The sequence below is a fragment of the Schistocerca americana genome, chromosome 4 (genome assembly GCF_021461395.2).
Source record: "Schistocerca americana isolate TAMUIC-IGC-003095 chromosome 4, iqSchAmer2.1, whole genome shotgun sequence".
Lineage (NCBI taxonomy): Eukaryota > Metazoa > Arthropoda > Insecta > Orthoptera > Acrididae > Schistocerca > Schistocerca americana.
Window position 1 is genome coordinate 436,039,078 of NC_060122.1, and position 144,179 is coordinate 436,183,256.

At 41.0% G+C, this 144,179-nt stretch overlaps 1 protein-coding gene across 1 annotated transcript; it reads left to right on the plus strand.

Moving 5' to 3' along the window:
- Positions 1 to 12,193: 12,193 nt before the first annotated feature.
- On the plus strand, positions 12,194 to 82,815 carry LOC124612258 (E3 ubiquitin-protein ligase NRDP1). The gene is made up of 6 exons (XM_047140345.1): positions 12,194 to 12,340; positions 26,745 to 26,901; positions 26,981 to 27,123; positions 32,481 to 32,769; positions 44,853 to 45,008; positions 81,739 to 82,815. Exons 2-6 carry the CDS (start codon positions 26,812 to 26,814, stop codon positions 82,006 to 82,008), a joined length of 948 nt encoding a protein of 315 aa, XP_046996301.1. The 5' UTR covers positions 12,194 to 12,340; positions 26,745 to 26,811; the 3' UTR covers positions 82,009 to 82,815.
- The last annotated feature ends 61,364 nt before the right edge of the window (positions 82,816 to 144,179 follow it).

The window sequence follows — 144,179 nt, forward strand, 5'->3', positions numbered from 1 at the left end:
GTCTCACTAAGTTACAGGATTGGATTGGATTGTTTGGGGGAAGAGACCAAACAGCGAGGTCATCGGTCTCATGGGATTAGGGAAGGATGGGGAAGGAAGTCGGCCATGCCCTCTCAAAGAAACCATCCCGGCATTTGCCTGGAGTGATTTAGGGAAATCACAGAAAACCTAAATCAGGATGGCCGGATGCGGGATTGAACCGTTGCCACTAAGTTACACTCTTCTACTGCAAGCACGACATCAACTGCTCAACAAACAGTAACTACTTGTTATACTGAGCTCTACTAAGGGTAGACTTGTCAAATTATAACTGTGAATGCTGGCAATGTGCAATTCTGTGCCATCATATGTTTTTGACCTAGAGGACTCTAAATGTTCAAATGTGTGTGAAATCTTATGGGACTTAACTGCTAAGGTCATCAGTCCCTAAGCTTACACACTACTTAACCTAAATTATCCTAAGGACAAATACACACACCCATGCCTGACTCGAACCTCTGCCGGGACCAGCTGCACAGTCCATGACTGCAGCACCTTAGACCCCTCAGCACAGGACTCTACCCACAACGCATATTCACTAGCTTGTTCATTGCTTTCTTAGTGTTCCCTTCTTGTTTGGACCCTAAATACTGAAAAAAATCCAATCCATATCATTGATGATTCCTCCGAATCTTCCCAGCAATTCTTTTTGAATGTTGTTGCTTGATATAAGTTAACTAGATCACTATGCCTGCTCCCATGAGGTGCTGGAACGCGTTTGCCAGAAAGCTTAGGAATTGTGTAAATAAAAGCCTGAAGAAACCCTAATTTGTCCACTGTCGTAACTCATTCAAACAGCAGCAGAACAAAATTATCAAACATCATCTTCCCTTTATAGCTGTAGCTCTATAAACAGCGTCCAAGCAAATGGTAAACCACGGTAATGGTGACAATTCGTAGCTATCAATAGTAGTGGCAAGGTCCATATTACAGGTTCGACTGTTGAGCAGTATATTGAGACACGGATTTACCTGTCATCATGGCGTTAAATAAACAGAAACTGTTGCAGCTTTCTACCTTCGTCACCGGCGTCCTGTTATCGACATTTGTTATTGGGCTTTTCCTATGAGCCAAAGTAAATGTGAGTCTTCTGTGTGGCGAAATGTCCAACATCTCGTTCTTTCGGATTCGTTGGTCACGTATGTCAGGTACCAAGTAGAGACAGGAAAGTTCATGCTAGAGAACGAATAACAATAATAACACCAACAGTAACAAACTATTAATGAATGATGTTTATTGCATTACAGAAGAAGGTCTACCAGTAATGTTTGGTAATGACATTACTGTATTGCATTCTGATGTCTATCCTCATAGACTGAAACCCCAAAATTGTTGACAGAAACTACAATCTGGCAAACTGATCACATAAAAACGAAATGAAATGAAAGTATGACATCCTTGGCCTGGAGACCCCATCCAGGGTAGTTCGGCCACCAAGTGCAAGTCTTATTTCAGTCGACTCTACAGTGTGTGACTTGCCCGCCGGTGATGAGGATGAAATGATGATGAGGACAACACAACACCCAGTACCCGAGTGAAGAAAATCTCCAACCCAGCCGAGAATCGAACCCGAGCCTGCTTGCATGGGAGGTGGGCACATTACCACCCAGCTAAGCATGCAGACAGCATAAAAACAAACTTCTGTTAAATAAAGATAAAACAGTGTGTATTAATTTTCGCTCATTAAAAAAGCATCATCAATGACAGGAGATATCAGGAAATAGAATGTGTCTATGCACCAAGAAATAACCAAAAAATTCCTTGGAGTGTCGACAGATAACACACTTTGGTAGGACATATACAAAAATAAATGATTTGTCAGAATGAGCAGCCTATGTAACTGATATTGTATTTTAAAGTCTGTTACATAGAAACGCTAAAATTAGGCTGCTTTGCACTAGTGCACTTAATAATTGTGTACTGCATTCCATTTTTGGGGATATCCCACAAGAAGATATTTATCATTCAATAACAAATAATTAAGGAAGTGAAACAAATGCCCCTCTCTTCCACTTCTAGATATCTCTTTAACAAACTCAGTATCTTTCCTTATATCTAAATCATAAAAAATGTGTTTTTTTATAAATACAGGGTGATTCAAAAAGAATACCACAACTTTAGGAATTTAAAACCCTGCAACGACAAAAGGCAGAGCTAAGCACTATCTGTCGGCGAATTAAGGGAGCTATAAAGTTTCATTTAGTTGTACATTTGTTCGCCATTTCAGCCAATAAAGTTTTTGGTCCCTTTTTCTTCGAAGGTGCTACTGTAACTGGACTACAGTATCTAGAGATGTTAGAGAATTGGCTGTTCCCTCAGCTCGAACAAGAAGCACAACAATTCATATTTCAGCAGGATGGAGCGCCACCACATTGGCACTTATCTGTCCGTAACTACCTGAACGTCAACTACCCGAGGCGATGGATCGGCCGCCAGGCAGCCCGTGACAGAGCACTTCATCACTGGCCTCCAAGAAGCCCTGATCTTACCCCCTGCGATTTTTTCTTATGGGGGTATGTTAAGGATATGGTGTTTCGGCCACCTCTCCCAGCCACCATTGATGATTTGAAACGAGAAATAACAGCAGCTATCCAAACTGTTACGCCTGATATGCTACAGAGAGTGTGGAACGAGTTGGAGTATCGGGTTGATATTGCTCGTGTGTCTGGAGGGGGCCATATTGAACATCTCTGAACTTGTTTTTGAGTGAAAAAAAACCTTTTTAAATACTCTTTGTAATGATGTATAACAGAAGGTTATATTATGTTTCTTTAATTAAATAAACATTTTTAAAGTTGTGGTATTCTTTTTGAATCACCCTGTATTATCACATATTTACAAAAAATAAATATGCTAACTGTGGTGTGCGTACTGTAAGACCTTCAATACACACACCAACAGATTATTTGACTTGTCACTCTAACGAAGTAGGTGAGTGTCGGCAATATGTCTCGTGGTCTTATCGTGGCGTGTTTATCTTCTGCCATTAGGTCAGATGATAGAAATGCCACTTGCACGCTTAGAGTAGCAGATTGATGGTGACCAACTTTAAACAGAACTTGATTAATTTTCACACACATTTATTAAAAGAATAAAACTCATAGAAATTGCTTAACTTGATTCTGGATGCTGTTTACAATTAACAATCTGAAATTCCTTTGCTCTTGGTACGTTAATCTTATTCTCACATATCTCTGATACTTGACAAAGTGTCTATTCATTTATCTTCATGGCTATGTACAGGAATATGATAATCTTATTATGCGCATACTGAAACTTGACTACAGACTAATGCAGACTAATGCAGACTGATGCAGACTGATTAATCGGAGGTCTGTACACTCGTTATAATACCTCGAGCGTTCAGGTATCACTGCGCGAGTGTGATCCACGAGGAGAAAAGGTTCTACATTAGCAGCAATTTCATTGGCTGCGTTACATTTTAATACGCGGATCGGCAGAAGCAGAATTTGGTCCGTCTCTAAGGCAGCGCCATCTCGTAGTGCGGAGACGGACAAGCGCTGCTCCTGTGCTGTTGTGCTTAGTGGGGCGCACTCTAGTGGGAAAGTTGTGTACGCGCTGACTATGCGGAACTATGTACACAACACTAACCATATTTGGAGGAAAACAGTGACATTTTCGACGATTGGCAGTTGTGGCCAGCATAACGCAAAGAGCAGAGTCAGGAGCAGAGACGCATGGTGTGGCTGTGGAAGATGAAGGGTCGCTGGCACTAGATGTCGATGATTCGGAGTTCAGACATTGGATGGGACTTCGCGACATCTGAGTCCAACGAGCTAGATTATGCTTCTTCACATGCAACCACGCACAGTCGACTTACTGCCACAGCAGACTGGTGAGGTTATGCATCAGCACCAGTAAAGGTGGGCATTGATATTTGGAAAGGGGCATACCTTTGCCACAGTGACAGTCCAGTTGCAGTGATAGAGTTGTTTTTATTTATTATTCAACCAACCACTTGCATTGATATTTCTGCAGAGTGATAATTTGGAACTACATTTATCATTTCTGCCCACATGCAGATTAGGTGGTAGTACTCTAATTATGAGCCACTTGTATGTAGTACTTTGTTGAAGTCTTAGTATCGAAATTTCAACAATGAATTCCCTACAAATAATTGAGACTTATTCGTTTCATAATAAAAGTCCACAGGCAACGATGTAGCTATGTGTGCAGATATCTGAAAATTCATTAAATCACCACAACTCTCATACACTCACATGACACAGTTGCACTGCTGGCCTGCCATTTGTCGGCTTAGCACAGAAATTCAAGCTGCAAGCAGCTACACTATCACAAAGGATATTGTAGTCCAGGACACAAACATGTAAAGGATAAAGTTTTCTGTAGTTCGCAACTTGTCTTTATATATATATATATATATATATATATATATATATATATATATATATATAGAGAGAGAGAGAGAGAGAGAGAGAGAGAGAGAGAAAGAACGATATAGTGGTAAAGACAGTCTATCCTTAAGTGACAACAGTTTTCACTCTTAATTTACTTTGTGAGTTGCAAGTCTTACTTTGTAACTGGTTTAATTATTTCAGAATGGATATGAATGTACAAATATCTGTTGACATTCTTCACTCCTCATACAATATGACAAAATGCTTGTGTAAGGAAAGCAATTCCATCAATTTTCCTCTGGTATTGCCTTTGCCTCATCAAGAGCGTTCTCAACCATGTTCTTGGTGAGTCTTGATATCTACTGATCGATCAGAGAGCAGAAGACGTCAAACGTAGCTTATACATGTCTGGCATCAATCAGACTGATTTCTTTTACTTTGTCTAACTCCTTACAGTAAGCAATCTGCAAATATTTTTTGTTCTTTTTTATTACCTGTTTTCTATTTGTCACAGGATCTACTGCTCCTACTTTTCTGTTAAAGTATTATCAAAAACAACCTTCTTATCACAACTGCTGTATAGCATTTGATGAACACTGCGCTGATCCAGACTAAATGCATATACGCCTTGTTACTAAAGACTTGTTAACCTTTAATACATTCCAAGTTTACACAGTTCAGTATAACTAGGTCAGAGGGGAACTGCGTTTGATCGCCATCCTGCCCTCATCACTGTCGGAGGATGTCCTGGCACAGATGATTGAGGTAGCTACTGCTGCTCATTTGTCTGCTCAGTGGCTGTGTCTGTCAAATTTTCTACCTGGGGCGAAGTGGCAATGGATTGGAGGTCCCATCTGGTAGATATAGACTTGTACCCAGTTGAATCCGTGTCAGTCATCGCCTCTGGAAGATAAGCTGGCCTTAAGTGCTCAACTGAAACCATCTTCTGACGCTCTTTCCAAAAAAATTTTAAAGGCTGTGGTCTTTGTTGTATCACCACATAAGGTCCAGTGTATGGTGGCGTTATAGGTGGGTGGATGGAATCATCTCGCAGCCAATCACGAGTAGAACTGAACAGATTCCTGTGAATGAACAGCAGTTTTTCACCATGAGACTTAGGCATGGTCAGCTGCAGCGGAGACATAGTCTCGCACAATAGCTTCCCAAACTCAGAAATACCTGCTGCCAGTGGAACCTGTGTGGGTCTGTCTGTACAAAGCTCAGCGGACAGCTTAAAGTTTTCCCCATTGACCAACTCGATCATTGTGCGTGCTATATCTTCTCTCAGAGCTGTCCTAAAACCCAGCAGGTCCAAAGTCAAGGTGTCAGTACACTTTTCACCACTGCACATCAGTGTCACCTTCAAGGTCCTGTACAGCTGTTCCACCATCCTTCTACTTGCGGAATGGTATCTGGTGGTGCAAATGTGTGAGTAACTGCATAGTCGAAGCAACTCCTGAAACAATGATGCTTCATATTGCCTTACTCGATCGGTGGTAATCGTTTGCATGGATCGAATCATAAAATCCAAACATTAACCAACGTCATTCGCCTGTAACTGCAGTGATGTCTGCAATACGATACGTCTCAGTCCACCTTGTGAAACGACCTACAACCATGAGCAACGAACAATAATTTTATGAATATGGTAATGGCCTTACCAAGTCCTCATGAATATGCGAGAATCGCACTGCAGGCGTAATAATGGTGCCTCTAGGCGCTGACACATGTCTGCCTAATTTGTATTGCCAGCAGCAATAACACAATGAAATCATCTTTTCCAATCCTTCTCTATCCCAGACCAAATAACTTTCTCTGTAAGTAACCACACCATGGCACACACTCCTGGATGAGATAAATTATGAAATGCATTGAAGACGAAATACTGACAGTGTTTGGAGACAAGGACTCAAAGCATATTACAAGATTTGTCACAGCATAAAGATGTACCCTTAGCAATACTACTTAACTGTACAACATTTACGTTTGCACAGTATCTCGACAGAAAGTCTACAATCACATGTCTGCTTCCACTAATGTGACCTACATCTGTCTTAACCTGTGAGATGAAATCTGCATGTCTATATTGTCTAGGATGCCTGTTGGAGGTTCCTTTTGTGAAGGGTGCCATTAGAGGAGTGTCATAAACGTAGAAATGTTCCCTTGAAGTGTCTCTAAAATGCTGGATGGCGGCATACATGGCATGCAACTCTCTCTTATTGGAGCTAAAATTCTTCTCAACATTGGTGAGAAGCTAAGAAAAAATTACTAACTATTGCCACGTGCTGTCTACAAACTGCAGCAGGATGCCTCCATTGACATCTGACTGGCATCTAACATGCGTGCCATAGGCACATTATTACGTGGATGTGCCAGCAGTATAGCACCAGCTACTTAGTCCTTGACTTTGTTGAAAGCCAACAATTACCCCGTTTTCCACTTCCTTGTTCCAGCCGTATATTTTCCTTTTAAGAGCGCAGTTAATGGTGCTAACTATGCAGTGGCATGGGGTAGGTGCTAGTAGTGATGGTCATGTATGCCCAGAAACCTTTTCAGATCTTTGTGTTTTTGTATGCAGAGATACAATGCGGGCAGCATTCTTGCATTCCAACAAGTATGTGATTCCCACTGATGAAAATTCAAAGCCTAGGAATTTGACACTGATCTTTCCAAATGCACATTTATCTTGGTTCCTGTAGATGCTGAAAAACTTGGTGCAGGTGGACCTAGTGCGGAGTAATGGACTCTTAGAAAACCAGAACGTCCCTAAAAAACAAAAGAGGAATTTGAGGTCCCTGAGCACTTAATGGATGAATTGCTGCCAAGTTTGGGCGGGTTCTTCCATTTACATGACACATAATGGCACTTGAATAATGCAAATTATGTCGTGAGGACCATCTTTTCAACATTTCTCAGTGCCACAGGAATTTGTGAATAGACTCAGGTGCAATCAAGTGATGCTAATGACATTAGCTGTTGCCATGGAGTTGGAATCAATGCTGCATGGTATTGGATACCTGTCAGGTAGTGTTCTGTTTTGGTGTCGCTGACATCCACTACTAAAAGATTCCACTCATGTAGTTTGTTTAAAACAATGTCTAATTTCATGATCTTATTGCACGCCTTGATGACTGAATTGTTCACCACTGTAAGACATAGTGGAGCCACCACATTGTTCACCTGGAAATAACTTATCAGTATCACGCCAAAATCTCTGTTACTGAATATATGTCTGCCAAAAGAGCATGCACTTGTAAAACCAATTCTTTGACGATTCTGACCAGGCATGTTAGGACTGCTGGTTGTATCATGGAAATAAAATTGTAACTTCTTGAAGCTGAGGTTTTTGCAGCTGGATGCGAAAGTAATACAATATACCATGTGTTGATTAATTCATTGTGGGGCACTGGCTCAAATTTGTTCAATTTAGTGCTGTGTGCAGGAAACACTGTGACAGTTCCTCCAGGGACTTCTTAGACTTTGTGCCCAAGTGCACACCGGGGAATTTTTCTATTACAGGTGCCACCAATACACCCAACATGGTATTTTTGGCAGGGGAAGTGGGGGAGGGTTGACTGAAAATGCAACAAGGCAGCCTGTAGCGCCTTGCATAGGCTGTTGTAAGAGTTTGGGCGTTTGCAAGGGGCCATGCATTTAGATACTGTATCACCAAAATGATAGTGAAACCAACACCAATAATCCTTATCCACACACTGATGAGCCAAATCATTATGACCACACACTTAAAAGCGTGTTGGTCCACTTCTGGAACACAGTTCAGCAGTGATCCTGCTTGCCATGGATTTGACAAGTACTTGATAGGTTTCTAGAGGTTCTTGGCACTAGATGCCTATGCACAGGTCATGCACTTCCCGTAATTTATGGGCAGCTGATTTGTGTGCGCAGAGCTGGCATTCAATAACGTCCCACTAGGGCTTCGTAGGATTCAAAAAAGCCAAAGTTTATGGCCAAGACATTAACGTGAGTTCACTATCATGCTCCTAAATCCACTGCATCACGATTCTGGCTTTGTGACACAGACAGTTCTCTTGCTGGAAGATGCCATCTCTGTAGAGGAAGACACCAAGCATAAGAGGTTACAGGTGGTTCCTAATAATGAGCATGTTGTCCACAGCTGTCATAGTGCTTTCAATTACTACTACGGGTCCCACGAAAACCCAGATGAATGTCCCCCATAACATAGCACTGCTCCCATTGGCCTGTGTTCGTGGTGTGCTGCATGTGTTGAGCAGCTGTTCACTTGGATAACAGAGTATCTGGACAGGACCAGCAACTTGGTTTAACAACAAATGGGATTTATCTGACTAGGCCACGTGAATACATTGATCCGTGTCCAGTTTCAATGATCCCATGCCCTCTGTAATCAAAATTGATGATGTTGTTGCCTCAACATGGGAACACATAGGGCTCCTCTGCTGCAGAACACCATGTTAAACACTGAGCGCTGAATGGTGTGCTCCAAAACACTTGTGCCAACGTCAGCACTGTACTCTGTTGTCAGATCTGACACAGATTGCCACCTATCCTACCTTAGAGAGCGAGCAAGCCTCCGATTCCTATGTTCTGTGATCAGTTATGGATGTCCAACTTCTTGTCACCTACTCGTGGTTTCAGCATTCTTCAACCACTTTCAGTAGATGCTCATGGCAGTAGCATGCAAACAACCGACCAGCTTCGCTGTTTCCAAGATGCTCATTCCCAGGCACTGGGCCACAACAGTCTGGCTTTTGTCAAAGTCGCTTGAGTCGGAGGATCTCTGCATTTGCGCCACTTATTATCAGTAGAATGATTCACCACTCAGCTCTACTCATATACTTCTGTTACCACATCACATGCCCTCATTGCCACCCAGCAGCATACATCCTTGGGACAGGCGGTGATCATAATGTTTTGGCTCATCAATTTATTTATCCTCCTTTTATACTTATTTGTTAGGATCTGGTGCCCTTTAGAAGTTTTTGTGTCTCTGGACGCTCTCTATCCTGTAGCGCCATCACTGGCACACTATGTGTCTGAGTGCTCTCTGCCAGCTGCTCTGTGGAATTCATCGGAGCATCCAACTGAATGACTGGTCCTAGGCTGGTTCAAGTCACTGCACCTAAAATGCTTGGTTTTGACCAGGCAGCCATGCCAGTTCAAGCAACAGTGTTGCCAACAGTGAATTGTAGACAAGCAGCAATGGCTTCTGCCTTTTTTGCCAACACGATTAGATGCAGCTTTGTGTCGACAGCTATTATCATTCTCGTGTTTGCAGGAAGCCTTTTTAACTGAAGCAGTCTCAATGACAGCTCAGGCAACAGGTCTGAAACCGCCAGTGAACAAAGTTCTAGCAAGAGTTGTTTGAGTGACTTGCTTAGCAAGTAATCGTCCGATAATATCCTCAGTAACCTAGCTTCCAGTGAATTGTTTGATTTACCGGTTTTCTAATCCCAATTAATTACGTGTATGTAAAATTTCTTGCACCTTTACAGTCTGTGATTCATTCAAATGTGCAATCATGTAGTGAAATTGAGCTGTGTCATCGTGAACAACATGCTGGCAGAAAATGCTTTCAGCTTGCGTGGACCGGAGTTCTCGTCTAGATGTTCGGAACGGCGGCAGTTTGACTTGATGTGCAATCCTACATTGTTCTCGGTAATGGATGAATCGGTGACTGATGGACGGTGAAAGTACGTATGCAGCAAAATGTGGTGTTTGCTGCACCTCGTTTGCGTCCTCCTGTTTAACGATGCCGTTTCCAAGTTGATCCGCCATTTTCCCGTGTTCCCACTCAGGTCGCCAATGTAGGAATTTGTAAGTGATGCGTTGATCCAGAATAAATGTACATACAGCTTGTTACTAAACATCTTTAATGCACTCCAAGTTTACACCATACGATGTCACTAGGTCAAAAGAGGAAATGGCAAATAGAAAACAGAGAACTTGCAAAAGACAAAATATATCTCCCTGTAACAGTCAATTTGTTGCTTGTGAATTCTCGGTCGCTCTTCAGGTCGTTACAGTTATACTCCTTGCTCATAAGTTTCTTCGAACGTTTGTGGCCCCTATATACTGCAGGACCGCTAAATTCAGCAAAGAGCTCTACAGAGCACTGATGTGTATCATAAATTTTACACTGAAGTGCCAAAGAAACTGATATAGGCATGCGTATTCAAATACAGAGCTATGTAAAGAGGCAGAATACGGCCCTGCAGTTGTCAACACCTGTATAAGACAACAAGTGTCTGGCGCGGTTGTTAGATCGGTTACTGCTGCTACAATGGCAGTTATCAAGATTTAAGTGAATTTGAATGTGGTTTTACTGTCGGCGCACGAGCGATGGAACACAGCATCCTCAAGGTAGCCGTGAAGTGGGGATTTTTCCCGTACCACCATTTCACGAGTATCCGGTAAAACATCGCTGCGGCTGGAAAAAAATCTTGCAAAAACGGGACCAACGATGGCTGAAGAGAATCATTCAACGTGACAGAAGTGCAACCCTTCAGCAAATTGCTGCAGATTTCAATGCTGGGCCACTAACATGTGCCAGTGTGCGAACCATTCAACAAAACATCATCGATACGGGCTTTCACAGCCTAAGATCCACTCATATACTGTTGATGACTGCATGACACAAAGCTTTACGCCTCGATTGGGCCCATCAACACTGAAATTGGACTGTTGATAACTGGAAACATGTTGCCTGGTCGGCCGAGTATCTTTTCAACTTGTATCAAACAGATGGACACGTATGAGTATGGGGACAACCTCATGAACCCAAGTACCCTGCATGTTAGCAGGGGACTGTTCAAGCTGGTGGAGGCTCTGTAATGGTGTGGGATGTGTGCAGTTGCAGTGATATGGGGCCCCCAATACGTCTAGATATGACTCTGACAGGTCACACATACGCAAGCATCCTATCTGATCACCTGCATCCATTCATGTCGATTGTGCATTATGACAAACTTGGACAATTACAGCAAGACAATGCGAAACACCACACGTCCAGAATTGCTACAGAGTGGCTCCAGGAACACTCTTCTGAGTTTAAATACCTCCACTGGCCACCAAACTTCCCAGACGTGAACTTTATTGAGCATATCTGGGATGACTTGCAACGTGCTGTTCAGAATAGATCTCCACTCCCTCGTACTCTTACGGATTTATGTACAGCCCTCCAGGATTCATTGTGTCAACTCTCTCCAGCACTACTTCAGATGTTATTATTGGAGTCCGTGCCACGCCGTGTTGCGGCACTTCTGTGTGGTCACTGTGGCCTTACGTGATATTAGGCAGGTGTACCACTTTCTGGCTCTTTAGAGTAAATGAGAATCACGATTGAACAATTGTTGAATCAAGCGCGTTTTGCGCACCGGATTTGTGGTGATTTCCAGTGCACACACAATAATTTGTCTCCGCTCATGTCATTTTTGCACACATATTGGAGCAGTTTAGTCCACAGATTACAGCATTTTTGCTACAGGTTACAATATTGTGCACAGACATCTACGAAATCAGATCTTTACGTGTGAACTGGCATATATGAATATGACGCTAGAAATCTAAAAAATCCTATAAGATCTGTTGAGTTTCCAAATTCACTTCCGACGTAAATATTTGAAAATTCTGATTGCTCTAAATTAAATCTGCTTATAATTACAAACTTTTGTTTATATATTAGCCATGTTAGTGGGCCTTTCCTCGGAGTTGATCGTACGCTAAATATAAAGTCTTTGGTTAATCGTAAGCCTGCGTGTACCGAACAGTAGAAGTTTTGTACTGAATGATGTTTGGTAACAACATGTAGCTAGTGTCAGTGGGTCTTGCGTGGTTTGGAGTTGATGTTTTCATGTATTCGGTTTCACAGTTTGCAAGATTAAACGGAACTCAGATTCATTCACCCACACTTATAGGAGGCATAGGTAGGAAGTTGGCAATTTCGCAGCGTAAAATATAGTCTGCTTTCCTTGTAGAATCTGTTGTAATTTCTTGACTTACGTTAATGCAGAATGACATTTAATGTATTACTTCGTTAGATACATGCGCTTCTCAGGTTAAAAGAATCTTTTATTTAATCTCTTAAAAGAAACCATCTGAAAGACCGAGAAACCTTTGTTATATTATGCGGTGTGTAATGAATCAATCCGCGTTTCAGAAATTTTGATACACACTCGCTCTAGTTTAATCCACTATATCTATAAAACAAGGCCCCATTCAGAGCTTGCTATACTTTACTGTTGCGTATTTTGTTCACCCAGTGTCAAAGTTGTATCTACAGGAGAGGAAGACACTGTTTTAACTTTCTTCACTTATTTTTACGCTATTTCTAGATTTACGGACTTGCTTTCTCAATTTCGTTATTACCCGTAGTAATATGTAGAGAGGCGAGAAATGGGTTTGTAAAGTACAGAAAAATGTTGTATCAGATGAAGGAAAATGGAAGTGTTTAACTTTTCTGTAATGGAAAGCCAGTGTTGGCTGCAACCGCAAGGCTATTTTATTTCAGAAAGAAATCGAACGAAACAATGTAGTTGGATGACAAGACACTTTGTATCGTACATCTGTAATAGGAAAACCGTAGAGGAAAATATACGAATTATTAATACAGCAAAAGCCAGCCTCATACATGTCACGCGTTTAGAGATGTTTTTCTTTACTGCAATTGCCAGGAATGGTTCCTTTGAGTAGAATGTGAATTTCTTTCGAAAACCGAGCTTTTGCGCTGCCTCTAATGGCCTCGAAGCCAGTGGGACGTTGGTCTCGTCTTATTCCATTCCCCCCCCCCCCCCCCCCCCTCCAACCGTTCCTGGAGAGATATCAAATGCATTATCCCAACACATTCTTAAGTGGCATAGTTTTTTAGCAATGATTTTAAAAAGAAGGCATTGTAAGTATTTTATGTCTGCTGCAATTGTAGATTTGAATTAACTTTTGTTTTTATGAGGCATTCACATTTCTTCACACATAATAAAAAGTTATACTCCATCTGCTGAACATTAGTTGACTCAATCTGTAAAATAATGAATTAGTAATTCATAAATAATGCATTCTAATTTATTGATGACCAAAACCCAGCAAACACTTTTCTTGAGGTAACCACATTGTGCAGCACCCTCATTCAAAACAAATAAACATCTATACTGGCATGACTGCAAGCCTGCAAAGTTATGTGGTATGCTGCACACAAGTTTAGAGTTTGTGGTAGGTTAGGATGTGTTGTGCACAGCTCTTTCCAGTCAGTCTTAGCCATGTTCCATGGTATTCATATCACTGGGACATGCAGGCCAATCCAGTTAGGCAGTACTGTCATGATTGATGAAATTACTGGCTGTATCTGCACGATGGCCTCCAGAGTGTCATCCATAAACTTTAATTCTTCTCTGAAATGCAGATGCAATGTTTCTATTTGATGGAGGGTGTTAACTAAGTATTGTGGTGTGTTGAGTTTATCCTGCATTGACAACCATGACATTTGACTCCCTGAACATCTTTGCTTCATTCAGTTCACAGACTGTATCTGTGATACAGCATTATCAAATTCCCTCTGCATTCTTTGATGACAGTCATCTGGTGTCAGATATGTGACATTCCACTGTTAGAGCAGTGCATCAAACTTCCATAGTTCATTTTTGGAGATTTTCTTGCTGTTTAGCTTCATGTCAGATTAATGATGGGGCCGCCTCATGGTTGTCTGTCATACAGAGTGTTACACTGCGATTTCTTATTTGGACACATGCTTCCCATATGTTTAAGATTTTTTTCAGTTATTCCACATCCATAAGGACCTTTTCACTTGTGGTCTGTGGAAAGTACATTAGCATATGTTTTTCTTTGCAGATATTTACTGTGTATTCTTATTGTTTGTCATGTTCTGTATCCTGGAAGATCTTCTTACTATCAATGTATTGGAAGGAAAAACACATCTAATCTAATCTGATCCTGTTAGCACCACATAGTAATTGTTTGTCATAGGGACAGTCCAGTTAAGGTTCTTGCATGCAAGAGATCAAAAATACCGGTCATCTGCTGCATTCATTGGCGTAGGGTGACGAGTATGGGGCAAGTCACGGGCACAAGTTTTAAAAATGATTCCAGGTGTCTGCACTACATCACTATGGCTCAATGCTATTCACCTTGTAACTTCTCTTGGTGATATAAAGCAGCATTCTGTGTGTGATCAAGCATTTGCGTGTGCATTGTTGGCTTTGCAGAATGCACATTCATTGTTTACACAAGCCCTACACAGTTTTCTGTTGGAGTTACAAATTCAGCTGCCTCACTGACATTCAGTAAAATCACTATGCTTGCAATAGATGGTGTTATAAGATAGGTTGTTAAAGTGTTAAGGCAGTTCATGGGACCAGGTGTTTCAAGTTTGGGCACTGTAGGTCACGGGTGAATAGCATACAAAGTGCTGCAAATCTCTTATACTACTCCGTTAAGTAACTTACATGGGGCAATAGCAGTATCCTCTTGTTGATAGTCATATGTTGCACCAAAAGAAGTCGTTAGGTGTAACATCAAAAAGTGGTTACTTATTTCTTAAGCTGATGATCTGTGCTAAAATTTTTACTTTCACTGCATTTCTGTGATATGTATTGTTAAACATTTGTGATCCAACCCTAGTGAGGCTTGTGTGCACAGGTCTCATTATGTCCAGACTCCTGACAAACCATTCTTTAATAACTTGCATTCTGAGAGAAAACTTGCAGAAGACAAATACATTATGCTGAATTTGGTCTTTGAGAATGTTTTATTAATCTTTGTGTTGTCACAACAATTGTACTGTAAGTAGAACAAATTGTTGCTTTGAAACCATTAAACAATGTTCTATACATATTAAGAAACTTAGTGCAAGTGAATATAAAAGGCTGTGAGACATATCAGTGTCTTTGCTCGTTTAATGACTGTTTAGATTTATGTGGGCAAAGCTTTAGAATTAAAAATAAACCTTTTTATAAGCAAACTGAAATATAAACCCATATGTACGAAGAAGTTTCTTAGACATTTTGCCATCTTCCTTGTTGACACATCTAATTTAAAATATATATATTAAATTTTGGTGCAGGAGAAGAACTATCACAGTGAGAATTTGAAAGAATAAAAGATCGTACAGCACTGGTAACTGGAGTCAAAATGTATATGTGAATGTTAACGGAATATCTTAAAATTTATGTACGGTTGAAACAAGACAGTATGGTTGTGAGCTGGAAAGCTATCAATTGTTACTTTCTTACTGTGGCATTGTATTGGATTTCATGGAGGTGACACTTATTTATGTCCATCGTATTGATAAAGTCATGAATCAAAGCAAAAAATTGACACCAGTGTGTTCACAATTTCCTTACACACACAGATTGAATGGGTTACCTGAAAATCTAACTATTATTCTTGTATCACAAGTAAATAATACTACTAGGAAGACATCTGCTAAGTGACAGATGCATATTAGCAGAATTTGTCTAAACATGGATCAAGAACCTATAATGATGTAACAAATGAATGAGAGTAAAGTTTTTTCCCTTTCCTGGCATTGTAAAGAAAGTTTCTGCCTCCTGCTACTTGAATAAAACTGAAACCAAGGTTGACTGTACACTGAATTTGAGAATAAGTTGCAAAATACAGACTGGAACAATATGCCCCATACCCATGGTGTAAATGAAATATTGTGTTCCATGTCATAGACAGGCTACTTTGAAAATTGTTTTCCTAATAAATTAAGTGGTGGAAGCAGATTAAATGCATCAAATCCTGGTTTACAAATAGGATCAGATTAACATTCAAAACTAAGAAAACACTATACTTGGCATCAAGGGACTCGGATGTTGTGGTTAAATCACATTACAAACTGTACTGTAAGCAAAGCATCAGAGCATCACAACGCATGTACTTATAAGAAAAAATAAGCTCCTCCAGCAAAACGCTAAAAACTGTTTGGGACACAATAAAAATAAAACAAGAAAAACAAATTAATAAAGCAAAGAAATTTCTTTAAAAGTAGATATGAACTGATTAAAGATAGCTAAAAAGTGTACATAGGTTTTTTCTATCAGTAACAGATAATTTAAGTTTGAATTCTTCCTTTGCATATAGCCTACAGTTCCTAAGGATAGCCCTCTGAAACAAGGTTAATGAAATTCAATGTCATCTTGCATATCCAAAATAAGCTTGCAATGTTATCAACTCTCTTAATCAAAGTTAAAGGGGCTATGATGAAATCAGTTGTAAAATAATGAACTTAGTAACATACTGATTTACTTACGTAATGATTCTTTTCAATGTTATTTTCTCAGAGGGGCTTAAACATGCTGCTGTCAACTCAATTCACAAAAAGGAACAGAGAACATTATTAAAGGATTACCAACTCATCTCACTACTGCCACAATTTCCAAACTTTTCTGAGATCATCATGTACAATGGACTTTATACACACTTTGTACAGGAAAACTCACACAACAGCAAATAGTTTGGATTTCAAACAGGATTGTCAACTGAACTGGCTGCATTTACATTGATAGATGATATATTAGAACCAGTAAGTCGGAAATTGTGACAATTAGGAATACTATTTTTGTCTTACCTAAGGCTTTTGATTGTGAGAACCACTATGTCCTAAAACAAAAGTTAAAATATTATAGAATAATAGGAATGGCAGGTTCATAGCTTTTGCCTTATCCAAATGCCAAAGAAATCTATATCAGTTCCATGTCAAACACATTGTTACAGGTACTCAGAATTTGAAACAATCAGACATGGTGTGTATGACAAGGTTCAATTTTGGGTTCTTTGTTTCAGATGTACATAAATGGTCTAGCACTTGCCGTTTCAATAGATGCTAATAATATATTTTAAAAATCATTAGAGAGTTCAAGACAAATGGATTATCATTGAATTTTAGCAAGACCAATACTTGAAGCTCAGTGCTAATGGTAGAGCTCCATAGGCATTAAAAATAGGTTTATCAGATGAAGTTTTTGGGACTACAGGTAGAGCACAACCTCAATTGGAAGACACACTCCCGAAAGTAATGATGCACCTTTGTTCAACTTTGTTTGCGGTATGCATGATTAAATGTCTTTTAGATAATGTGGAGTTTACAGCTATGGAGAACATGTTCACAGAAACTCTTAATTTAATTTTTTTATGGTAGTTTATAATCAGAATTAGAATTATAAAACTCATTTCACTGTTTTGCACTTGAGTAAAACATGCAGATTTGATTCCTTTCTATGTTCCAACCCACTCTTTGTGGAATATGACATTCATCATGTAATGCAGAACCACCAAGTATTTGACTGTTTTATGAAAGACCAGCACAAAATCGTTTGCTGGTATAGCAAAAAACTTTACTATCCTACAAGATAGAGTATTTGATCATTGCTGCACAAGTCCTCACACTACAGTGGTTTAAAAGTTGTATTTTATTTTCTGCCTTTGAAACACTTGAGTCTTGTGTGTAGAAAATATAGGTTCATTCTGGCAAAGAAGAAAACAGCAGCCAGCTATTTACTCACACTCAAAATCGAAGTCCATCTTTGGATGGCTGTTCACATTTAGATGAACATCTGTTGATGTTTACCTTAGCTGTTGGCTCTTTATTCACTCTTCTGGAGAAAGGCCGTTGGAGTGGCTGATGCCATTTAAAATTCAGCATCATTATGTTGCAGTGTTTAGCACCTGTGTTCTCCATGTAGGGAAGAATATATTAATCAGTTTTTGTGACACTGACAAAACAAAAATTGCAACACCAAAAAATAATTAACATAAAGTAATGAAACTTCAGGAATTCATTTGTCTGACATGTTTAAGTGATTAACATTGCTAGATCAAAGGTTAATGTAAGCATGAGGTAAGCCACTGCAAATGTGAAATACTCGAAAGTTAATAACCAGTGTATCTACCACAATGTCGAATGCAAGCATGCAAACCTTCATGCATTGTGTTGTACAGGTGCCAAATGCCAGTGTGTGTGGTGGAGTTCCATGCTCGATCGCATATGTGCTCGATTGGAGATCGATCTGGTTATCGAACGTGCCAAGGCAATGTGTCAATGTACAATAGAGAATTTGCGTTACCAAAGTGGTATGTGGGCAAGTGTTATGTTGGAAAGTAACCACTGGAATGTGGTTTGTGAATGGCTGCACAACAGATCAAATCACCAGATGGACCTACAAATTTCCATTCAGGATAGTTGAGTGAACATTTGCTGTGATAGGAAGTCACACCCTGGACCATTACTCCATTTAGGTCCAATGTGTGTAGCAAGCAGACTGTCAGGTTGCAGACCCTCAACTGGCATCCTCCTAACCAACGCACAGCTACGACTGGCATTGAGGCTAAACCAACTTGCATCAGAAAATAAAACACACCTCCACCCTGCCCTCCAGTGAGCTCTCACTTGCCATCGCAGAAGTCGCAAATGGCGATGGCTTGGGGTCAGTCGAATGCATGCTACAGAGGATGATGTGCCAATGTGGTGCCAACTACTGCTCAAATTCCTGCTGCAGATGCAGTACAATATGCCAAACATGATGGTCTTAGCTCTCGGTAGTGCCACATGGCAGGGTGGAGCCCCGTCTTCTTGTGGCCGCGCGGTCTTGTGGCCGCGCGGTCTTGTGGCCGCGCGGTCTTGTGGCATTCAAACTAAGTGAGGTGTTAATAAAGGCGTCTTCGTTGCCTTAAAGGCATTCTTGACTAACATCAACTCACAACGTCCACTCTCAAAGGTAATTACGCTCACAATCATTACAGCGTGTATTTAAAGCAAACCTGATTTGCTTCTTCATAGTGGTGTTACAAGTGTCATTCTTATGCGTCTGGCTTGAAATTTGAATAGACATCATCTTTGAGACGTAGAAACATGCCTACCAACTTTTGTCACACAGCTCTGTCTTGGTGCCACAAATTTTTTTCCCATCGATGTACACGCATGCGCACGCACGCACATGCACAAAAGGATTTGCCACATGTAAGACTGTATATGAGCATCAAAAAGGTGCTTTATTCACTATTTTTTGTGAGCAGTGTCAGTAAACATTGCAACATAATTATGCTGTATTTTCACTTGGCACCACCACCCGTAGGATCTTTCATCTCAAGGAGGAATAAAGAACCAAATGCTAATGTAATCATTGACAAATGTACATGTACATGTGAACAGCCACCAGAGGATAAAGTTATCACTCCTTTAGCACATAGCATATTGTTCAGATTTACATTTTCTGTTGTAAGTTTCCTTGTTGACAAATCTCTTGTCTTCCTTCACATGCTGCCTGTTTTCAGATGAGAAAATAGTAAATGTTGACAAAAGTTGATAATGTACAAATATTGATTTATTGTCTTTGGCCTTTAAGTAAATGCACATCCTGGATTCCTGTGTTTTTCATCATAACAATGTTACAAGTTGTAAAACTTGTTCAGTTTATTTGCCCTTCACAAAGAATGATTGATGAAATTTTTTATATTTCTGTAATTGCAGTGACACCTATATTTTTCCTATTTCTTTAGCTTCATATGAAGTAATCTGTTCGTACAGTGTAACATGCAGCACTCTAGCTTGGAGATGGGGAGGTGAGCCAAACATGGGGAAATGGTGTGGTGGATTATTGAGTGTGTTCTGGAATACGTGCCTGCTCGGGTGCAGTTTTTAGGCAGCTGTCCACTTTTTTAGATAAATGCTGTGCTAGTCCCCAAATGCCGCCTCAGGGAATATGGTACACAGGTAGTTACAATATAAGACACGGAACAAAGTTTGCATGAGTTCAGACAAATGGCATATGCAGCTTCCCTCCCTCACATTAACCTTAATGACTGAGACATCAGGAAGGGCATCTGACCACAAAGTTAAGTATTGAAATACAATTTGCCAAAAGCCTGAAAAAAATACTATATTAGGTGGGATGAACGAAGAAGAAGAAGAACAAAGGTGATTTCAACTCAAATCATACAGGTCATGTCAACTCAAGGCCATGAATTTCTCTGGAAAAAAAAATAGACCTCTATTATAAATGTTAAGAAATAAAGTACTTTTGTTTTATGTTAATAACTCTTACAACAATAGAGAACAAAAAAGATAACTAATAAACCAATATTACTGGAGACATTTGTGTTAAAGCTCGCTCTTAGTGTGTTGAAATTTAGTTGACACCCACACACTAATGGGCTTCCCTAACTTACAAATTTAAGACAAAAATATGAAATTTTAAGTTAATTATTCCACTAAAATTTTTTTAAAATGAGGAATCTATCTTTTGTCACATTACCAGATATACTGATGTAATTATAAACATTGTTTTCTCTGCTATGTAAATAGCTATTTATAAAAATGTAAAAAAATTGCATTTTTATGAGTTTTTACAAATTATTTACCTGATAACCCCCATCCGAAAACTTTTGAGAATTACACAAAGTATTGCTTGGGTAAGATGTTACTAGTGAGTATAAGCTCAGTGGACAGTATTTTTATGCACGAAATGTGATGTATGGTTTCAAAACCTAAATACTGCTATCTCAGCAGCCACCTATACAGAAGGTACAGTTACTGACACTGATACCAGGTAGTAGCTACTCTAAGCAGTAGATACTGAAATGCGTACGTACTTCCTCACATTATTTGATTTCAAAAGCTAGTAAAATAACGAATAAGAAAGGTATTTGGGCATGCCCAGTTTCTTACTGTGGGCGTTTGTTGCAAGATGATAAGATTACTGTTGCTCTGGAATATTACCTAAGTGATGACAAAGATTGCCGCAGCCTAAATCCTAACCAGGCTGTTGTTATCTCTGTTAGTGAAAATCGTGAAAAACTTATAAAGGTAAAAGATATATGACAAGATAAATAAGAGAAGCATATCTTATAATGAAAACGGAGAAACTGAATTTAAAAACTGGTTTCAAAAAATTATAGTTCTTACGACCAGAATGGGTAAGTTGCCAGCGAGTGAAGGAAGTATGCACGTCTATTTACTGCAGTAATTTGAAACTTGTTTGTTTCGCAATAAGCAGTTTCACAGGAAAGAAGTACACAGAGATGGACCTGACACTTGTGTGTGTATATCTAGAGCCACAAGATAAATGTTGCTTGCAGGAATGTGCAATGTGTTGTGGTGCTGAAGTGATGATTGTTGAAGCTGTCAGGATGCTGATAATGACATAACCCTTGCGTTGTGGGAGGGAGGAGAGTTGGTGAAGACAGTAGGACCAGAGAAGTTTGTTACAGAGGTCAAGTATTGAGTCATGAAAGGAATAGGTCACGATCATATCCGGAGGATACAGAGACAGGTCATAGCAGGAATAAAATCGGCCACATCCCAGAATACTGAAACATTAGTTCTTCTTTTTGACTTTGCTGAGAACTGGTCTGTTGCTTTGCAGAACAAAATTCAAAGTTACCACCGGCACACATCACAGGTATCAATATTCCATGTGTTGCTCACTTTGTGGAACATCACATAGTTTTGCTATTGTCAGTGATCATATTATTCACGACAGTGCACATGCAAGCTACACTGTCAACATGGTAATTGATGACATAGCATCTAGAGGCCAAGCATTTCTAAACAAGTGTATGTGACTGATGCTGCAGCATCTCATTTTAAAGACTGCTTTCAGCTTACGAGCTCGGTCAACACTGTAGTACAGGAATTAAGACAAAAAAGGGTATTTGCAGCAACAGGTCATGGGAAAAGTGCATGTGATGGAATAGGAGGTCTCTAAATATCAGCAATAAGATTTAATCTCCAGCATGAAGCTGTTGATGCTATAAAAGATGCTACTGTTGCTATGAAGCCTGTGGTAGGAATTCAACTAGGTCATTACTGGGTTGCATCCTGGAGTGACGTGTACATTAAAAGAATGGTTCTCCGTGAAATGCAGCCTGTTACAGTCTGTGATATGTAGAGACCACAGTATACGTTAGAATACTTCGTAGTGAAGCACTTCATGTCTTGCGTGTATGACAATCAGTGATGGGTGGGACAGCTAGTGTCTCTAAAGAGCTGCAAGATATAACTATGTCCTTTATGGCACCTGATGGTCCTGTTAATGATTTCAAATGGTTATCATCAAAAGATCAGTGTTCAGTTCCCATTATCCCTAATACTGCTCTTGTTTGATCATTCTAGTCCGTGTGCAAATTCAGCTCAGCTATAAAAGTCAATGAAAAGCGGATGGAAAAACTCTTATTTCAATGGTACAGTGTCGATTGTTACATTGGAGGCAATTTTAATTCATGGAAAGTCATGAAGAAGTGAAATCATAATAGAAGACAATAATATAATATCATGAAAAGAAAAATGGGTATAAATATTCTGTATCTCATTTTTACTGCAAAATGCTTTTGAACAAGATTAGTGATTATTTCTCCACTCACATATAATGTTGTAAAGTAATTATTTTGATTCATAAATACCAGTTCCGCTCAACATTTACTTGAAATCAGCACTCACTTTCAATATTTAAGTGTCCATGATTTTTTTTTACCTTGACAGTAGAGCTAGGTGTGCCTAAAAAATTTCTCACATTTTGTACAGACAAATATTGCCCTCTCTGATTGTACATTCCCTAAGTACAATGACCAACTGACATACCATGACGTTTTTAGAACATTTATGGTGGGGATTTGGGAGAAAATAATTTATAAATAACCAACAAATTTCAGATTCTTTCATCTTTATGTACAAATATTTTGACAGTTTAAGTATTTCATGCATTAATGTCTGACAGTTAGCAGTTCTTCCACTTTACCAGCCGGAGTGGCCGACCGGTTCTAGGCGCTTCAGTCTGGAACCGCGCGACCACTACAGTCGCAGGTTCGAATCCTGCCTCGGGCATGGATGTGTGTGATGTCCTTCGGTTAGTTAGGTTTAAGTAGTTATAAGTTCTAGGGGACTGATGACCTCAGAAGTTAAGTCCCATAGTGCTCAGAGCCATTTGAATCATTTTTCTTCCACTTTATCATTTCTCAAGACAGTTAACATCCTGTTACTCTTTGTATTTTTAAAACATAACTTTGAAATTCACAAAAAGTTACAAGTTTTCATAGTATATTCTTCCAAGAAAAAGAAAAAGAAAAGAAAAAAGCTCAGAAGTGTGTGTGTGTGTGTGTGTTTTAATTGTCTCATAGTATTGGGAACAAAGTATTTATTGAAAATAAATTAAGATCTCTATCACTTTTGGTTCCTTTATTAATATTTTACCTTTCGTTACAACATTTCCAGAAATACTCTCATTTAGAGAGGTCTGTAGCATTTTAACAAATCATCAGAAAATCAAAATATTATAGTTTTGGAGAAGTATCATGTAGAATTTCAACATATATTTTTTCAGCAAACTTTGAAATAGTGATGTGACACATTCGCTCTTGACTTGTATGATTTGCACTACCAGTTCATCCAGTATTGTTTTGATTTTATTCTGTTAATACATATATTATTGGCATGTTCATTCATTAATTTATTCATCATGTTCTGTGGGTACCATCATGAAGGAGAGCCACCAGTGATATGGAACAGGTCTAGGTATACACAGAAGCATCTCTAATAAACTGCAAACTATTGTGAAACTGTGCTTACACAAGCAAAATTTTTCCTAATAAAATTCACAGGAAAACTACTACTTTGAGAAAAGATGCTTATTCAGTTATATTAAACAGCTAATACAGTACTTGTTTTTGTTGCTGACATAGTATCTTCATCCCCATTTTGCTATTTATTGAATTGCTACAGTTATGTGTGCTATCATTATTTGTCATGTATCTGCAGCAGATATAATATTATCTTTTTATTTTCTTTTGAGTTTATAGTATATTTGATTTCGTGCTTTGTTATGTGAGAGGTGGTTTGAAGAAGCTTGCGGCAGAATAGAGAAAGCCATTCTGAACCATAGACAGGGAGGCATAATATATACAAACATAAAATTTTTCTATCTTCTTTGAGGCTGTGTAAAACATAGTTCAACTCAAACTAATTTTTATTATTAGTAACAAGTGGCATGAAGGAGTTAATGTATTCACAAGTTAGTGTAAAGATTAAAAAACTATTAATGAGGCTTTGAAAAATGGCTTAACTGAACTTGTCGATTAATTTGCCTGAGTGTTAATATGAAGCGAGATAGATGGCATTTGTGAGGAGGGTATTAGAAAACCTTATCTGGATATCCATGTCATGTTTTTATTTTCTGTAGTTTTTGTAAATTCTTGGCGATATTTTATTTAAAGGCTGTAGGCCATGGTCCAGGCATATTTCTGTGTCTAACATTTCATCTTCCATTGCTGGAGACATTGTCAGAGGCTTTGACATCTCAGAAAGCAGTTACAATCACAAACTAGCTCAGCAGAATACTCAGAAGACATGAAACTGACACAGTTTAAATCAATAAAGAAAGTACACAGATATCACTGCAAAATATCTATGCCCACTGCTTGCCACAGCAGCAGTATATAAAATCTCTTGCAAATTTGGTTTTTCCCTGCCTTGCAACACCAATAAATCAGCATTAGCCGATCATGAACTGGGACTAGGGAACCACCAAATTTGTTTCTCTGACACCATGATTTTATCAAGATCGAATATTTATTACACAAGGAAGTAAAGAGAGGCCATAGAAATTTAAAAAACACAATCAAAATTAACAGAAAAATAGTAGTAGTTCTGTTAGATAAATTGTGGACATTAGTAATAAATAGAGCTCCATAATACAAGTCATTGCGGCTCTGCAATCTTGGACAACTGTCTCAAGGCATCACAAACTCTGTTGTCTGAATATTTATAAGTAGTTGGACTTGCAGAGCTAGTTTGAGGTTGTAACTGCTCTTTGAGTTGTTATGGCCTATGTTGTCTCCAGCATTAGGCAGAGAAATTGGCCTTGGATCATGACTTGATGCCCGTGACGCAAATAATAACAACAATGCAAATACCGGTTGTGACCTGCAGTGTATGATTTCTGTACACTGCTTAAAGCAATAGTCTGTTTAGTGAAGATTTTGTTAATTTCCTTCCTCAGCCTTACCCAATCTGAGCTTGTTCTTGTCCTTTAATGACCTTCTTTCTTCCATGTGTTGATTTTATTCACAACTGGTACCCAACTGCGTGTAAAATAATTAAAACACCATTTCATTTAGTGTGCTCTCTGCCCTCAGTAGTTCACATAAGGCTAATATTTAATGCTGATTTGAATGAGTAGCATCAATGGTTCATTTAGTATCTAGACAGTGTTTGGTATGATTGAGATTGGCCTTTTTATTATATTTGTGTAATCAAGATTAGTAGCATCATCATTGTCAAAAATGCTGTGTTAGAAATACCATCTTAGCTATAAGGATGATTGCTTGTTAGAGACACTTTTTTTATTTTGTGTTTCTCAATGCAATTGACATTGACAGACAGAGTAAATATAATGCATTTCTATTTGACTGAAATTTATTAATATGCTCCATGTTTGCTGCCTTCAAAAGAGAGAATTCAGTTAAATTGGTGTCTAATGGTGGCAGAGTCATCATTTGTGCCATAGCTTTTGTCTGAGAACTTTGTTTCATTCATGTCATCATTTTTATTTTCTTGTTTAATAATGGCCCAGAAATTTTTTTGCTTAATTTGGAAGATTTGTACCTCTTGTGTGTGATACATCTTGTGCATTTAATGATGTTTTGCGAGATCTTTGTCTATAATGAGTTCCTGTAGATTAGATATTGATTGTGGTCAGTCTTTCATGGAACTTATACCTTCTTGTTCATGCTACTATGTTGTATTTTGCGATCCATTACTGCAGTTGTGTTGGGTGTATTTTAGGAGATATAAAATTTGATAAATACATACAGGAATGTGTGTCTTTAACAACAACATTGTGTTCACTACACCTATTGCCGTAAATGGTGAGTTGTACGAATTATGTAAGGCATCTGGGTTGGTAGTACCAAATTTCATCCAGATGAAAGTACTTTTGAATTTTGTCTTAATATGTTGTACTGCCAAGATCTGATAATCATGTCATATTGAACTTATCTACTGTGTACTGCCACTTGTGGCATAAACAATGATAATCTCGTATCCTTTTCTATTTTTTGCTAATTTTCTATATAATATTCACTGCCATGCCTAAATGCATTTTCTAATCAATAATGTTTCATGAATTAATACATAAATGCCTTGTGCAACATTGAAAGACTAACATAGCAAAGACAGTTTTCATACTATGCGTCTCCACTAAAACCTTTACTTCTTTCCTTGGAAAAAGTCTCAGTTTAGTGTCAATGTGAAAAATCTATATAATAGAAGTGTAGCTGTAATCTTGTTAGTGTAAGGAATTTATATAAATTTTATTATTGTTACAGTGTTTTCTTCCCGTTATTCATCTTGACACCAGCAGCAGCTGTTTCAAAAAATCAATATTGTTGAGGAATGGGATTTGAGGTAAACAGATTTCAGGGTGAAGTCGATGAGGAATTAGTTTGCCCAATATGCTCAGGTGTTCTTGAGGATCCTCTACAGGTGAGTTTTTGTACTAAATTGTGAAGAGTGAACTGTTCATATTTTGTACATTTAAAGAGGCTTTCTGTATTTTTATTAGGCCCCCATATGTGAGCATGCATTTTGTCGTGAATGTATTCAGGAATGGATATCAAGACAACCAACATGCCCAGTTGACCGACAGAATATCACTTCAGCACAGCTGAGGCCTGTGCCACGTATTTTAAGAAACTTGCTCTCCAGGTAAACAATTTTTTTAAGGACTTATCAGTAAATCATATTTCTATGCAGTTCAGTTGTTAATTCTCAGAGAAACATTGATATAGTGTTTCACCAATGACTGAACCAAATTAATAACAAAGTTTTGTTTTCTTGTGCTGTTTTATGTGAAACATAAACTTGTTCCTTTTCTTTCCCCCTACCAGTAATCTGTCTTTTCGGGCCTAAAACTTTGGTCAATCTTCAACTTAATTTTATGCATTTCTCTTCATTATTGGGCGGTATTGCATTATTTACTTTATGCAATACATCACATCGCATTTCCTTACATTGTAATTCCCCCCCCCCCCTCCCCCCTCCTCAATATTGCTCGTCTGTGCCTCTTGTCGCATAAATTTTTATCCTTTTTTTTCTAGTAGATTGCAACTTTTCTTTTCCCACAAGGACTTCAATCAGTTACTTATATGTTTGATTTTTCCCTTTGAAGAGGGGACCTTGCTCATCATCCACATACCTTTGTAATCATTGCTATTCTCACATATGAATTTAGCAGTGTATCTGTTGTGGTTTTATTTTTTACTGTATAGTAAAACTGATGCATTGAAACTTACATCTTTTATTGTTTATGTAATAGTTTCTGGCATAGATAGGGGAAGTGGGACATTTGTTCTAGTTGTCTTTCATCTTTGGTGTAATTGCGTGAACTCCTAGGTCCCTGACATTACAGTACCTTTAGAGATACTCAGCCGTGTCAGCTCACATTCACCCAAGTGTGAGGTCACGAATATCTGGGGAAAAAGAGAAAGTTGATACTGACTGTCCCCTTATGCTTCGCTCATTGCTGAGAGTAAGTCTGAGTAAGCAGTCGTTACCTCTTCTGTTGAGATTGGGGTTGATATGCTGAAAGGCCCAGACAAGTGCAGAGGTTGTGCTTGCTTTGGGAGCTCCAACACTAGACAAATGATGGAAGCCCTGTAGAAAATAGTGCGTGTATCAAAAAGAGGCCATTATCATTGGGCACATTGGGTGCAATTGGCTGCTAAACATGGCTCATGTTGACATGAATGATGCCTGCTGCTTGGGTTTAGTTCCTACAGGTGACCAGTTGAACTGAAGACTACTGTCACATATATTGTGGAAACTGATCTAAAATTTTGCAGGGTGATTTCCAGAATCACTTGTTGTCAACTGGTTTGGGGCAGAGTGCAAGGCTTTTAAGCCAGATGTCCAGACAATTTTGTGATCATTTTTTGATGTGGATTTCTCAATCTCTGCCACCAGAAGGAAAATTTGTGGCAGGAGGAAAATTTTAGGGCTACCCTTAACAGGTCAAAAATGCAATACACACAGAAAATGGGTACTAGGGTAGCAGAATATAGTTTATGTACATTGTAGGTATTTTAGGGCAGAGAAACAGGCCTATGAATTACATTCTGGTTTTGGAGAGTTTAATATGTGAACCTCATTAATTACAGAGAATAGCATACAGCATGGCAGATCAGATAAAGAAAATGTTAATGCAATATTAGTTAACTGGAGAAATGTCACTGAAGTCCCCAGAACTAGTCTGTTATAAATGGTGATAATGCCCTCATAATACTTGGCACAGAAATCAGAAGTTAATAGCAGTTAATGCTAATGGGAATATGTATTGTAAAGATATGCTCAACGTAGGTGTTGCAAGCATGTTTGTAGCTGTAATTAATATATCTGGCCAGCTTTGTCAGATTTGAAGTGTGAAATAATTTGAGTGACATTAAATGGGGATGGTGATTCAAAAGTGGTAATTGAGTGCTATTTTGGAAGTGTTGTTGACTCACAAAGGATGTGGCTTACAAAACCTGCAACTGACTAATACTATGATACTGATATAGGAAACTGAACAAAGAATATAAGAAAGCAAAAACTTCATAAAACCACAAAACTTAATGGACTGGGTTATGTCTCAGCAGTGGAAGGTGTGAGATATTGCAAGTCCTCAAGGCCTGATGTTGTGCAACTACAAGGTATATAACTTTGCTTCCACTGTTTTTTTTTCCCCCAACATTTGAGGCTTTAATGAAAGATATTGGTTACACATGTATCATTCAAAGTATTTTCCATTGCTGGCCACTACTTTTCCCATCTTTCGGGCAGTGTAAGAATACCGCATCAAAATAATTGTTTATCTTTTGAAGCGATCCACGAATCGATCCAATTTGTGACTTCTTCATGAGATCAGAAGTGTTGGTCAGCCAGGCCATACGCCATTGCTCTAAACAGGTGATAGTCAGAGGGAGCAATGTCGGGAGAATACGGCAGGTAGGGTAGGACTTCCCATTTTAACGTTTCCAAGTACATTTTGACTTATTTTGCAACGTGGGGTCGAGCGTTGTCGTGCTGCAAAATCACTTTATCAGCCATTTGTCTTTTAATGCTCTGCTCAAATGCATTAATTGCATTTGATAACGAGCATCTGTGATTGTTCCGCTTGGTTTTAACGCCTCATAGTACACGATGCCAAGCTGGTTCCACCAAATGCAGAGCATAATCTTGAAGCTGTGACCATTCGGTTTGGCCTTCGACGTGGAAACATGGCATATCCCCATGATTTTTTCCATTTAGGGCTATCGTAATGAGCCCATTTTTCGTCCCCGGTCACAATGCGAGCAGAAATCCCTTCCGTTTTTGCCTCTGAAGCAACTGTTCACAAACATACAAATGCTGATCAATGTCTCTTGGTTTCAGCTCACATGGGACCGAAGTTCCTTCTTTCTGAATCATGCCCATAACTTTGAGATGTTTTGAAATGGCTTGCTGAGTCACTCCCACTAATCGTGCCAATTCTTCTTGAGTTTGAGGTGAGTCTTCCCTCAGCAATGTCTCCAATTCTACATATTCGAAAACATTCTCTCTTCCACCACTATGCTGGTATAAGATGTTAAAATCACAGTTCTGGAAATGTTGAAACCACTCATGACACATTCTTTCACTAATAGCGTCCTTACCATACGCACTTGAGAGCACTCGATGAGACTCGACCACTGTTTTCTTCATATTGAAACAAAACACTAACACCTCCTGCAGATGATGAGAATTAGGCTCATAAACTGACATTTTCAATCAAGAACAACTTTATAATGCAGACACAAATTGCCAAATGTTTGAATGAGGTTATGTTGACCGAGGTCCAAGATAACTGCCTGACGTGTGCAATCTCTTTCTTTCAACTGCTACTTACCGTTGTCTCCACCTATTGGTAAATGGCAGAAGCAAAGTTGTACACTTTCTATTTATTAGAGCTACTGACTGTGCTCTCATTCTTCATCACTGAAACCATAAATGTGGCTAGCCTGAATCAGTATTAGTTCTCTATGTAGTTTGGGTACTGACGTTGTGGAGATTTGTCTCCATGTTTGTTGCTCCTTATTCTGAGTTTCCTTTTTGATGTTACCTTGCAAAGTGAAACATAATTGGTATAGTATGTTTTGTGAGAACTTCCAAGCAACCTTTTTAGACTGTGCAAAATTCCTCTGTTATCATTTGCTGTCTTCAGCTGCATTATTTGATGTCTTAGTGGATCATTCACATGCTAGGTCACACATCTGCCAAATCAGCTATCATATTATAATTACAATCCCCTCCTACATTGTGTGTCATGTATAGTCTTTTGATGGCAGCTCTTTGGTTAACAATACCATACATAGTAAGAAGCTTTCATGTTTAATGATCTGCAGATAAAATGTCTTATTGATTCAGTATGTCAGGCAAAATCTGTATTAAGTTACAATTATTATTCTGATTTCCTGTTTCTGATTGGTTTATTTACTTCTGGAAATGTATTTGTTTCCCAGTGGTCTACATGTCTTATAAACATTATGCATTGTCACTTCTTTCCTCTATCCGGGTCTTCTGCATAAAATTCAGCATCAGTTGGTAGCCTCCTTACTGGAAGGTTTCTTCTTTAGATGTAAGAACTACTTTGATTACCCAACACTTTATTTGCAGAAAAAAGATTTTTCCAGGTAGAGAAACACTTTTATAACAAACGTTAGACAATATCTGAGGTTATTTGTGGTGGACATAGCTAGAATGGCTAGATGGAACCATACTTAGTCTGTAGAGTTTTTGACACAGTTGCTGTTGCCAGTAATGAACTGCTGACTCATTTACAGTGCAATGGTAAATTTTATGAGTAGGAGAGCTGCAGAATCACTTTTAATGGTCAAAACAGCTAAATCTAGAATATGGTAGTGCCAGCAGGTTGCATTTTCTCAACAGTGCAGGGTGTAACGGCACCTATTAAAGGCTTTACTTTACCAAAGTATGTGATACCCTCCAAATTCAACCAGTTTAACGAGTATTTATGATTATAGAAAAGTTATTGTGTATGTTAACAATGATTGCATAACATGTCTCCATAAACAGTCAACCCATTAAATTATACTGAATAACTGACCCACACAAAAGTTAATATCACTTGATCACTGATACAGCAAATGTCGTCGTGTAAAAACACTAAGTTCATCTTAAATAATTAATATGAAGTACAAAAAACAGTGACCAACTGGCGTATTTTGGATCTCCTTAAATAAAAATCACCCACTGAAACCTATTTGTTCACTAGGACTGTTTTCACTCAGTATTCATGTAAACACTCCTATTTTAGACAAAAACCAATGTAATTCTTAATCATTCATGTTATTTACTTATTTAGGCAAATTAGAGAAGTCAATTGACAAACTTCTAAAAAACTGCCTTTTTGTAACAAAGAATTATCCTGTCAAGTCAAAAAACCTGTCTGTCATTTTAATAACCTGTTAAATTATGTCACTTGATATAAATTAATAACTTTTCTGCACAATTTACGATAACAGATGTACGTGTCACTTATAAACTATATCTCTTGTTTGTAGTTCTTTGACAAGGTTATAAATACAAGCAGCAGCGATTACCATAATGCATTTTAATGGCGCCAACCTAACATCAAGTGCTAACAAGCTCCGTAAATGGGAGTGAAATAGTGAGATTATAGCAATACCTACGACTAGGCGACCATTACAAGGGGTAGGGAAGTTGTTTATTTTATACAGTATGTGGGAGGATAGGTTTAGGTAATTAGTGAGTAACAATTAAAGAGGAAATTTTTAAGCAATACGGACCAGTAAATATTCTTTGCTTATTACTTGTGATTACATTGAGACATGAATGGTTGAAAGATTTCCTTAATTGCTGTCACAGCTTAAATATGTGTTTCATTTTGAAGAGTATGGTAACAAACTTACCTGTGGAGACTGAAGTATATGTTAAAGAATAAAGATGCAAGTGAGAAAAATAAAATTTAAGTGGGGGTAATGTTACTTCCATTGCAAGTAATCCATTATGGGTCAATTTTATTTCAGGTTATATATAACATGTGATAATGCAAGCTATGGCTGCACATCAGTAATGAAACTGGACTCTTTATCATCACATTTGGAAGAATGTGAACATAATCCAAAACGACCTGTAACATGTGAACAAGGCTGTGGCCTGGTAATTCCTAAGGATGAATTAAAGGAGCACAACTGTGTGAGAGAACTGCGTGCATTGATCCACTCACAGCAGCAAAAAATGACTGATTTCCAGCAAGAGATGGCTGAGCAACGTTTCCAGATAAATGAACAAAAGCGCGAACTGCAGTTACTAAAGGTATGTGTCATAAATTATCATATATTTCATGCTTAAACTATGTTTCGGAAAGATTGAAACTGAATAAATATTTCCATTTTGTATATTGGTCACACTTTAAATTCAAACAATTGCATAATCCAGTTCATTGTTTCAAGCTTTTCGCATTTATAACCTGTACAAAGCACCAATCACTTCCATATAAAATATGTTATTTTCTGTCAACCATTCTTGTAGCACACTTTAAAATAAGTATACTAATTAATAGTGTCAGAAATTATTTTTATTTTTAATCTGCTTCTTACGAACAATCTAAGTGCAACTAATAAAAATGGTGTATGGTGAATAATAACTGATTTTGATGTCATCATCAATGAGTGTAAAGATTACATATTTCAGTTGCCTAATAGATAGGCTAAAAGGGGATTAAGATGTGGGGGAAAGAAGAGTCACATGAAAGTATTTTTTGCATCCATAATATTTGTACAGTCTGGTACATAGACCCTACTTTGTAGTCAAATTATGCATCTTCAGAATAACTTTATCATACTGCTTTCTCCCTGACAGATGATAGCTTTAATGATTGTGATTGAAAGAACTTATATTAATCAGTTTATTATTAATTAAAACCAAAATGTGGGACAGTGTCACCAGTATTACACGAGAGAGAGAGAGAGAGAGAGAGAGAGAGAGAGAGAGAGAGAGAGAGAGAGAGAGAGAGATTACACAGTCACAATAAAAGAAGCCCAAAACAAAATAAGCAAAGTCTTTTAGGTGGACAAAATTGACTTCACAGAGTGTACCCATAGCAGAAATTATGGTACATTGAAACTGATATAACAGGGCCTTCGTTGTGGTAGCAGCCATTGGAACAACCCTTCTCACCTTACCCTTTGAATGACTTGCAACCTGGGCAAGCCTTTCTAGATGGTACTGTTTCAGCAGCTTGTGTGTCAAATGTCAGCTAGAAATGTTTTGTGGGATGTTGGTAGTGGTGATGGTGGGGTCACTGCTTTTAGAAAACAGTTAATCTTGGATGCCCAAAGGACAAAGTGTGTGGCATTCTGCTGACCATGACAGAACAAAAACCTGCCTTGAAATATAAGAAAATAAAATTTAACATACAAAATTGTGGAGTAAATAGTGGTTCCTGACAAATGACAATGGTTGAATAATATGATGTCGGATGAAACTGTATGTTACCACATATCTTACTTCTCTCCATTAGCATCACAGGGACCTTCCCTTCCCACCACTTGATTTGAACAAGGTACTTCCATATCATGTCAGTTCACTGGAATGTGGTAGCCTTCTTTGCCACAAAGGTGGGTATTGCACCTACTGATAAACAAATGCAAATAATTGCCTTTACTACAGTATCCAGTGATTCACAAATGAAAATTATTAGTTTCTCGGACTGAACCTGGAAATTACAACAAATATTTTACTATTAAAAAGTGGGAGCTATTCTTGCTATGAAGGTTTTCTAGCTTGGTATTTAAATTGTATTGTGATTATTGCCCTTGAGTTACCGTAATTAGTCAGTGACTTGAAGCAAATTTTAATAAGCTGTAGCAACATCTATGTAAAAAAATGGCTATAAGAAAATCTCTGGTAAAGATAGCTACTCAAACTGTTGGCACTAATGTGCATTTCATACAACTGTTTCAGCTTCATGATTGGCAGCATCTTAATCGGCTGTTAGGCATGTTAACATGGGGCTGAAGAAGGCATTGATGACAGAGGACATGAGTCACATTGCATTGGTGCCAGTTGAGTGTGTCAGTAGATCGGGTTTCACTAGGCATGGCCTGCACCTCAATAGGTATGGGAAGGGGAGGCTGGCAAAGCTTATAGGGGAAAGTGTGGTGGGCGGTGATGTGAACACTCACGGAAAAATTCCTGTAGTAGTTGGTGTTAGAGCTGCACATTTTTAGGTTGAAGTCAGCTGTTACGTATACTTGCTTAAAGTAAGTCCCTCTAACTAAGGAATCACCTTCAGAGGAGGTCAGGAATCCACATAGAGAAGGAATTAACACATTTCATCAAAATATGAGGTGTTAGAAATAAAGGTAGTGAACTGCTTATGGATGTTGACTCTGATATTATTGGTATATCAGAGTACCACTTAAATAAATTGACACTTCAGAGGCTTCCTTTACCAGGATACAGATTAGCTGGCTGTTTTTCAAGGAGTTCCTGGTGGAATGGGGAGTGGCCATTTACTTAAAAAAATCAGTATTCCGTTTGAATCCAGAGACATTGGTACTGCACTGGACAGATATTTGAATGTTGTGCAGAGAGTCAAATTTAGTGAAACGAAACTTCTAATTGTTGTTGTTTATAGATCCCCTAACTCTGACTTCAGAGCATTTCTGCTCAAGCTAGAGAGGGTTCTTGGTTCACTTTATAGGAAGTAACAGAAATTAGTTATATGTGGTGTCTTCAATATTAATTTTGTATGTGATTGTGCAATAAAAAGGATGTTGGCAGATCTCCTAAACTCATATGATCTGATGCAGGATGTGTTTTTTCCATCTAGGGTGCAGGCAGGAGAACAGTAGCACAGCCATAGACAATATTTTTATTCATTCTTCATTACTAGATGGGCATTCTTTTAGTAAAAGGGTGAATGGCCTTTCGGACCTTGATGCACAAATTTTAACACTAAAAGGCTTTCGTACTCAAACAAATGTTGCATACTGTTACAAACTATGTAGGAAAGTTAATCCAATGGCAGTCGAGAGTTTTTTAAACCTTGATAAGGAACAAGAGTGGCAGGATGTCTATAGTGCCGGTAACACAGTTCTCATGCTCTTTGAGAGTTGATTTCCATTAGAACGCTCTAAATGGGGTACTAGCAGGAAATGGCAGCCTGGGTGGCTGACTAGTGGGATAAAGATATCATGTAGAACAAAGCAGGTATTGTATCAAAATAGTCACAATCAAGCTACAGTAGCCCTTTGCAAAGAGTATAGTGAGGTGCTTAAAAATGTTATTAGAAAGGCAAAGAGTATGTGGTAAGCAAATAAAGTAGCTAATTCACAGAGTAAAATTAAAACCATATGGTCAGTTGTGAAGGAAGTGTCTGGTCGGCAGCACAAGATCGACGATATAAAGTCGGTTCACAGTAGAAACATTTCTGTTACTGATAAGTCAGATATATGTACAGTATTAAACAACCATTTTCTGAGCATTGCTGGTGAATTAAATCAAAGTTTAGTTTCTACAGGGAATCATATAATGCTCTTAGAAAATGCCTTTCTGAGACTGATGGCTGAAATACTCCTCTGTGATACTGACAAGGGGGATATTGAGTCAATAATTAAATCACTGAAGACTAAGGATGCTCATGGATATAATGGAGTGCCTAGCAGAATATTGAAGTACTGTGCTGCACATGTTAGCCCTGTACTTAGCCATTTTTGTAATTTTTGCTTTAGGAATGGTCAGTTTCCTGAATGATTAAACTACTCAGTAGTAAAGTGGCATTATAAAAAGGAAGAAAGGGATAATATAGACAATTTTAGACCTATTTCTATGCCATCAGTGTTTGCTTAAGTTATTGAAAAGGCTGTGTATGTAAGGATAATTGATCATTTTATATCACGTAATTTGCTATCAAATGTATAGTTCAGCTTCAGAAGTCATTTAACAACTGAAAATGCTATATTCTTTTCACTGTGAGGTACTGGATGGGTTAAACAAAAGGTTTTGAACACTAGGCACATTTTTTGATTTAACTAAGGTGTTTGTGTTGATCACAAAGTGGTGCTCCAGAAGTTGGACCATTACAGAATATGGGGAGTAGCTCACAATTGGTTCACATCTTACTTTAACAATATACAGCAAAAGATCATTATTCAGAATGGCTGTGATGTGAGGTCCGAGTGGGGTACGGTCAAATTGCGGGGGATGCCCCATGGATCAGTGTTGGGGCCATTCCTGTTCCGTATTTATATAAACGATATGCCCTCTAGTATTATGGCTAATTCTAAAATATTTCGGTTTGCTGATGGCACTAGCAAGTTTGTTGTGTGCAACATGGGCTCTGTTTCAAACAGTGCAGTTCATAAGTTATGGTTTGTAGAAAATGAACTAATACTAAATCACAGTAAAATTCTGTTTTTACAGTTTCTAACACACGATTCAACAAGACCCGACATTTTAATTTCACAGAATGGGCATATGATTAGCGAAACTGAACAGTTCAAATTTCTAGGTGTTCAGATAGATAGTAAACTGTCATTGGAAAGCCCACATTCAGGATCTTGTTCAGAGACTTAATGCTGCCATTTTTACTTTTCGAATGGGGCCTGAAGTAAGTGATCGTTTAACATTAAAATTAGTCTACTTTGTTGACCTTCATTTGCATATGTCATAGCAATATTAGCTTATTCCCAAGAATTATCAGCTTTCACTCAGTTAATACTTGGCAGAAATCCAACCTGCATTTGGATCAGACTTCCTTAACTCTTGTGCAGAAAGGTCTGCAGTATACTGCTGCACAATTTTCAATAAGCTACCACAAGAGTTCAAATATCTTAGTAGTAACCCATACGCTTTCAAATCAAAACTGAAGAGTTTCCTCGTGGGTCGTTCCCTCTATTCTGTTGAGGAGTTCCTTGAAAAATTAAGCTGATTCTAATCTTATAAAATGTTGATTGCATCTACTTAAACTTATGGCTTGACTTTTTTTGGGTTCATAAACATTTTGTGTGTTGTAACTTTTATGTTGTAATTTCATGTACTGAGACGTTCCATAACCTTGGAGATTTGCTCCCCAATTTGCTCCTACCAAACTAGACGCGTAAATAAATAAATAAATAAATAAAAATTTCAAACTTCTAATTATAGGTGCACTTCAGCTGTTTGATAAATGCTTAAATTGTTGAATGATAGAATACTGATAAATTTTTCACAGCATAACTCCTGAACTGCCTCTAAGGTAGGCTCCAATAAAATTTCTCTCAGAAAAACTAAAATATGAATTTAAAAATGGAATTGTAACATTGGCATAGACTGTTACCCTTTGATTTCATCCATAATGCTTATGAGGTCATTGTTATAAAAATCAATGTTAAAATTTGGTCCAGCTGCCTGTTTACAGGGTTAAAAAAGAAACACCGAAATGTACATATTTCAAAAGTCGAGCCTGCACCATCATAATAACCATAAAGCAATCTCTAAAAGTGACCAATATAAACTGTCCAATCACAGTAATGTGACCACATGCCGAAAGGCTGAATAACCGCCTTTTCAGTGCAAACTGCTGTGACATATGCAGGAAGAGCGTAAGGGAGGTTCTGGAAGGTACCAACAGAGGTGTGAAGTTGTGCTGACTAGTGGCATGGCCAGCCGCACTAGGTTTCTTGATTGAGGACCCACGGCATGATTGAGGTGTCCCACTGATTCTCGATAGTGTTTAAATTGGGGGAGTTGCTGGCCAGGGGAGTATGGTAAACTCATCCTGGTGCTCTTTGAACTACACATGTACACTGTGTGCTGTTTGACACATTGCATTGTCTTGCTGGTAGGTGCCATTGTGCTGAGGAAAAACAAAGTGCATGTAGTGTTCGACATGGCCCACAAAGATGGAGGCATACTTGTTCTTCATTTGTGCCTTCAAGAATGATGTCATAACCCATGGAATGGCATGAAAGCATTCCACAGACCATAATGCTCCATCCTCAGGTGTGGATGCTTCTGACAATTATTGCAGGGTGGTTGTTTTCAGACATTTCATGCCAGTGGGGCATAAAATGGAAGTCATCCAATAAGGCCACCTATTGTAACTCAGTGGATATCCAATTGTGGTATGGGCATGCAAATTCCAGCCTTCATCAACAGTGAACAGCAGTTGGGCATGTGCTCCAGAGGCCCATACGCAGTAGTCCACAGAATGGTCATTGAGGAGACACTGTTAGTAGCCCCTTAGTTCATTTGGGTGGTCAAATGTTTAACAGTTGTACATCTACTTGTGCGCACATATCTCGACTCTACTTGTGCGTACACATCTCGACAGCTGTTGTTCACCCCTGTCATTTATGCCCTGTGGTGCACCACAGTTTCCCTGGCTCCAGTTTTGGATAGGGCTGTTTTTCTACGCTTAGTATACTTTAACTATGGCAAAACAAGAATGGTTTACAAACAATGGAAAGGCATCCACCCTAGGACTCAAAGCTAATGATTATGATCTTTTGGACGTTAGATAAATCAATCCATTTCCGCATTACAACAATGACTCTGTTTTTTGCATTCTTTGGACATGCTTTATATACCATCTGCTGCTAATGCTGCCATCTTCTGTCTGAGAGTGGATATTACACATTGACTTCAAACATAGGCGGTGGTCACATTAATGTGATGGTACCATGTAACCCCCCCATGAACCATGGACCTTGCCGTTGGTGGGGAGGCTTGCGTGCCTCAGCGATACAAATGGCCATACCGTAGGTCAACCACAACGGAGGCGTATCTGTTGAGAGGCCAGACAAACATGTGGTTCCTGAAGAGGGGCAGCAGCCTTTTCAGTAGTTGCAGGGGCAACAGTCTGGATGACTGACTGATCTGGCCTTGTAACATTAACCAAAACGGCCTTGCTGTGCTGGTACTGCGAACGGCTGAAAGCAAGGGGAAACTACAGCCGTAATTTTTCCCGAGGACATGCAGCTTTACTGTACGATGAAATGATGATGGCGTCCTCTTGGGTAAAATATTCCGGAGGTAAAATAGTCCCCCATTCGGATCTCCGGGCGGGTACTACTCAAGAGGAAGTCGTTATCAGGAGAAAGAAAACTGGCGTTCTACGGATAAGAGCGTGGAATGTCAGATCCCTTAATCGGGCAGGTAGATTAGAAAATCTAAAAAGGGAAATGGATAGGTTAAAGTTAGATATAGTGGGAATTAGTGAAGTTCGGTGGCAGGAGGAACAAGACTTTTGGTCAGGTGAATACAGGGTTATAAATACAAAATCAAATAGGGGTAATGCAGGAGTAGGTTTAATAATGAATAAAAAAATAGGAGTGCGGGTTAGCTACTACAAACAGCATAGTGAACGCATTATTGTGGCCAAGATAGACACAAAGCCCATGCCTACTACAGTAGTACAAGTTTATATGCCAACTAGCTCTGCAGATGATGAAGATATTGATGAAATGTATGACGAGATAAAAGAAATTAGTCAGGTAGTGAAGGGAGACGAAAATTTAATAGTCATGGGTGACCGGAATTCGTCAGTAGGAAAAGGGAGAGAAGGAAACATAGTAGGTGAATATTGATTGGGGGGAAGAAATGAAAGAGGAAGCCGCCTTGTAGAATTTTGCACAGAGCATAACTTAATCATAGCTAACACTTGGTTCAAGAATCATAAATGAATGTTGTATACCTGGAAGAATCCTGGAGATACTAAAAGGTATCAGATAGATTATATAATGGTGAGACAGAGATTTAGGAACCAGGTTTTAAATTGTAAGACATTTCCAGGGGCAGATGTGGATTCTGACCACAATCTATTGGGTATGAACTGCAGATTGAAACTGAAGAAACTGCAAAAAGGTGAGAATTTAAGGAGTTGGGACCTGGATAAACTGAAAGAACCAGAAGTTGTACAGAGTTTCAGGGAGAGCATAAGGGAACAATTGACAGGAATGGGGGAAAGAAATACAGTAGAAGAAGAATGGTTAGCTCTGAGAGATGAAGTAGTGAAGGCAGCAGAGGATCGAGTAGGTAAAAAGACGAGGGCTAGTAGAAATCCTTGGGTAACAGAAGAAGTATTGAATTTAATTGATGAAAGGAGAAAATATAAAAATGCAGTGAATGAAGCAGGCAAAAAGGAATAGAAACGTCTCAAAAATGAGATCGACAGGAACTGCAAAATGGCTAAGCAGGGATGACTAGAGGACAAATGTAAGGATGTAGAGGCCTGTCTCACTAGGGGTAAGATAGATACTGCCTACAGGAAAATTAAAGAGACCTTTGGAGAGAAGAGAACCACTTGTATGAATATCAAGAGCTCAGATGGCAACCCAGTTCTAAGCAAAGAAGGGAAGGCAGAAAGGTGGAAGGAGTATATAGAGGGTTTATACAAGGGCGATGTACTTGAGGACAATATTATGGAAATAGAAGAGGATGTAGATGAAGACGAAATGGTAGATAAGATACTGCGTGAAGAGTTTGACAGAGCACTGAAAGACCTGAGTCGAAACAAGGCCCCGGGAGTAGACAACATTCCATTAGAACTACTGATGGCCTTGGGAGAGCCAGTCATGACAAAACTCTACCATCTGGTGAGCAAGATGTATGAGACAGGCGAAATACCCTCAGACTTCAAGAAGAATATAATAATTCCAATCCCAAAGAAAGCAGGCGTTGACAGATGTGAAAATTACCGAACAATCAGTTTAATAAGTCACAGCTGCAAAATACTAACGCGAATTCTTTACAGACGAATGGAAAAACTGGTAGAAGCGGACCTCGGGGAAGATCAGTTTGGATTCCGTAGAAATGTTGGAACACGTGAGGCAATACTAACCTTAAGACTTATCTTAGAAGAAAGATTAAGAAAAGGCAAACCTACGTTTCTAGCATTTGTAGACTTAGAGAAAGCTTTTGACAACGTTAACTGGAATACTCTCTTTCAAATTCTGAAGGTGGCAGGGGTAAAATACAGGGAGCGGAAGGCTATTTACAATTTGTACAGAAACCAGATGGCAGTTATAAGAGTCGAGGGGCATGAAAGGGAAGCAGTGGTTGGGAAAGGAGTGAGACAGGGTTGTAGCCTCTCCCCGATGTTATTCAATCTGTATATTGAGCAAGCAGTAAAGGAAACAAAAGAAAAATTCGGAGTAGGTATTAAAATTCATGGAGAAGAAGTAAAAACTTTGAGGTTTGCCGATGACATTGTAATTCTGTCAGAGACAGCAAAGGACTTGGAAGAGCAGTTGAACGGAATGGACAGTGTCTTGATAGGAGGATATAAGATGAACATCAACAAAAGCAAAACGAGGATAATGGAATGTAGTCCGATTAAATCTGGTGATGCTGAGGGAATTAGATTAGGAAATGAGACACTTAATGTAGTAAAGGAGTTTTGCTATTTGGGGAGCAAAATAACTGATGATGGTCGAAGTAGAGAAGATATAAAATGTAGTCTGGCAATGGCAAGGAAAGCGTTTCTGAAGAAGAGAAATTTGTTAACATCGAGTATAGATTTAGGTGTCAGGAAGTCATTTCTGCAAGTATTTGTATGGAGTGTAGCCATGTATGGAAGTGAAACATGGACGATAACTAGTTTGGACAAGAAGAGAATAGAAGCTTTCGAAATGTGGTGCTACAGAAGAATGCTGAAGATTAGATGGGTAGATCACATAACTAATGAGGAGGTATTGAATAGGACTGGGGGGAAGAGAAATTTGTGGCACAACTTGACTAGAAGAAGGGATCGGTTGGTAGGACATGTTTTGAGGCATCAAGGGATCACAAATTTAGCATTGGAGGGCAGTGTGGAGGGTAAAAATCGTAGAGGGAGACCAAGAGATGAATACACTAAGCAGATTCAGAAGGATGTAGGTTGCAGCAGGTACTGGGAGATGAAGAAGCTTGCACATGATAGAGTAGCATGGAGAGCTGCATCAAACCAGTCTCAGGACTGAAGACCACAACAACAACAACCGTGTAAAAATCATCAAGAACAATAACAGTAATAATAAAATAATGTGGCTACTTCCGTTGCAGCCATGTCCTCTCAAGATGTACATTCGGATCACTTTCAGCCGATAAAAGTAGATTGAAATTGAATTCCATGTGTTATCCTGGATACTGGCTGAGTCACAGTAACAGCACTACGCATACACAGCCAGTGTTTTTTCCTGAAGGCCACCTCCCGCAGGCAAACATAGAAGTAACACATATGAGCAGTTTGCGATTGTAAACATAAAATCCAAACAGAACCTTTTCAGATCTTGTTTAATATCTATTAATTATTGACTCCACAGATGAGATTTAAATTTCTGGACTACCAACATAGTCGTACATCTTTGTTTCTTTGGTGTTCTCTTTGGATTTCATGTTTACGTTCATGAAGTGCTCACTTGTATTAGTTAAGAGTTTGCCTCCAGGATGTGGCATTCAGGAAGATACACTGGCTATATAGGCATATTGCTGTTGTTGTGATGTTGCCAGTACCCAGGACAACATATGTTCTGTTTTAATCTATTTTACCAGTTGATGGCAATGTGAATTTACATCTTAAGAGGACAGGGTGGAAGGAAAGTAGTCATGTTATTTTATTATTACTTTTATTGTTCTTGTTTACATTTTATATTGGTCAGTTTTAAAGAGTCTTGTATGATTATTCTGGTGATGAAGGCTTGAGCTTCAAAATGTATAAATTCTACAGTTTTTTACACTGTAAGTGGTTGAGCTGCCATTTTAACATTGACTGTGAATCATGTAGCACATCATAAAGAGAATTCATTGTTGGAATTCAAATATTTGTGCCCACAGTATTTCCATGTGTCTTGGCTGGCACATTATAGACAAGAGATTAATAACATTATACTTAGATTTAGAGACAGGAAAGCTGTAGTAAAAAGAATAAAATTCTCAGCTAAGATTGGAAAATAACATTTTCAGTTGATAGTATGTTGTGTTTAGGATAAAAGTGTGAATAAAGTGTCACAGAATTCACACAATAAAAAGAGAAATAAAAATACATGAAGGATGTAAACATCACCTAAAGTTTGCTTACATGCTAGGACACTGAATGTGAAAATGAAAATAATTTGATAACAGACAACGAAGTATCAGTTCTGGGAAACTGAGTTCGACCATGAAAAGAGGAGATGTATAATATCACGTAGGAGATGTATAATATTACGTAGGAGATGTATAATATTACGTAGGAGATGTATAATATTACGTAGGAGATGTATAATATTACGTAGGAGATGTATAATATTACGTAGGAGATGTATAATATTGTTTATTATTTTGTATTTGGAAATAATTTCATAAGACATGTGTTTTCCTTATGTTTGATGGAAGTGTTATTAATTTAAGAACTGGCTATTTGGTGGTTCTGGTATGGTACAGTATTCATTTCACCACTCCACAACTTCATGTAAATATAAGGTATATTATAATATTGCAGTCTTGCTAGTCTTATTATAAGGTCATTCAATAAGAAACCCATTTTGTAAAGAATATGTTAAGAGAATGGGATACAACACTGTAATTTTTTCAACACAATCCCCCTGAACTTCTGTGCACTTATACCAGTGCTGGACAAGCTTCTCAATTCTACGTGGACAGAATTCTTGGGGAGTGGGTGCGTAACCAGTTATGCATTACTGCCTAGACCTCACCATCATTGCACCTTGAGCCACTAAGAGCTTGTTTCAATGAATTTAAAATGTGCCAGATCTCATGAATACAGGGGTGAGGTAAGCAGGTGAACTTCACATCTCACTGTACACACCCACGTACTGCTCGTTTTGATTTCAAATGTTTTGAAAACCATCTCGCATGCACAGTATTGAAAGTCGGTACATCATAAACAATGTGGTGGGCTGATCTGACAGTAATGTTCATTGTTGCTGCAATATCACCCGCTGTAATATGCCTGTTTTCTCATATCAATTTTGCCAATGTTGTTCTCTGTGACTGCACAGGAAGAACTTCCTGGACCCGGCAAATATTCAACACTTGTTACAACGTGTTTGAATTTATCTGCCCAGTCATACTCTTGTGTTTGACTCAAACAACTTTCAACGTATTGCACTGCCACGCAATGGTGAATTTTGATTGGTTTCAACCCTTCAGCTAACATAAATCTAATGACCCCTCCACTGCTCCACTTTGGTGCAAACGTGCAAGGTTGGTGCCATCTTGTTTCAATGATTCTCAATATCCCATTCGCTAGACAGGTGTGCCAGCCCCTTCTGGTAATAGTTCTAGGACACCATCAAAAAATAAAAACAACAAAGAAGCACAAACTTTGTTGAAGTTTTGTAGTTTTTGTACAACTTTTCTGGTTATTTATTGAATGGTCCTTGTCTACTGAGCAGTGAGTTCAAAAAGAATGATTAGAGACATTCTTTCAGGATTTTATGCGAGCAATGCGTATATCCAATCCAGCGATGAGAGCTATAGCGGACCAAATGGAAAGAGATGAAGTGTTGAGGTGGTCCAATTCCTTGACAAGGGCAAGAGTAACTAGATGGGGTGGAATGATTTCAACCCCTGATGATGTTTTGCAGGTAATAAGATGTCTAAACATCAGACATACAAGTATTTGATACTACCACATAAGTTCTGCAGTTAATACTCTCTGCAGTTTGTGTATGCTTGTATTAAATCTTGTAAGCTCTTTATGAGAATGATGTCAGTAGCCTCTAAAATATATTGTAGATTCGAACATTTAGTTTTCTCTCTTCAGCTGGCTATTTGCTAATTACAGAAATATGGATAACTGCACATGAAGGCTGCCAGTATTTTCTAAATTATTCTTTTCTCCTGAAATGAGAACCCATTTTTATCTGTGTGCCATATATGGACACTTTTCATATGGTAGAGAACAAATGTCTGTGGTTCACTTGTACAAGCCTTTCAAATGGTCACCTTTTAACAACTTGCATGTCTGGTTTGTCACATGTTTAACTATTGGTGATTGTGATGTGTGTATGAGAAGTGAAGCATTTTATCTTTTGTTGGTATTTTTCTTCTTTGAGAGAGAAGGGAAGGGTAAGAAATCCAGTGTCCACACCAAATGCCATCGACTCTAATGTCTTCATTCAGAGGACATTTTGACTAAGTTTTTATTGTATTCGTAATAATTTGGGATTTTTAAAAATAATTTTCCCTTTATTTAGGAAAACTGTTGTACACTGTTAATTGACCATTTCAGTCTGAGGGAGGTGCCAGTTTAGTTATTGGTCATTGTCTCAAAGGCATGCTTAGTTTTTAAGTACAGCTTTCCATTAATACCTGTATGAACAGTGGACTAGTGTTCAAAAAACTGTAAATTGTTATTGGCCCCCTGAACTGAGCCTTTTTGTTACAGACACTAATGCTGGTAAGTTGATCGATCATGAGCTGTTCATGATCAGTGAGAAATCCGTGTTAAAGTTCTGTTCTAGCCCATTTTAAAATTATCGTTACATGTTCATTAATATTTAAAGTTTGTGTGGTGATCAGTGTGTATACTTCCCGGGAGATCTGGGAAAAACCTGGGAATTTTCTCATCCAGGAAATACCCAGAAAAAACTTCTGAATTATTAGATTTACAGGAACTTTTCATTGTTTTAGTTTTCAGTTAATTTTTTTGTAATTTTGTATGGTAAGGCTTGGTACTCTATAACAAAGATTATCTTCATCCTGCTGCTGCAGAATAATACTGCAACTGTAAAACATAAATAAGAAAATAACACAAAGAAAATGCACTATTTACAACAGCAAAAGACAGTGCACAACAGGTGTCTGCTGACAGCAAAAATGTCGAAGACTATGATGCAACACTTGGTAACAACAAACTGCTTTCAATGCGGGGCCCATGAAAAACACTTGTGGTCCTTGTTTAGGTGAGTGGGACGTCACAAGTGATTACATTTCTAATACGTTGTGGGGAAAATATTGTGAATGGTGTTTTGAGAAGTGTTACTTTCAAAATAAATTTCCTTTCATGCAAGGTGAATTATGTTGTGTGATGAATTCCTTAAATCGTGGAGCGTTAAACTCTCATTCAAAATTTAACACTTTGAGGACCAGCCACTTAGAAAAATTTTGGGCTCAGAAGACCAACCATTTATGCCATTATTTGAAATTTTACTGCCATATTTTTGTTTGATTTGTCTTAAAGGGTAACACATGCTGAAAAAGACCAAGCTTCAAAATTAGTTTCGTTGACTACAAATTATGCATTAAAAATGGCAAAAAGTGTAATTGTCCTTCAAAAAATTGTGATTTGAGTTCCTGAGCAGTTACACATGTAAGATGCTTTTCTATAGAAAAGTTGAAGTGCTCAGCAAAACATGTACTCAGCCAGGTAACCCACAAAATATTCAGTGCACAACAATGAAAGCTATAATTGTGCTTGTCAGAAATAATCAGCTGCTGCAATTTAAGCTGTGCTTGTAGGATACTGCCCTACCACACTCTCAGGGAAAAAAATCAAAAGAGTTTTGACAATCAATATTATATGTTAAAGCTTAGCTTTTCTTGTAACTATACTGTATGTATAATAATTTAAACCATTAACTTTTCCAACTTTTGTGTTCGCACTGCTTAACGAAGATGTTCCTATTGGCTGGCTACATCATGGATCCTGTGCTCTGAATATCTGTTGTCATTGTCTGGCTAGATCACATCACATGAGCTGTGATTGGCTGGCAGAAGAGCATCACAATCTCGATTTCAATGCTTTGCAAGCTATGGTGCTGTCTGGTGGAATGTATGTTTATATTTTCATAATAAAGTGCCGGGAAGTTTTATGCTCCTGTATAAAACATTCACCATTCAAAGGATTGATAAGTTTGACAGCTCTGAGGAAAAGTATATTGTTACTTAACACAGAAAAAATGTAATTTCACCTGGGATGTAGGGTATTTTCACCCAGGAAAAGTGTAATTTCACCCGAGGCAGTTTGCTCTTAACTGGGAAATCCTGGATTCCCCCCCCCCCCCCCCCTCCATTTGTCTGCGTATATATCCTCAGTGAGGTAGGGAGGCAGTGAATTAGCAGCATATCATATGCAATCAACAGAATCATTGTCAACAGTGTTAAATCTTCTACGTTTTTCCACTGGCACATAGAGTGCGTATTTACTGTAATAGGTTACTCCCCTCTCGCTCTGAAGAAATCGAGGACACAGTAAATAGCTCTCCACAGACACTAAAGAGGAGGGTTTGCAGAAATACATTGCAAGCCATCTTAAACGCCTAAGTTCAATACTTTTTGGGGCCATTTTATGGGTGATCCAAACCACAAACAAATTTTGTAAACTGCTGTATCTTGCCCCCCCCCCCCCCTCCCGCCCCCCATTTTTTTATGTCTTTTTGCATCTTGTTATGAAGTTATTCTTTCCATACAGGAAGTCAACACTACCCTTAAATGCTTCCTGTAAAGATGTGAAATGAGAGAACAGTAACTTATAGTCACATCAAGGTGTGTAAGTATGTTATTTCTCTTATTGCAATCTATTGAGCATTTGGAACAACAGCAGGTCAAACTATAATTTGGTGTCTGTAGTTTTTGTAAAGCTCTTTAAGATGAATAACAAGACAACTCCTGTGAAAATGACAAGACCAGTTTCCTTCCCATCCTTCACCAATCTGCACTTGTGCTCTGTCTCTAATAAAGTTGTTGTTAATGGGACATTAAATGCTAACATTCTTTCCTCTATATCTTTGAATCTGTAATTGATAGTACACCAGCTTGAAAGGTTCAGCAGCATTCAAAAAGATTATCACAGGAAAAAAATGCATTCACCACTTTTTGTTAGCATAACCTCAAAGAGGGCACAATTAACCTTTGAAAGGCAAAGTAGTATCCCCCACCCCTAGCCAATGCAGAAAACTTCAAGGCAGCTTAATAGAACTGATTGTAAGATACTTTCACTGTGCTGAGTTCACGGGACAAGCTAATAATTTCTTGCTATGTATGATTCTATTAATTTAAAACAAAGTTCTGTGTCATGAATACATAGAGTTCTAGTATTTTCTATCTACCTACCTTTTTTAGTTGTCAGTAGAATCGTGTGTGCACTGTAGAAAATGTTTATAGGACAGTTCTTAGGCGGTTGCTATGTATAAACATGAGAGAAGTTGGAAACAGAGATGTTAAATTTCTTATGGATTAAATCTATATTTAAGATCAGCTTCACACTTTTAAATGTTGTAACATCTGTATTGCCGTACATCTCCCTCTTCATTTGCGATAGTAGATTGTGGCTTGATTGCCTAAAAAAGTTTAAGCCAGGTAGTGAATACAAAAACACACAGCAACTGCTAGGAAAAGATGTAAATTTAATCTTGGAATGCAATCCTTTCATGTGCTATTTTAAAGCATCGCAAAGGTGAAATGAGGTAGGCTGTGGGAAATATTGCAATGGCTTTCAAAAAAAAAAAAAAAAAAAAAAAAACTGGTAATAATTGTTACCAGCTGTTGCAAATACAACTCTACTCTCTTAGGCAATTCCAATGACACGTCCATAAAGCCTACAATAACTAGTCTGTCCGTCCCCAGTCTTAGTCAGCCTCTTCTGGAACGTCATGGGTAAATAATGGAAAGCAATATCTTTAGCAGGTACTAAGATCCAACAATAATACTTTTATTATCTTACTCTTTGCCTCTCTGAAGACGACTTTCAGGAAGCAGTCCATCTGTTACCTAGTTTAGTAGTAGCATTCATAGTATACTGGATGACTTGAAGTTTCAGCTGTGTTAACTATAGTTGGCTAGAGTTGAGACAATGATGGCTAATACACTTGCCAACTACACTTACATTCTTGCTGTTGTTTAACAGATAACCACTATTTCTCCAGCAACTGCTTATGTCCAATTAAACAAACTTTTTCATGACTAGGTATGTTAACAACCTGTTGATTTCAGGAACACTCATGATGTTTGCTTGAAAAGCCCCAGTTGAGTCCAAAAGTTGTAGTATAGTTGGCGCGCGCGTGTGTGCGTGTGTGTGCGTGTGTGTGTGTGTGAGATTATTTGTCCCTATTTTCTTGTGGATGACACTGGATGTGGAGCAAGAGTGAATGCCATTGCTCATGCAAAACGTTCCAGAATGTCTACATTCTGAAATTGCGGGCAAGAGCCCGCATCTCGTGGTCGTGCGGTAGCGTTCTCGCTTCCCACGCCCGGGTTCCCGGGTTCGATTCCCGGCGGGGTCAGGGATTTTCTCTGCCTCGTGATGGCTGGGTGTTGTGTGGTGTCCTTAGGTTAGTTAGGTTTAAGTAGTTCTAAGTTCTAGGGGACTTATGACCACAGCAGTTGAGTCCCATAGTGCTCAGAGCCATTTGAACCATTTTTTTGCGGGCAAGAGGGTTGCTGAATAACATTCGTTTCAGGAGGATAAGGCGATGTCTCACACAGCATACTCCAACAAATGTTTCCAAACTGTGTGATATCCCACTTTTGCAAGGTGAGTTGGCCATCCTGTTTCCCAGATTTAACAGCTTTGGATTTCCTCCTGTGGGGTATGTAAAGGGCCTTTGTCAATCTTATGCAGACAACCAATGAACTTAAGGGTGCCATTTGCCATGAAATAAGTGCTATTCCACAATATACATTAAAATGTATTATGGAAACCTTCCCATGATGCCTTCAGCAGTGCAGTATGTCATATATTAATGCATTGCTGCCCTGTACAATTCCGGTGGGAAAATTAACAACAGAATTCGGGTTATAAATGTTAAATAAAGTTTGTAAATTATTTCTTTTATCAGGATCTTTCAGAAATTTAACATCAAATTCTCCCTAGACTGTCATTTGCTTCCTTTTGTCTGCTAGGTGACATAATAATGACTCCTTTTTCCCTAAAAATGTGCAAAAATTTCCCCTTGGGAATCTATACTTATAAATGACTCCCAGATATCAGCAACACACAAACACTAGCTTCCAGTTATCGATCTAAGCTGAAACAACTGGATACAATAGACTTGAACTTCGTGTTATTTTTAACATTCATGAGAACTCCTCTTTTTTCCATTTTTTTCTATGGAAATAGGTCTGCTAATTGATAGTCCTTTGTGTTTAACATATGGATTCCTGTTTGTGTGATACACAATTATGTTTGTATGTCTTGCACTGCTGTGACTTATTCAGAGTTGTTACTTAACTAAAAATACATCATTGGAATGGTAAGTCTATGTTAGGCTGCTTCAATTTTTAAATAAATGCAGAAATTTGAGAATGTAGCATGTTGTTTTGTGGGTGTATGTTTATTGTATTGGTAATAATGTAGATCCAGGGTGAGAAGTTTAGCGGTAGCACAGATAGATTTTTACTTCATTGCCCTAAAGATAGTAAATGACTGCTTATGCAAGATATCCCAAAAGAGAATGTAATATGAACTGGAGAGTGTAAAAGCACAAAATATTCCAATTTTATTGTTTCAAACTTCCTAAAGAGTACTACATGCATAGTGTAATATACTTATTCTGTCTTGACTTTCCTACCATGTCCACTGTAGTATTCCCCAATATTCACACCAACAAATTTTGGGATTGTTTAAAGTTATTGAGGTTTTCCAATTCTGGCATTATCTGATGCTAATGATATCATCAGTAAAAAGGAAACATGCAGTTCATATTGAAGTAATGAGCATAGTTGTTTAAAAGCAGTATATTGGTATCAACAGCAGACACTATTGATCGACTGCCATAAACACTTTGGGATAGATAAGTAACAAGTATAATAAACCCAAGTTGTCAAAGTGCGAAATCTTGAGGAATACCGCATCCAACTACTTCTTTGGCAGTGTGGTTTTCACTATTTGTGTGATCACCACAATTCTTAGCACACTTTCAGTGATACATAATCCATACCTGTATTGCATTTACCATTATTTCCACACTGTAGCAGTTCACCAAAAGTGATGTATGATTGACGGATCAGAGCTCTGTTTCAGGCCTTGAATTACATTCTTTTTTTTGTGTTGGATTAATTGCACTGCATAATTCATTTAACAATAGGTACAAGAGCTCATTTATTGGCATCACTTTCCAAAAGCTCAGCTGTTGAAGACCTGATAAGTAGTTTCTTGCCTGGAACTTTGAGATATGGCCACATAATGTTTTCTTCAAGAACTGTTCATATGTTTGATATAAGATGAAAATGGGTCTCTACTTATTAACATCACTCATTTCACCTTTTTTTAGAGAGTGGAACAACTTTTGCTGCCTTGAAAATTTTTGGGAAGTTTGCTGAAGTAAAAAGCAGTTTCTTATATCTGACAGAGGACAAGATACTTGGTGGCAGATATTGTTTTAAAAGGTAATCAGATATACCATCACAACTACAAGGTAGCAAGCTGGGCTGCTACATTATGGTACCACTGGTTATACCTGATATAAATGCGTCATGAAATGATGTCAAGATTAATGCTACATCTATACAAAGGGAGATGCAGAAGTGTTAGTTGGTGTAAATAAGAAGGAATCCTTGCAGGTTCCAGAGGAAGACAAATATTTATTTCTCCATGGATTGCTTACTGAAAAATATGCATTGCTCAAACCTGTAAACCAGTTATGTATGAATGTACTACCCCGTTATGAATTTATGTGAGTAATTACCAAGTGGAATTGAACAATACTGGGGATTTTTCATAAATTTCAGCTCATTAATTTAAATTTGTTGAGGGTAAGTTGCCAGTCTTGCATCAGATCCTGTATTTTATAACAATTTTTTAACAATGTCACACAAATATCCTTTGTTGATAATCTCATAGATTTACAGACATTATTGCCAGATTATATATAAATTTCATGAATAATATCAGTCCTACCTCGAGGTACACTGAATGCTACTTTACATGATCATGCCTCCAGATAAAGAACAACATACGGAGTGCTGCTTACTCAAGCAACTTTTCAAATTTTTTTTATATGGACACATTTTGTGTACTTTAGGACAGTGCAGAACTGTATTGTGTTTATTGGCTTCTGGAAGCTATAAATGAACAAAGCAAACTGGATTTTACATAGTTGGTGTTTGTGGAAACCAAGTTGGTTCATACATGAGTTATTTGGCCTCCAGAAAAGTTATCATGCATGAACACACAATGTTTCATAATTCTACAGTAGATTGAGATCAGTGAGATACAACCAACCTCTTCTCGTGATTTTGCTGTGAAACCAGTGATTTATCTGACCATGCTGGTCAAATCTTATAGTAAAGTATACAGAGTAGAATCAGACTTTATCAGTGATTACAAAGTAACAATTGAAAGAATACTGGAGAGAAATTTACAAAGCAGACAGTGTAGACATAAATTTAGCTCTTTCTTAAACATGTTCAGATAGTGTTTTTTCACCTCCTGTCCCCCTGAAACAAATAAGCGTAAATTGGAGCTGAAGCAGTAATGGATAGCTCGTGGGATTAAAGTGCCTTGTGTTAGAAAGAGAGCTCTTTACCTAATTAAGAGAACAAGCTGCAGTGATGAATTGAAAATCCATTATCATCCGTTTTGTAAAAGCCTCCAGTCTGTTGTTAAGAAGTGAAACTCGTGCACTAAGCTCAAAAATAAAACACCGCAAGATTGAGACAAATGACAAAATAAAAAAACGAAATGAAATTGAACCCACCCAAAGTAGCTTTGGCAGAAATGGTAATGCTTTCAAATCATTAGCCACCAAATTCAGTGATTACTTCCTCACAGTGGCAGAAAATGTGCCACCCACTAATACACAACGAAGCACACAGGCATTAGATTTACTTCTCCAGTCATTATTGTATGAAAAATACAACCCATAATAAGATTAAAAAATTAACCAGAGCGCTAAAAAGGAGTACTTCTGCTGACTGTGATGGTGTTTCTGGCAGAAACTTACACTGACTTGAAATGATTATCCTCAAGTTACCATTGTAATCAATCAGTGACTCATGTCACATGTCTGACAGACTTAAACATGCTGTGGTAACACCCAGCTATGTACGGAGTGCTGCTTACTCAAACAACTTTTCAAATTTTTTATATGAACACATTTTGTGTACTGTAGGACACTGCAGAACTGTATTGTATGATTCTGAAAGTGGATAAACTTGTTTATTGCCTTCTGTAAGTTGTAAATGAACAAAGCAGCTAGAGATAATTGAGCCATCTTCAATTTCAAACCCATTCCACTCTTTACAGTCTTTTCAAAACTGTTTGAGAAAGCTCCTGCTAAGACAGTAAGTGGAAGAAGAAGAAGAAGGAGGAGGAGGAGGAGGAGGGCTGTAATGGCTACAGACCAAACAAATAAGGGTGTTTGGTCTAAAGTTATACTTTCTGGTCATATATTAATTGCTGTTGTAATAAAGTTTACTGCACCAAGAATTGACAGAATACAAACTCATTTAGTTGGGGGAGAAGAAAAAAAAAACACCTTGTGAACTGCTTCTGTTTCTCTTTCATACAGAAACTTGCAACTGAAGTTCTGACACAATTACACAAGGAAAAATTATCCATTTGGAATATTCTGTAACTTTGTCAAAGTCTTAGATTATGTGGGTCACAAAATTTTATGCTATTAATGCAATCTCCCTTGCAGGGACAAAGTTGTTCTTCATAACAGAAAGCAGCAGGACTGATTGACAGACTGTATTGCAGCCATGAAAATAACTTCAGAATAGGTGTCCCATAATGATCAGCAATATAACCACTCTTGGCTGTAACCTACATAAATGATCTTATGATGTTAAAGGGCAGTTAGAAACTGTAGTGTTTGCTGAGATGATTATACAAATGTAGGGTCCAAACAGAGTCATAGCCAAATATGGGTGAATAGCAGCCCACAGGCCACCTGTGGTCTGCTAATGGTTTTTTCTGCAGCCTACCAAGACATTCAGAATTTTTATGTAACAATTTATACCTTTTCTGAAGTGGAGAGTTAACTAATGCATGCAATCATTTTAAAAGGTGTAGCTCTCCACTGACCTCTGCTTCCACAAAGTGAACCATGTGCCTATACCTTTGCCCACTCGTGGCTTATATGATGGCTCAAGATGCCTACAAGTGATTCATAGCTAATAGTGTAAGACTTAATCTCACAAAGACTCGTATTATGCAATTTCAAAAGAATCCAAAATTGCTTGTTAGAACCAGAAGTAAACTTTAATCATCATACTCTAAATGAAACACTTCTTTAGAATTCCATGGGATTAACACACAGATAAACTTATCAGGAGACTCGGTTACCATTTTTTGGCCTTAGATCAATACACAGAGAGATGGTTCTAATGACAGATATGTTGCCTTATTTTACATATTTTTTCTCCATTGTCTTATGGAACTCCCTCCTGGGGCAGTGTATCAAAAGTAAATAGCGTTCATTCATCAGAACCGAGCAGTAAGAATACTCTGTAAAACAGATAACCACACATCTTCCAGAAGCCTTTTTAAGGCTCTTGGAATTCTTAGACTCACTACCCCAATTCATCTGCTCCGTAATGGGATTTGTTGCTGTCAATAAAAGTCAATTTCAGCTGAGCAATGAGCTACATAATGTCAATAAGAGACACAAAAATACATACCATGCAGATTTTTGCCTCCTTTGCTGGTGTTCAGGGTGGAGTTCCGTACTCTTGGTGTAAAGGTTCTCAGCAAGAGTCCCATCTAATATAAAGCAGAATTAAAAAATACGTCATTGGCACAACATGACTAAAAGAAGGGATAAGACAGTGGAAAACACAGGATGAAATAATGACAATGTTATGAAAAGGGTAGAATGCTACTCACCATATAGAGGACACAATGAGTTACAGACACAAAAAAAATTACACCTGTAAAGACCTTCTGCAGGAGATACCAGGCACTCGTTCACACTAACACAACTCTCACCCACATGAGCACTGTCTCTGGCCACTGACTGCCCACATAGCTTCTTACCTTTCTGCCATCACACTTGTGAAGTAGAAATATGTCTACCATTAGTGTCAAGCTTATCCTACCAAAATAAACTACCAGGGCAAAATATTGACCACACCTTGAAAAAGCACACTGGTCAATATGGAGTGCTGTGTGAATGGTGTTGAACTGGTACCAGGTGTCATGTGCCCCTCCACCTCTAATGTGAGGACAGTGGAGTGGAGTCAGTTGATTGTATAAATAATTGCTATAAGATGGATTGATGTGGAGATCTGACAGAGCAGCAGCTGCCATGTTTAAACATGTGCACGACTACATTGAGAGTGAAATTGCTCGATTTGTTGGTGTATCAGCATTGACTTAGTGTGCCTTAGTGTCTCTACAGGGGGATGGTATTGAACTCGCAGTTATCTAACACTGCGTATGAACACTGGTCGTAAGAAAATTCTGAGTGAGAGGATTAGGAAGCTAGTGCTTTGCCTTGTCAGTGGTAATTGGTTTACTGCTAAGCAGATCCATCTCAACCACTTTCCAAGCAAGCATTGTGAAGGTGTGACGTTCGCCTGCTTTATTTCTTCATTGATTCTCCTCAATGTTAACGTACTGCGTTGCTACACTGGCTGAAAAATGGGAGGGGTGTGGAAGTTACTCACTCACTATTTTAAATGATGTAGCCTACACGTGCACATCTGCGTTTAACAGTTCTTTACTTACACTGTTCACAACCCCCCAATAATACACAGTTATATGACCAGTGCACTATTGTTTAACTTTCGATAAGCCTCATTAATAGTTTGCAGCCAAAAATCAACATACAGCTACAATAGTTTACTGTCTAAAATCTATGAGCAGTAAAAACCTAACTACACATTTCAATCTTTCAGATAAATTGAACACAGTCATACATGGCCTATTGGTGTAACACTTATTTCATGGTTAGGTTGATGCATTATTGTTGCTCTAACCAACACAGGTTTCTTGTATGAAACTCGGCCATGGACTGACCGTCTCGGGACCAAAAATTGGGCCCGTATATTATATCATCACAATAATAGGCACTGAAAGTATACATTGTTGGATGTTTAATGTACAGAAATTACAACTCAAACTTAACTCCTTCAGTTAACCGCGTGTGTGTGTGTGTGTGTGTGTGTGTGTGTGTGTGTGTGTGTGTGTGTGTGTGTGTGTGTATATATGTGTGTGTATATATATATAGTTTGTTTTCAACAGCTTTTTCTACCACGAGAGTTAGGCCAAATTATTTGTTTAAATGATGAAATTAACACACATTGTTACACCAACAATACTGTTGACAAAACTATTAATTACTTTGGAATTAAGGACTGGCTTTGCTTACATGTTTTTGAATAGAGCCAAATAGATCCTTTAAGAATACTATTAGTTGTTCCTCCAAATTTTTATAATTAGTACAGAATTTATATTTGTTTATATTTCAACTATAGAATTTAAGTAACGAAACAATTACTGATTTCACCCTATATCAAAAGTTACTAACAAGGAATAGTCCAAATAAATTATAAGATTAATTACATACATAAAACTACGCACAAAATTAGATCTGGTGTTATATTCTTTAAAACTGAGGGCCAATCTTTCTCTTTTATGAAGATGCAGATTATACTCATGTATGTTAAAGGTAATTAGTCAAAAATGAAAAAATGAATTTTAAGGAAACAGATGGCAAAACAAATAAAAATATTGCAGCTTGCTTTGTCATAAAGGGAACTGCATGCATGGACATTTTGATTTGGGTATCTGCAAAAATCAATTGCAAATAGTAACACATAAAGCTGCATGTGTTCAGTTATAACACTACTGGTTCTTACTAAATATGCAGTAAACCATAATGTTTCTTCTGTGAAAGGATTTGGAAAGGTCATGACTGCTTGACAGATAAGGTATCGGACTGAATTTCATTTCTTGATACTATTTCTATTGAAATGAAGCAATAGCAAAACAAGTGGGAGTTGAACCAAACTTTTATTAGTAATAAAGGAAATGGTCGCCAGCCTAATTAGGCAAAGTTTTATCAAGTACTAGCACTGTTCATGAAGGTTAACTATTGGGATTGACTGTACTCGATTCTGAAATTATGTATTGCAAATAAGCAGTTGCGCAATTTAATTTATCAGGCAATGTAACAGTAGTTTGGTGTGAACAACAGAAGGAATATGTAACTATTTTTGCAAAAGCTGGCTCTCAGCAACACTTAATATTAAAGCAGAAACCTAATGAGTAATGTAGGTTAATAATTACAGATGGTGAGGCAACATTAACTGGACAAGAAGTTCTTTTATCAGCTTAGTCATTGGAAAATACTGTCATTGATATGGTTTTCGGGTAATTACACTCTAGTCTGATTACTATTTTTATTCTCGAGGAGCATTCACTTTCTTATACCGTTTAGCTCAGATTGAACGTGTGTTACTTGGATTTAGTATAGTTCGAATAGTTGTAGCCAGTTATCTTAGTACACAAAAGTTAAAGAACTGCAAGTGCAACTCATTAATGCTGTAGTTGTAATATGAAACTTAAATCTGGCTCAACAATTAGCAAGGGGCTGGGACACAAATCTTATCATTACACACAGCTCAAGGCTGAATATTTTAGTCACAACACAACATGAGAAACACTGATTATATACACATGAAATTATAAACACTGTTTCTTCCAGACCTGCACAGTAATTAATACTTATGCCAGACCTTCAAAGTCTACTGGCCAGTAACTATCATTATAGTTTTGCAGGTAACTGTAATACTGTACTGAGATTTCAATAAGAACAATCTTTAAACTGAATACTTTAAATCTTTTCTTGGCAATTGTACTTTAGTGAAACATTTTATGAAATATGAGGAGTACTTCAAAATTTAGGCTCACTAAATAGTTATGAAATTTGCTACTCCACAAAGTTTATTAACTGTAGTCAACATTTATTAAAATTATTAGGGGAATTCAAATGAAACTTGGTCACTAGTGCAAAGTAACTGTTAAGATTTTATCAACTCAAAATTGGAGTTATACACAGTACACATATTCAAAAATAGTCACCAAAACTGTTGGCACATTTATCCCATTGCGACACTAGCCAGTCGATTCCATCCTTGAAGAAGCTAGTAGGCTGCTGCCGGATCCAGGCCTGAACCCAGTCTCTCACTCAGTCATCCATTGCGAATCAATATCCGCGAATAACTGGTTTTAGACGTCCAAACACCGATGGATCTCATCCATGGTGATTAAGCGGTTGTCAGAGACTAAAGCATTCACTTCCACAATCATTTCCGGTGTGATGACATGATGAGCCTGTCCAGGATGAGCATCATCTTCCAGTGACTCTGGGCCCCTCAAGGAATAATTTGTGCCATTCCACAACACTTGAACAACTCAGACTGTACTCACCATACATAGCCTTCATCCATCAATACATTTCACAGCCTCCAACTCCCTCTGCTGCCAAAAATCGAATCACTCCTCGTTGTTACTGCTTACTCACCTGCATGTTCGGTAGCGGACAATAACTTGTGTGACCACCTTCTCTTCAGCATGAAAAAAACACTGGCGCTATGCAACGTCAAACAGTGTGCGCGCATCACTCTCTCTACCAGTAGCTGGTGCCATCATACCTGCAGTTACATGGTGCCACCTTACATGTAAGGCAAACGTGGATGTACTGACCAGATTTCCTTTGGCTGAACCTTGTACTTTTCAGCTCAATAAAATAAGATACTTGGCAATATTGTAGCACTTGGGACAGGACCCTGCGTAGGTAAATGATTACGATAAAATACAGGTGTGTTCAACACAAAGTTTGAAGAACACCAGACACAAAGTTTGAAGGGTACCAGCTTATTACTGAAAAAGAAACTAGTCCTTGTAATTACATAGTACTCAACTGATTCATTGAGATGAAGGTAGTGGCAGAGTTGATCTGTGGCTGTTCAAAAACAGCAGGAAAAGTGTCCACAGCTCTTGTTGTGTAACAAACACTGTAAATTCTCTTCTGAGCATCAGATTTTTGTAGTACAGATCTAACCAAAGTATGCTATTAATAATAAGCCAAATTACTTCCACATCTGAGGCTGTATTATAATCTTGCTTTTCTTCTTGCCTTACTCAGTTCACAAGATGTGAACATTTTACCTTCTAGCCACCAGCTAATTCTGGCCTCAAAGAAGTCTTGCAGTTTGACTGCCAAATCCACCTTTTCTATTACTGCCAAGCCAGTTTTGTTACAGAGGGACTTCCATCAGTTTTTCATGATTACAAACCTACTTTCCGTGTGCATGAACCAGTAGGTAAAGTTTTAATACTTACATTCGATTACAGAAGATTATTTTTAAAGTTACATCTGTAGATTAAACAATGGAAAATCCAGGATGGAATGTAACAATATTATGAGAAGGAAAGTCACTACTTACCATATGGCGGACATGCTGAGTCGCAGATAGGCACAACAAAATGATACTCACAATTAAAGCTTTCGGCCATTAAGGCCTTTGTCAACAATACACACACATACGTGCGCACACACTCTTGTGCAAAAGCCTTAGTGGCCGAAAGCTTTCATTGTGAGTTCACTTTTGTTGTGCCTATCTGCGACTCAGCATCTCCACTATATAGTAAGTAGCAGCTTTCCTTCTCATAATATTGTTATATCTGTAGATTAGTTACATTGACATAAATTGACATGATTAATAAATAAAACATTTACGGAGGTGTTACATCAAAGAACTTGGTGATACAGAAGTTAAATAAGACAAATATAGCTAATATTGATAATAGTGTTACAAGTGGGCCACACACAAAGTAGCTGACTGGGCACATGTTTTGTGTCTAATTTCTAATTACGCTAGATGTCAAGTACTTAAATAACTAATGAGTTGTTTAACCCACAGGTTTTCTTACTGTGATTTGAACCTACTTATTCAGACTATCATAAACATAAATATGGATGTTTTCCAACATTTGGTTAGTGATAAATTTAATCTGCAATGTGTGGGGATGTGGTTCGGGCCAAGGGTTAGTCCATGGTGTTTTGGGGGTTTCTTTTGTCTCAAGACATGGCATCAACTGATTTATTCAGTCTTCTAAGGACGTAATATCGACTGATTCGTTCAGTCTTATTATGAACATGAACCAGGATGCTTTTAAACTTCCTCAGTGGCTAAGGGTTGCCCTTTCTCCTTCATCATGATGAGTATAGTGTGGGCACTCCTGTCTTCAAGATAATACCTGTGTTAACAGGTCTGCACACTTACATTCCTCGTCCAATGAGCACTTGGGCATTCTGTTGAACATTGATTTGCCTGTTAAGTCACCCAGTGTTAATCACATTGAAAATGTTAGGGGCTATCTAGAACATTGGATGAAGCATAGCAATCAGCACCCTCTCAGTTTGATAGCTCTACAGGAATTAATAATCAGTGAGAAGTTGCAGCTGAATGTGGCTTACGTGAAGAAGCTTGTGACCCCCCCCCCCCCCCCCTCCCTCTCTCTCTCTCTCTCTCTCTCTCTCTCTCTCTCTCTCTCTCTCTCTCTCTGAACTGAGACTATTATCAAGATTAGAGGCAGTGTGACATGTTGTTGTGAGAAATCTCCTGCGTATGACTAATGGTTTGTTCATTATGGTTACACTCTATTTAGCATTTAATATGTGAGTGCTTTTTAACTCTGGTTTCGCCCAACTTTGTATTCAAAGCACTGTGTGTATTGTTGTCACTCATAAATGAAAATATGCCTTAAGACCTTATCCTAAACATTTCTGCAGCTAATTAATATTTAGTTTTATTTATGACCTGAAGTGATGTTTGCTGTTGCATAACAACTATAGGTATTGTATTGCATGGAACTGGGAACCTAGAAACAACGGAGAGGCTTCGTCCCCACCATAGCCCTCAGTGGTTAACAACCCCACAACAGCCTACAGCTGTTCACTCACCCCACCACCGCCCCACACCGAACCCAGGGTTATTGTGCAGTTTGGCCCCCAGTGGAGGCCCCCCCCCCTGAACCCGCCCCCCCCCCCCCCGCCCCCTGAACCCCCCCCCCTCTCTCCCTGGGAATGTCTCACTCCAGACGAGTGTAACACCTATGTTTGCTAGAAATGGTCATCCACGGTAACTGTTCTTTCGGGAACAGATACTACCGTCATATATACCTATGTTTGCATTGTAGAGTAATTACGGTGTACGCATACGTGGAGATAGTGTTTGCGCAGCAATCGCCGACATAGTGTAATTGAGGCGAAATAAGGGGAACAAGCCCACATACACCAAGGCAGATGGAAAACTGCCTTAAACACCATCCACAGACTGGCCGGCACACTGGAGCATGACACTAATCCACCAGGCAGATTCGTGCCAGGGACTGGCACGAATCCGCCAGGCAGATTCGTGCCAGGGACTGGCACGTCTTCCCACCTGGAAAGCAGTGCATTAGACCGCTCGGCTAACCGGGCGGGCTATAACTATAGGTACTCTGCTTGTGGCTTAGTGGTGTGCTGCTTATCCAAAGACTTTGCTCCTACCTAAAAATCTCAGTGTGTATCCCCACCCATTCTCTGCTGCTCGTGCATGTCTGGCGTATTATGGAGCCCCTACAATTCTGTTAACAAATGCCACAGGTCACATGAGTGAGAGTGAGAGAGGTGGGCTCTACCTACCTGTGGTTCCTACAGCACCAACTTTGGAAACATTGTCTTCTTGCACTTGTCTAGAGAAACACCATCTTCCTCTGGCATCTATCTGTGACAGTGCTACCTTTAATGAACCCACTCCTCAGAAATCTACAGACCACTGACCAGACACCATACTGTGGCTGAAGGATCCCCAGACTGCAAGTCCCAGGGATGCTCACTCTTCAGTTCCTACCCGCATAACAGAACCCTTGCAAGTAATCAAAGGCTAAAGTAGTTAGGGAGAAAAAGAAAAAACAAACCTGGAGAGAAGAAGGCTACTAAGGTGATCCTGGAGGCACCAGATCTCCCCACATCATTGAATTCTCAACCTATGTTTGTCAATGTTCTTCCATCCCTACTGGTAACACAGTGATCCTGGACCATTACATGTCCTCTTGACCTCTTCATGTGGAACCAGGACACTTGCCAGAACAGCAACAGCAATAATAATAATAATAATAATAATAATAATAATTTCCTCCTGTTCTGCAATCTTTGTTGTTCAACAATGGCCATTTTCCAAACCTATGAGACTACTGTGCCTTCTGTCAGTGTTGTTTGGGCCCCAAGAGAGCATCTGGAGGGTTCTGTATGAATTGTCGAATGTTGTCAAGGAGTGTCATGCTCTGTTAACATGGGAAGCAAAAGCAGTGGGTGTGCAAATGGCCCCAGCAATCACCATTTGCAATGTCTATTTATCTCTGGGCAGGTCACTTCCATACCTAAATCTGACAGTTCTTCCCCTGCCACCTTTTTCCTTCTCCTTGATATTTCAGTGCCAAGGGGTCTTCTGATTGACCAATTTTTTGTGGTCTCAATCTGTATCTTTCTGATGATGGTACACAAACCCACCTAAGTCATTTTATACCCCTGTCAGTGTGTTTTCTGGACAGGATGATCCATAATCAATTATCTAGTTAGATTCAAGAAAAAAAGCCAAATGCATTTTTCTAAACACACACATCTAATTACAGTCACTTTTGACATACGTAAGGTGTACAATACCTCTTAGTGCCATCACATTTCACTTCCCCTCCATGATTGGCTTTCAAGTCTCCCTATCAATCTTTTTCCTCCAAAGACAGTGCCAGTTTCTGCTACTGATTTTTGTTAGTTTCTATCCCTCCTATCATGGCAGGTTAATGTTGGTATGTCATTCAGCTCCCCACAGATTCAAAAGGACAGCTTCCCTCAGGCTTCCATACAGTCTCTCATTTTTTACCCACGTGCTGTATGTCAACGTCTTTTGTATTAACTCCCAATCTGTAGCCTTTGCTGAATGTCTGCTTCAAGGAGACATCTGAGGACTCTCCACTTAAACCCTCTCCAAAGGCTACCAGCTTTCTCCCAAGAAAACAGGGGTCATGCCTTCCTGTCATTGTATCCCGGTTCATCTGGACCCAGAACTCTGTGGGAGTACAAATGTTTAAGACTTCATTTTGATAGAAAGCTGGCATTGCTGCCCCATATTTGTCAACAAAAGACTGTGTATGGAACCTTGACATTATCTGTTTCCTCACCCATCTTTCTTGGGATGCAGGTTGTACTATTGTTCCGTGTTTACTGGGCTGTAGTCTCATCTTGGCTGGACTATGATTTCCAGGTTTATGGCTTAGCAGCACTTTTAACTTTGCAAATATTGGGTCTAGTATATTATCGTTGATGAAGACTATTCACTGGCAGCTTCCGTTCTATCTTGTAGACAGTCTCTTTGTAGAAGCAGTTATATTATTTCTCCAGTTCTGACAGTACCAATTCTTGATCACTTATTCAATCAGCATACAATAATTTCATAGTCATGTGACTTACTGAATTCCTTTTTCATTCAAGACATGTTGGTGCCATGATAATCACCACTGGTTTCTTTCCCAGTTGGAATGTGTCTAGAGACCCTCTGCTGAGATGTCCACTTAGCCCCCTTTAGAATGTACTACTTGTGTATTCCCAGGCACTCCTTGTTAGTTCCTAGTCTCATTGGTTGGTTCCCAGACACTCGTTAGTTCCTAGTCTCATTGGTTGGTTCCCAGACACTCGTTAGTTCCCAGGCACTCGTTAGTTCCCAGGCACTCGTTAGTTCCCAGGCACTCGTTAGTTCCCAGGCACCCGTTAGTTCCCAGGCACCCGTTAGTTCCCAGGCACCCGTTAGTTCCCAGGCACCCGTTAGTTCCCAGGCACCCGTTAGTTCCCAGGCACCCGTTAGTTCCCAGGCACCCGTTAGTTCCCAGGCACCCGTTAGTTCCCAGGCACCCGTTAGTTCCCAGGCACCCGTTAGTTCCCAGGCACCCGTTAGTTCCCAGGCACCCGTTAGTTCCCAGGCACCCGTTAGTTCCCAGGCACCCGTTAGTTCCCAGGCACCCGTTAGTTCCCAGGCACCCGTTAGTTCCCAGGCACCCGTTAGTTCCCAGGCACCCGTTAGTTCCCAGGCACCCGTTAGTTCCCAGGCACCCGTTAGTTCCCAGGCACCCGTTAGTTCCCAGGCACCCGTTAGTTCCCAGACACTCGATTAGGATCTGTCTCTTTCAAGGACACTGAACTTTGTTGCCCCCCCCCCCCCTGCACTTTCCATGTCTATTTCTCTCTGTTGTTCAGAAATTTCAGACTGATAACCATCATTCACACAGACAACTCTAAAACTATGGACAGAAGAGAATATGCTTTTACATCTCCACACATTGAGGAGCAACATTATTTTCCGGGAACATGTAGTGATTTTTTGGTGGAGCTGATAGCAGTTAACAGAGGCATAATTTTATTTAGCAGAATCCCCTCGACTGAGCTTTAATTTCTAGTAACTCAATGATCAGTATCCACCGTATTGATCAGTATTGTCCTTGTCACTATGTCTGATCAGTGTTGTCCTTGTCGCCATGTAATACTTCCCATCACTATCTCCCCATCATAACATAATGTTTTAAATTGATTTCATGGCAGGAGTGAGATGGTTGGGGTTCGTGTACCTCTTGCTGCATACTGGGTCTGATGGTGAGAGCAGAGGTGGGGTGTATAGACCCGACCTCCTCTGCCAGCCACTCTGGTCACAAGCTCTTTATTATTTCTAGTTGCTTTCAGATGCAGCTATCCTTTATTTCCTAACTCACCCCTCATCATTTTTTTTTTTCCTTTTTTTTCTGCAGTACCACCTCTTCGTAATATAGTACTCCAGTGAAGGCAAGACATTAATAATTCCTTATCCTTAATACTAGTTAATGTTGAGAAAGAAAAGTTAAAGAGGATTTTATGCTTCTGCCAAGAAAATGGGCTCTATTCCCATCTTAAACTGTGTGACTATAATGCTTCATGGATAGGTGGGTGATTGTCCTAGAAGACACTCAGCTGCTCGCACCTACCTAGTGACCTGATTATTTCTCTCACCTTGTTTTAGTATTGTCAGTTCTAGTAGTGTTAATCAAATTTTTAGCCTTTTTACTTATACTTTATGACCTTATTTTCACCCAACTGGAAGGAATTATGCATTCAGTTACTGTCTTATACCAGCAACAGGCTGTTGGTGGTCAGATATTGGGAAGGTGCCTCTTGCTGCAGATGGTTTCAGGGAATGGGCTTGTCTGCTATCTGGTCTGCAGTTCAGCATAATCCAGAGACTTTTCTCTCACACAATTACTTCTCATCTCTGACATGAATATTGCTTTCAATGCTTTAGTTTTACCACTCTACGTTTTGTCACAATTCAGTTTTTTGACTGGTATCACTTAACTCCAAAGGGACTGCCCCATGCATGAGGAATAGATGCCCTCACTGCTTAAGCTCTATACCCTCCCATCCTCCCTTTCCCCAATCGGTCAACCAACCAACCAACCAACCACCCATCCAGAGCTGCTTACACATCTCAGACAAGACTTCCAGGAAGCACATGAAGTCCATACTGCACACCCTTCCTGGTCAAGCTGTCATTTCTAAGAGGCTCCCATTGCCAGTCTTGTGAGCTGCCAATAACAGGCATCCTTCCCTCCGGGAACCTCATAGGAAGATAGGGTCCAATCCAGATTGGTGAGATAGCACTTGGCAACACCTGATATCTATTGTTAAGATGCACAGGGATAGCAGTATATCCAGCATTTGCTGTCTTCCTCGATATTAGCAATCAGCCAGTGTCTTCCTTTTGCCCTCAGCCAGTCCAGGTGCATCGGGAAGCACACCAGCTGGGTGATATTGACACAAGAGATGCCAAGACTGCCACATTGGTGCCACAGCAATGGGCAGTAGTCTTCAAGCCTGACAACCACCGCAATTGCAGGTTCTAATGATTTGCTGTCTTTGGCCAGTTCCTCTACATCCACACACAAGAAGCACAGTCTCTATACACCTGTAACTAGTAGACAGGTTTAGGTAACAAGGTGTAAGAATTGAAAATATTAAAGCTATCGAACATATGGAAGTCTGCAGAACTGAGACTAAATAACTGGCTAAAACTAGCTGAATTCCTGTGCACTACTAATATCTGATTTGCAGTCCCAGTGTTTATAAAATAAACAATTAAAGAAATTAAAAAATTGCTCTTGAACATACAGTAGTTCTATACAGAAGTTTTCACTAATTTTAAATACTATTGTAAGTGATTGCTCCTCACTGCCCCAGAGCTGACACACTTTCTTAGAAATCTGCAGCATACATACTAACCAAAGCAAAACAGAAGTTAAGCTTTCATATGACCCTCAGGGTGGAAACTGTCAAATTGTGTTATTAAAGAAACTGCCATTAGGAAGAGAAAGTCACATATCATGATTATGAAGAACTGTAAAAATTGATACAGGCGTAACAGATTTTATGAGCACTTAACAGGAGAATTAACGGCCTCTTGAAGTGGTGATGGGAACGTACTCAAGAGGGAAGAGAACATACAGAGTGACAGCTAAACCTACAATGTGAGGCTCAGAAATATTGACTGTTGATGAAATAACAAGCACACAAATTGCATATCCTGAACTAATCGTATGGTTTGGACAGTTTAGCAGGAAAAGGCCTTATTGAAAGAAAATTTATGCATCGAAACATTAAAAGTGCACTAAACAAGGAACAACTTTGGGGCAATATGGAAAAATGGTCTCCCCTTTCCCATGGTGCACAACAAGAAAGTAAGTACATCAGCGTTCTAATCTCTGCGAGACAAATTGTCTTAAAGGGTAAAAATTAGACCTGACTGAATAGCAATAGATGCTGTACCAGAAAGAAAACGTAATATGTAATTGATACAACAAAAGTCTTTGGGTTTTTAAGAAAGTATTACAGTAATTGCTAGGTATGTTTGTTTTGTCCCCCCTGCGGGTTCTGGGGTTAGAATAGGCCCGCGGTATTCCTGCCTGTCGTAAGAGGCGACTAAAAGGAGTCTCCAACGTTTCGGCCTTATGTGATGGTCCCCTCTCGGGTTTGACCTCCATCTATCTAAATTATTCCGAAGAGCGAGCCAATTGGGGAAGGGCACCTTACATGGTGCACTGTATCCTTCGTGCAATTAGACCTATAGCCGTCTTTCTCGTCGTTGCAATGGTGTCCCGCTCGTTTTCGATCTCTTGGGCGATTACCACGCTGCACTCTGCAGTGTTTCTTTTAACTGCGACGACGACCTTGGCCATTTTTGCACCTAAGATCCAGCACGGTAGCCAGTCCGTTGTGGTGGGGTCGCCATGTACCCTCTTGGTTGTAGCCCCCTGACAACACAGGGATCGCTCTACTGATGCCTGCGCCGTTCACTCCCCACGTATGCCAAGGAGTAGATGCCCATCTCCCTGGGGCATCAGGACTCCCGGCAATGGCCATCCTGCCAGGTGGCCTTTGCTGTGGCTGGGTGGCGCCCGTGGGGAGGGCCCTTGGTCGGAGTAGGTGGCATCAGGGCGGATGACCCGCAATGAAGCGTGGTACATCATCTGTCGCTGGCGGCCAGCCGTCAGCAGTCTCTAAGCGTTCGAGAGCCCATTTTAAAGGTAACGTTTATGACCCCAAATCGTTCCCCTCCCTCGCCACACCATGGGAGGAACGACAGGCATTGCGTGACACTGAGACGTATTCGCCCAGATATCTTGTCTGTACCAGAGCTGATGGGGAATCTTTTCTATCCGTGAAGCCTCAGTTCTTTGTAGAGCATTTGGAGGACAAGTTCGGTGAGGTGGAGGGCTTGTCCAAGATGCGGTCTGGATCGGTGTTGATAAAAACGGCATCCTCTGCCCAGTCACGGAGGTTGCTCAATTGTGACAAGTTGGGGGATGTTTCCGTTAGCATCACGCCGCATAAGAGTCTGAACATGGTCCAGGGTATTATATTCCACCGGGATCTTCTTCTGCAGTCCGACGATGAATTACGCGCCAACCTCGAACGACGAGGTGTTCACTTCGTCCGGCGCGTCCATCGGGGTCCGAGGGATAATCAGGTCGCCACCGGTGCCTTCATCTTGGCCTTTGAGGGTGATGTCTTACCCGAAAAGGTTAAGGTGATGGTTTACCGTTGTGATGTGAAACCATATATCCCTCCTCCGATGCGGTGTTTTAAATGCTGGAAGTTCGGGCACATGTCATCTCGCTGTACTTCCAGCATCACGTGTCGGGATTGCGGACGTCCTTCGCATCCCGATACTCCATGTGCCCCGCCTCCTATCTGTGTTAACTGCGGAGAACACCATTCCCCCTGCTCGCCGGACTGTAGGATATTGCAGAAAGAACGGAAGATAATGGAGTATAAGACCTTGGACCGGCTGACCTACCCCGAGGCTAGACGGAAATATGAGAGGCTCCATCCTGTGACAATGCCGTCAACTTACGCCGCTGCTGCAACGACGGTTCTCCCGTCATCACGAATCGGCTCTAAGATCGGTCAGCATCCACCGGCCCCCTTGCTTGTGGGGGGCACTTCACACCCTGTTGCTCCTGCTCCATCCTCTCCAGGCGCAACACCCTCCCAACCATCGGGGACATCAGCTCCCCCTTCCCAGCCGGAGAAGCGTAAGACTTCTTCGGCTGCTCTCGCCAGGAAGGGATCCCTTGGGGCTCTCCCTTCACCAGTTCCGACCAGTGGCAAAGCGGACGCCCGCAAGTGGTTGAGACAACCGCCAGTCCCTGGTCGTCGGGCCTCGCGGTCGTCGTCTGTCCCTGAGACTGACCCAGTGAAGCCCATGCCGCCTGAACCGCCGAAGGCGCAGCGTGACAAGCAGACAAAGAAGAAAGTCCCCAAGACCAACGGTATTGCGGTGGCACCGATCCCACCTCTTCCTACAAGCTCTGCCTCTGAGGACGAGGTGGAGATTCTGGCGTCCGCTGAGGACCTCGCTCTTGCCGGTCCCTCGGACGCAATGGATGGCATTTGTACGGATGCTCCATCGGAGGCAGCAGGTGACCCAGTGGCGTAATCTGCCTTCCCAGTCTCGTCACGCCTTTCCCAGCCATGGACAACACCATCCTCCAGTGGAACTGCAGCGGTTTCTTCCACCATCTAGCCGAGCTCCGTCAACTTATCAGCCTTCACCCTTTCTTCTGCATTGCTCTCCAGGAAACTTGGTTTCCAGCAATGCGAACCCCCGCCCTCCGTGGCTATCGGGGTTATTATAAGAACCGAGCAGCTTATGAACGGGTGTCTGGTGGCGTCTGCATATATGTCCTTCACACTCTGCACAGCGAGTCTGTTCCTCTCCAGACGCCTTTAGAGGCTGTTGCTGTACGCGTGTGGACGCCACAGGCTGTTACCGTCTGCAGTCTTTACATTCCACCGGATGGTGATGTCTCGCAGCATGTCCTGGCTGCACTGGTCGCCCAATTGCCGCCACCTTTCTTGCTATTGGGCGACTTCAACGCCCATAACCCTCTGTGGGGTGGGTCAGTGGCAACAGGTCGAGGCACCATCGTTGAGCATTTATTGTCGCAGCTCGATCTCTCGCTGTTAAATGATGGTGCCTTCACACACTTCAGTGTGGCGCATGGCACCTACTCCGCCATTGACCTTTCAATCTGTAGCCATAGCCTCTTACCGTCTGTCCAATGGAGTGTGCATGACGACCTGTGTGGTAGTGACCACTTTCCGATCTTTTTGTCACTACCACAGCGCCACTCTTCTGGGCGCCCTAGCAGATGGGCTCTGAATAAGGCTGACTGGGACTTGTTCTCCTCCACTGCCGCTTTTGAGCCTCTCTCTACCGATGACATTGATGCGGTGGTTCAATCGGTCACCACCGGCGTCGTTACTGCCGCCGGATCTGCCATTCCCCATTCCTGTGGGTCCCCTCGGCGGAAGGCTGTGCCTTGGTGGTCGCCTGAGATCGCTGAAGCGATTAAAGATCGCCGGCGGGCGCTCCAGCGTCACAAGCGACATCCCTCCATCGACCACCTTATCGCCTTCAAACGGCTGCGTGCGCGGGCCTGCCTCCTTATCCGCCAAGGCAAGAAGGAGTGCTGGGAGCGGTATGTGTCCGCGATTGGCCTCCATGTCACTCCATCGCAGGTGTGGGCCAAGATTCGACGCGTCTACGGCTATCGGCCACCTGTCAGCGTCCCTGCGCTCTCACTGAATGGAGCAGTTTGTACTGACTCCGACGTCATTGCAAATCGCTTAGCAGAGCATTTTGCTATGAGTTCCGCTTCTGCGAATTACCCCCAGGCCTTCCGCTCCATTAAAGAGCGGATGGAACGTCGGAGCCTTTCGTTTCGCACCACCCACCCAGAATCTTACAATGCTCCATTTAGTGAGTGGGAATTTCGCAGTGCCCTCGCTGCTTGCCCTGATACCGCTCCTGGGCCAGATGGCATCCACTGTCAGATGCTGAAACACCTTTCAGTGGACTGCCAGCGGCTCCTTCTCGATTTTTACAACCGTCTTTGGGTCGAGGGGGAGTTTCCGTCGCAATGGCGGGAAGGCATTGTCATCCCCGTTTTGAAGCCTGGAAAGAACCCTCTGGAGGTGGACAGCTACCGTCCCATTAGCCTCACCAACGTTCTTTGCAAGTTGCTTGAACGGATGGTGAGCCGGCGCTTGAATTGGGTACTGGAGTCTCGGGGCCTTCTGGCTCCATCTCAGGGTGGGTTCCGTAAAGGCCGCTCCGCCGCCGACAATCTGGTGAGCCTGGAGTCGGCCATCCGTACTGCCTTTTCCCGCTGTCAGCACCTGGTCGCTGTCTTTTTCGACATGCGGAAGGCGTACGATACGACGTGGCGTCATCACATTCTTTCCACGCTTCATGGATGGGGTCTTCGGGGTCCTCTGCCGATTTTTATCCGCAATTTTCTGTCGTGTCGTACCTTCCGCGTGCAAGTCGCGGCCTCGTATAGTTCCTCCCACGTCCAGGAGAACGGTGTGCCACAGGGCTCTGTTTTAAGTGTCTGTCCTGTTTTTAATAGCCATTAACGGGCTTGCTGCGGCCGTGGGTAATTCTGTCTCTGCTTCCCTGTATGCTGACGACTTCTGCCTTTATTATAGCTCTACTGGCATTGCAGCTGTTGAACGTCAGCTACAGGGTGCTATCCGTAGGGCGCAGTCTTGGGCTGTAGCCCATGGGTTTCAGTTTTCGGCAGCCAAGACCCGCGTTATGCATTTCTGCCGGCGCCGAACAGTCCATCCTGAGCCGCGGCTTTATCTTGCCGACGAACTCCTTGCTGTGGTGGAGACCCACAGGTTTTTTGGGGGTGGTTTTCGATGCCCGGTTGACTTGGCTGCCTCATATCCGGCAGCTCAAACAGAGCCCCCTGCGGGTTCGGGGGTAAGAATAGGCCCGCGGTATTCCTGCCTGTCGTAAGAGGCGACTAAAAGGAGTCTCCAACGTTTCGGCCTTCTGTGATGGTCCCCTCTTGGGTTTGACCTCCTTTTTTCTTCCAAATTTCCGTCGTCAGTGCGTGCCATTTGGGGAAGGACACCTTACGTGGTGTTTTTGTATTGGTCCATCATGCTCCACCATCTTGCATGTTACCTATTGTCGTGTGGGGGGGACTACGCCCAATATCTTCTGGGTTGTCTCCTTCTCGCCTTTTGCGCACTCTTATTCTTAGCGCCTACGACAACTGTGGACCCTTTAAACACCTAAAATCCAGCACGGTAGCCAGTCCGTTGTGGTGGGGTCGTCATGTACCCTCTTGGTGGTAGCCCCCTGACCACGCAGGGATCGCACTACAGATGCCAGAGCTGTTTCCTCCCCATGCATGCCAAGGAGTATGTGCCCATCTTGTCTGGGGCACGGGGACTCCGGGCAACGGGATATCGGCCAGGTACCCGTTGCTTTGGCTGGGTGGCGCCCTTGGGGAGAGCCCTCGTTCGGAGTAGGTGGCATCTGGGCGGATGTGGCGCAATGAAGCGCAATAAATCACACCAAGCTGGTGGTCGCACGGCCACCAGCGTCTCTAAGCGAGGTAGAGTCGACTTCGATGCTGCGCAATATGACCCTCAGACGTTCCCCTCGTTGGCTGTGCCATGGGAGGGACGCCGGTCTAGTGCCAAGCGGGAGCCTTATGTACCGCAATACCTTGTCTGCAGCAGGACTGATGGTGACTCCTTTCTTCCGACGAAGCCTATGTTTTTTGTGGAACACCTGGAGGATAAGTTTGGGGAAGTGGCAGGGTTGTCAAAAATGAGGAATGGGTCCATCCTCCTCAAGACGTCCTCCCCAGCCCAGTCACGAGCGTTGCTCTTGTGTGATAAGCTGGGTGACGTCCCTGTTACCGTCACTCCCCACAGTAGCTTAAATATGGTCCAGGGGGTTATTTACCATCGTGACCTCTTGTTACAATCCGATGACGAGCTGAGAGCCGACTTGGAACGACGTGGTGTGCATTTTGTCCGTCGTGTCCATCGAGGACCCAAGACAAACAGGGTGGCCACCGGTGCCTTTATCTTGGCCTTCGAGGGTGATGTCTTGCCCGAGAAGGTCAAGGTAATGGTTTACCGTTGCGACGTGAAGCCATACGTCCCTCCCCCGATGCGGTGCTTCCAGTGCTGGAAGTTTGGGCATATGTCCTCCCGTTGCCCATCCAGCGCTACCTGTCGAGATTGCGGACGCCCGTCTCATCCCAATTCTCCATGTGCGCCCCCGCCTGTATGTGTCAACTGTGGGGAGCACCACTCTCCATGCTCGCCGGATTGCCCCGTTCTTCATAAGGAGCGGAAAATAATGGAATTTAAGACCCTGGACCGGCTTACTTATCGAGAGGCTAAACAGAAATATGAAAGGTTGTATCCTGCTTCCATTCGAACATCTTATGCTGCAGCCACGTTATCGTCACCCAGGCTACCGACGGTTGTCGCTTCATCTGTGCCGCCTTCAGTGGGCCCTCGGGGCCATGTATCTCTGTCTGCCCCCCTCGTGCCTGGGGGCAAGCCTTCCTCTATTGCCCCCTTAGCAGTTGGGGGCAAACCCTCTTCTGTCGCTCCCCCCAAGCTTACTTCGGGAGTGACATCTGCTCCACAACTGGGAGGCTCGATTCCTCCCCCTCCTTCTCCGGCGGCGTTGCCTCCGCCGGTTCCTCTCTCGCGGAAGGGGTCCCTCGGGGCTCTCCCTTCCTCCGTTTCTTCTCCTTCCCAGCCAGATGTCAGCCAGTGGCTGAAGGTTCCGCCACCTGCTGATCGTAGGGCTTCTGCGTCGTCGTCAGCCTCCGACGCTCCTTCAGAGAAGCTCTCCCAGCCCTCTCACCCTAAGGGCAGACGCGAGAAGAAGGAACGGAATGTGTCCAAGAAGAAGGACGTTCCGGCGGTTTTAGCACCGCCTGCTGTACATAGTCCTGGCTCCGGGGATGAGGTGGAGATCCTCGCCTCTGCCGCGGATCTCGCCCTCACGGAACCCTTGGGGGCCTCTCCTATGGACTCAGCTGACTCTCCCCCAGTGGCGGCAGTTGGCTCTGACGCGCTGTCTGCCTCTTAGTCGCATTCACGCCCTCCCAGCCCCTTCCTGCTTCCATTCTCCAATGGAACTGCGGCGGTTATTTCCGCCACCTGCCTGAGCTCCGGATGCTTCTGAGTGATTCCCCTGTTCTCTGCGTTGCTCTGCAGGAAACTTGGTTTCCTGCACTACGGACCCCCGCCCTTCGCGGTTATCAGGGATACTATAAGAACCGTGCTGCCTGTCATCGAGCGTCAGGTGGGGTTTGCCTCTTTGTTCACAACTCTGTCTGTAGTTCGCCAGTACCCCTTCAGACACCTTTAGAGGCAGTTGCTGCCAGGGTTGAGCTCTCGCCGGCTATTACTGTTTGCTCAGTTTACATTCCTCCGGATGGGGAGCTCCCCCGACATGTCTTGGCTGCACTGCTGGCTCAACTCCCGCCACCTTTGCTGCTTCTGGGCGATTTCAATGCCCACAACCCTCTATGGGGTGGGACTGTCTCCGATGATCGTGGTCGGGCCGTGGAGCATGTGTTGGCTCAGCTCGACCTTAGCCTCTTGAACACCGGTGCTCCCACGCATTTCAGTGTGGCCCACGGCTCGTTCTCGGCCATCGATCTCTCTATTTGCAGCCCTGGACTTGTCCCATCCCTCCACTGGAGGGTGCATCCTGACCTGTGTGGTAGTGACCATTTTCCCATCTATTTGTCACTGCCACAGTGTCATTCTTCTGGGCGCTTGCCCCGCTGGGCTCTCCACAGGGCTGACTGGCCAGCTTTTACTTCCGCTGTAACCATTGCGTCTCCCCCACAGGGTGACATTGACGAGGTGGTCTGTGTTTTAACCACGTCCATCATTTCAGCGGCCGAGGCTACCATCCCCCGTTCCTCTGGCCTCCCTCGGCGGAAGGCTGTCCCCTGGTGGTCGCCGGAGATTGCTGAGGCTATTCGCGACCGTAGGCGGGCTCTCCAGCGTCATAGGCGGCACCCGTCTCTGGAGACCCTCATCGCCTTTAAGCGGCTCCGTGCCTTCGCCCGTCGACTTATTGCACGGCGTAAGCAGGAGTGCTGGGAGAGGTACGTCTCCTCCCTGGGCTCCCGTGTCTCGTCCTCGCACGTGTGGTCCCGGATCCGGCGGATTTATGGCTCCCGGACCCCTGTGGGTGTCCCTGGGCTCTCCTTGGACGGCGCTGTCTGCACGGACGCTGCCGCCATTGCTGAACGGCTAGCCGCGCACTTTGCTCAGAGCTCTGCGACTGCATCCTATCCCCCCGCCTTTCGCTCTCTAAAGGAGCGAGCCGAGCGGACGCCGTTTTCATTCCACACGCGTCATTATGAAACATACAATGCTCCTTTCAGCGAGAGGGAACTCCTCGCTGCCCTCGCCGATTGCCCTGATACAGCACCAGGACCGGACTGCATCCACGCGCAGATGCTGAAGCATCTCTCCAGGGACTGCCAGAGACACATCCTCGCCATCTTTAACCGCATTTGGAGCGAGGGCGTGTTCCCGTCGCAATGGCGAGAGGGTCTTATTGTCCCCATCGTGAAGCCCGGTGCGGACCCACTGGCGGTGGACAGCTATCGTCCCATTACCCTCACCAACGTTTTGTGCAAATTGCTCGAACGTATGGTGGGGCGGCGTTTGTGTTGGGTCCTTGAGTCGCGCGGTCTCCTCGCTCCATCCCAGGGTGGCTTCCGTCGGGGCCGGTCTGCAGTGGACAATTTGGTGCGGCTGGAATCTGCTGTCCGTACGGCTTTTGCCCGATGTCAGCATCTTGTTGCTGTATTTTTCGATCTGCGGAAGGCGTATGACACCACATGGAGGCATCACATCCTCGCCACGTTGCATGGGTGGGGTTTTCGTGGTCGGCTCCCGGCTTTTCTTCAAAACTTTTTATTGCGCCGCTCTTTCCGGGTGCAAGTCGGTGCCACCTCTAGTTCCTCTTATATACAGGAAAATGGGGTCCCGCAGGGCTCGGTGTTGAGCGTCTCCTTATTTTTAGTGGCCATTAATGGTCTGGCAGCAGCAGTGGGGTCGTCGGTGTCTCCTTCTTTGTATGCCGACGACTTCTGCATCTCATTTAGCTCCACGACTACGGGAGTCGCCGAACGCAGGCTGCAAGTCGCCGTTCGCAAGGCAGCATCATGGGCACTGACTCATGGCTTTCAGTTCTCTGCTGCCAAGACTCGAGTAATGCACTTCTGCAGGCGTCGGACGGTCCACCCTCATCCTGCACTTTACCTCGACGGCCACCTGCTTGATGTGGTGGACACTTGCCGCTTCTTGGGACTCGTGTTTGATGCCCGGCTCACGTGGGTTCCTCATGTTACTCAGCTGAAGCAAAAATGCTGGCGGCACCTCAACGCCCTCCGCTGCCTTAGCCACACGTCTTGGGGTGCAGATCGCTGCACGCTGCTGCGGTTCTACAGAGCCCTTGTGCAGTCCCGGCTTGATTATGGGAGCCTGGCCTATGGGTCTGCGTCCCCCTCAGTGTTAAAGTTGTTAGACCCCATACACCACTGTGGGGTTAGGCTTGCCACTGGCGCTTTTCGCACCAGCCCCGTGGATAGTCTACTGGTGGAGGCCGGGGTTCCCCCACTGCGGATTCGCCGCCAGCGTCTGCTTGTCGACTATGCTGTCCACGTTCATTGCTCGCCAGATCATCCCAATCGTCGCCTGCTTTTCCCTGCTATGGTCCTCCATCTGCCCGAACGGCGCCCTAGGTCTGGGCTTTCCATAGCTGTCCGTGTCCAGTCCCTGCTGTCAGAACTGGGGTCATTCCCTCTTCTGCCTCCCTTCCGGGTCCGTACACCTATGCCTCCCTGGTGTTTGTCCCGGCCGTCCGTCCGTCTGGACTTGGCACAGGGACCCAAGGACTCGGTTCCGCCTGTGGCCCTCCGTCGCCGTTTTCTTGCTCTCCTCGCCTCATTTTCGGACTGTGAGACTGTCTACACTGATGGTTCCCTGGTTGATGGTCGCACTGCCTACTCTTTTGCTCATGCTGCTCATGTTGAGCAACGCTCCTTGCCGGCTGGCTGCAGTATTTTTACTGCAGAGCTGGTGGCCATATTGCGCGCTCTTGAGCATATGCGTCTCTGCTCAGGTAGGTCCGTCGTGATCTGTAGTGACTCCCTGAGCAGCCTTCAGGCCATCGACCGCTGCTATCCCTCCTCTCCTTTGGTGTCCTCCATTCAGGAGACTGTTTCCGACATTGCCCGTTCTGGTCGTTCGGTGGTCTTGGTTTGGACGCCCGGTCATGTTGGCATCCCAGGGAACGAACGTGTAGACAGGCTGGCCAAAGGGGCGATCGACGCCCCGGCTTGGGAGGTCGGCCTTACGGCTCGCGACCAGCAGATGGTGTTGCGCCGTAAGCTGATTGGGATGTGGGCTGCTGAGTGGCGTGGCATGAGAGCCCCGAATAAACTGCGGGCTGTCAAGGGGACGACCGATGTGTGGCATTCCTCCCTGCGGGCTTCTCGCAGGGACTCGGTAGTCCTGTGTCGGCTGCGCATCGGCCATACATACCTGACGCACGGCCATCTGTTGCGTCAGGAGGATCCCCCCTTGTGTCAGTGTGGGTCCCGGCTGACGGTCGGCCACATTTTGCTGGAGTGTCCACGACTGCGCACACTCCGGCAATCTTTTAATCTCCCGGGCACTTTGGCTTTGGTTTTATCCGACGATGCCTCCATGGCTGACACTGTTTTACATTTTATCCGTAATAGTCGTTTTTATGGTTCGATTTAGGGAAGTCCTGCGCCTTTCCCTTTTGCGTCTTTTGTCCTTGTGTCTGTTGCTGTTCTGGTGTGCCGTCAGATGGTTGACTCTTTCCCTTTTTTTTTTTCTCATGGTCAGTCAACCAGTCTCCGGCCATCCTCCTTTCTTCTGTTTCTTTCTGTCCTGTTCTTGTCTGTAGTGTTTCTTGCTGCGTTTGTGTTCTTTTAGCGCCTGGGGGGACGTCTCCTCCACCTTTGGTTTTTATCTGCTCCGTCGATTTTCGGCTCGCCTGATTTTGGAATGGGGGACTGATGACCTTCGCTGTTTAGTCCCCCTTAAACATACCAACAACCACCAGCTCAAACAGACGTGTTGGCGGCATCTCAATGCACTCCGGTGTTTGAGCCACACCCGCTGGGGAGCCGACCGCTCTACCCTGCTACGGCTCTACCAGGCGTTAATCCAGTCCCGTCTGGATTATGGGTGCCTGGCATATGGCTCAGCATCCCCAGCTGCGTTGCGGGTGCTGGACCCAATTCTCCACAGCGGGATACGCCTTGCCACTGGTGCTTTCCGCACCAGCCCTGTGGACAGCTTACTCGTGGAGGCAGGTGTCCCTCCCCTGCGGTTCCGACGCCAACGTTTGCTGGCCGCTTACGCTGCCCATGTTCTCAGCTCGCCCGGGCATCCACATTATCGTCTCCTGTTCCCGCGATCGGTCGTCCATCTGCCAGATCGTCGGCCCCGGTCTGGTTGTACAATAGCGGTCCGCGTCAAAGAGCTTCTCTCTGGGCTTCAGGTTTTCACTGTTCCACCTACTTTCCGGGCTACTTTGCATACACCCCCATGGTGTGTTCGTCGCCCTTGCCTTCGGCTGGACCTGGCACAGGGCCCGAAGGACTCAGTCCCTCCAGCGGCCTTCCGCCGCCGCTTATTCTATCCTGGCCACGTATCAGGGCTCTGGTATTGTCTACACTGATGGTTCGATGGTTGCTGGTCGTGTCGGGTATGCGCTCACTCTAGGGGACCGTTCCGAACAATGTTCCTTGCAGGATGGCTGCAGCGTTTACACTGCTGAATTGGTCGCCATCTTTCGTGCCCTAGAGTATATCCGCTCCTGCTCAGGTGAGTCCTTCGTTATCTGTAGCGATTCCCTGAGCGGTTTACGAGCTCTCGACCAGTGTTTCCCTCGTTCTCGTCTGGTGATGGCTATCCACGAGTCTCTGCATACTCTTGCCCGTTGCGGCCGCTCTGTGGTCTTTGTGTGGACCCCCGGTCATGTCGGTATCCCGGGTAACGAACATGTTGACCGCCTGGCGAAAGAGGCCACCAGCAAGCCATCTCTGGACCTTGGCCTCCCAGAGACTGATTTGCGGGCAGTCTTCCGCCGCAAAATCTCGGCGCTATGGGACGATGAATGGCGCGAACTGACAATGTCCAATAAACTCCGTGCTGTCAAGGAGACGACGGCTGTGTGGCGGTCATCCATGCGAGCCAACCGCAGGGACTCCGTCGTCCTTTGTCGGCTCCGCATTGGCCACTCCCGGCTAACACACAGTTATTTACTGCGCCGGGAGGACCCTCCTCTATGTCGCTGTGGGGCAGCTTTGACAGTGGCCCACATTTTACTAGCCTGCCCCCTTTTAGCTGTGGTCAGGCAGACATTTGCGCTGCCTGCTACGCTCCCTGCCCTTTTAACAGACGACTCCACTATGGCTGACTTAGTTTTACGTTTTATTCGGGCAGGGGGATTTTATCATTTACTCTGAGTGTTTATGTTTTATTTTATTGTTTTGTATTGATTCTGGCCTTTGGCCTATGGTTTTACACTGATTTTTTAATGTGTTTCTACGTGGTTGGCCTTTCCTTTTTTATGTCTATGGTCGGCCAACCACCGTCACACTCTGTGTGGTTTTAGTTTGTTTTGTCTTGTCTTTGTCTCAGTATCTCTTGTTCTGTATCGTCTGTGATCTCTTCTGTTCCTTGTTTTTATTCTCTGTGGGTGTTCTTTGTCTTTGGAAAAAGGGACCGATGACCATGGCAGTCTGGTCCCTTTAATCCCCCAAACCAACCAACCAAGTATGTTTGTTTTGTACTTTTAATAGATTTCATTTCCTAGGATAGACATATAGAACAAAAAGTTTAAGATTTTGTAAATATCTTGTAACATTGGTGGAGTAGTAATATTTCCAGATATGTGTCGTGAGGGAAGTGTTTCATCTAAATGATGCAATGTGTAGTAACTTCTTGGCAGATAAGAAGCTGTGTGCCAGACAAAGATTCCAACCCATAACTTTGCCATTCATAGACAGTGTTCTTACTGTAAGAGCATTGCCATACAAGGCCAGGTTCTGGATTTTAATCCCCATCACACTGTTTTAAGTTTCAAAAACAGTGTGCAGTGTAGCTGGAGTTGAAGGCTTCTGCATCTACGTTAATACTTTGCAAACCACTGTGAGGTGCATGGCAGAGGGCACATCCCAGTGCACCAGTTATTAGGTTTCTTCCCATTCCATTCACATATGCAGTGTGGGAAGAATGATTGAATGCCTCTGTGTGTGCATTAATTATTCTAATCTTATCCTCGCAGTCTCTATGTGAGTGATACAAAGCAGTTTGCAGTGTATTCATAGGGTCGTCATGGAAAGCTAGTTTAATCTATCTTAAAGAGCCTTTCAGTTCAGTTCAGTTCAGTTCCTTCAATATCTCTGTGACACTCTCCCTCAGATTAAACAAACTTGTGACCATTCATGCTGTCCTCTGTATAAATTCAATATCCCCCGTTAGACCTATCTTGTATGGGTCCCACACACTTGAGCAATATTCTCGAACTGGTGGCATGAGTGAGTGATTTGTAAGCAGTCTCCTTTGTAGACTGATTGCGCTTCCCCAATGTCCTAGGAGTAAACTGAAGTCAACCATCTGCTTTACCCAGAACTGAACCTATGTGATGATTCCATTTTGTATCCCTACAAAGTGCTGTACCCAGATATTTGTATGAGTTGGCAGATTCCAATAGGTACTAATTGATATTATAGTCGTAGGATACTACATTTTTTCATTTTGTGAAGTGCATAATTTATTTCTGAACATTTAAAGCAAGTTGCCAATCTTTGACAACTTTGAAAACTTACCAAGATCTAACTGGGTATTTATGCAGCTTCTTTCAGACAGTACTTCATTATAGATAACTGCATTGTCTGCAAAATGTCTGAGGTTCCTGTTAATGTTGTCTGCAAGATCATTAAATATACAACATGAACTTGATTTATTCTGGGTACAGAGTAAGTATGCATGTGTCTGCACGCGCACACGTGCTTAGGTCATAAAGCTTATCGGTGATTTTTTTGGTTGAATACTTACATAAAAAGTAAGTTTGACAATATGTTGTTCTTATGGATATAAAAAGTAACATGCCTCTTTCTGCTGCCTGATGTAATTTATAGGGAAACTGATACATTGAAAGAAAGGTGTTTTGTTTGTTTAACGTACACTATATTTCTTAGCGACTGAAGATATTGTAATATATTTTGAGTGACTGAATAGCTTTTCTCTTACCTGTAATTCAATTTTTTAAAGTTAATTCATTCAGTTACAATAAACACTTTAGCAACTTTGATTCCTCAGGAACTGTTGTGTGCAGTGACCATATACTATAAGGAAGGAGAGCCACACAGCAACAGCCTCAGTGTCCTTCAGTGTATACACCTGTAAGAATATATGGTGACATGAACTGCCAAGAGTCTGTTGAAATACAATGAAAATGCACTGAGGATGGCTGTTTATAGCCGAAATTTATATTTGCAAGAATAATAAAAGCTAACGGGATTGCGACTGACTACTGTGTGCCTCTCCTTCCTAATAAAGACTTTAATGTCTAATATTGAGAATCATAATAATATTTGGTGTAGCCAACACAGTTTTTGGTTTTGTGACAAATCAAAGCATGTTTGGAAGTTAAAAGGATGATGGAAAAGGCTGATTTATGGAGCTGTAGCAGCAATTGATTGTTTTGTGTAGTAAATTCTTATCAGGGACATACAATTAAAGGATTAGGCAGTTACAATGTTGGATTCTGGTTTTTCCTTGCCCCTCTACTTATGATAAACAAATTAAGTTAAAGCTGTACACAAATATTACTTCAAAAATGTAAAAATAGTTTTGCATAAATTTAACGTGTAACACACTTGTGCTTTGTGTGCAGGCAATGATAAAACGAACGTTGTCAGAGTCAGGCTGTCCACCCCATATTGTGGATGATTTAATGGAAAATGCACATGAACGGCGCTGGCCACCTGGACTGTGTTCTCTGGAAACTAGGCAAAATAATCGTCGTCAATATGAACAGTACGTGTGTAAGAGGGTGCCAGGAAAGCAAGCCGTAGTAGTTTTGCTGTGTGACAATACCCATATGAGTGATGACATGATGGTTGACCCTGGACTTGTTATGATTTTTGCTCATGGAATTGAGTGAAAAAAACATGAAAATCCATGTGATTTAACTAAACCTCAAAGTGTTTTAAATGCTTGGTTAATTCAGCATTGTGTTGTACACTGACTACCAGAATTTAGGAAATTCTGTTCTTACAACTAAACATTTTCTACCATTTTTGTACCTTTCCTTTTCCTTTCTGTATAGTATTTCCCTGTCTAGACGTCCTGTCCTGTCCTATCCTGACAAAGTCGGTGCTATCTCAGTAATCATAAAAACATTGTAATGGATTTGTTTCATTTCTGTAACATTACTGTACATTTGTCCATCACCACTTGTTCAGAATACTCACAATCTCTGTCAGTAATGCATGATGATTTTAGGTGCACCATTGTTCTTTCCAACATATTGCAAACATTGGAAGTTAAAAATTCCTTTATGTTATCCCTGCAATGATCTTGTTAGAAATATTTAAAATCTGCAGCATCAGATTCAGTGGTATGGCCATTTGTAACAAATTTGGTGCTATCAGCTGTGTCTGTTTTTGAAAACTATTTTGTTTTGTCTGTTCTCTTTGGCTACTTTTTTCCCCCACTCACACTTTCAACATCTTTTACTTAACAATATTGCGATTCACCGCTTGTACGTAAGTTCTCTTCTTCTTCTCCACAGCATTTTCTAAGTAACCATGTGTTCTAATGAGTCATTTCTTTCAGAGTATTAGTGGCCAAGTTAAATTAAGAAGCTGACGGGCAGATGGAAAAGGTACATGTTGCTACTGCTATCTCCCAGCACTGAGATCTGACTAAAGTGAACAGTGATGTTCACTGGATGGTGGGGGTAAGGGTAGAGGTGTGTGCTGGAGGGAAGGGGAGGAGGAGGGGTTGGGGGAGCGTTAAGAATGGTCGAGGCAGGGTGAAACATGTAGGTGCATGCGGGGGAGGTGAGTTATTACCTCCAGCACCACTACCACTAATTATTTTGGTAACATATTAATAGCAGTAAGTATGAGGGTCCATCGTAAAGTTCGGATTGTCGTCCTTAAAAATGTGATAGGGGGTTTGTGTTCATTTGTTGTTAATTCTTCTCTGTGTAGTCATCATCCCTGTTTATGCATTTTTCCAGTGTTTCTTAACCATCCAAATGCCTTTATTGTAGAAGTCTGCAGATTTTGTCTTAAACCACTTTTGCAATTTTTTCATGATGTCAGCTGTGTTGTAATATCTGTGACCAGTGCATTGATAGCCAGAAAATGAATACCTCTGAAGAGCATACCCTGTTCTTTCTCATATCTTGTCCAGTAGGTTACTGTAGTATCTGCCAGTGTTGATTTGACCTTTGACAAGGTAATCTGTGATGATTCCGCAACAGACCCCAAAAACTCGAGCATGACCTTCCCAGCTGACTTTTGCTCTTGGCTCATCTGTCAGGGACATGTGACTGGTAAAGAAATTTCTTTCCCAATTCGTAATAGTGTCATAAGACAGGCAGTCATTTCCATAAACATCAACATCTCATTATGGATTTCCTGGACACTGTTACTCTTCAGATGTAGGAACTGTATCACACCATAAGCCACAGTTTTCTCCATCTTCCACCTCAGTCACTTATGTCACTCCTTAGAAAAATAAAATAAAAATAAAAGTAAAGGATATAATTAACTGAAATTTTCAACACAAAGCACAGAAGAAGCAATGACGACACAGAAGAAAATTTCATCAGTGTAGCATAATAATTTCTGGGTGATAATTAAAACTTTGATACCTTTCATCATTATTGTATAGTTCCTTGTCACTAAAAAGAAATGCTGCACTTTTCTTAAACAAGATTAGGATTAGTATCCTTCCAACAATTTTCAAAACTGAGGAAATGTTTCTTTTGTAACTACCACCACGTGAAAAAGAAACCAAATCCAACTAGAGAGAGATCTGTAATTCAGCTCTAGTTAAAGATATTTACTCATGTTAGTTCACGTGATATGGCTTCTGATTTCCTCTTTTATAAATGTGTTTGTAATATAGCAGAGACTGATGGAGGAACCTGTTGTTTAATAATTGTTAGTTGCAGGGCAGTTCATTACAGATATTTTTGATTTTTAGTGCATTTGTGATGATTTGCTATAGAGATATGTTTGTCATCTCCAATCCAATTTATTAAACTACTTTATTTAATGGTATTTCCTGACAGAATTTGAAACAATGGAATGGAGAGAAGAATAAATTAAAAAAAAGTTATTCACAGTTAAATCCCTTCATGGCTTACACCCCTACGCAAAACATAAGGATGAAAATAAATTTTGCGTGATGTATTGATGAAACGTGGACCGTACATAGAAAGAACTGCTACAGTATAGTACAGAAAGTAACTGAAAGAATTGCACAATAAGACAAACAGAAATAACACTTGTTCCATAGACATTACATGGTTTTCAATAGGGTGTGGGATCAACAGACAGCAGTGCACACTGTGCAAAGTGCTCCCAATCTGGCCACAATTTTGGTAAGGAGTTGTTGTAGGGTTTTCCATTCTTTCTCCTTTGCAGTTGACAGTTGCTGGATGGTCATTGTTGCATCTGGATGTGCTGCAGTATGTCTCCCTAGTGCATCCCACATGAGCTTCATGAGATTTAAAGTGGCTGAACAGGTAGGCCAGTACATTTGAAAAATATCTTTTTGTTCTGAGAGTACTTCATCCGTGCGGTTCAATGTGGTAGCGCAATTCGTCCATAAAAATAGTTTGCAGGATGCACCCTTGACAAGACACACATGATAAAGGACCTCAGGGTCACAGTAACATTGACGGGTGAGTGTAGTGTTAAAAAATGTGAAGATCAGTATGTCCATTATGCCTCCTCGTGTCATACCACCTGAACCGTAAAAACAATCATGTTCAACAGAGTTGCCGGATGCATTACCCTTTCCCACCTCTCACCGTATAAGAGGGTATGTCTAGCACTGTTGAACATGATCATTTTGGTGGAGTCGGGGGTGTGTGTGTGTGTGTGTGTGTGTGTGTGTGTGTGAGTGAGTGAGTGAGTGAGTGAGTGAGTGAGTGTGTGTGTGTGTGTGTGTGTGTGTGTGTGTGTGTGTGAGAGAGAGAGAGAGAGAGAGAGAGAGAGAGAGAGAGAGAGAGAGAGAGAGGAATTGAATGCTGTACCACAAAAACTGTTTACCGACCTTCTGCTCACCTTGGCAGCACATCGCAGAGCGTGCATTGCCATCCGTGGTGATCCACACCCTATTAAGAAGCATGTGCTGCCCTTTGTAATGTCCAAGGGACCATTGTAAATTGCGGTGAGTTCAGTGTAGTTATTGTCTTTGATAAAAGTATCATTTCTCTTCATCTCGCTGCATGTTTCTTTCAGTTAACTACTACAGTACAGTACAGTACAGTACAGTACAGAAGATCTCTGTACATGTGATCCAAGGGCATTGAAGGAGCTGTTACAAGCATTTATAAACGATTTATGCTTTCGTATAATTGTTTCTGTAGAGCAAGTAATGTTGCAAGACAGGTTGGACTAAACATCTCGCTGCATGTTTCTTTCAGTTAACTACTACAGTACAGTACAGTACAGAAGATCTCTGTACATGTGATCCAAGGGCATTGAAGGAGCTGTTACAAGCATTTATAAACGATTTATGCTTTCGTATAATTGTTTCTGTAGAGCAAGTAATGTTGCAAGACAGGTTGGACTAAACACTCGGTGAGGCAGTCATTTTTGTTCTTTCTTGTGAAGACTGAACAGTTGCTTCTGCATGAAGTGTCAGAAATATTATAGGTTTGTCTCTAATTTACTTTACCGGTATGTCATTTTATTTAGTAACACATTTTTGCATGGTTTATTTCCATCATTAATGTGAAAGCATTGCATTTTCCAAGGAGTCTGCATCTGTCCAGTATGTCTCATTTCCACTTAATGATTTTGCATTATGAGATCAGCAAGTTGATCTTTCGTGTTTGGGTATCCACTGTCTTCTTGGGCAAAGCAAACTGATGAAAGGGGTCTATATGATACTTACATTGAGAAGGAACAGGATTAAATTTCCCATCTGAGCAAATGGATTTAGGTTTGTCATTGTTTTTCCAACTCAGTCAAGGTCAGTGGCAGAATAATTTCTTTGAAAAGAATGTGGCAAATTTTCTTCCTCATTCAATGTTTTTACACCCATCTGCAAAGTCCTCATTGTAGATAAGATATTAAACCATAATCTTCCTTCTTGGTGGAGCATATTTGTCATGCTGAGAGATGTTATGTTGTGGGAGTGATTTATTGAGCCAAGTTACTTTTGTGAAAATGACATTGTTGATTTGGGAGAAAGTTCTTTTTTGGTACACCCCATTTCTTGCAAACTTCAATTTACAATGTATATCAAAAAAGTACAATGATCGTAGATGAGCTTAAAAACATGTAATATTCATACATCAGTTTAGCTTCACGTCTCTCACACATCTTGTAAATAAGTACAGGGTGTCCCACTCAAACCTCCCTGATTTCAAAGACCCAGAAAAAAAGCACAGTAGATACGAAAATGAAAAGTGCACGACATTGTAGACCATTTCAAATAATTTATTTATTGATCATCAATACACCTCTACATGTGCACCATTTGTAGCACAAAGAATATTGAGTCTACATTCAATTTCTTTCAAAGTTCTTTGTAAAATTTCCTCTGTTATTGTTGCAATCACATTAGTGATATGATGATGTCGCACCATAGAAATATCATCTACTTTTGTCACATACTCTCGCTCCTTCACGAATCCCCACATGAAGAAATTAAGTGGCGTAATGTCAGGTGAATGTGGTGGCCAGGCAATGGGCCCTCCGCATCAGATGTAATGATTGGGGAATTTTCTATCCAGGAACTTGTGAACACTTCCTGTAGCCAGAAACTTGCTATACCATTCCTGAATTGTTTTCACATCATGTGGATCACATTCACACACACACGATAATTTCTTTGCACAGTAATCGGTGAGTTTGTTTCTGCAAACCACACTACTGCTTGTGCGCACTGCTGTGGAGTTGCCATTTTTACTTCATGCGACCATGCTGCACTCTGGCGATGATACTTGGCCCTTCTGATGTGGGAATATAAATTCTTTGAGATGCTCTACAATGTGATGCATCTCTCATTGTTGTATCTACTGTGGTTTTTCTCTCCTGGCTCCTTGAAATCAGGGAGGTTTGAGTGGGCACCATGTATTTTCAGTATTGTACATATGTGTTTATTTTTAGAAGTGGCCATGCGAACAAATGCATTATCATTTTGTTTGTAAATCTTTTTAAGTGATATGTACAATGGAAAGCTATAGTACTCAATGAAATGGAACACACTGCATCTTACTACAATTAATTTTAGTGAAGTCTTATTGTATGAGAAGACTTACAGTTGTACTTCTACATAGGACAAAGTTTCTGTTCAAAAATATGTGAAATGGCTTGATTTTGTAAAGCTGACGCACAATCAAGACTGGATGAAAATTCTCTAAGAATAATTGACATGTAAATAACTAAGCAGTGGATTATTTTTTCCTAGCAACAATTTCTGTGCAATTTTTTTATTTATCTGTTAAAAGACTGCTCGAAAGTTTGGATACAGTTCCCTTTGACTTTCGTTAATTTACAGTTTCTGTGTGCTCGTTTCTTTTCATTATTTCTGTTAAAATTTTTTTCTCAACAGTGGAACATTTTAACAGACTAACTCGTGTTCCACTGTGATTTGTGCTGTTTATTTGAATGAAAAGTATTTATAGTCTGTCTGATTTGTTATTGCCATCATTCTTGTGGCCTTGAAATGAAATAAAGCATTAGAATGTCACCTTTTTTGTAGAACTGTAGCTATAATTAATTTGTTAAAGTTACTCAAGGTAGCTTTATTAAGTTCTCACAGCAGGTACCAGTATTTGTGTAAAATTCCCGTCCTTCATCACATATATCATTTTTATATACAAGTATTTCTTCTGCAAGTTTGCATAACTGTGCCTTGTGGTGCTTGATATCAAATCAATATATTACCCAGTGCAGCGAACTGGCTACATGGCCAGGGTGGCAGTGGTGTTACTTTTTATATCTGATAAGCAGGAGAGGAGAGGTAGTTAAAGCATACTCTCCAGTACTCTTAAAAGTGGGGTGCTGCTACTCGCTACACTTCTGTACGTGCCACTAAATGAAGTGTCCATTTAGTACTAGAACAGAAACAAGACTTACAATACATCTCACCTTGACTGCCCGCAATGCTTTGCTGGCAGTGTCCTTCCCCAGTGATATTGTTTTCCTCAGCTGTGTCTGTCGACCCATTGTTTGCTGTGTGTCATGGGTGATATTGCCTACTGTTTTCTGAATATATGCCAGCTGATTCTATAATATCTTCAGGGTCTTCATCATCAAAGCCTCTCTCCTACAGTGTTCATAACACTTTTTAGTGCGATGAACAGCCTTTCTGTTCTTAGTCGCAACACCTAAAAGCAATTGTCATAGGTGCAACAGCAAATTTACCCAATGGTCTAGTAGTAAGCATTTTTAGCCAGTAAAGCCAAGGTCCTAAAGTTGATTCCTGGTGATCACTTCAACTTTTTCTCTGGTGTTGCGGTTTGGAAGGAGGTCCAATCAGCCCTGTGAGGCCAAATGAAAAGCTGTTTGCATACAAAAACAGTGAACTGGATATTCAAGTTGACAACGTAGATTCAAACAACTTGCACCAGACTAGATGACAAACATTTATTTATTAGCAGTAAAGCAGCAGCTGTTATTTTTTCAGGTTATAGATTGATGCTTGATGTATTACATTTAAGAATCTAATACTTTGAGATTGCAAACCAGTTCTTTGCAGGATCTAGGTTTAGATGGCATGACAGTAGGAAGGGAACCATTTTCTTACGGAATATTGTCAGCAGAATAAAGGGGTCCAAAAGTTTGGCTTTTCTTGTCTCTACTTTATTTCTATCTGTTTCTACAAGATAGTAAAAAGTTTTTGCCGCATAGTAATAGAGGAGAAGGGAGTACGGAACAAAGCTTTGCATACACAACAGTGAAACATTTCCTGGCTGTTTTACAATACTCTTCTGTAATGTCTCAGTGCAACATTTATTCACAACATATATAGCCTGAAAGCCCAGTGCTGTGTAACAAAAGGTGTGAAGTTTTCCAAAGAGGGTTTTCTTTGTAGAGTTTGTAATATTGCAGGCACTGCTGTCTAATAACACATCTATGTATATTATTAGTGAAATATTCATGTGCTTTCTACTTACTTCTACTTACTTTGTGTTGGGGCAGGTACTTGATCTGGCTCTACTCGGCATTGTGTCATCTAATTTACACACCATTGACTGACTTTAATTTTGCTTAAATCAACATTTGTTTGCATCTTCTGTCACTCTTTCTTGTTTCATAAAGGTACTTCCCATTAAAACTTTTTGAGATCAGTTTGCATGGTCGCGCCACACACACACACACACACACATACACACACACACAAGGGCAGTATGTAGCCATGTGATATAAGGTAATTCCTGCTACAGCCGAGTAACCACTTCGCCTTGCTTAGTGATACAAAATTCTAATTTTGCTTTTGTGATGAGTCCTGTGACACATTATGTTAACAAGAAATACGTTTTGTAATAAGTATGGACTGGTTTGTTGTAATTCTGTTTTATGTAGATATTACTTCAGAGAATGTAATTACAATCTGATCAGTGTGGTTATTTCTCTGTCTGTGCAATTTCACTTTTTTATATCAGACTTTTGGTTGTGGAAAATCATTTTCAGAGCTAATAATTTTGTTGTCGTATTGAAGAAGTAAATATTTAATAAATAAAACTGACACCAGTCCTATGTTGGATTGATACCATTTTTTTCTATTGGTGTTGCATGTAAATAAATCTGATTCTGATCCTTTGCTGGACTGATACCAGATCTTTCTAATGATGTTGCGTATGTTTGATTCTCTTTGCTGGAGAGCCTGCTGCTGTTATTAAGTTATGATTCTCTCTCTCTCTCTCTCTCTCTCTCTCTCTCTCTCTCTCTCCCCCCCCCTCTCTCTCTCCCCCTCTCTCCCCCCCCCCCCCTCTCCCCCCCCCCCTCTCTCTCTCTCTCTCTCTCTCTCTCTCTCTCTCTCTCTCTGGGAGGAAGGGGGGGGGGGGAGATTGCTTCCTTTAGACTTGCGGGTTGTTAATTTTTGAGATGTTGTTATTTGTGAATGTTTGTCAAATGATGAATTTGTTCTTAATGTAATAGAAGGCTTTTGTTCAGAACTTTTATATATGGAAATTTCTTTTCTTTAAAAAAGAAATATCAGTTTGCAATATTCTTGTCATATATAGATTGTAATCCAATATTATGAGAAGATATATTGTTATATTACTAAACTGTGAATCAGAAATGCTTTATAAATTTTATTATTGTTATTTTTGTTAACTGTGCTTCCTTACTGTGTTTTTAACAGTCTGTGTCTTTAATATATATTTTGTTTTCATTTTTCATGTTCTGCTACTATCTGATAAAAAGAAGGTAAATATACCAGTGTATACTATTGATGAAACACTAATGAGTTTTCAGGTAGGTGGCAGTATTGAGATACCAGAACATTTTGAGAAATCTCATACTCAACCTTTTCACCAGAAGATTAACATGACACTAGTTGAAACACTGAGGTATCTTAACACTGCTACTGTTTGGACAACAGAGCTTTTTATCAGGAAGAAGATAGCCCCTTTGAAGCATTGTATATTTTTTCCTAACGCCGATCCCTGATTTCAGTTTTGACATGTGAAATATATTTCAATGTCAGAAAGTATTTTGTTATTTTATAAAAAAATCTAAGTGCTGCTTTTGTGATTTGTTTTAAAATTACAATTATAGTATCCTTAACTGAATGTGCACTTTAGTATATTTTGTTATAACTTACTGCTGGTAAAACTTACACATGTGATATCTGGTGATGGATGATCCTAATATACCAATTACCTTAGTGGATTATGGATTTTCTGTAACACTGCAGGGTAATGTAGAATAATGAAAATGTTTGAGTTAGTGTGGTTTAAGTAGTTTATTGTATCACATGGCTGTGGAAATATGAAAAAGAAAAAAAGTAATTAAGACTGACTATTGTCAGGTGTACAATGTGTTGCCTGCAAAGCTTCTGTCACTGATGCTGTACCACTGCCATAATTCATTACAGTTATTAATTTGTGTACTGGCCTGTAAAAGGACTTGCAATTGTTTGATAAGTGTTATCTTCTGTAGAAGTGCCAATTAAATTGAGCTTTGACTTCTCTAAGTTCTCTAGCAATCATTCAAGTCTGAATGTTTGTTATTCTATGTTATTATGGTACCCAGCTAAGGAACTCATATATAAAGCTTCTGAAGTGTTATAATTCAGATTCTTTTGTGGTGTTTCACTGAATAATCTCTAAACATTCATATCAGCCTGTTTCCAAATAGAATTGTTTGATAATATGGCTTTATAGCTTTGACTAAAATAATTTGATGTCTTTTGACCAAGAAAAAATGAATTTTATGTGTAAGTTACTGCTGAATCTGACACCACAGTCATGGTGTTACCACCTGGCAGGTGTATATGGGTATGCTGGTTGCCTGAGGAGCAAAGATCACTAGTTTATACTCATAGAAACTAGAGTTTTTTATTATAATTTTGTATCACATTGTCTAATTCATGCTTTATTTTTCTACAAAGTTGCTACTGTTGTCTAAGCATTTGTCAAACCTGTTAACAAATTTTTATAAACTTCTGCCAGAACCGCATTTTTCTTATTATTTTTGCAAAACTGTTGTCCTGCAAGACTGTTCTGTAGGCAGTGTAAGTAGGTGAATGTTACTGGGTAAGAGCTCTTGTCTGTATAAGCAGTTCCTCCGTCTCTGGCCATTAAAAGTTTGTAAGCAGCTCATTAGTAACACCTGCCATACGAACCCGTGTAGCCTCCGAAACGTCACAAATAAATAAAAAAACTTAAAATGTAGTGACTTGTTACATTGCCTTTTCATTTATATTTTTAGTCAGTCATTCTAAATATACTGTCATCATTCTTATCAGGACACCCCTATCAAACAACTATGATGGAATGCAAAAGTATAAATTCGACCTAAATGTTGCTACTAAATGCATTCATCTCTCTCTTCTGCCTGTAAATGATACATCTTTATTTCTTGTACAACTTTTGTAACTTTTCAAATTTAGTAGTCTGATCAGTTACATCTTTCCTCAAATTACAAATTCTCACTCTGTAATCTTGATAGATGAAATAACTGCTAGAGCAGAACTGAATGCTCTTTTTTTTTTTCAAATGGGAGATAGAGGTACAAAATGAATTGCCTGTAATAAAACATCTGAAACAAACAAATTATTTTGTTCATCCCACAATTACAGACTAATATGACATTGGGGAAAGATGTTTTTGTGAAGTTTCATTGTGTAACCTTGTATACTGATAAACTTTTGTAAGCAAAATGTTTTCTTAATGTTTTGTGACCTTTTCCTTCAATTAAACTATCATTACCAGTTGAAAGCATCATAACTGGTGCCACTTGTAAAAGAGAGTGTTGGAATAATTATTAGTAACCAACATAATAAAACAGAGGATATATTAGGTTATGCAGCGTTATAAGACACAAATTTGCAAAGTCTATGTTTAGGAGGGAATGTCTTTTTGACAACTTTTTTTGTAATATATATGTGTATGTAGTTTGCAGATGACCTTTGTTGATAACATTTCTCAAGAAATTTGGTCTGCCCCTCTTTTCTACATTTTCCACCTTTCTTCCCCCTCTTCACATCTGTATGCTTTCACTTTTTAAAATAAAAAAAAAAAGAAAGAGAGAGAGAGAGAGAGAGAGAGAGAGAGAGAGAGAGAGAGAGAGAGAGAGAACTGATAGTAGTGTAATGTTAAAATGGCAATTGATAATTGAGTAGCTTTGGGATAATTGTATGTGTATCAGTATCATCATCAGTCATTATCATGACAATCATGTAGACTCTCAGGACATTCTGTAGTAACCTTTACCACTAATGGTTAAAGATGAATTTAAACTCTTCTGCCAATACTGATTGAAGAATTCCGATGCTGAATTAGTAAGTCATATGGGTATTGTATTTTGTTTTTAGAATATGTAATAGTTATGAGTGTGTTTTTGATGTCTTCTGACATGAATATATCTTACTCTATAAACATCATGGACTTGGTCATGTTCAGACTCAAAATATTTTTAATTAAAAAAAAGGGCTACTGTTCATATTAACCATTTTTCCTAGCTGGTCGTATGGCACCTAATGTCCCTTTGAGGATGTTTGTAGTTTGACTTCACTATGGAAAATTTGAATTGTAAAGAAACATTCTTTCTCAATTTGAGAATGCTGCAAAAAGTGAAAATCAACCTCTAGCAATCCCCTGACAACCACCTTTTACCTTTTCCAGAGATCTACAAATCCAACTCCAGCTCTTTAGTAATGGCCCCATAACTGCTTGTTACAACAGTCCAAACAGTTGTCCACAATTTATCTCCCTGACCATCTTTCCACAGTTGTTATCCCTTCACCAATAAATTCCTTGCTATCAGTGTACAATTCTACATGCAGTAACTTGCTTTTCCTAGTGTGCTATTAACACTAAACCCCTCACTTCCTCCCTAATCAACTACTGGTGGTGGGTACACATTAGTGCCTGCAGGTGGAACTCCTACATGAGTGACTTTGTCTCATTCGACTTTCTGTGGCAACTCTCCTGTCACAAGGTGTTATTTCTATTTAAATATTGGTGCCAAGATTGTGGTTGGTGTTAGAGATATCTGCTGTGCAGTTTGGCACCAAAATGGTGTAAGTGTGGTTGTTTCTTACAGAACTTCAAAATATTGTAACAGATTCAAGGAACTAGCAATGGCAATAGTTTTTTAATAGCAACATCAAAATATGTAGCATATACTTTTGCCAAAGGTTGTTTGTTAAATTACAGCCTGGTGGGAATAGCAACTAACTCTAATGTAGAAAATTGTAAATTAATGCAGATGAGAATCAAAACAAACCCATAATGGTAGAGTACGGCATTAGTAGTGTGCTGCTTGACTGTCACTTCGATTAAAAATCCATGCATAATGTTGCACAGCAATATGAAGAGGAAGGAGCATGTAAGGAGCATAGGGAAGGCAAACTGATGACTTCAGTTCACTGCGAGAATTTTAGGAAAGTGTGATCTATAAAAACTACATATAGTACACTAGTGCAACCCATTCTTGAGCACAGCTAGTGTGTTTGGAGTCAGCACTAGGTCAAAGTAAGGGAAGGAATTCAGAGGCGGGCTGCTAGATATGTTACAAGTATGTTGAAACAACATGTTTATTAATACGGAGATGCTAAGAGAACTCAATGAGAATCTCTGAAGGGAAGGCAATGTTCTTTTTGATGCACACCTTTCAGAAAATTTAGAGGACAGTCATTTGAAGCTGACAGCAGGAGGATTGTGCTGCCACCAGCATATGTTTCTCATAAGGGCCATGAAGACGGGAAAAATCAGGATCATATAGTAGCATCTAGATATATTTATATCGCATATCTTTGCAGTGGTGCAAGAATTAAATTGAGGCAATAACCCAGGATTTTCATTTGAAAACTGAGTTATGCGTTTTTGCTTTTTCTTTGCTACCCTCAGTTTCAGACCCTGTCTTGTACTTAGTAGTACCAAAGTTAGCATCGAGTCACTAACAGCATTTACATATTACAAGAATTCCTTGGGGTTTTGTGAGAAATCCTTTGATATTATTTTGCTATAGTAGTCATTGAAAGCGTCATTCAGCAGCTCCCTATCTATAGCCCTGTGCTTTGTTTTACTCCTGTTACACAGTAGTGTGTTACGTGTGGCAAGGATGCCCATGAGGGTGCTTGTACACCTCCATCCCCTCGTTGCATCAACTGTATGGGCAACCACGCTGCTTCCTCTAGAGATTGCCACATTTTCAAAGATGAACAGCTCATTCAGTAAATCAGAGTGAAGGAAAAGGTGTCTACATTTGCTGCTCGTACGTTATTCACAAGTCGAAAGCCCACTGTGCCTCCAGCAGGTAAATATATCACTGTCCTTGCATCTCCTCGGCCTACTAAGGAGGCAACAACACAGACTTCTGATCTCATCCTTAGTGCCACAGTTGTCAGATAGGCCGTTCAACCTCCCCACCATCACCTTCTCACTCTACGGCTCATCCTTCATCGGCTCCTGCTACATCACGAGCCCCAAAATCAGACACCTGGACTTCCAAAAAAGAGCCTACTCACGAAGATTTTTTTATGTACCATGACTTCGCAACCACCAATTCCTCCCTCATCTCAACATCCGGTTTCTGAGAAGGCTCATATGAAACCAAGTTCCTCTCCTCCTCCGCCACAGCGTGTCTCATCTACAGCGCCACCTGGTGGTAACCGCCCTCGGCCGTCTCCCGTGTTGCCAAGACGCACTGCTGGTGGCCAATCAACCAGCTGATTGCTGGTGGCAGGAGCTGCCCCTGAACAACCTATGGATCAGGATCTTCTGCCTTTGGGTGAATGCCATTCCGCACTGTCCACCGGCTCTCAGCAGTCGTTGAGTTGAGAGCAACCATGGTAAGGTTCTTCCCTTTTCTGTACACGCTATGTCCATTATCCATTCGAATATCCGTGGCATTAGAGCCAATCAGGATGAATTGTCCTCTTATGATCCTACTCGCCGGTCATCTTCTGTCTTCAGGAAACAAATCTGCGTCCCCACGATTGCTTAGTTTTCCCTCATTTCCAGTCATTCCAGTTTGATCTCCCCTCTGTTGATGGCACTCCAACACATGGGGGACTTCAGATTCTTCTCCACGGTACTGTCCATTATCACCCAATCCCCTTAAACAATTCCTTCCAAGCTGTTGCTGTCCGTCTTTCCCTTTCTGGATACACCTTCTCTCTTTGTACCGTATACATTCCATTGTCCACACAGATGGCAAGAGCTGATCTCCTTGGTCAGCTCCCATCCCCCTATTTGCTGGTTGGGGACTTCAATGCCCACCACCTGCTTTGGAGATCTCCAAGTCCTTGTCCATGAGGCTCTCTATTGATTGATCTCTTCCACCAAGTGGATCTTGTCTGCCTCAACACTGGGGAACCTACATTTTTGTCTGCCTCAACGACAAAGTTCTCTCATTTGGACCTTTCGGTTGGTACTGTTCAGCTAGCTCAGCACTTTGAATGGTTCACTCTTGCTGATACACACTCATGACCATTTTCATGTGTCCTTAGACTGCAGCCACAACTGCCATCTATGTGCCTGAGACGTTGGAAGTTTGCCCAAGGTGATTGGACACTTTTTTCGTCTAGCGACATTCGATGACCGTCACTTTCCTAGCGTCGACGATCAGGACACTCATGTTACAGAAGTTATTCTTACAGCCGCGGAACGTTCAATACCTCGCACCTCTGATTTGCACTGGCACCTCCAGTTCCTTGGTGGAACAAGGCGTGCTGTGACGCAATACGTGAGCGGAGACCTGCTCTTCACGTTTTCTGCCACCATCCTACTTTGGTCAACTGTATCTGCTATAAGCAGTTACGTGCGCAATGCCATCGCGTCATCCACGATAGCCAAGAAGGCAAGCTGGGACTTCTTTACTAGCTTTTTTAACGCCTTCGCTCCCTCCTCAGAAGTTTGGAATTGAATTTGACGGTTATCTGGCGCGCCTAGTTTCTCCCCGATCTCTGGGCTTACTGTTGCGCATGATACCTTAGTGGACCCTGTTACAATTTCTAACTCATTGGGTCAACACCTTGCTGACATTCGAGCTCCTCAAATTACCTGCCAGCCTTTCTCCTGAAGAAACGTGCATCGGAAGTACGACCTCTTGCTTTCTCCTCTCAAAATAGCGAAAGCTATAATACTGTTTTCCCCATGCGGGAGCTCCGACACGCACTCTCTTCTTCTTGCTCTTCTGCCCCAGGACCAGATGGTATCCATGTCCAAATGTTGCTGCATTTATCATACCATAGTCTGCGTTACTTCCTTTGCCTTTATAATCAAATTTGGACTGACAGTACTTTTCCCAGAAGATGGCGGGAAGCTATTGTCATTCTTGTCCCGAAACCTGGAAAGGACAGACATCTTCCCTCTAGCTATCGCCCCATTTCTCTCACGGCTAGTGTATGTAAGGTTTTGGAGCATATGGTGAACTGCCGTTTAGCCTGGTCGCTGGAGTCCCGAAGCCTTTTAACACCTGCCCAATGCCCGAAAGCATCGTTCTGCAGTTGACCATCTTGTTGCTCTCTCCACTTACATCATGAACAATTTTCTCAGGAAACGCCAAACAGTAGCAATATTTTTTGATCTGGAGAGAGCATACGATACCTGTTGGAGGATAGGCATCCTCCGCACACTGTTCTTGGGGCTTTCGAGGTCGGCTACCCCTTTTTATCTGTGAATTCATGACAGAGCGCACATTTAAAGTGCAGGTGAACACTACTCTCTCCTTTACTTTCTCCCAAGAAAACGGGGTGCCCCAGGGCTCCGTGCTAAGTGTTGTACTGTTTGCCATCGTCATAAATCCAATTATGGATTGTCTCCTTCCCGATGTCTCGGGCTCCCTCTTTGTGGATGATTTTGCGATCTATTACAGCTCTCAACACACCAGCCTTCTTGAATGACGTCTTCAAGGATGTCTCGATCGCCTCCACTCCTGGAGCATCAAAACCGGCTTCCGCTTTTCTCCCAGTAAGACCATTTGTGTCAATTTTTGGTGTCATACAGCGTTTCTTCCGCCTTTCCTACATCTAGGCCCTGTCGACCTTCCGTTCGCAGACGTCGCTAAATTCTTGGGACATGTTTGACAGAAACTGTGCTGGTCCTCCCACGTTTCGTATCTTTCGGCTTGCTATCTGGGATCCGTCTACACCCTCCGTGTTCTGAATGGTACCTCCTGGGGAACGGACAGAGTGGTCCTTCTCCACCTATATCGTGCCATAGTGCACTCAAAACTGGACTATGGAAGCATAGTTTAGTCCTCTGCTTGGCCATCTATTCTTTGGCGTCTTGACTGCCCAGCCCCGTGGATTACGTTTAGCGTCTGGAGCTTTTTACACCAGCTCCATGGAAAGCCTTTATGCTGAGACTGCTGAACCTCCGCTGTCAAATCAGCGAGCTGTCCTTCCGTGTTGTTATGCTAGCCATCTGTCTTCCATGCCTGCTAATCCGGCCCATGACCATTTTTTTGACAACTCCTTGGATTTAGGGTATGCAGGCTGCCCTTCCTCTCTGCTACCACCGGGAGTCTGCTTCTGTCAACTGCTACGTTCTCTTTCCTTCCACTTTCCTAAAACTTTCTTGATAACTGGGGGTACAGCACTGCCCTGACTCTGACCCCAGACCTGCTTGCTCCAGGACATTTGGCAGTTTCCCAAGGATGGTATCCCTTCTCTTAATTATCATCGGGCATTTGCTGCTCTATGCACACAAATGAAGGATGCCGCATTTATTTACACTGATGGCTCAAAAACATTTGGTGTTGGGAGTGCCTATATTGTTGGCGACACCCCTAATAGCTTTCGGCTTCCTGACCAGTATTCGGTTTTTACTGTGGAGCTTTACGCTGTTCTCCAGGCTGTCCAATACATCCTTTGTCACCATCAGCGGATACAGTATATTATATGCTCAGATTCGCTCAGCTCTCTCCTCAGTCTCCAAGCTCTTTACCCTGTCCACCCTCTGGTCCACCGGATTCAGGACTGCCTCCACTTGTTCCACCTAGGGGACATGTCTGTGGCATTCCTCTGGATCCCAGGACACGTTGGTATCCATGGAAACGAGGAGGCCGATATAGCGCCAAGGCTGCAGTCTCTCTTCCTCAGCCTGCTGTTTGCACGGTTCCCTTTGCTGATATACAGAGTATTTTATGTCATCGTGTTGCTCTTTTATGACACGAACATTGGTCTACACTTTCCAGTAATAAATTGTGGGATGTGAAAGCTCTTCCCTGTGCTTGGGCCTCTTCCTCCCGAACACATCGTCGGGAGGAGGTAATTTTAACTAGACTCCGGATAGGGCACTGTCTGTTTAGCCATTGACATCTTTTAAGTGGTGATCCTCCCCCGCTTTGTCCCCACTGCTCTTAACTGTGGACAGTGAGACACCTTTTACTTCAGTGCCCCTATTTTACTCAGCTATGCGCCCGTTTACAGCTGTCGCCCGATATATCTTCCATTTTACCAGATGACTCTAGCTCAACCAATCGTGCCCTCGAGTTTATCTGTGTCAGTGAGATGACATTGGTCATCTGAAGCTCTTTTTTGGGGAAAACCACACCCTGTTCTGTAGTGGTTTTCTAAGCTTTCCGTCTGTTTTTTAGTTTCCCCACTTTTTGAGTTTCGCTCCCATTGCAGCTGATCCCCAACTTGTTTTTTTTACCCTTCCCTAAGCCACAGAACGGGTGCTATTGCAGTTTTGCGCCCTAAAACTATAACCAAAAATAAGAGCTGAGTGTAGGGTCTCAGAGGTTCAGACGGTTCTGCGACCGTGTAGGCTGCAGATTCCTTGACTTGCACCAAAGGGTGGTTGAGTTCCGGGTTGCATTGAATAAGTCAGGAGACACTATATGCAGGAGGTGGCTAAATGGGTAGCAGGGGCTGTGGGGTATGGACTGCGCTGTTTCTTAGGTTAGAGGGTCTTGTGAAAACACAAAAAGAGCTTCAGTCACAAAGGGGTGCAGACCGAACACAAGAAGAACGTAGATCCAGGAACCATCGGTATAACAATTGTAAATTATTGTAGCTGTGTTGGGAAAGTACCAGAGCTCCAAGTGCTAATAGAAAGTCCTGATGCTCATATCATTGTAGGCACTGAAAGCTGGCTAAAGCCGGAGATAACTTCAGCCGAAATTTTTGTGAAGAACGCAATGCTGTTCCAAAAGGCTAGACTAAACACAGTTGGCGGTGTTGCTGTTAGTAGTAGTTTATCTTGTCATGAAATTGAAGTAGATAGTTCCTGTGAGTTAGTATGGGCAGAGGTCATTGTTAGCAATCAGAATAAAATAATTGTATCCCTTTACTGACTCCCAATTCAGATGATACAATAGCTGAAAAGTTCAAAGAAAACTTGAGTTTGATTTCAGACAAGTAGCCAACCCATACAATTATAGTTGGTGGTAACTTTAATTTACCCTCGATATGTTGGTGAAAATACATGTTTAATTTCAGAGGTATGCATACTAAATGCGTTCTTTGAAAATTATTTCGAGCATTTAGTTCATGAGCCCATGTGAATAGTAAATGGCTGTGAAAACACTACTTGACCTCTTAGCAACAAATAATCCTGAGTTAATAATGAGCATTAAAACGGATACAGGGATTAGTGATCACAGGATTGTTGTAGCAAGACCTCCAAATCCTCAAAAAATAAACGAAAAATAACCTTGTAAAAATTCACTTGACACCTTCCTGAAAGACAACCTCCACTCCTTTCAAATTAACAATGTAAACGTAGACAAGATGTGACTTGAATTCAAAGAAATACTCAAAGAAATACCTAATATCAGCAGCAGTTGAAAGATTTATACCAAATAAATTAACAAACAATGGAGCTGATCCTCCTTGGTACGCTAAACAGGTCAGAACACTGTTGCAGAAACAACGAAAAAATATGCCAAATTTAAACAGACGCAAAATCTCAAAGATTGGCGATCTTTCATAGGAGCTCGACATTTAGCACGGACTTCAATGCAAGATGCTTATAATAGTTTTCGAAACCTGGCAGAAAATCCAAAGAGATTTTGGTCGTATGTGAAATATGCCAGGGACAAGACACAATCAACGCCTTCTCTGCTTGATAACAATGGAGATACTATTAAAGACAGTGCTGCTGAAGCAGAGTTACTAAACACAGCCTTCCAAAATGCCTTCACAAAAAAAGAATTAGTAAATATTCCATAATCTGAATCAAGAACAGCTGCCAACATGAGTAATGTAGAACCAGATATCCTCGGAGTAGTGAAGCAACTTAAATCACTTAATAAAAAGCAAGTTTTCTTATCCAGATTGTATACCAATTAGGTTCCTTTCAGAGTTTGCTGGTGCAGTAGCTCCGTATTTAACTATCATATACAACCATTTGCTCAACGAAAGATTCGTCTGTACCCAAAGACCAGGAAGTTGCAAAGGTCACACCCACATTCAAGGAAAGTAGTAGGAGTAATCCACTAAATTACAGACCCATATCATTAACGTCGATACGCAGCAGAATTTTGGAACATATATTGTATTCGAACGTTATGAAATACTTCGAAGAGGACGGTCTATTGACACAGTCAGCACGAGTTTAGGAAACATTGTTCTTGTGAAACACAACTAGCTGCTTACTCACACAGTGTGTTGAGTGCTATCGACAAGGGATTTCAAAATGATTCCATATTTCTGGATTTCCTGATGGCTTTTGACACTGTACCACACAAGCAGCTTGTAGTGAAATTGCGTGCCTATGGAATATCGTCTCAGTTATGTTACTGGATTTGTGATTTCATGTCAGAGAGGTCACAATTCGTAGTAATACGCGGAAAGTCGTCGAGTAAAACAGAAGTGACTTCTGGCGTTTCCCGAGGTAGTGTTATAGGCCCTTTGCTGTTCCTTATCTATATAAACGATTTGGCAGACAATCTGAGTAGTCGTCTCAGTTTGTTTGTAGATGACACTGTCGTTTACCAGCTAGTAAAGTCATCAGAAGATCAAAACAAATTGCAAAACAAATCAGTCAAATCTAAAGGCCATAAATTCAACTAATACCTAAGAATTACAGTTACAAACAACTTAAATTGGAAGGAACACACAGAAAACGTTGTGGGTAAGGCTAACCAAAGACTATGTTTTATTGGCAGGATCCTTAGAAAATATAACAGATCTACGAAGGAGACTGCCTACACTTAGGTTGTCCATCTTCTTTTAAAATACTGTTGTGCCGTGTGGGATTCTTCCCAGGTAGGATTGACGGAGCACATAAAAAAATTTCAAAGAAAGGCAGTACGTTTTGTGTTATCGCGAAATAGGGGAGTGATACAGGATTTGGGATGGACATCATTAAAACAAAGGCCATTTTCGTTATGGAGGAATCTTCTCACGAAATTCCAATGACCAACTTTCTCCTCCGAATGCGAAAATATTTTGTTGATGCTGACTTACATAGGGAGAAACGATCACGATTATAAATCAGAGCTCGTACGGAAGGATATAGGTGTTCGTTTTTTTCAATGTGCTATAGAAGATTGGAATAATAGAGAATTATGAAGGTGGTTCGATGTACCCTCTGCGAGGCACTTAAATGTGGTATGCAGAGTATCAATGTAGATGTAGAAGGATGGGTGGCAACTATTAAACTGACAGTATCTGACCTTGTTCATAGCCAGCCACCAAAAATGTGTATGAAGCACATTTGGGAGCCAAATAAATTTATACGAAGTGACCAATCATGAACATCAAAAATGCAACAAACCCACATGATAGGAAATTAGCAATATTTTATGACAGTAGTGATCAGTAGCCTTCATGTACATGGCATTTCAGAGCCAAAACTATCGAGACTATGGGCAAGACCAGAGTGCTGCTGGTTGGACAGAGGTTGAACACAGTTGTCTAGGTATTCACACACCGCTAGCTAACTGTAACTGAAATGTCATCTCTCACAACGAGAGACTGTGCTGTGCTATGGCCAGCCATCAGCCATATGAGTCAGATACAGAGTACTGACCAGTCGACCATTGGCAGCCGACAGCATTACTCGTGGCTAGTGATGACCTGTGCCAGCCTGATGTCCATCCTACAAACGCACAATACCCTGCTGTTGGCTTTCAGTGGTGTGACCGGAAGTCCAGCATGCCCCCAATTCATGTCAGTTACAACACATTGTTCTAGCTGAGGCGTTATGTTGTGAGATGCACAGTACTATTTAGATACAATGTAATCATCATTTTTAAGCAACATCATAACTATCCCAAGCCACTTCCACATGACTAGGTCAGGATGTTGCAGTATAAGTTGAACAGTGTTTACGAAGTGTATATGTCACCACTTTACATTTAGGTTATTAATATATTGTACAGAAAACAAAGTACAAAACTGAACATTATTCACAAAATTGTTTTACAGTCTACAGACAATAAATATACAAAATATATCTCACATTACATCATGGCTTGGAATACACATTAATTGCAGTATACAATGTGAAAATATGACCAACAACAGTTTCCATATGAGGCATTCTCCTCCTCCCCCCCCCTTCCCCCCTCACCAGTTGAGTAAGTGAATTTTATGACGGTCTCTAATATTTTTCACACTTTTACTTAAAATTCCATTATTCATGTGCTATGTTACAGAAGCCCCTTATCAGTGTTTACATGTTCCTTCAGTCGGGATCCTGTGTGGAAGAAATAGCGCTAGTGACTCTTTCCAGTTTCAGCCCCAACTTGAGTAACTGTTGGAGATTTTGATAATGTGTAATGTACCTTCCTTCTCCGTCCAGCATTGTTAAAAGTTTTGCCTGGAAACCATTTCACAGATCTCAGTACTCTGGAACATAATGGCAAATCACTGTGTATGTCATGCAGACTATTAGAATATGTCAAATCCACCTCTAAAACACATTCTGTTTCAGAATCTGCTGCCACAGCTGAGAAATTACCCAATCTAATGCTTTCATTATCAGATAGCTGTCAAAATTCTCCAATTGGTACAGACTGTTGCAAGGCATTTCCGTATGAGTTGTTGACATCCAAGTACACGATGTTACTTTAATCATTGTGCATGTAATTGAACTGTCCATGCTTTTGCTGGTTATTTAGCTTTTCATATGTATGGACATATTGACAAAGTCTCTTGCAAATCCTTTGCTCTAAAAATAACAGCATGTCAGCATCTGTTAAGAGTTTAGTATTGAAACGATGAGTTTGAGAAGGTTACCCTATGAAAACCCTAATGTGGTGTTGTAGAATGCAGGATTCAGAGATTGCTTCCATTCAGAGATTGCTTCCAGGCAAGCGCTTTAGAATCATTTGAGAATGTCTGTAAGTAAGCATACATCTGTGTCCATAAAAGAGACTTTTATATTTCCATAAGTTAGATACTCATACCAAACACTCACCACCTGCCCATAAACCATATCCTATACAGCAGTGCCTCTAAGTTTGTTGGATAATGCGGTTAAGTCAGGCAGTGTGTTTACATTGAGTTTCCCCACCGAGTCCAGATATTTGTATGACCACTTTCTTCATTATGAGCTGCAACTTAGCATCTTTGGGATGTGCAGCTTGAGTGAGATGCAAACTCTCTTGATGCATGAGTTCAGCAAGCTTTTGTAGTGGTGGCTGCATGAACCTTAGAAAGTCCAGGAAGTACAGTTTAATTTTTTTGGTGATTCTCTTTGAAAACAAATGTTTCTCTGTGCCATCAGACAAGACACTAAACTGATCATTACTCAGACCAAAATCAGCCAAGGACTCAACAAGGAAATGAGCATCATACCCACCTAAACTGTGAGTGAAAATGGGTATGTGTTATGGGCGTTGGTAATTCAATTTGTATGAACTGTGTGCAGCACCACAGAATTTGTCAGATAGATGGAAATGATCCCTCTGTGTTTTTTCAGCTTTAAAAGCTAGTGGCTACTCATAAATATAACAATAACTGTATTCTTGAGCAACCATCTGTTTTATTGAATGACAGCCATAGGAACATTGGTGTGATAAATCACGTGAGCTTTCCTTCTAAGGTCTTCAAGCTCAGTGAGCAACCATCTCACTGGGTCTTGCCCAGTGTACAGATCATCATGATTTATTTGATTCATATGCACATACAATTTGATACGCTGCGACAAAAGTTACATGCTGCTCTGTGAGAGTAGTGTATGAAGCACTGGAGTCACCCTTACAGTCCACCACAGGGGTAAGGAGAGACTCAGTCCTCATATACAGCAAAGAGTACTCGTGTCTTATAAAGAAAATTCATAAACGTCACTGTTTTATTCATCTCAGTGAGTGTGTCACATACTGGGTCATGTGTAGATCAGCCCAACAGATGCTCTGTTAACTGCTCACACATTTGAAACGTGTTCAGGCACATAGGGCTCATGTGAGGAAGTGACATGCAAAAATGAACATGTTCACAATTTAAGAAAAAAAAACGTTGTTGTTGTGGTCTTCAGTCCTGAGACTGGTTTGCTGCACCTCTCCATGCTACTCTGTCCTGTGCAAGCTTCTTCATCTCCCAGTACTTACTGCAACCTACATCCTTCCGAATCTGCTTAGTGTATTCATCTCTTGGTCTCCCTCTACGATTTTTACCCTCCACGCTGCCCTCCAATGCTAAACTAGTGATCGCTTGATGCCTCAGAATATGTCCTCCCAACTGGTCCCTTCTTCTTGTCAAATTGTGCCTTCTTCTTGTCAAGTTGTGCCACAAACTCAGTAGTTGCTGGGGCAATAGTCTGGATGATTGACTGACCTGGTCTTGCAACGTTAACCAAAATGGCCTTGCTGTGCTGGTACTGCAAACAGCTGAAAGCAAGCGGAAACTACAGCCATAATTTTTCCCGAGGGCATGCAGCTTTACTGTATGGTTAAATGATGATGGCGTCCTCTTGGATAAAATATTCCGGAGGTAAAATAGTCCCCCATTCGGATCTCTGGGCGGGGACTACTCAAGAGGACGTCATTATGAGGAAAAAGAAAACTGGCATTCTGCGGATTGGAGCGTGGAATGTCAGATCCCTTTTTTTTAAACTGGCAGGCCTATGTCAGGGTTGGGGCTGCAGTTAGTTCAAGCTGGGCTATACGAGGTGTGGCTAGAAAAAAACCGGACTAGTACTGGTGAAACAATAAAACGAATGCAATAAGGCTGAAAGTCGCGTGGCCTGTCATGTGACTTTCGCTCCGCCTACTGCTCGAGTTTCATCTGCCTCCTGCACTCAGTCTGCCCGTGGCGTCTGTTTTAAGTAGTTGACGTTTTGTCTGTGCGTCGGAAAATGTTGAGTGTACAGAAAGAACAGCGTGTTAACATCAAATTTTGTTTCAAACTAGAAAAATCTGCAAGTGAAACGTTTGTAATGTTACAACAAGTGTACGGCGATGATTGTTTATCGCGAACACAAGTGTTTGAGTGGTTTAAACGATTTAAAGATGGCCGCGAAGACACCAGTGATGACACTCGCACTGGCAGACCATTGTCAGCAAAAACTGATGCAAACATTGAAAAAATCGGTAAACTTGTTCGACAAGATCGCCATTTAACAATCAGAGCAGTGTCTGAGTTAACAGGAGTTGACAAGGAAAGTGTTAGGCAGATTCTTCATAAAAGTTTCAACATGAACAAAGTGTGTTCAGAAATGGTTCCAAAGTGTCTCACAATTGAACAGAAGGAACGCCGAAGAATGATTTGTTCTGACATCCTGGAAAACATTGAAAGTGATCACACCTTCTTACAAAATCGATGCATTGGAAAACTCCTGGTTCTCCACGACAAAAAAAAGCAGGAATGTCAAAATCGAAATTCAAGGCAATGATGATTGTTTTTTTTTGACATCAAAGGGATTGTGCACATTGATTGGGTACCAGAGGGACAAACAGTGAATCAGCATTACTACATTAGCGTGCTGGCTACCCTACGTGAGCGAGTACGGAGAAAACGGAATGATTTGTGGAGAAAAAAGTCATGGATCCTTCACCAAGACAATGCCCCAGCTCACAGTGCGTTGTCAGTGAAGACGTTTTTGGCAAAACACAACATTCCCATCTTAGATCATCCACCCTACTCACCTGATTTGGCCACCTGTGACTTTTTTCTTTTCCCTAAAGTCAAGTCAGCTTTGAAAGGAACTAGATTTGAGACTGTTGAAGCAGTAAAAGAAAAAGCGACGGAAGTAATGTATGGACTTACCGAAAATGATCTGCAGTATTGCTATGAACAGTGGAAAATTCGTATGGAGCGGTGTAGAGACCGAGGAGGAGAGTACATTGAAGGAGATAACATGAAATTGTAAATAATTGTAAATAAATGTTTTTTTCCAGCATCAGTCCGGTTTTTTTCTAGCCGCACCTCGTATTGAGCCACGGCTGATGGATAGAATGGTTGGGAAGCAGGGAGTAGAGGATTAGCTTGGCCTGTAATAGACAGCAGCTGGCCAGCTCTTCAGTTTCACAATACAGTCAGTAGATGCACTGGTCTAGACTAGATGTGATTGGACAGTTTTCTTTTTCATCTTACGAACTAGGTAAGTTGGACTCTGGACCTCACGATGAACACACAAAATATGATATTCCTGCCATTTCTTTCTGGGCTGCCATCTTGGATTACATCATTGGAAGGGAGGTGGCTGGGGGTTCCCTGAGGGGAACCCATGTGCTGGCTGGAGAACACTCATGACATCATCAGGGGAGTGGGGGTAATTAATTGATGAACTAATTACTTTGCATAATGAATTTGATGTCAAAAGTGCCAGAAATCCCCATCACCCGACTACCTACATGTATATGAAGATTTTACCATGCCTTCAGCATAAGTGTCTGGGCAGGTGTCTTTAATGGTCGTGTGACTGGGCCAGACGTCCTTCCTAGCTACGTAACAGTGCCTGGTACTTGGTATTCCTGGCACAAGTACTAGCGGAGTTCATGGAAGATGTGCCATCAACAAATCGGTACAAATTGTGGTTGCAGCATGATGGTACAGCAGTACTTTTTGCAGTTCATGTCAAAACCATCTACATGCAGTATACTAGGACATGTGGATTGGTCGAGGTGGACCACATGCTTGGCCACCAAGATGCCCAGTTTTACCCCTTTAGGCTTTTTCTTGTGGGGCCACATGAAGATTCTTGTTTGCGAGACACTCATTACCCTTGAACTGACTCTGGAAGGCTGGCGGAAATCGGGAAGATAGTCACATTGGCTGTGATTAACGATCTAGTATCATAGGCAGTTGTTGAAGGAAGTGTAAGTCCATTGTCAAATGGCTTATTGTCATTAGTGGTTGTTAAATGTTTGGTAAGTACTCAACCTTGCAGTTGATCTGTGCCATAGTACTGTACAGTACATTCACAACAAGGAACGATACTTAAGCTATGTGTAAACGCGTGTATGGTCCTATTTCTTCTATCTTCCAAAATAACTTGTATAAAAGGGAGAAATATACATTTCACAGGGTAAATTCTAGGTGTATTGACAAAAGAACATCTCCGTTTCGGATTTTTTGAACTGGGGGCTCTGTGTCAGGAATGGGACTGCATTTAGTCTGAGTCAAGCCACAATGCGCTGCGGGTGGTGTCGGGAGTCTTCGGGCGGCAGGAAGTAGAGGATTAGCTTGGCCTGTGATGGTTGGTGGCTGTGCTCTTTAGGTACACAATACTTTTGGTAGACACTGCTGGATTAGACTGGAAGTGACTAGAGGTGACTAGTCAGTTTTCTTTTCATCTTGAGACACTGTGTTCAGATAAGATAATGAGCACTGCATTTGTAAAAAAAAAAAAATTGTACGATATATTTCCCGTGTTTCTGTTGGCTAGGATGCAACTTGTGACTTATAAATAGGTGTAAGTGTGTTTCATTCACAGTTGTTGTTGCTACAGGAGTCCTGTATGTAGTTCAAATCATTACAGGGGGTAGGGTGGGTGGAGGACCAATAGTGTTGTGAACTAGATCAGTTGGTCTCCGGACCTCAAGGTGAACAAATGAAATTGGATGTTCCCTTCAATAAATTTGAATATCCTGTCATTTTCTCCAGTCCTACATCTTGGATTACATAATGGGAGGGGAAAGGGAGGGGAGAGGACTGGGAGTTCCCTGAGGGGGCCCACATGCCGGTTGGGGAAAACCCATGACATCGTCATGGGGTGGGCATAATTTATTGATCAATTAATTATTTTGCATAATCAATTTGATGTTAATTTGATATAAAAAAGTGAACCAGAAACCCCAACATACCTTTACTCATGTGGCAGTGGTGTTTTCTTGGTCCCAAATGTGGCTATTTCAAGTGTTCAACAAAATTTGCCGTGGCAACTGAGGAAAATCGACGCAATGGTGTAATAACCAACGTGGAACAAAATCGGCCAGGAGCATTGTGTGTACCTTACGTGGGTGATATCAGTGTACTTGCTGTTCATGCAGAACATGCCAGACAGACGTGAGACACATGCAAGTCACATGCAATGGCTTGATTATTGGTCAACAGGTTCTCCTCCAACTTGATGAAGCACTTCTTCTTCCAATAGGACAGTGCACCACCTTCTTGGAGCACCACAATTTGCTCTATTGCCTGTAAATTTCCCACTTTCCTGCAGTCGTTGTTCTACTCTGGCAGACGTTGGATGAGATGGAGTCACACGATTTGAAATATACTCAGGGCACAGAATTTCAGGTTCTCTTCCATTACAGCGAGCTTCATCGAAAATTTACAACATATCGATGTATGCTGCGAATGTGTACTCAGGCACTCCGTTACTGCAGTACTAGTTACCATAAACAGAGGACATCCTGTCATTGTACCATTCATGAATGTGGGCAGATTTCCATAACAGGCAAACTGCATTAAGAAACATCTAGCGTGCAATTAAGTAGCAATATGGAAATAAACCGTTTCCAGACACGGGTTCCTGTGTAAAACGTGATCTACTAAGTTCCCTCTACAAACTGTAGAAGTGTGTAACATCAATTCTGAAACACCCTGTAAATGGAAACAATTAAGCTTTAAACAACTAACTAACCTGTGAACTATTTTTAAAGAAATATGTACATAGTGAAATACACATACTTGCTCTTCATACTTCAACAACTGTACATGCAACTGTAGCTTTGTTTGTTAACTTTCACCACCTTTGAATAACACAAATGCACATTACTTTTTTGAAAAAGGTTTACCTCCCATGTGCTTGAATAATTATTATTATTATTGTTGTACATCACAGTTGCAATAATTAGATCAAAGAGAATAGATATCTTGAGCCATGTTGTGCCAGCTATGAGAAGCGCTGAAACAGAAAAGAAAAATGAGGGGGGGGGGGGGGGTGCAGCAAAATAATTTATGTTTCAGAAGTAGGGGGCGACCAAGTATCAGTAGCTGAATACTGATACTGTATGATGACTTCATTAAATAACTGTTAAATAAAACGATTCAGAAGGATGTAGGTTGCAGTAAGTACTGGGAGATGAAGAAGCTTGCACAGGATAGAGTAGCATGGAGAGCTGCATCAAACCAGTCTCAGGACTAACAAAATGTCAGTTTGGTTTCCAGAAAGGTTTTTCGACAGAAAATGCCATATATGCTTTCACCAATCAAATTTTGAATGATCTGAATAACCGAACACCACCCATTGGGATTTTTTGTGATCTCTCAAAGGCTTTTGATTGTGTAAATCATGAAATTCTGCTAGACAAGCTCAAGTATTGTGGCATGAGTGGGACAGTGCACAAATGGTTTAATTCGTACCTAACTGGAAGAGTGCAGAAAGTTGAAATAAGCAGTTCTCTTAATAAGCAAAGATCAGCACATTCCTCAAACTGGGGAACTATCAAGAATGGGGTTCCACAAGGGTCGGTCTTGGGTCCTTTGTTGTTATTAACATATATTAATGACTTGTCATTCTATATTCATGAAGAGGCAAAGTTAGTTCTCTTTGCTGATGATACAAGTATAGTAATCACACCTGACAAACAAGAATTAACTGATGAAATTGTCAATAATGTCGTTCAGAAAATTACTAAGTGGTTCCCTGTAGATGGACTCTCACCGAATTTTGATAAGAGACAGTACATACAGTTCCGTACAGTAAATGGTATGACGCCATTAATAAATATAGACCTTAATCAGAAGCATATAGCTAAGGTAGAATATTCCAAATTTTTAGGTGTGTCCATTGATGAGAGAGTAAATTGGAAGAAACACATTGATGATCTGCTGAAACGTTTGAGTTCATCTACTTGTGCAATAAGGGTCATTGCAAATTTTGGTGATAAACATCTTAGTAAATTAGCTTACTACGCCTATTTTCACTCATTGCTTGCGTATGGCATCATATTTTGGGGTAATTCATCACTGAGGAATAAAGTATTTATTGCACAAAATCAGAATAATAGCTGGAGTCCACCCAAGATCATCCTGCAGACATGTATTTAAGGATCTAGGGATATTCACAGTAGCTTCTCAGTATATATACTCTCTTATGAAATTTGTTATTAACAACCAAACCCAATTCAAAAGTAATAGCAGTGTGCATAATTACAATACTAGGAGAAAGGATGATCTTCACTATTCAAGATTAAATCTAACTTTGACACAGAAAGGGGTGAATTATACTGCCACTAAAGTCTTTAGTCACTTACCAAATAGTATCAAAAGTCTGACAGGTAACCAACAAGTATTTAAGAAGAAATTAAAAGACTTTCTGAATGACAACTCCTCCTACTCCATAGAGGAATTTTTAGATGTAAATTAAGAAAAAAAAAACAAAAAATATTTTTAAAAAATAAAAAAAAAATAAAAAAAGTTGTTATATTAATTTAATTATGTTGTTAAATTAACTTAATTATGTCATGTTTTGGAAAATTTGACTCGTTCCACATCATTACAAAGTATTGTATTCATAATCCATGGAACTAGTATTAATCTAATCTAATCAGGACTGAAAACCATAACAACAAAAAATAAAACGACACGGTACTGATGCAAAATTGTAAGTGCTGTAAGTTTGAGCCTAGTGAACAAAGAATCGTTGATACTAGTGCAAAGCTAGCAATGCAACTGGCGTATGATGGTAAGAATAAAATCGCTTAGTGAGGCAGACAATTCACACTGATGAGGCACTGCACCGAATAGTTCCGACATTTCTCGAAGGCACTTGACTGTCCCGCAAACCATGCCGAGCTAAAAATCGGGAGAAATTTCTGGTGCCTGCCAGATTACAGCTCACCACTTCAAGATCAGCTATTTGATCCATTAAAAATTAATCAATAGCCACATCCATCAGTAGGGATGGTGTATTATTACCATCGTCGAGACTTCGGTGTCTGGTGTCGCTATGGATGCTGATGATGTTACTGTTAAACTTCATGATGACGTTGATGCTAATGCGGAGGAAACTGATATAAAACTGGAGTGTCAGCTTACTTTGTATAGCCGAGAAGAGATGTGTGCAGTGGGTGGAGGATGTGAGAAATAACTAATCACAAGTGAACTTTCACTGATACGTGAGGTGTGCATTAGGAACATACACCACAGTGAAAACTTGCTTGGCATAGGTTGATACATCAGTCCACAGAACAAAAGCTCACTTGTGATTGGTTATTTCTTATCCCCTCACCCCCCAACGCCACCACCATCACCACCACCTCTCCTCAGCTATAAAAAACAGGCTGGCACTGATATTATGTCAGTTTGGTCCTTGCACAGTTAGTGTAAAACTGGCATGAAGTTTGGCAGTAGCAGCAGCAGCATCATTTATTATGACATCATACACCCAACCCTCTACTGATGGTGGTAACGACATACCACCCCTATCGATGGATGTCGCTACTGATTCATCTTATATTATCATATAGCCACTCATGAATCATTGAACTGTCTGGTTGTTGCATGCAGATTTGTTGTTAGATGTAATTGTGTTATAATGAATTCTACTCTGCTTTTGTAAATGATGAAAGTCTATGTGAATGCAGCTTGCCGCTAATTTGGTGTAATGTTTTGTCTGTACAGAAGTGTATCTGTCGCCTTTATCGCTCTTTCCCTCTCACACACAAATCGGTACAATAAAGTCAGGGCTTCGTGTTTTCTAGTTAGGCTGATCCGTGGAAAGACAGAGAAACAATTATGCTAATGGAGGATTCTCTCTCTCTCTCTCTCTCTCTCTCTCTCTCTCTCTGTCCTTTATCTGTGTACAGTTTAAATATATTATTTACGTGAAATCAGCTTAGTAGAATCTCTGGTGGAGCCCTTCGTCTTAATATTCAGCGGCTGGCTTGCTAGAAAAGATCTTTACATTTGTTATTATTATTAAGCGCTGCATTCAGTTGGGAAAATAGATCGTTTGAACAATTCGTTCAGTTTACGACAGATCTAAAATCTCAGATGTGGACGAAGCCTTTTTGGACGATTTAAAAAAAAACTCAGAGATTGCAGGCTCTCTTCGTCACAGCTGAAACTTCCCAATTAATTACAGGGCCCAGACAATCATCAATGGTTCAGACAGAGAACTCATTCGTCATTCACTCTAGAATAAAATGGTCACAAACCTTATTTCTGAGGAAAATTGTATATTGAATCCATTTCCGTACATGTTCCGTTTTCTGTTGGTTCCAAGTCTCGTGTAATTTTCTTTTACAGGTTTTTCTTTCTCTTTATCTATCACGCTAGCGGCACAAACTTTCCTAGCTCGCTTTAGCGCGAAGAAGAGTAAATAAATCTCCTTTAGCAATCCGACAATCTTCCAACCGATACTTCCGAAGCTGTTCCTCTCTCTCTCTATAATAACCATGGAGCATACATTTCTGTACCTCTGTTGTTCCAAAGAATAAACGTACTAGAAAAATACCTTGGCGTCGACGAGCTGTCGGCGCATATATTACTAGAAAATCTGATCAGATACTTTTCAAACGTAAATACATGTGGATGATTTGGTTGACCATTATTAATTATTGCGTGGTAGAGGGTAATTTTCCGTGGGGAGATTACAGTGTCTGTCAGTTGGAGTCATTAATGGCTGTCACTAGAGTGGAGAAACCTTACAGTTTCTCACATCACCCCATGCACTGACAAGGAATAATGGTATGATCATCGCAACATACATTATGCCCACTTGTTCCACAAAAATTCCGCAAGATAATTTGAATAATATGCGTAATATGTCATACTCCAGTGTACACCCAACCACCATAATTCTCACAGAATATTTCGTGTGGCCTAACGTGAAATCTGAGTGCATGGAATGGATATGAACATTCATCATCTGCCAGATGTCACATATTTCCAATACATGGCAGATAAACAATACCGAAAGGACGTTTACAACACATACATCCCAAAGTTGTTCCACCTCTACTAGAAGCCAGTGGCTATCGTTACATCCTGTCAACAACAGACAGAGTAACACCCTGGAGACAATGCATTTGGTGGATATGACAGCTGAAAGCACGGCTCTGGCATTCATACAGATGTGAATAGTGGAGGTCGGTTGCCCTATGCCCATTATTACAAGCTAAGGACGCCAGTTCGAGTAACACTTCTTCTCTGAACTGTGTAGTATCGGATGCTTTCAAACAACAAGTTACCATCCCCATAGTGACGACCTCATTGAGTGCTGGCATCACGCCCTTACAGTTGCACTCATGCGTCGCAGTGACCAGTAGACAGAAGTGACGCTTTGGGTGCTCCTTAGGGTACAATAGGCCTACAAGGAAGATTCACAAGCATCCTTGGTGGAAATTTTATATGGTGAATGTCTCATTCTGCCAACAGACGTCATGGCTGTAGCTCCACCACCTGCCGAGTCTGAATTAACGGATTTGGGCAAACAGGTAAAACAGCATGTTGCCAGTGTCCATACACCACCTCCACCACCTCACAGTGAGCACTGCATGTTCGTTCACAAGGTGTTGGCCAATTGTGGACATGTAATGCCTCGAAGCGACACTGTCTATAAAGGACTACAACAGCCTTATACTGGACCACACAGACCAATATCCCTAACATCGGTTTGTTGCAGGATTCTCGAACATAGCGTATTCTCAGTTCGAATATAACGAATTTCCTTGAGACAGAGAAGTTGCTGTCCATGCATCAGCACAGCTTTAGAAAGCAACGCTCCTGCGAAACGCAACTCGCCCTTTTTTCACGTGATATCTTGCGAACCATGGATGAAGGGTATCAGACAGGTGCCATATTCCTTGACTTCCGGAAAGCGTTTGACTCGGTGCCCCACTGCAGACTACTAACTAAGGTACGAGCATATGGGATTGGTTCCCAAGTATGTGAGTGGTTCGAAGACTTCTTAAGTAATGGAACCCAGTACGTTGTCTTCGATGGTGAGTGTTCATCGGACGTGAGGGTATCATTTGGAGTGCCCCAGGGAAGTGTGGTAGGTCCGCTGTTGTTTTCTATCTACATAAATGATCTTTTGGATAGGGTGGATAGCAATGTGCGGCTGTTTGCTGATGATGCTATGGTGTACGGGAAGGTGTCGTCGTTGAGTGACTGTAGGAGGATACAAGATGACTTGGACAGGAATTGTGATTGGTGTAAAGAATGGCAGCTAACTCTAAATATAGATAAATGTAAATTAATGCAAATGAATAGGAAAAAGAATCCTGTAATGTTTGAATACTCCATTAGTAGTGTAGCGCTTGACACAGTCAAGTCAATTAAATATTTGGGCGTAACATTGCAGAGCAATATGAAGTGGAACAAGCATGTAATGGCGCTTGTGGGGAAGGCGGATAGTCGTCTTCGGTTCATTGGTAGAATTTTGTGTGGTTCATCTGTAGAGGAAACCGCTTATAAAACACTAATACGACCTATTCTTGAGTACTGCTCGAGCGTTTGGGATCCCTATCAGGTCGGATTGAGGGAAGACATAGAAGCAATTCAGAGGCGAGCTGCTAGATTTGTTACTGGTAGGTTTGATCATCACACGAGTGTTACGGATATGCTTCAGGAACTCCGGTGGGTGTCTCTAGAGGAAAGGAGGCGTTCTTTTCGTGAATCGCTACTGAGGAAATTTAGAGAACCAGCATTTGAGGCTGACTGCAGTACAATTTTACTGCCGCCAACTTACATTTCGCGGAAAGACCACAAAGATAAGGTAAGAGAGATTAGGGCTCGTACAGAGGCATATAGGCAGTCATTTTTCCCTCGTTCTGTTTGGGAGTGGAATAGGGAGAGAAGATGCTAGTTCTGGTGTGAGGTACCCTCCGCCACGCACCGTATGGTAGATTGCGGAGTATGTATGTAGATGTAGATCCTAGCGCACAACGAGCAAACGTTCAAGATACTACTGAATGGAAAACCTTCCACTGTTTCTGTCCTGCGTCTGAAACCAGCCTGGGCGCTACATTGTTAAGAAGTGGATAATGGACACACCGCTCCACTATAAGACCAAGTTTCCCAAGCAGACCCGCCTCCAGTTGAGTTTTAACACCATTCCCCTCCCACAGAGATCATTGACATAGCAACGCCACTCTCACAACACGGTGACGCCGACCATAGATTAGATTAGATTAGATTAATACTAGTTCCATGGATCATGAATACGATATTTCGTAATGATGTGGAACGAGTCGAATTTTCCAATACATGATATAATTAGGTTAATTTAACAACATACTTAAGTTAATACAACAACTTTATTTTTGTGTTTTTTTTGTTTTTCTTTGTTTTTTTTTATTTTTATTTTTTTTATTTTTTTAATATTTTTTTTTTCTTAATTTATATCTAAAAATTCCTCTATGGAGTAGAAGGAATTGTCATTCAGAAATTCTTTTAATTTCTTCTTAAATACTTGTTGGTTATCTGTCAGACTTTTGATACTATTTGGTAAGTGACCAAAGACTTTAGTGGCAGTATAATTCACCCCTTTCTGTGCCAAAGTTAGATTTAATCGTGAATAGTGAAGATCGTCCTTTCTGCTAGTATTGTAGTTATGCACACTGCTATTACTTTTGAATTGGGTTTGGTTGTTAATAACAAATTTCATAAGAGAGTATATATACTGAGAAGCTACTGTGAATATCCCTAGATCCTTAAATAAATGTCTGCAGGATGATCTTGGGCGGACTCCAGCTATTATTCTGATTACACGCTTTTGTGCAATAAATACTTTATTCCTCAGTGATGAATTAGCCCAAAATATGATGCCATATGAAAGCAATGAGTGAAAATAGGCGTAGTAAGCTAATTTACTAAGATGTTTATCACCAAAATTTGCAATGACCCTTATTGCATAAGTAGCTGAACTCAAACGTTTCAGCAGATCATCAATGTGTTTCTTCCAATTTAATCTCTCATCAATGGACATACCTAAAAATTTGGAATATTCTACCTTAGCTATATGCTTCTGATTAAGGTCTATATTTATTAATGGCGTCATACCATTTACTGTATGGAACTGTATGTACTGTCTCTTATCAAAATTCAGTGAGAGTCCGTTTACAAGGAACCACTTAGTAATTTTCTGAAAGACAGTATTGACAATTTCATCAGTTAATTCTTGTTTCTCAGGTGTGATTACTATACTTGTATCATCAGCGAAGAGAACTAACTTTGCCTCTTCATGAATATAGAATGGCAAGTCATTAATATATAACAAGAATAACAAAGGACCCAAGACTGACCCTTGTGGAACCCCATTCTTGATAGTTCCCCAGTTTGAGGAATGTGCTGATCTTTGCATGTTACGAGAACTACTTATTTCAACTTTCTGCACTCTTCCAGTTAGATACGAATTAAACCATTTGTGCACTGTCCCACTCATGCCACAATACTTGAGCTTGTCTAGCAGAATTTCATGATTTACACAATCAAAAGCCTTTGAGAGATCACAAAAAATCCCAATGGGTGGTGTTCGGTTATTCAGATCATTCAAAATTTGACTGGTGAAAGCATATATGGCATTTTCTGTTGAAAAACCTTTCTGGAAACCAAACTGACATTTTGTTAGTACTTCATTTTTACAGATATGTGAAGCTACTCTTGAATACATTACTTTCTCAAAAATTTTTCATAAAGCTGTTAAAAGGGAGATTGGACGGTAATTGTTGACATCAGATCTATCCCCCTTTTTATACAAAGGTATAACAATAGCATATTTCAGTCTATCAGGGAAAATGCCCTGTTCCAGAGAGCTATTACACAGGTGGCTGAGAATCTTACTTATCTGTTGAGAACAAGCTTTTAGTATTTTGCTGGAAATGCCATCAATTCCATGTGAGTTTTTGCTTTTAAGCAAGTTTATTATTTTCCTAATTTCAGAGGGAGAAGTGGGTGAGATTTCAATTGTATCAAATTGCATAGGTATGGCCTCTTCCATTAACAGCCTAGCATCTTCTAATGAACACCTGGATCCTACTATATCCACAACATTTAGAAAATCATTATTAAAAATATTTTCAACTTCTGACTTTTTGTTCCTAAAGTTTTCATTCAATTTGATGGTAATACTGTCTTCCTCTGCTCTTGGTTGACCTGTTTCTCTTTTAATAATATTCCAAATTGTTTTAATTTTATTATCAGAGTTGCTGATTTCAGACATGATACACATACTCCTCGATTTTTTAATAACTTTTCTTAATATAACACAGTAGTTTTTATAATTTTTGATAGTTTCTGGGTCACTACTCTTTCTTGCTGTCAGATACATTTCCCTTTTCCGGTTACAAGATATTTTTATACCCTTAGTCAGCCATGGTTTGTTACAAGGTTTCTTACGAGTATATTTAACTATTTTCTTGGGGAAGCAGTTTTCAAATGCATTTACAAAAATTTCATGAAATAAATTATATTTTAAATTGGCATCAGGTTCACGGTACACCTCATCCCAGTCTAACTGCTGTAGGCTTTCCCTGAAATTTGCAATTGTTAAATCGTTGACTGAACGTACTACTTTGGAGGACTGTTTAGTATTGCTGAATGGAGCTATGTCATATATTGTAACTAGCTGTGCACCATGATCGAAAAGACCATTCTCAACAGGCTGAGCATTTATCTGGTTAAACTTATCTTGGTCTATAAAGAAGTTATCTATCAGTGAGCTGCTATCCTTTACCACCCGAGTAGGAAAATCAATAACGGGTGTCAAATTGAAAGAACCGAGTAATACTTCAAGGTCATTTTTCCTATTACCCTCTTTCAGAGAATCTACATTGAAGTCCCCACAAATAATAATTTGCTTCCCCCTGTCTGACAGATAGCACAACAAGGCGTCCAAATTTTTCAGAAATAGATGAAAATTTCCTGATGGGGACCTATATACAGTTACAATTATAAATGTGCCTTTATTTAATTTAAGCTCACAGGCACATGCTTCTATATGTTTCTGTACACAAAACGTTTTTGTTTCTATACTTTTTGCACAATGATAACTTTTGACATATATGGCAACTCCTCCTTTCTCCATATTTTCTCTCATTACATGTGCAGAGAGCTTATAACCACTTGCATTTACCTTATCCATATCAGTAACAATGTGATGCTCAGACAGGCATAGTATATCTGTTTCATTCTCAGCTTCTAAATCTTCTAAACAAACCAGAAGCTCATCTACTTTATTCTTTAAACTCCCAATATTTTGATGAAATATACTTACATTATTTTTAATTATACTTTTATGAGAACCTTTCCTTATTCTAACATTTGCAGTACTCTCCTGTCTGAGTTTCTCATTGTGCTTAGGCCTAGTTCCTATACCAGTGGTCACATGGTGTTCAGAGAGGCAGATTATGTCAATTGGGTTGGGTGACTTTAATTCATCAATGCAATTACCTAGGACTGAGATACAACTTGGTGGAGATAAAATTTCTGGTGATTGGTGAAAATTTATAATTGATAGCTGTGATTGGTGATCCAATGTGCTAGAATTGTGCTGTTTAATTTCTTTCCTAAACTGAAGATTTGTTTCAATCCTGACCTCTCGTAGAACTTGACATCTTTCTGTCTTACCTATCCTAAAAAAGGTGCTGCTCCAACACCTGTAACCACTGGTATTTTACCATTCATGGCAGTGCCTCCCCCCCTTAAATTTCCTGCTATTACCCCAGCCAGTTTCCCCTTCCCTTTCCATGACAGCTGTAGCTACAGCTAGCTGTGTCCTTACGTCGCTGCCCTATCTGAATGAGTACCTGTGGGAGTAAGGGTACCACCAAAGAGTTTACCATGCGAGAAACGGTCCTACTGTTGTGCTACAGGAACGCATACCACTGCAACAACTGGCAGGAAGTGGACACTGCAGAAACGCTCCATCCATTGGAGACCTGCGACAGCACAGTTGGTCGTGACGCAACAGCTCACTGGGGAACGCCACCGTTAGAGCCAAGCCTGCCCATTGATGCTTCGCACTGGAGGAGGAGAGGGGGGGGGGGGGGGGGGGGGAGGGGGCTCTGTAGGTATTTTGTACCAAAAAAATATCGATTGTACATACAGCGACCTCACGAGTTTCTGTCGTGTTTTGTTTCATCCTTGTTACATAATGAAGTGTTTGTCCGTTCTTTGTATCCTGCCTCCCTAACATGTCTGTAGTTGTGTCCTTTACTGATTGTAGTGTTTACGATAAATCGTGGTTAACATTGATATGTTCCGCTGAGCGACGCTGGGCAGGTGTAAATAGGTATTATAATTTTCTGCTATAGATATTACATGAATTTTTGTAGGAAATCCTACGTTTGGTCTGTATTTCATGTACTACGGTAGAGACCAGGCAAGGTACTCAATTGTTGTTTTGACGACGCGGCAACGGGTACACAGGGCGCTATTGGATGCCAGCCGACGGCTAGCGGGTGACGGGCGACCTGGAGGACATTGTGAAGACTCAATTTGAACATTAAAATGTCTTGCCGAGTACATGAAACGATAAAATTGTAATCATTGTTGTGTCTGATGTCAAACTGTCAATGTTAAAAAGTTATGCATCACCAGGTATGCGTCTGTTACTTATTGCCAGGCATGTGTCTGTTGCTGATGCGAAATGCGAGGATATTAATTTTGAGTGCTTGTAGTTCCGGAAAGATTCTGTAAGCAACTTTAATGGCACTTCTCACTGCCCATATAAAGTTTGAAAGGAGCTAAACGGAAGTTCAACGACAATAAATCTAATCAAGCCTTACGTTTGATTGGGAGTGAAAGTAATAACTCTGACGGTTAATAGTGGGAAGATTTCATTAATTATATAGCACGTCAATATGAAATCACATACAGAACGTCACAAGAAATCATGTGTCTATCATTAATAGTGAATTGATAGTTAAAGGGACCAAAGAACTATCTTACGAAAGTTATGTGTTCAGTGTATGTAAGTAACGACGAGCGGTCTGAATTGACTTATTAACGGCACTTAGGCTCTGCTAAAAAACTTATAAGACCGAATTGTGACTGTTCTATTTTTTCTGTTATCTTTCAAGCCTACCATAACAAATATCGAGTGATATTATAATACACATGATACCTATTCTTACAAGGGAACCTCCCTATCGCAACCCCCTCAGATTTAGTTATAAGTTGGCGCAGTGGATAGGCGTTGAAAAACTGAACACAGATCGATCGAGAAAACAGGAAGAAGTTGTGTGGAACTATGAAATAATAAGCAAAATATACAAACTGAGTAGTCCATGCGCAAGATATGCAACATCAAGGATTATGTGAGCTCAAGAGCGCCGTGGTCCCGTGGTTAGTGTGAGCAAATGCGGTACGTGAGGTCATTGGTTCAAGTCTTTCCTCGAGTGAAAAATTTACTTTCTTTATTTTCGCAAAGTCATGATCTGTCCGTTCGATCATTGACGTCTCTGTTCACTGTAATAAGTTTAGTGTCTGTGTTTTGCGGCCGCACCGCAAAACCGTGCGATTAATAGACGAAAGGACGTGCCTCTCCAATGGGAACCGAAAACATTTGATCGCAAGGTCATAGGTCAACCGATTCCTCCACAGGAAAACACGTCTGATATATTCCATACGACACTGGTGACGGCATGTGCGTCACATGACAGGAATATGTTGTCGACCCACCTAACTTGTACACTAGGCGAATGGGTAAAAACATTCTTCTACCTTGCCAAGGTTATCTTGTGGATGTGATAATCACTCCCAAGAAAGTGTTGAAAACATAAGAGTTTGTCACATAAACTGAAAATTAAAACATTAAAATTCTCACTCGAGGGAAGACTTGAACCAAGGACCTCTAGTTCCGCAGTTGCTCACGTTAACCACGTGACCACGGCGCCCCTGAGTTAATATGGTCCTTGATTTGCCTATCTTGCACATGGACTATTCAGTTTGTATATTTTGCTTATTTTTTCATAGTTCCACACGACTTCTTCCTGTTTTCTCAATTGATCTGTGCTCAGTTTTTCAAGGCCTATCCACTGTGCCAACTTATAACTAAATCTGAGGTGGGTGCGATGGGGAGTTCCCTTGTTAGTGACAATGTTACCTCTGGTTGTGATTCATATCTTAAGTGCACATGAGTATTTAATCTAAATTAACGAAGTGCAGATAGTGATATCAAATTGTAGACAGTTATTTGGATGCTATATGCAGTTATTTAGATGCTATATTAATAAAATATCACAGATTTGTTCATTCATCCACGGGTGTTATTCTGGATACCCAATGGTAGGGATTTCCTACATGTTTATTTCGGTTACGTACAAAACTGTTCCACATGTTGAACGCTATACAGGGTGTCCCAAAAATGTCGCGACAAATTTCGAGAGATTGTAGAGAGTGTCCTTGAGGAACAAGTCGAGGATAATAACGTATCCGGAAACGTCATCCAACGACGGTACAGGGCGTCGAAGTTATAGGTGCCGGCAGGAAACTGGACTTTTTACGCTGGCCGTCTGGAGACGGAACGTCTCGCAATGTTGCCTGTTCAGTCATCGCGACTGATTGCCACGATCGCCAGTGGAGAACGACCTAGCTGCTGCACCGACAGGCCTTGTCTCCTATGAATGCGATGCACTGTTGCGCTGGATGACGGTTTTCGACATTGGTTTCTATCTGCAATGTACTTTTCTCCTATATACCGAAAAATATTGGAGATTTTAGACAGTTACGATTGCTGCAGAAGGAGTGCCCTAGTGGTAGGCGCCAGCGCCTATAAATTTGACGCTCTGCAGCGTCGTTGGATGACGTTTCCAGACACAGGTTCCTGTCCTCGATTTGTTCCTCACGACACCCTCTACAATCCCACGCAATTTGTCGCAACATTTCTGGGACACCTTCTATACAGGGATTGGTCAAAAATATTGAAAAACAGCGAGAAATGCATGCTTGAACATAAACATGGATGTAGCCAAGCTTGCAGGTAGCGCTGTTGTATTTGACCACGAGCGGCACCTGTGCAATACCTTCAACATGTTGGAAGTGTCAGTCATGGCCAGAAGAGTGTTCTGTGAAGTTGTGAGTGCATTGTGCAGGAATTAAGTGAATTCGAACGTGCTCTCGTATGGTGGGTGTTTCTGTAACCAGGGCAGCCAAAGTGTTTGTTGTCTCAAGAAGCACCATGTCGAAGATTTATACAGCATACAGGGAAAGCGGAAAAACATCATCCACGAAGTCACAACGCAGACGAAAGTGTAAGTTGAGTTCTCGTGACAGACGATCATTGAAAAAGATTGTGACGTAAAATAAGAGGACGACAGCTGCAAATGTCACATGCAAATTCTGTCAGTACCAAAACAGCTCAAAGGGAGCTCCATAAACCAGAGAATTGCAGGATGAGCTGGAATCCCGAAACCACTCATAGGTGACGCAAATGCCTGTAATGGGAAAACATGGTGGCGAAGCCATAAAGCCTGAACGATGAAGCGATAGAAAAATATTATTTGGTCTGATGGGTCTTGGTCACACTGTTTACAACTTCTGACCGAGTTCACGTCCCAAGAGAGAAACACGGCGCGGATTCGGTGATGATTTGAGCAGTCATAACGTGGTACTCCATGAGCTGCATGGATAATCTACAAGGTAGCATTACTGCCAAGGTTTATGTGACTACTTTGGCTGAGCATGTCCATCCCATGGCACAATGTTTGTTTCCCAACGATGATGCTGTGCTCCAAGGTAGCACGATCCTGTTACCACAGCTCGCATCGTCCAAAGCAGGTTTTGTGCGCACGAAGATAAATTGTTGCATCTCCAATATCCACCACAATCACCAGATCTCAATGGTATTGAAAATTTGTGGTCTACTTCGTAGAGAAGGGAGCGTGATCACTATCCACCTCCATCATCATTACTTGAACTTGACACTATTTTGTAGGAAGAATGGTATACAGTCCCTTGAAAACCGTGCAGTACCTGTATGTATCCATTCAGAGACAAGTGGAAGCTGTTTAGAATGCCAACGGTTTTCCCACACCATATTAGGCATAATAATATGTTGTGTTTTTGGTTTTTCCATGCTTTTGTCCATATTTTTGTTCTCTCATGATTTCAGTAATAGGGTCCTTCAGTGATAAAGTCTTGGGATGTGAGCTCTCGCCTTTTATTAGAAGTCCCATAATCCTTTGAATATTTTTGAGCATAATTTTTATGTAATGTATGGTGCCAAGACTTTTACTTTCACACTTCGTAGCACTGGTCTTACTGTTCTAGTCATATTTTTAAAATATTGGAATATCTTTGGGTGTTTTCTCCATTTCCGCACATCGAAATAAATACACTTGGTGTATGTAATTATTAGGTTCCTTTATTATCTAATTCGGTATACACAGATATGAAGAATAACAAAACTCGTCTTTCCCATACAGTCACAATTTTGGCGGAATATTATACCTGCACGTAACATTAAATGACTGCTAACAAGTTTTTCTGATCATCTGGAAACAGTTCATCCACTGACAATCTTATTTATAAGTATACAAATCAAAACATCATTTAACATAAGTAAAAAATCACAGAACATCACTAAAACTGAGTACCCAAAGTTTGGAATCTTTTCCCTGTTTCACGTCTATGTTATAGAACTCTATCTTGTTTTGTTTTCCTTTACTTAAAGTTGTTCAAGTCTGAACCATAATGTGCAAAATCTTTAGCAATGTAAATCACTAATTTAGTTTTCATTTTATGTTCCTTACTTCTTCACTTACTTAATGCATTACAGTCGTCCATCACTCTCGACTTTAAAGTTCCAATCTCTTTCTGCCGCCCATTAATGCAGTAATTAATGGCTTTGAATCATGTTTCCTATTGTTCAGACTTTTCCGTCCTTCTGCGGTACAAGAATTAGTAAGATAGGTAGAGTCCTAAACAGACGAGGAATCAGTTTAGCCTTCCAGTCACTCTGGAAAATTGAAGAAACGTTGCAACCATTAAAGATACGGTAACCTTGCCTGAGAGTGCCAGGGATTTATATACTCTAAGACAAAATACCGACCACCACGAACGAATTGCCACAATATGACGGAAATCGATAAATGCAATGCACATGTACGGAAAAACAAATGACTACAATTTCAGAAAAATAGGGTAACTTATTCAAGAGAAAGAGATCCACAAATTCAGCAGTTTAATAACGCGTTGGTCAACATCTGGCTTTTATACAATCAGTCATTCGGCTTAGCATTGATTGATAGAGTTGTTGGATGCCCTCCTGAGGGATATCGTGTCAAACTCTGTCCAACTGGTGCGTTAGACGTAAAAATCCCAGAGCTGGCTGGACGGCCCTGCCCATAAATCCCCAAACGGTCAAAATTGGGGAGAGATCCCGTGACCTTGCTGGCCAAGGTAGAGTTCGGCAAGCATGAAGAGCAGCAGTACAAACTTCCACCATGTACGGGTGGGCATTATCTTATTGATATGTAAGCCCAGCTGGCTTGCCATGAAGTGCAACAAAATGGGTTGCGGAATATCATCGACATACCGTTCTGCGGTAAGACTGCTGCAGATGACAACCAAAGGGATCCTGCTATGAAATGAAATGGCACCCCATACCATCTCTCCTGGTTGTCAGGCCATACGATGGGCGACAGTCAAGTTGTTATCTCATACCACTGCAAACAGGCTTGTTCGTGTGTGGAGGTCAATGGTAGTTGGCGCAAGAGGTGCAGTGAGCTCAGCCCCATTTCTGTGAGCTACGTATTAATGGCCCTTGTGGTCATTTGAAGCACCAGTTGCACGTTGGATCGATGATAATAACGAATCCATGACCCTGAATGCCTTTATGAAAATTGCTCAGTCCTCAAAGTTCTGTTGTCTCGCTAGGTCGACCGCTTCCTTCTTAAGCTGTGTTCAGTTATGGTTCACCCATTTCTGCCAACATCGTTGAATAGTGGCATTGCTCCTTTCTAAGCAGCTTCTTTCAGCCCAACTACACGCCCTCTCTCAAATGGTGACATCTGTATATATAGTTCATGCGTCTGTCTGCAAGGCGTAGTTACTGTCTGACAGTTAGAATGAAATTTGCAAAGACTTTATCCTGGTATCGACGAGTTCTTTGTTTACTATCCTTACCAGCTGCGCAGCGAAATTTCACTGCAGTGTCACACATTCATCCCTCAGCCGCCAAAGTTTACAATTTTCGTCCATACCTGTATGGCATCAATTTCTGACCAATTTGCATAACTACGTCGTGGATCGTCGTCAGTGCTGATTATACACGAAGTGACTCGCCTCGATGGGCAATGAATCCCCAACCTTCAGTGCGGTTGCACATCAGGGTTTAAACGCCAATGGTAATCTAAAATTAGTGAGCATGTGTGACATGGACGAGACTGCAGATAGGTGTCGGTAGGTGGGAGTGCAGGTCAGCTGGGGAGAGTGCCAAGATAGCTCGTGCATTTGCGAAAAACAAGGCATCAGGATGGCACTGTGGCTAACGCAACTGTCTTGTACTCAGGAGATCCTGGATTCAAGTCCCGGTCCATCGCACGCTTTCACTTGTCGCCACTGATTCTGGACAATGTTCTGATGCAGCTGATATCATTATTTCCTTCCCTTTCCTTTCCTCTCACCCCCTCCACCATTAATTCTCAGGAGTATTCTGATCGCTGTGTTAAGTATCAACATCACCTTCAATACATGCATATCCAAAAAATCTGCGATGGGGTTTTCTCCTTTACTGTCATTTAATTCCCCATGTGGAGGCGGAATGCCAGCAGTGATGTTGCCGCTCTTCAGCCTACATTTTTTTTATTGTAATAGCTGTATTAAAATGTAGAAAAATGAACAAAATAGGAGTACCGAAAGTGTCCAGGTGCTGCTGATATGTTGAGATTGGCATTTCGTAGCGAGCTGTCAGAGGCGACAAGTTGCAGGAGATGATGCTGATACAGCGTCTGCTTCATGACCAGCTTCAGGTAAGAAGTAAATGGAAGAGATCATGGGTAGCATGGTGGAGTGCGAAACAAAAGATGAGGATAGAGAGCTGACACTGAAGTTGTGAAGTAGCAGAAAAATTGTTGATGTGGGTGTGAGAAGGATGGTGATGGAAGGCGTCTAGGGTGCTGTGGAGTTGAAGGGGCTGCCCAAGGTTGGATGGAAATGTATTAGATGAGGGTGTCTATTGGGGATAAGAGGAAGTGGGAGTGGTTTTTGGAATATGCGACAGTGACAATTAAATGAAGTACAGGACGGGCTGCCAGAGTGACTTGAAGGATATGTGAATGCTCAAATGAGTGGATGTTTTGAAGGTAAGTTGTTATGAAGTGAATGATGTCCTCAGTGGTAGGAGTAGGATGTAGGGAATTATTTGGCTAGAGTGGTATGTCAGTTGGGCGAATTGGGACAGTCAGTTAAGGTATGATAGGAGGGGGTTTGGGAGTATACTTATTGGAGTAACTGGGATGGGACTGGTTGCAAGTGTTACGGGTGGGTGGTGACTTGTTGGGGCAGTGTTAGTAGCTTGGCGTTGCAGTAGAGACAGGTGGGAGGGTTTTTGCAGTCGGGAGACAAATGATCATCGTAAATGAGACATTTGTAGCAACAGTAGACTTGGGCTTGGGAATGGGAAGGCTCAACTTCATGTTTATTGTAATAGATGAAGGCTCCATTCTGAAAGAAGTGATTTATGGTTGAGAGATCTTGTGAAAGATGTGAATGAGGGATGAATATGACCGGAATGGTGGTGAATACGAAGGGCTTTTCAGATTTGGGAGTCAGGACTGAAATTTAGCTTCCACTCAACTGTCCCCACTATGATGTTTGGGTCCTTCCCTTTGATCACAGCAGTAAGGGTCAGTGTGTGGTGGGGGCGGGTTGTAGTTTTCTGGGTCATGGTGGGCTAAGTGGGACCAGAACGGCTTGTGGACCAAAGGCAATGGGAGGTACTTGTTGCAGTAGATGTGTCTGAAAATTAGGATCAGAGGATTGATGACTACAGAGTCTTTGCAGGACAAGGGTAGTGATATGTTAAGGTTTAGAAGGTACTGTTTTATTTCGAGGGAAAATGTTTCAGGATTGAGGAATCTCACATCAGGATATGATAGGAGGAAGGAATGTGTTGGAGATGTGTGGGATGGGCTGGGAGCATATTCCATAGTTTCTGATGTGTGGGACTGGTGGGGCAGCAGTTGGGTATCAGAGATATTAGGGGTATTTGTACTAGGTGGACTGCAAAGACTGTTTGAGGATAGGATGCTGGAGGATGTTGACTGTGGACTTTTCTTATTTTTATTACTTGGAGCTGGGAGGCTTGAAGCTGATGCAGATGTGGATGATGCAGTCACAGCTGCGGCATATGTTGTTGGTGTGGGTTTGGTACTTGGTGGTGTACGTGTGGCTGGTGCTTTTGCATCTGGACCCAAATGTAGTGATGATGGCAGTGCCAGTGGAGCAGTGGTAGGGACTGAAAGCACCGTTGGCTGGTGCAGTTCTGACAGTGGTGGCAGGGGTGGCGGCAGCAGCAGCAGCAGTGGCAACAGAGTTGAATATCTGCAAATGAAGAGTTAATTAAGACTTACTCGTAGTAGGATGCAGGGTGTGAGAGTGTGTAATGCCCCCACAGAAAATACCCTCTACCACGCACCAATTAATCATTGTCAATCAAACCATCCACATTCATTCACTTTGGAAAAGTATCTGATCTGATTTTCTCGTAACATATGCGGCGACTGCTCGACGACGCAAAGTATTTTCTAGTGCGTTTATTCTTTGAAATAACAGAGATGCATATATGCATTCTCCATGGTTGTTAGAGAGTGGTAACTAGGACAGCTTCTGGAGTATCGATTGAGGGATTGACGTGTTTCTGAGAGATACATATTCTGCTTTTCTTCTCGCTAAAGCGAGCCATTTAACATCTGTGCCGCTAGCGGTTTGTTTGAATAGAAAGAGACTGTAAACGGAAAAAAATTAAGACGTGGAATCACCGGAGATCTGGACATAATTTTGTTCTCTGTTTCATGTCAACTACGACGAGCTAACCTAACTGGCGCTTGGAAAAGAGAGGAAAGACTCGCAGGTGATATAATTGGATCGACAAATAAAGCCGAAAGACAGCACCTTGGGCGCAGAGAAAAGGCCAGGTCTATATTTTTATTATTAAAGCTTGCTAATATGGTTGAAGTATACGCTTTTCTGTTTAGTGTTATTTGATATTTGAACACTGATTAATTGTGTTCGAGTTAGATGTGTTTGATTGACCTCCCCCAGTTGCATTTATCTGTGTATGTACATTAAGAAAGCAGACACAGAAGTACTCTTGTGTGAACGGAGTTACATGTAGTCATGTAGTGACAGTAGAAGGGAGTTATATATAGTGACAGTAGAACATTTATATGGTTTTAACTAGGGCAATGTTTAGGATGAGTCAAGCAGAGCATAGCAGCACGCAACAACCTTCACTGTTAGCACTGATAATAATGATGCAGTAAGAAGTGTTGTAGGACCGATGGCTACAGATAGCGCAATAGAACGCACTGTAGACTCGGCTGGAGGTGTAACAGCAAGTACGCAGCATGGATTAGATCCATTGGTAATTATCATGAGACAGATGCAGATGATAACCGAGAGCATGAATACTTTGAAAACCGACATTAACGCGAAATTAGCCTCAGTTACTGAAGGGCAGGAAAATCTGAAAACCGATATTAAAGCACAATTAGTGACAGTCACTCAAACTCAAGAAGAAATGAAATTAGTCCAGACTGAGATTAAGCAGCAGTTACAAGACAGTTTTTCCGAATTAGAGCAGCGGATAGAGGCGAAGACCAAGGAACTCAAAGATCAGGCCGAAGAGACGAAAATTAACCGCACAAATAGAATTGGTGAAAGCACAATGTGAGGAATCTACTCACCGCGTACGTGTCGAAATGAAGGAGTATGTGGCTATTAAGATAGATACTGTACGGGAACAAGTGGAAATGGTTCCGCAATTAGTACAAAAGCAAGACGCCATGTCATGTGCAATTGCGCAACTTCCTGAATTGGCACGTACACAGGCTAACCTAAAGGAAAGCGTTGAACATCTGACAGAGCGTCAAGACGTTATAGACCACCAACTTAACGTATTAACGGGTAAATTATCCGAAATCACATTAGAAAACAAAAGGCTAATGTGTGAAAACGTTGAGCAAAATGTTAAGGCAGCATTCCAGAGTTTATCTGGCAAACAGGAAGAGAATTTGTTTGCGAAAGGACTTGAGGAGGTGCGACAGCAGTTAGGTGCTGATTTGGAGCATTGGAAACAAACGATAGAAGAGTCGATGCGCTCTTCACAACAAAGCTAAGAACAAACGAATACAGGGCAGCAGCAGAAGTTGGCAGCGACTATAGAGCCAGTTACTGCCCATTCGCACACAATACCGACTTGTGTAAGTAATTCAAACATTAAATTGCCACAAGCTGGTTGTTTGCGTGAATTCTTATCTAACGGAGATTACGAAAGCCTTTGCCATGCCGAAGAAAAAATTATACAGCATCGGCAATTCCAGATTTTTAACCCTGACAAAAGGGGGGTCCATCCAATTGTTTTTATTCGAAGTTTCAGAGGAGTGCTACCCAGAAATTGGTCGGAGTGGCAGAAGATCAGTTTTGTTACAGGCTATATACAAGGTTCGGGGGCGATCTGGGCCTCGGACATGACTTGTGTTTGCTCGACGTATGACGATTTTGAGAAGGCGTTTTTAGCAAAGTTCTGGTCAGAAGGGGTACAGGAACGCCTAAGGCAGGAGGTGCTCTACCCAGAGCCTTTCTCCTTTTCGAAAGGAAGCCTTAGAAAGTATTTCGAAAAATATATAAATAAAACGAGATACTGGGACAGACCTATGCCCTTGCCAGACATAATAAACATACTTAAGGCAAGACTACCAACTAGCATCCGGAATCAATTAATATACGGCAACGATAAAGACTTGGAGTCGTTCCTCACGACGTTAGACCATATAGATATTATCGAAGAGAACAACCAGAAAGCCCGTAATAACAGATTCCAATATAGGGAGATAGAACCTCCGCCAAACGGTAGGCAAGGTGGAAGTATGTGTTATACCAATGGCGATCAATCGACACTTAGAAGGAATGAACAGAGATCGTTAAGTAATGGAGAAACCCCTCAAAATCTCAATAGTAATCCCGGCAATGGTCTTGCGAGGGGCTATTCAAGGAACAACAGGAACGGGAAAAGATACAATCCCGTGTGGGGGAACGAAAGAAATTTCAGACCGCAAGCCTGGAATAATAACAATAATAGAAAGTGGAATCAACCGGGAGGAATGAATTCAAATAGCCAACATCAGTGGGGACGGACATCTACGAATCAACCGGTAATTACCGAAGTGACGGATGATGTCAACCAGCAGATAAATCAAAATCCAACAAACTTGTAAGGACCCACTCGTGCCCCGGAGGAACGGTCAACAATTGAGGGGCAACAGGATATGTGTACCCATGCTAACGTATAATGATGGACGATTACTGGCAGATGAACTGACCGAGGACTTAGAACCACAAGATGAGGATAAGGAACAGGTGGCAGTAGCCGAAGTGCAAGTCATTATGGAGACCATACCTATAGTGGCGGTTTTAGACACAGCTGCAACCACAAATGTTATTTCGGAGGCACTATTTAACAGGATCAGAAATATAAGACGAGTACCAATTTTTCCAGTTCAAAATTGCAGAATAATAGGCGCCGTTGGGGCTCGATCGGCTAATGTAAAGGTGCAGTCACTACTTGGTGTGGAATTCGGAAATGTAGCAATATTAAGCACATTTCTTGTTGTGAAAAATTTGGTGGTAGACTGCATTATCGGAGTCGACAGCCTACGTCAATACGGATGCAGAATAGATTTTAAAACAGGAAAAATTTGGTTGAATGTTAATAAACAAGAAATTGAGTTGGAGTTGTTGAGAAAAAAAAGCCTTACGAGAAAATATAATTGTGGGATCAGTGTGTAAGTAATCAGGACGGCCCAAAATTCGAAAGAGCACGTAATTAACGAGTTCCAAGTCAAAGAAGATTTCGGTCAATTAGTGTTTGAAAAGTTAAATGAATCCGACTGCATTATCGAAGATCAGAAGAAGCAGCTCAATGAATTATTATTAACGTATGAAAACGTTTTTGATGAAAGGCCAGGAGTTATTAAGGGATACATATGCCATCTCTACGTTAAGCCGCACGAAACGTATTGTAGAACTTTCTATCCTGTTCCCTGGAGGTTAAAGGCTCAAGTTCAAAAGGAAATAGATCGCATGTTGAAATGGGGTTTGATCGAACCCTCTACAAGCCCATACTGTTCCCCGTTGTTAGCTGTGCCAAAAGCAAATGGGACTGTTAGACTGGTACTAGACGCCAGAGAAATAAATAAAATCATAATTCCAGTGAGAACACATCCGGAAAACATAGACGAACTTATACAACGGTTCCAGGATGTCCAATATTTGACGAGCATTGATTTGCGGAGCTCTTATTGGCAAGTCAAGCTGGATGAGTCATCAAGGAAGTATACGGCTTTCATTTATTCCGGAAGAAGTTACCAATTTACTGTAGTTCCTTTCGGACTCAACATTAGTGCTGGAATCTTTATAGCAGCTCTAGATTATGCACTAGGCCCAGAACTCAGAAGCAGGATAACAGTGTTTGTTGATGATTTGCTTATTGCATCGAAAACTTGGGAGGAGCATATTACCTTACTGAACCGAGTGTTGGACGTGTTCAAAACCATGGGAATAACTGCTAACCTATAGAAATCCCATTTTGCAGTAAACAGAATCAAGTTCCTGGGGCATATAATTGACGCAAAGGGAATTTTACCAACCAAGGTGAAGCTAATTGCGATTAGTAAGTTTCCAACACCCAGGAATAGGAGGCAATTAAAAGGGTTTATGGGCCTTGCCTCATTTTTTAGAAGATTCATAACAAATCAGGCGATGAACGCAGCAGCTCTAAATAATCTGTTGAAGGATGTGCCCTGGCTCTGGACGTTAGAGTGTCAAGAAGCATTCAAAGAGATAAAGAAGCAATTAGTAAATGCACTGCTTTTGTACCATCCGGACGTGCAAGAAGAATTTTACTTGTCAACAGATCTTCGAATGTGGGTATTGGAGCGTGCCTTTTCCAAGTACGCAAGATAAATGGACAACTCACCTTCTGTCCTATTGCATTTGCTAGTCGTGTTTTGTCCAACTGTGAACGAACTTACACGACGACAGAATTAGAGGCTCTTGCGGTCATCTGGGGATTTAAAAAATTTCATTATTATCTATATGGGTCAAAGACTACCGTATATTGCGATCATCAATCATTAACGTTTTTACAAACGTGTAAACTGTTACACCCCAGACTAGCTAGATGGACTCTCGCTCTGCAACAATACCAGTTTAAGATCGTACATGTCTCAGGGCAGCAAAACATTATTGCTGACGCTCTATCAAGGTCACCACAGGGTTTGACTAAAGAGATTGAAGTAAATAGTAACTCAGAATTCCCTGTATTGCTGCTGCAGGAAAATCCATATAAGACGTACTACGTCAATTTGTGTGCGCATATGGCACAGTTACAGAAAGGAGATGCTCAATGGGGAAGTGTCATTCAAAGGTTACAACAGCAACCTTCGGATCAGATGGCAAATTGTTATATGCTAGTAAATGGTGTATTATTTTTCCGCTGTGGAAGGCCAAACAAAATCCGTTGGTGTGTTTGTATACCTGAGGTGCAAATAGAGAAACTCGTATGGTTCACCCATTTAGCCTGGGGACATTTCGGTGCGACAAAATGTGCAGACAAGATAAGTATGTACTGTTATTTTCCCAACATAAAGCGCAGAGTGCATGAGGTCTTGAAGAAATGCATAATATGTCAAAAAACAAAGCCGGATTCAAAAGGGAGTAAGCACCCATTATGCTCTATATTAGTCCAAGAACCAAAAGAATTAATTTCGTGCGATCTGTGTGGACCGTTAGATATGTGTTGGCATTTCTCGATGTGTGTACGAAATACGTAAAGCTATACCCGATAAAGGCGGCTATAGCCAAAGTAATTGTATTAAGATTGACAAGGGATTATCTTCCACATGTTGGTATACCTAAGGCGATAATAACAGACAATGCTAAGATATTCACGGGACTCCGATGGAAACAGGCTGTGTCTGAAGTCGGTGTGAAACACATACTAACATCATTTTACCACCCACAAGGCAATTTGGTTGAGAGAATTTTTAGAGAGTTTAATCGATTTATGAGGACCTATTGCCATAATAAGCAGACTGCGTGGGCAAATTATGTGGAAGAATTTGAGCAGATATACAACAACATGCCCCACTCCTCCACTGGATATACACCTCATGAATTGATGTTCGAGGCAAAAGAAGAAAACTTCTGGACTGAACATATGCCCAAAACTCAGGAAACTGAGATGCCTTGGGAAGAAAAAATAAGACAAGCCATCATAAATATGACGCAAAAGGCTGATCAGAGAAAACAACAATATGACAAATTAATCAAGAGGGTACAGGCGTACCACGTCGGAGAGAAGGTACTAGTCAAAAGACATGCCAAATCATCCTTAATAAAGAAGAGTATAAAGAAATGGGAGTTATTATATACCGGCCCATACATCATTCTACAAATTCCGAACCCTGGGGCTTATCTGTTAGCATACCCGGGATCTAACAAAATTAAAGGGTTATTTTCCCATAACGACTTGAGAAAATTTAATGAAGATCAGAAGATAGGGAGGAGTGGTGTTGCGAGTGACAGAGATAGACGCTCGTAAAAACATAACAATAAACTGTGTGTGTTTAGTATTAGAAAACTTTAAACTGAAATAATTAATCAGTGACACAGATTGTAGAAATAGTGACCAACTATTACTATCGAGTGCTGCAAAGAAGACAGTGGAGATAGGCTTCACCTGTGTTTGGGTAAACATGAAACTTTAGCATTGCTAATGTCATCAAGAATTATAAAGGATCTGAATGACCTTCAAGAAGAAAGAAATATTTCCCGAAAATGACGCTGCATAATCAAAAGAGGTTCCCAGAGAATGTTCATATATAATTTCAAGTGCACGCTTAGATGTGTAAACGTGTGAAGTGATGCGTTTAGGCAGTGAATCATGAGCGACGGTTAACGCCGCAAAGATAATTTCCCGCGCAAAACGATTGACGTCGGCGCGAGAGCTAGAGTCGGTATAGACGACACAGATATGCTTTATAAGAGGCTCGCATCAAACGCGAGGGGAAACTGATTGATGTTGAACTTCAAAAAAGTGTCATAATTAGACGTTAAGAGTTCTTGATTTATTGTTGAATGTCATAAGAAACTAAGATTCATAGAATTAGTAGTTATTTAATGGGCCTTGTTCCCTTTGGAATTTTGTTTGAAAATCCATTTCCATATATGTGCATATATGAATGCCGGATGAGTCAGAGAATAAATGAAAGAAGTGAATCCACATTCCTCACTACTAATAACTTTTACATTACAGCAATCAAGCGGAGAAATATATGTATTGAGGATAAAAATTTTGTGAGTATAGATAAATGATATGACTTTTCAAGGAAATGATGGATTATGTCTTTGTATAAAATGAGCCACACTTTCCATTATTCGATGATTTGAATCCAAAATCTACTGCAAGTTGCATGAATCCTTTAAATTACGAAGAATAAATCATTGACAGAAAATGTGTCAGAATTTTTGGACTTACAAGCACAAGTGGTGATGTGAAGTCCAAAAGAAAATTCAAACTAGAGTAAATATTATGATGTTTTCGGCAACAGCATTAGTCAATGGATAAATGGAAACTTTAAGTCAATGGCTAAATTCCTTGCAGTACATCGTAAGAAAAAGGATGCATGAAGCCATAGGGATTTTGTTTTCAAAAACGAGAATCTTGGACGGTGCAACCTAACCAGTTCTTTTACAGGAAGAGTTTCCCTTTCGGTCATTGCTAATTCTTTTGGAATGAATGTTGCATGTGAAGTCTGGTATCCCTGTTCCTTCTACTCTTCCCATTGTGGGCCGCGTAGAAGATCGACTACAAATGTGGACGTCGGGGACATGCAAGATCCGGGGGAGTTTCAGCATCGCAAGATATTGTCCTGGGAACAAGATTGTAAAAAAAAAAAAAAAAAAAAAAAAAAAAAAAAAAAAAACAAAAAAAAAAAAAAACCTCGAGTTATTTACTGTAAAATTTTTTTTGCTATAGGCACAAATCACTCTTCTCCAAATCGTTATATAAATCGATCCCTATCATTCCTTTAGAGATCAATTTCAAAATTATTTTTTTCTCTTCTGTAGGCTTTCCTATCTTCTATGTACCGTAGGCTGGGGGTCTAGGCTTAAGAGGTTTTCCAAGGTTTCCCTGCTTAAGAAAGTTCCCGAATGGGTAGACCCTGATAACAGTTTCATGAAGGATCATCATCCTTGGTTGTGCACAGGAGACATAACACCTTGATGCACGTAAAAGCAATACAGCCGCGGTACCTGTCTCTTCATTTCTTCAGTTTTCAATGTTTCTTTTCTTCGTCTGTCTTAAACATAATTAATTTTTTTTCAGTCGGAGGACTGACACTTATCACTTTCGGGTTACCCACACTAATAGATAGCTCGTGAAGTGTGTTCGGTAAATCAAAATTAGGCTCACAAACTTCGCTTGCTGCGAGGGGCATTGTAATGTCCCCATAGAAAATACCCTCTACCACGCACCAATTAATCATTGTCAATCAAACCATCCACATTCATTCACTTTGGAAAAGTATCTGATCTGATTTTCTTGTAACATATGTGGCGACATCTCGACGACGCCAAAATATTTTCTAGTGCGTTTATTCTTTGAAATAACAGAAATGCATATATGCAATCCCCATGGTTGTTAGAGAGTGGTAACTAGGACAGCTTCTGGAGTATCGATTGAGGGATTGACGTGTTTCTGAGAGATACATATTCTGCTTTTCTTCTCGCTAAAGCGAGCCAGTTAACATTTGTGCCGCTAGCGGTTTGTTTGAATAGAAAGAGACTGTAAACGGAAAAAAATTAAGACGTGGAATCACTGGAGATCTGGACATGTAATGGAGATGGATTTAATACACAATTTCCTGCATAAATAAGGTTTGTGACTTTTTTTGTTCCGGAGTGAATGAACGAATGAGTTTTTTCTGAATCATTTGATGATCACGTTGGCCCTGGAACTAGTGGGGAAGTTTCAGCTGTGTCGAAGAGAGCCTGCAATCACGGAGTCTGTGTTAAATCGTCCAAAAAGGCTTCGTACACATCTGGAATTCGCAATCTTTCGTAAAAGGAACAAATTGTCCACACGATTGATTCTCCCGACTGAATGCAGTGTTTAACAGTGTTAAAAGTGGTAAGAGAGATAGAGTCACCTGAGTAATGGGGAAGGCAGGAGAGGCGGGAAGAGCAAGAGGGGACAATGAATAGGGGTAAAGGAGTAAATGGAGCTGGGAGTGGAGTACCGGTGAGAGTAGATGACTGTGGCAGGTTGATTCATCACTGAATAATGGCAGCGATAGTGGTGACAAACAGGCTATGGAATGGTGTTGACTAACTGATAGAGACAAAATCTGGCAGTGAAGACGTGGACTGGTGATGTCCAGCGGCGAGGAAAGGACTGATGGAGAATGTGATCACTGGCAGCAAGGAGTCCTAGCAAAGGCGATGACTGGCAGCAATGGCAATGAATGGCAGCGAGGAGTGGCAGTAAAGGCGACGACTGGCATTGGAGTCGATCAGGATGACAGGCAGTGAGGCCTTGCAGCAATAGTGATGGCACAGACAGCGACTGCTGAAAGCTTTTCCCTATAGAAATTCCAACTCTGAGAGCACCCCAGACAGTTGTTATTCCAGGGCTCCAACCCCCGGAAAATGTTATGTATGCGATGGCTTGAACACAACTTATTGAATAATTATGGTTCAGTATACAAGAAATCTGGACTACACATCGAACTACTGAGAGTCTGTGACAAGAAAAGCAGTGGGAATTATACTCTCTGATAAGACCTTTAATAGACATATCGGCTAGGCTCTTAACAAAACGTGGAAGCGTTCATTTAAATACGAAAGAGGACAGAAGAAGACTTCTCATGGCAGTGGGGTTGCAAGAGACAATTTGGACAGCGAGAGCAAAGGTAATTTGTGAATATGGAGGGCTCAACTTCAGCATGCATCATCTCTGGGACATTGATTTATCCTATCAGACGCCATCCTCTGGGCATAAAATAGGAGGCCTCGCCAGTTTCAAGATAGTCAGACTTAGTCCCTGACAACAATGATGGAAGGAATCACTGACAGCTCAGGATATTTTCTGAATTTGACGTGGCAAGTTCACTGAGAACTTTTTATCCAACAAATGGTACTGTTTAGTGTCATGCCCTGATACCCAATTTCTAATGTTTGTTTATGTGGTCGATGCGGCTCATCTGCAGTGATATGCAACACTGAATTCATGAGTGACGATGTTCAGGAAGTGTGCTCCATTGTGAAATGAAAGCTTTTTGAACACCAAAAGTCATCATTAGCTATAAACACATATCTCTGAATCACTCTTCCAGAAAAGTCCATGGTAAAGCAGGGTCAGTATACCCTTAATCTTAGATACATGACTATCAGTTTCATAGGTCAGCAGCAACTGGCTTACAGATGATGACGACAGATTATACAGATGTAAAGGGAATTGTGGGCGTATCCCAAGGAAGTGTAATAGGACTGTAATTGTTTACAATGTATATAAGTGATCTAGTAGAATGTGTCAGAAGCTCTTCAGTATTGGTCACAGAAGATGTGGTTGCCCTTAGGAAAGTAGCAACGCCAGAAGACACTAACAATTTGCAGGAGGGCCGACAGGACTGATGATTGGTGCACTCTTAGCAATTGATTCTAATTGTAAATAAATGTAACAAGTTGCGCATAAACAGGAAAAGAAATCCACTTCTGAGCAACAACACTGTTAGTAAGAAATTGCTAGAAATAGTAACCATCGTAAAATACCTAGGAGTGTCTATCTTTCATTGGAATTACCACATAAAACAAATAGTAGGAAAAGCAGATGCCAGACTAAGATTCATAGGAAGAACGTTAAGGAATCTAACTCCTCCACGAAAGCAGTGGTTTACAAGGCGCATGTTCACATGATTCTTGACCATTTGTCATCAACCCTTAACACGTAGGACTGATAGAAGAGATACGGAAGATCGAACTAAGAAAATAGTGTTTTCATCGCCGAATTGTTTAATCCACGTGAGAGCATTACAGAGATGCTCAACAAACTCCAGTGGTAGACGGTAGAAGAGGCGTTGTTTAGAAGTTTGCTATTGAGATTTAGAGAGAGTACTTTCGAGGAAGAGTCTGACAAAGTATTAATTCCCCCACACACGTCTCAAGAAATGACCACAATGAGAAAATTCGAGAAATTAAAGCTTACTGACAATCGTTCTCCACACGCGCCATTGCTAATGAAACAGGGAAGTGGGGAACAGTTAGTGGTACAGAAGTAACCTAAGCCACACACTGTCAGGTAGCTTGCAGGTTTTGATTTAAATATAGATGCCCTCTTCCCTGTTTTGTGTAGTTTCAGGACTGCAGCTCCTGGTCCAATTATTGTTTCGTTTTTTTCTTTTTATCATTCACTACTGGTTTGTCTTCTTGGTGATCTAGTGCTAACTGGCAATGGCAAGTAGTAGGTCCGGCCTCCTCATAGACGTTCAGAAATGAATTCTGTGTCCAAGAAGCTGAAATTTGGATTTTGTGAGGTGTGCCTTTCCCTGTAGAAAGATCACAGTCTCATGGAAGCATTCACAAAAACGTTATTAGTAGGGCAATGTGGATTCTGGGAAGGTTTGCTTGTATTTTCTGCATACATAAGGGGCAAGCAAGCATTCAGGGCAACCCTTTATTTTGTTAATTGATTTATGATCCCCTGAGGGTTGATTTATAGCCCCCTGGTGACAATCCATCCTTCTGAGAAACCTCTCACCCTTCCCCAGTCCTCTCCTCCAGCCATACCTCTGGGAAATCCCAACCCTCACTCCTCCCCCATACAAACATAAGCACACTTTTGATATTAAATTAATTGACTACTTCATTAAGGGGGGAAGTAACAGAAAATGTAAAGTTTTTTAAAAAAATCAGTACAGCCATATTTATTAATGCACAAATCTAAAATTTTGGATGTGTAAAGCAAAAAAAAGCTATGTTTTAACGGGAAAATACACTAAAATATGCAAGATTAATATTTTGCCAGAAATTTGAATTTTTAGTTTTGTTTATTCTCTTTTTTTTAATAAAAGGCCATAGCTCAAATTCTAATCATGCAATTATTCCGAAAACTTTATTGTAGTGTTCTGAGAAGGTTAGAAGACCAATGAACTACAGTTATTAATTTATGGTACAAATTGTATCATTAACAGTGTTTTTAATTTTGCGCATCCAAAATTAACTTTTTTTCTACATACAAACATCTAAAATCTCGAATGCAATTCCAGCATCTCGTATTTTTTAGGTCCAGTTGCTGAAACTTTCATAGCGTTAGCGCATTTCCTTATTGATAAAAGACTTCTAATAACGTATAAAATATAAAACAGAGAAAATGAGGTTCCAAGATTTTCTTCTCATACTTCTACATGTAATAAGCTTACCTCAATTTTAAAATCCTCCATACTGATACTCTTCATCCTCCAGGATTCTCTTCTCTCCTCTTCGAATCTGCCTGACCTGTATTTGTAGGTAAGACACTGATCTCTTAGCATTCTTGACCCTGTTCTCGTTGATGGAGTATAATGCTGTTGTTGTAAACACACCAGGATTTATACCAACTCTCTTCAGCACTTCAATTCTACCGTTATTTCCGTTGTTGTAACATCAAGGTGCATCATAGACACCTATTTTGAGTACTTCAAGTCCACTGAATCAGTTTCTTTCAGAGTATGCCTGTCTTTTCCTCCTAGTGGTTTTCCATTCTCAAGAACTTCATCTTTCTTCTCTTTCAGCAAGCGTCGAAACCTACCACGAAGCTTCTTTTGCATGTGGCCAACACATTACAACTTTTCTATTGTTGTATTGTATCGATTTGTATCTGTTACAGCTTTGTACGAAGAGGATTCCGCATCATCAAGGTATTTAGTGTACCTAAAACCATACTGGTCCTCAGATGTGGAGAACATCCTCACAACTGTAGCAGCCTCCATGCCCCCACTTGAGCCACTATAATTTTTGGAGCATGCTACTACATGCTTTTCTTGCCACAGTTTCTCACTGTCTTCATTGTTGGACGTTTTCCTTGTTGCACACTGGTGGCAGTATTTAGACATAATTTCTGCTTCTAAAACTTTACCTGAGTCAATACCAATAACAGATGCAACTATGTACAGAGATGTGTGATCCCTTTTCATCCAGGTCCCATCTACAGACACATACAGTTCAGTTACATTTGTAGGCGATTCACTGTCACAAATATCTACCCCAGGATCTATTTCTTTGTGGTTTGTTTTCACCAATTTCTCCTCTGCTTTCTTCATAGAATCTTTGGCAGTATCACATACAGCATCAGACATTTCTTTATGTATTTTTTCAAACATTACTCAAGGTGAAAGCGCGTTCAGAAAAGCACACAGTAAATTACCTCCTCTCCTGCCCTATCCAAGGCATTTCAGAGCATATGCTAATCTAAAATTGCTTTCATTGGTGCCAGTGTCAGTTTTTTTGGAGGAGGAAAATGAAAATTCATTGCCACACGAATTACAAATTAATTCAAAATCACAAGCTATTCACGCTCTTCTTTCTTCAACATTAATCATGCATTCCGTATTTTTACAGCTGACACATGAACACGAAAACTTGACAGCCTGGCAGAGAAGCTATAAATCAATAAGTCTGAATCCAATGGAATCCACATCAACATCATTCACCCACCTGTACAATTCTTCTGTCCAAACTTTCGATGCTGAAGCTGAGAGCTTATGTTCTTCATTTCGAGCTGCTTCCTCTTTTTTGTTGGTAAACGGATTTTCATGAAATCTCCATTAGGTCTAGTGAAGCAGGGGATACAACCCGTCAGCTTTGACCAATGACGTCATACATTACTCATAGATAGTAATATCTTCACTTTCAGCCATAGATAATAAAACAGTTCTGTGTTCCGGATAAGCGCTATCGTTGTACATTAAAATGATTAAGTCTGATTTTAAAAGAGATCGCTACATATTGTTCAAAATATTCTTTGTGTGCATTTATTTAAATAATTGGTTGTTTGCAATTCATTTGGTACTTAATTTCATTCTTAGTGATAGTGAGGTAATTTGGGCTATTAGTTTTATGGATTTATCTGTTCCGATGAATCTGGATAATCATCCAGAGGCTATGGGCATAGATATGTTGCCCAAGATTTGTTTTTTACAAATGTGTGGTCTCATTGCCGAGTATGTTCGATGTCGTGAATGCGGCGAACATATGCGCCTCACAAGTGTATCTCGTCGCCGTACTCACGACTTATTCATATGGCGGAGCAGCCAAGATCGGTTGTGGAGGTCCACAGACGAGGGACGTGGTTTGAAAAATCTAAGCTCGCCTTGAGAGACATTATGAAAATCACGTACTGTTTGAGATGTCCTGTGTGGCTGTATGTCCATGAACATCGTGTGAGTAAGCGTACAGTTGTGGATTGGTACCCTTTGTGTAGGGGAATACATGAAATATAGGGGGCTGTTGGGGCCGAGGGCCGGGTGTTATGGTCGAAATTGACGAGTCGCATTTTGGCAAAAGAAAGTACAACAGGGGGGAACCGCCGATGGGTTTATGGATTTGGGGGGGGGGGGGGGGGGGGCTGTAGTTTCATGACAAGAGTGTGGCGATGTAATGTTTAAAGTGGTAGAGCACTTGCCCGCGAAAGGCAAAGGTCCCGAGTTCGAGTCTCGGTCCGGCACACAGTTTTAATCTGACAGGAAGTTTCATATCAGCGCACACTCCGCTGCAGAGTGAAAATCTCATTCTGGAATGTTTAAAGTAGTGCCCAATCGAAGGAAGGAAGGAAGTTTTTGTCAGCTTAATTGAAGATCACGTTGCAGAGGGTTTCATTGTAATTTCAGATGGTTTTTCTTCATATAGGGATTTAGGGGAAAGGGTTTATCAACATCTTGTAGTTAATCACAATACTGAGTTCAGATCATTATCCACAGGGGCTTGCACAAATAGTATAGAGGGTTACTGGTCAGGCGTGAAATCTCTTGTAGGGAAGGGGAAACGCTGGATTTCCACACTTCAAAGTCACTTAGACGAATCTTCATGGAGGCGTAGTATTCCCCAAACATATTGCTCGTTTAAATGTTCATTATGTATGTTTTCGTGGTACTCCAGTATGTAATAGAAATTTCGCAGCTATCATTCTTCTTTCGTTTCCCTGCACTACGATCAGTACGATTTTTTCGAATCTGTACTAGCAATATTAAAGGCGAAACACCCGACACATCTAAAATTTGTATCCCGTCCTTCATTTCACCTTCACACTGACACTACCTATTCGAAAAGAACGACATATGTAACATTGATAAGATTTACTTATACAGAGTGAAAAGTATTTAAAACGACAAACTCTGGGAGGTTGTAGGGGACATCAAAACAAATATTTTTCCCTAATGTCATTTTTTCCTATGAGTAGTATTTAAACCGGTAGAGAAATATTTCTCTGGCGGCAAATTAATTAAACCAACAAACACTTTTCCATTTTTTTATGACCAAGAGGCAACACATTAACACAATCCAATTTCAGTTACAGTAGATTTTCAAAAATGCCTCCAGTAACACGTAAACAAAGGTTACACCGTCGGACCATGTTCTGTCTGACACGGACAAAAACCCCAGGAGTATCCTGAATTGTTCCTGCTGCTGCTACTATCCGGGCAACCAGATCCTCTTCTGATGCAACAGGAGATGCGTAAGCAAGGTTGCGCATCTCTCCCCATACAAAAAAGTCCAGAGGAGACGTATCTGGGGATCGAGCAGGCCATGGTACAGAACCACCTCTGCCAATCCACGTTTCTGGGAACCGTCGGTGCAGGAATCGATGCACACGATGACTGAAATGTGCCGGCGCCCCGTCATGTT

Coding starts and splice junctions, on each gene's coding strand:
- LOC124612258 (XM_047140345.1), top strand. CDS start 26,812: ATGGGATTTGAGGTAAACAGATTTCAGGGTGAAGTCGATGAGGAATTA. Junction 26,902..26,980: donor TTCTTGAGGATCCTCTACAG/GTGAGTTTTTGT, acceptor TATTTTTATTAG/GCCCCCATATGTGAGCATGC. Junction 27,124..32,480: donor TTAAGAAACTTGCTCTCCAG/GTAAACAATTTT, acceptor ATTTTATTTCAG/GTTATATATAACATGTGATA.